A 144,179-nucleotide genomic window follows, 5' to 3' on the forward strand; every position below is an offset into this window, starting at 1 on the left:
TGGCTTACAAGAGTAAACAAATCCATCTGTAAATACAATAAAAACAGACTCATAAACATATCAAACACATTTCATATTACATCCACATTACAACCTAACAGAGACATTATATATAAAATTTCCTTAGATATCTGAAAACCCATCTCTTCATAAGTAACTGTTATCACAAAAATATCCACATTCAGCTAACAAACTATTTATGAACTATTCCAAATCACTACATCAGTAGGAAATTCACCAATAGCAAAATGTTATCGTTTAAACTGATTACATTCCAAGTCTATCAAAGCAGCAACATTTCAATAAAGCAAAGAGGGCAGCAGGACTCACAGCCGGATAGTCTCTAGGAGCAGCAGAAGTAGTGCTTGCAGCTGAGGTCAGCCAGGACCCCCACCATGCCAGGCAGAAATGAGCAAGACAAAGAGCAGGTTTTTGGTCTTGCGGGACACACAGCTAGATGGTCTTCTGACATGGCTCAATTCTTATCATCAAATTACCTAATGATACAGACCTTCAAGTAGCTGGGCTTGCCATCGGCTTTAAAAAGCATCTTGCAATGTCTTTGGATGCCGGACAGTTTCAGTCAAAAAATAAAATAAAAAGAAGTAAAGAAGCCCCCTCTGAGTAGACTCTAGCCAATAAACCCTATACTGGCGCCCAGTTGGACAGTGAGAGATTTGTGGGACTTCAGCTGTGTCAAGTGTTAGATTACAATAATTTAGATGCATGGAGCAACTATTTTTCATCACCTTGGGTGATTTTTTTTTTCATTTTAGACAAATCATCCAAATGCATTGCTAGGGAAATTCAGTTATATAATGCAACTATCAGCATTCTAGTAAAAAAGGAAAGAAAAAGAAAGAAAGCTTACATAATTACAATAATAAGCTTGCCCTATTTTTCTCTCGGTTGTGACAGGTTAATTGGGGGGGGGGAGGGGAACAGGCAATTTACCTGGAGACTGGTAAAGGTTTAAAAGACGGGGAAGTAGGGTTACCCATACAGCTCTCTGGTATTCTCCCTCAACCTGTTTTCCTGAAATGTTAAGAGGGCACTAATGGAGGTAAGGGAATATCACTGGACAATGTTCTGCTATAACAATACTTCTACCTGCAATTCACATATATTAAATTCCCAAGCATTTTCTCTTGGGAAAGCTGTATTTAGGGTATCAATCTGTAAACCAGTCCAAAGTAACATAATTTATGAGATGAAGATCTTTAAAATAGTTTACATTGAAAAAACACCACTGTGTGTTTTTACCGCCCAGGGAGCTTCAGCTATTGGGTGGTATAAAAATGCAATAAATAAATAAATAAATAAATAAATGTCATTTTATACAATATGCCATACATTGCATTGGAAGAACAAACATACTTGTAATGTAACCACTAGTAAATAGTTGATTAATATAATTCATACCTTTTAGTGTCCAGGGTATCACAACTCACACTTTTATGTCACTGTTGCAGTTTTTTTGACACCAGTTCTCATCAATGTTTCTGCAAGGCCTTGTACTCACTCAATGGGATTTGTGACCTTTTCCCCTCCTTAAGAAAACATACTGTTCTTTCAACATTTGAAATTACTAAAGACACAGGAACACAGGGAGCTGCCTTACACTGAGTCAGACCCTTGATCCATCTAATCCAATATTGTTGACACTGACTGGCAGCAGCTCTCCAAGGTTTTAGGCAGGAGTTTTCCCTGCCCTACCTGGAGATTTCAGGGAGATGTTGAGGATTGAACCTGGGACTTCCTGCATGCATGGCCCTTCCCTTCTCAAAACACTATTTGCTGCTGCAGCAGCAACAGCAACAACAACATCCAATGAGCTAATATAACACTAGTGTTGTGCCGAAAATGTCAACCATTCCATTTTTGGGATTTCATGGGGGGTGATGGGAAAACAAAAATTAGGGAAAAACAGTCTGGGAGAGCTGAGAATTTCAGAGAATTTTGGCAAAGGGGACAGAGTTTTCACATGCCTTTTTAAATGTAGCCAGTTGTGGGTGGGTGTGGGTGTCTTCTTTCTTTCTTTTTAAAACAACCTGAGCATTTTCAGGAGCCCAGGAGTTCTTCTTGGATGCTTATTGGAGAGGGGGAGGTCCCATGGTCTCTCCAATAGGCATTCACTAAGAACTGCTGTGCTCCTCCAAATGCTGAGAGAAGGGGTATTTTTTAAAAAACAACAACACTAAGAAATAGGATGAAGGCAACCAGCTACACTTTTAAAAGGTACGTGCCCAAGGAGAAAATTCTCTGAATTTCCACCCCCCCTAAACACACACAAAAGAGGCAGAAGAAAACAAAGCCTCTTTCACAGGGAGAAAGTTCCCGAAAATAGAGGACAGGATTCAGCCTAGCATTATGTAATAAATGTGACAAAGTTTGAAACTATCTTGGGCAGGGGGGACACCAAATGAAAAGTCATATACAATTTATTAATGGAATTAAAGGCCCTGAATAATCATGAACAGCATGGGAACAAGATCCTAGAAAATAAATTCAAGTTTACAAATGGGAGAAAATCTCAGCATGTAGTACAGCCAGCATTTATAAAGGGAATTGTTCAAAATCATTTTGAAGGCTATATAGTCACACTGTTTTGGATGGATGCTACATCAAGGGAAATATAGGCATGAACTTATACATAACCAGGAGTAAAAGCTGCAGAAGAAAAAGCATTCCTACTATACTCCCTTCATCATCCATCATGCATGAGGTCTCGCCCCATAATGCACTTCATAGTACACACATAGTACATAGTCATGAAAGGCAAGGGTCAAGCACGCAGCTGGTAGACTAGGACCTTAGCTAGGAGGGAAGATCTCACATTGTGTTTAATGCGAGATCCCTCCTTTGTTCACACGCGAGGCGCAACGACCTCAGGAGAGGCATCGCGACCGCCATTTTTTTATTTATTAAAGCGGCAGCAGCGCACGAACGCTCGTGTGCTACAGGTAAGTGTTTTTTTAAAAAATTAATTAGTTTCCCTGCTTCCCCCACCCTACCTCCAATGGGTGCAGCACAGCTCTCAGCTCCTCACGAGGAATTGGGTGGAGTTGGGTCAACCCATGGCATCTGGCCACACGTTCTGCAGTCTTGGGCTCAGCCAAGGACCACGGAAAAACTGGGTCCAAAGGGGATGGCGAGATCCCAGGGCAAGGAAGGGATCATCCCTCCCTGATCCCGGGATCCCCTGTGCGTCATGTGGATGCACAGGGACGATCCCGGGGATCACCCCAGGATTTCACCCGGTCTAGCTATGGTCTAGATCTGGCCAAACAACTTGTCGGAGTCCTTAGACATTAACAACTGGAAGTCGGTGCTTGGTACACCTCTACTAATGGAACTGCATTAACTGTGGAGTCCAAGTCATGACAGATGCAAATGATTTTATCTTCAACATGGCTTCTAAACTTGTAACAGCATACTGATGAGGGTTTCAGAATATCTTTCCTTGAAACTGTCTGTAAACCATTTGAAAGACTCAATCTACTGGGTAAAGTTGAAATGTTCTTTTCAACAACAGCAAGAAGATGAAATGATGATGGGAAAGAATTCTTAATGCCACTGCCATAGAAAAGGCTCAGTAATGTAGTCTAACCTGTGTTGAGTCAGAAGAGCTTTCCTCTACCTGAGTTCTAGCCATCTCCTCTCTTGCACCATTGCCATCAGCTCAGGTACATACCAAGGAGTTTTGCAGGCTGTGCTCAAACGGCCAAGGTGCTTGGGCACAGTTGTGTCAACTCCCCTTTATCTCTGCATTTTATCGAGTGCCCACCATCTCCCATTTTAATACCTCCCCACCTTTGCAGAGGGGGAAACTGTATTGGTTCCAGTCCTCCAAGTGCAGATTGCGGGGGCACGCAGAGTGGGATGAGGGATCAGCTTCCTTCCAGTTCTGCTGGTAGAACTACCTTCAACAAATGAACAACACCGCTGAGTACAACCCTATATGCTGCAAGTGACCCTTTCCCCCCAAGTAAAAGTTGCTGAACTTAACACCTTGTCATCTGAAGGTCGAAGATTAAGGAGAGAAGGAGAAAGAATTAGCACGTAAAAAAATTGGCAACTCAGTGAAACAATACTTATGATTAACTTGAATAAGTCAGCATTTTCAGCATTGGCTAATTATTTTGAGTGCTTTATGTTTTGATAAATATTTCTGGGTAGTATTTCAGCATTCAGCCTGAGACTTCTAAAGCTATTGGTTTCCTTTGAAATGTTGGCAGTCAGTTTCTCTTGCTCTCTCAGATATTCGAATGGAAGATGATGATAGTAATGCTTTCCTACATCCAGAGAGCTTTGAAAATCCATTAATGTTTACAAAGCATTATGATGCCATGGTGACCAGAACCATGGAAAATACACAATTAACCTCTTTTAAAAACAGGCAACAGAAGCTAGAAGAAACGCATTATTGGCCATCAAATGTAAATGCACAAACTGCATGCTCTGGTTGACATATGAACCAAAAATGTTCATTTCTTAGTTTTGGACTTGCACTTTTCACGTGCTTGTTCCATGATATAATTTAAACATTTCGGATCCTTTTTTCCTATGGCCATCAATTGTAATTAAGGACTTTGAATTCATTTACTTAAAAGTATGTTTGCCACTTCCACATGGTGTCTGACTTCATACATTGAAACAAACTCAAAAGGAATATTAACTAAGGCCCCAATCCTGTACACCCTTTCCTGGGAGTAAACCCCAAGGAACACAGTTTCAAAGAAACTTTTCAAGGAATACTTTTCCAGAAAAACAGGATTTTAAAAATACTTTTATTGTATTCAAGTACATATACTGTGACAAACACAACTAAAACCATTGTGGACGAAATAATACATAATAAATATGAATAAAGGCATACCCAAAAGACATATAAACCAGATTACAACACAACTACTATTATAAGTCTAATAAGCATATCTTTTGACAAGGATAAATGAGATGACGGAGGCTGAATCTGATACATCCCTTTGTTGATCTAAGAGATGAAGGGAAACCATATTTCAAATGAGGCGTCTTGTTTAGCTACAGTTCTTGCAAGTCTATTTTGATGTGCTAACTTTTCAGATAATGCTAAATTTTTAGATAATGCTAAAACCCAAATCTTTGTGAACCAATTCTGTAAAATGTGCATATGATTGTATTGTAAAACAAGCATCTGGGGTAATCCTTTTAATTGACTTTCTAATAACACTGTTTCTGATTAACTGCCATCATTGATCTTTGATCTTTTATTTTAATTTAACCAATTAATTAATTTTATGACTAGTAAACATGCCTGCCCTCCCAAAGCTTGCAATAGCCTTCAGTTTGATAGATTGATGCCTTCAAGCAAAATTGTCAGAATTGGAGGCATCAGGCCTGCCCCGTCTGTATGCCAAGTTCCAGTGGTCTGGGTTTCATGGCACTGATAGAAAAGCAGACACACATCTTCTATTAGTAGTAGTAGCAGCAGTAGAGTTTAATAAAAAATTCTCAGGGCAGCTCACAGGTTAAAACAACAACAATAAATAATATAATATGTCTTTAAAGGGCCTTGGGGGAAATGAAATCAAATTATTATTATTATTATTATTATTATTATTATTAATAATAATAATAATAATAATAATAATAATAATAATAATATAAAATGCTTCGGAGAGAAGAAACGTCTTTGACTGCTGCTGAAAACTTAAAAGTGTGGGAGTCAGTTGAGACTCCCTGCTGAGGCCATTCATAAATGGGGTGCCACAATTGAGAAGGCCCCTCTGTTGTAGCCACTCACCTAACTTCCTTTGGCAAGGCCACCCTGCCTAATGGTCTAAAGATGACCTAAGGGTTTGGGCAGGTACATCTGAGAGGAGGCACTCTTTTACATGCAATGCCCCCAAGCCTATAAAGGTCAACACCAACACATTGAACTGGGCTTGGAAATGGACTGGAAGCCAGTGCAGCTGGCGAAGCACTGGCATCACACAATCATATCGATCAATCCCAGTTAGTAGTCTGGAACATTTGTTTTGGACTAACGGAAGTTTCTGAACAGTTTTCAAAGGTAGTCTCATGTACAATTCATTGCAGCAGTTGAAATGGGAGGATCCAGATATGGCCAAGCTGATGAAAGGTAGTCCGAGACACTGAGATGGCACCTATGACTCAAGTGACAGTGATGGATTCAGAAACACCACCAAACTACACACCTGATCCTTCAGAGGGAGGGCAACCCTCTCCAGAAGAGGCTGAACACCACTCAACTGGCCAGACAAACCACTCGCCTCCAGGGCTTTCATCTTGTCTGAATTGTGTCTCAGTTCATTGGCTCTCATCTAGTCTATTACCCTGCTCAGGCAATGATTCAGGACATCAACTGTTCCACCTGGGTTAAAAGATAAGGACAGATAGAGGTGGGTGTTATCTACATACTGGTGACACCTCATTCCATTTTCCTGGATATTCTCAGCAGTTTCATGTAGAAGCTAAATAGCTTTAAAAAATAAAAATAAAAATAAGTCCTCCAGAACGTAATTGCCACTGAACAGAGCAGTAATTCTCCAACATCCCCTTCCGGAAGTGGCCATCCAAATAGGAACAGAATCACTGTAAAAAAGAAAAAAGAAAAAGTGCCCCTAACTCCCAACTCAGCCAGCTAAATTCAAGAGGATAGCATGAGACATCCACAGAGAACCGACAGGGTTGCACTCCTCCAATCTCTCTTAGCATCTCACAGGATGACCAAGGCACTTTCTGTTCCAAAACTAGGCCTAAAGCCAGCTTGAAATTGTTCTAGAAAAGTCAGCTTCATCCAAGAATGCCTAGAGTTGTTCAGGAAAGGGATTTCGCAACTGTCCTATAGTTATCCCCCACATCTGGGTCCAGGTTATGTTTACGCAGGTGCAATTTGATTAATGCTTCTTTCAAAGATGCTGGTACCGGTCCCTCTCTCAAGGAGGAATGTATAACCTCCCGGACCCAACTAGCCATCTTCTCCTTATTAGATGCAATAAATCAATATGGTCAAGGGATAAGCATGCAAGTGGCAGATCAAACTCATCCAAGCATCATGGCTGCACCTTTAGGCCTCAGCAACTGGAAGAGCTTTAAGCTATTATATTTGGTGCTGTATTTTGTGATTTTAATTTTTGTGAACCTCCCAAATAGCTTCAGCTGTTGGGAGGTATAGAAATGTAATAAATAAACTCATCCAATCCAGCGTGATTAGTTGGTGCTCCGGATTTGACACAGCTTCCAGGGTGCAAAGGTATTTAAATGCATATGTTGGTGATATTAACTACCCGTATTTCAGATCAGTAAAAAGCAATGTACCATATGTTTTCAGTGTCACATTGTGATTAATATGCTTGTTCTTAATGAAATATATTGTGCTTTCTTCCTAGATAATGGAAGTACAATCTTATAGTCTTCCTATACTGATGTCTGCTAATGCCAGTGCAATTGTGCAGAATATAGTTGGGATCCTATGCACTCCCAGCAGCAAAATAGAAAGAGAAACCATCCTGCAAATGTAGCAACAACAAGAGACACTCCACAGCATCTCTGCCAATTGACAACACTGCCTCCACCCATGAATCACAGTATTGTGCACCAGTAATGTTCCTACATCATAGCTATGATAACTATGGGTGTGCATGGACCCCCCGCTCCGCCCCACGGGCCAATCCGAAAATTTCGGATTGGCCCGCTCCGGCCATACTCCACTCCTCTTCGCCGTGGAGCTCCGGCTCCGAATCGGAGCTCTGCAGTGGAGGGGAGTGGTGCCAGGTAAGGCCGGGAGAGGAGGACGGGGGTGGGTGGGTTACCGGGCCCTGCCGTCGTCGCCACCCGTGCGGTGACGGCAGCAGAGCCTGGTAAGGGACCAAGGGGGAGGGGGGCCTTACCTGCCTCCGTCCGCGGCCCAGACTTCCTGGTTGAACCACGGGCTTAATTGAAGAAGCTGAGGGACCGCGGATGGAGGCAAGTAAGGGAGAGGAGGCGGGGTTACCGGGCGCATGGGCGACAGCGGCAGGGCCCGGTAAACCCCACTTACCTTTTCGGCAGAGCTCCAGATCGAGGTGAAGGATCCGCCTTCACCTCGATCCTCTTCGCCACGCTCCGCTGGCCCCCCAATCCTCTTCGCCTCCGCCTTAAGGGGAGGTGAAGCACCCCGCTCTGCTTCTAATTCGCCGGTCCGATTAGAAGCGGAGCACATCCCTAATGATAACTCCATGTCATCATCATCTTGAAGGCAAATGTTTCATTCCTGGACAAGGTCCTTGAGCAGGTGGTTGCCAACCTCTCCAGAAGCTATTGGATGAGTACTGCTTAATAACTGTATTGAAGTCCGCTGAAAACTGTTGGGGCCCATGACACATTCCATTTACTGTTTTCAAACCACTTTCATGGTGTTACATCCTGCTTGGTGTAGATCGGGCCCTATTTTCTCAATCCATTTCCATCGGGGTTCAAGATGGGTTTGGCATGGAAACAGCCTTGGTTGTCCTGTATGATGACCTATATCAGGAGAGAGACAGGGGAAGTGTGACCTAGTTGATTCTCTTTGGTCTTGTGGCAGCTTTCGATACCACTGAAATACATCTGGGATGATTTTCTGAGTTGCAAGTGGGAGTTATGACATTGCAGTGGTTTTGCGCCTACTTAATGGTAAGCTCCAGAAGGTGGTGCTTAGGTGGGCGACCTCACCTGCACTTGCCTTGGCAGGTGCTCACCCTGCTGCCACAACCAGCTGCACCTGCTCACCTGGCTGCACAAGCCTTTTCTGAGGCTCGGCTTGGCCTGGTGAGTGCATGGCAGCGACACGCCCTCAGACCAAAATTGTGCACGTCCCCTTCCTGCATCAATGGCGTCTGCCATTCATGTAACGGGGGTGTGTGTGTGCAATTTCCAGAGCTCCCGTAAATTGCGCATTACCCCCTGCCACGCCCACTGAATGTGCCACGTGGTCTTTGTTTACTTCCTCTTTCTTCAGCGTGTGAAGAAAGAGGAAGCTGCACGTCCCCATTGTGGGACAGTAGCACAAGGCAAAGTGATGGAAGGGAAACACAATCCGCCCCACCGTCTGAAGAAGCTCCATGACACATTCCATATATTGTTTTCAAACTGCTTTCATAAGTCAGATCTATGCCAAGCAGGATATAGCACTATGAAAGTGGTATATGGTATGTGTCATGGGCCCCAACAGTTGTCAGTGCACTTCAGTACCACTATAAAGCAGTACTGTAGATCCTGCAGTGCACTTCAATACCGCTATAAAGCAGTACTGTGGCTCCTGCCTCTTATATACTGCTTTCATACCACTTTCATAGTGTAATATCCTTCTGGGTATAGATCTGGCCTTGATCTCTGCTGCCTGTGGTCTTGCCGACTATCTCTTTATGCCTCTTTCCTACTGCATATTTGTCGGGGGGCGGGGGGGGGGCTTCCTAGTCCTTTGCAGCAAAGCAGGTTAGAAAAAGCAAAAGCAAGAAGCAATCAGGAACTTCTTTGCTGTTTGTTTGTTTGTTTGCTTGCAGGCTGCCCACTCTGCTCAGTACGCCTTTTACTCCCTCACCCCCACCCTGCAGCTGCCTTCTAATTAACAGTGGCATTTTTAAAAAAAACCACCCACCTTTCTATGTCACATACAGCAAAACCATGCAAGTCTACTCAGAAGTAAGCCCCATTAAGGTCAGTGGTACTTACTCCCTGGAAACTTTGCATAGGACTGCAGCCTTGGGGAAGTTCTGGGCAGGATCTACAGTACTGCTTTAAAGCGCTCTATAACAGTTTTGACAACTGATGGGCCCCAGGACACACTCTATATACAGTTGTCAAAACTATTAGTGTAGATCCGGCCCTGGTGTGTTGAGGAGGGCGATGGCGGTGATTTTTCTCAGTCTTTCTGACTGTGTTATAAGAGTTATAAAATTAGATGAGGGAAGTATTAGAATCTATAATTTTTTTAAAAAATAATAATCCTAAAGTCTGCCTGCATTTATCAGCTCAGTAAATATTCTAAAGTGCTACAGCAGTGCCTTTTTCTGTTGTTGCTGCCAGACAGACCAAGGCTACAATTCTATATCCACTTGGTAGGAAATAAGCCTCAATAGGTCTTGCTTCAAGTAAATATGTAAAAGATTGCCCTGTTAACATGACTAACTCTTTATGGTCAGAAGACCTTGCAGCTCTAGTTCCTAAGTGGTATTCCTGAGGATGCTGGGTATACTTCCATCTCATAGTGGCTGTGGGGTGGGTGGGGGAACGTACCCAGCAGTAGGCTGACTCACTGGCAGAGTTCAGATGTAATGCTAAGCCACCATGGGTCATGTTTGAGAGTGATGCACAGTGGGTTAGCATGTTTTGTGTTGGGTGAAATCCCTGCCCATGATCAGTAAAGTACCCATCTCAGATGCCCACTCTCTGCAGTTGGGGGTAAGGGTGGCTTACCATTTCATATGAAGGGGGTTCCATTGATATAGCTGGTTGCTCCATGGGAAAATACTGGTGATCATGGAGATGGCCACCTAGAGCATCTGTAACTTCCAACAACACTCTAGATAGCTTGGCTGGACTCTTTGGTTGCCATCACATAGTGATGGCTGGAGCAGGTGGTGCACACCCTCTTCCACTGGGGAGGCTGCTGAGATAAACAGCAGGGGTGGGGTGGAAGAACAACAAGGGAATTACAGAGTGGAGATGGGTAAGTCATCCATGGAGCACCATGTGGTTCCTGGTCGTGTGAGGTAATCCATGGTGCGCCTGTGCATCGCGATATTCCTACCCCTACCCACTCTGTTGCTTCCCTACCCACCCCATGATCGTCTGAATAGGGACACTCACTGCCTGTTGAATCTCTGGCTCTGCTTTCTGTTAGCTGTCTTGCCTTCTGTCAGGGAACAGAAAAACTCTCCCTGCTGCCCTAGTCCTGACTGTAGCTTGGCTTTTGGTTTTGAGGACTGTGATGAAAACTTTAAGGTGTGATATTGAAGGTTTGTATATACTGCACTTCAAATCCAACACCTTCAGGTACAAAGAGTATGAGCAGGTCCCCATTACAATAGTTGTATGGTCTCTGTCTTACACTTAGGTTCCTGTAGAATGAAATGTTCATCTTTTTCTTTTTTTAGGGTAACTTGTATAGAGCACGGAGCTGACAAATGGGTGCCTAGCAGTGCAATCATGTGTTTGCCAGTTTAGAAGTCCTTCCAAGTGAAGAATACTGGATGAATAGTGTGGGATGCCACACCTCTGTATCCTGTTTCATGCCTTTGGATATTCAGGTACCTATACCTAAGTAAAATATATGCCAGCTGAGAATAGAACACAAGCATTTAAATTGCTGCTTTTCTGCAAAGATACTGAAAGATGGGGACCTGTTACTTTATGGATCCATCCTTTGGTGTCTTTTACAGAGAAAAGCAGCAGCTTAAATACATCTGTGATATTCAGAATTGATGTGAGATAAGTATATTTTGTTCTGAGGTAAGAAAAGTACCACAAGTAGCACACTTAGGATGAGAGCCAGTTGCAATTCATAGTCCTTGTGCACATGTAGGCATTTGGTGCATACTTGGTTTCTATAGTAACCAGAAGGACATTATAAGAAAACATTAGGTCTCATTCATCTATTTGAAGCCAAAGCATGCCTAATTAAGATGCAACCTCCAAAAAAAGAAGGTAAGTAAAAATGACTTTGATTCTTGTCAGTAAATTGTTAGTCATGCAGTAGTGGTGGTGGTGGGTGGAATCAACATCATCTAACATTTAATGTCATGTTTTAGTATTAAGTTCTTTTAGTTGCCAAGAATATCAAGATGCCTAATCAATCAGGTCGCCAAACAGATGTAGTTTACATAAGGTTCTTGCTAACATTACACTGAAAGGGAGGAAGAATCTAGTTTCCTAGTCTCTTTGCATAGCAAGGTAACGATTGTTGCTAACAGCAAGGTGTCTTTTAATTATCTGCATCCGTCAGAAAAAGTCCTACTGCAAAGTCATACTGATCTTGGGAAATTTAGCACAAAGTTTAAGCCAAAGTCCCTCTTGTTAACAAGACTCGACCCCCATTTTTTGAGTTCTTGAGTCATAGAGTTGCGATGTCAGCAGGGAACAAACTGAACTTCCTTTGACTTTTCCTACTTCTTCTCAATAAATTAAAATATACTGACAGAAATGAAATGCATACGTGATCTGCAAGCAATTATGAATTAAACCTGTCAACTTTGGAAACCTTGTAAACTATTTTAACTATGGGAGTTATTGCACGACATTCTGAGTAGGACTCTGTAAATGTAGTTTGTTGTTACACTATAGAATCATAGAATCATAGAATAGTGGAGTTGGAAGGGACCTATAAGGCCATCGAGTCCAACCCCCCGCTCAATGCAGGAATCCACCCTAAAGCATACCTGACAGATGGTTGTCTAGCTGCCTCTTGAATGCCTGTAGTGTGGGAGAGCCCACAATATGTGGACAAGCCTGCACTTAATATCATGATGGAATTCCGCTGGAACAATTGTCTCCTGCTAGTTTATTTAAGTTGATTAATGCAACTTAACCTTCTTAGAGGTCTTCAAAAGCTAGACAGGGACTCATTTGGGATGCTTTGGGTGTATATCCTGGCTTGGGACCAGGCCTTTTGTTTATGTTCAGTGTTATGCATAGTGCAGGATATTTGATCTACATGTTTCAACAGTGCAGAATTGACTGTAGACTGAGAGGCTGCCTTCACAGCACCAAGTTGGTGCCACCCTGCACCCAAACCCCACGGCATACCTGCTGCGGGATGGCAGTGAATAATCCCCACTGAGGGAGGCAGCACAGGCCCACCCCTCCCCTTCCCTCTCTCCTTCCCCCTTCTACACTTCTGGTGACCAGTAGGAGGTTGCCTTCCACCCAGGAATGCCCCCCCCCCTGGCACAATGCCTTTCTGGCTAGGTGATGTTCACCCTGCCCTGGACGGGGTTACACTCCTCCTAAAGGATCGGGTCTGTACTTTGGGGGTGCTCTTGGATCCAGAGCTATCACTTGAGGCACAGGTGAACTCAGTGGCAAAGAGCACCTTTTATCAGCTTAGGCTGATATACCAACTGCACCCTTATCTGGACAGAGATAGCCTAGCTAGTAGTTATCCATGTTCTCATAACCTCTCATTTGGATTACTGCAATGTGTTATACATGGGGCTGCCTTTGAAAATGGTCTGGAAACTTCAACTGGTACAAAACAGGGCAGCATGTTTATTAACAGGGACTGGCCAGCGAGACCACATCATGCCAGTCCTCTTCCAACTTCATTGGCTGCCAGTCCAATCGGGTCCGGGCCCAATTCAAAGGGCTGGTATTAACAATTAAAGCCCTAAATGGCTTGGGGCCAGGCTATCTGAAGGAACGCCTCCTCCCATATTACCTGCCCGGACCCTAAGGTCATCTTTAGGGGTCCTTCTCTGTGATCCCCTGCCAAAGGAAGTAAGGCAGGTAGCTACTAGGAGGAGGGTCTTCTCTGCTGTGGCACCCTGGCTGTGGAATGAGCTCCCTAAGGAAGTTTGCCTGGCACTTACACTATATTCTTTTAGATGTCCGGTGAAGACCTTTTTATTCTCTCAGTATTTTAACAGTCTATAAATTAATTTTAACTTTGCTGTTTTAAATTTGTATTTTAAATTTGTATTTCTACACTGTTGCTGATTTTATCCTGGTTGTGCTTTTATATTGCATTTTATATCATGGTTTTATACTGCTGTTTTATACTTTGAATGGTTTTAATTTTTGTGAACCGCCCAGAGAGCTTCAGATATTGGGCGGTATAGAAATGCAATAAATAAATAAATGCCAGAGTGAGGGCAGATGGTGGAAGAGCTGCGCTGACCTCACTTAGGTAGGAAAAGTTGGGTAAGTCCCCAATTTTTCAGCTGTGGATCTTCAGCTCTTTGCCCCAGGGTGGCTCCAAATCAGCAGCTGCATCATATAATGAAGGCCTCATCTAGACCTAAGGATTACCAAAAGCAAATGGAAGGGTCATCCCAGCCTGCTCCCGGGATCCCCTGTGTGTCATTAGGATGCACAGGGATGATCCTGGGATGATCCCAGGATATAGGCCTGGTCTAGCCATGGCCTGAGGCAGCGTGGATTCCGAGCCACCTTGGGGCAAAGACAATGTATAGACAGCCCCTGAGGTGAGGGACAACATTTTGTTTTTGTAGCACCAAATGTGTGGCAGATGCTTATTAGTATTCAGTTAGTTTTCAAGTCATTGCAATTATGTAAATAATTATGAGAAGATATTGATGTGATGTTACCAGAACACTGAAGCCTGCATACACAGGGAGACTTGTTGTATTGCCACTCTTTCGTTTCTGTAGGGAATTGGTATTTGTAGGGGAATTTGTCACAGGTGAAAGCCAGTTAACTTGCAAGACCAAACTCAGACTGTTCATTGTTAACGGCAATACCATGTTTGAGCAGAGGTTGCTGGAGACACTTTGTATGGGCTCCCTGCGAATGATTGGAACTACACAGTGGGAAGTGACACTTGATTTCATTTATTTCCTTTACTATTTGAAACCTGTAAAGTCAGTGCCAATAACAACAACAACAACCGCTCTTGGCTCCAACCAGTTTTGCTCACAGGCCATTGAGGAAGACCTTGCGTCGAAACACGTCTGGCCAATGGAAACAACTTTACTGAGCATTCTTTGTTGAATTGTCTGATGGATTGATTGTATTTTTGCACATGTGATAGAATGCTTTGTATATATTATTTTTAAACATTGTTATTCAATCTATAAAAATCGTTATTTTTAATCTTCTTCCTTAACTTCTTTGTTGTCTATTGTATTCTGTTTAGGTTAAGGGTAACACTTTTTTGTTACAACCAAAGCACTGAAGCCTGCATACACAGGGAACTTTGTTGTATAGGGAATTGGTATTTGTAGGGGAATTTGTCGCAGGTGAAAGCCAGTTAACATGCAAGACCAAACTCAGACTGTTCATTGTTAACTTTCCATCCCTTGAGATTTTCAAGAGAGCCTCTCCTGCCCATGTCAGTGAAGTGATCCAAGAAGCGAAGGTAGGCAGAATGAAAATATGGAACATCTGAGGGGAAAAATATTTACTCAAGCGACCTCCCCACATAAGGTCCTTAGCAGTATTTACAAGTGGATCTGTTAGAAGAGAACCATAGAAGCTGTTGCCATATAACTCAGTTGGAAAAAGGCTACTTTTAGCTTTTCCAACTCCAGTGTTTTATCCTGAGGGCATTACCGGATTAACATGTCAAATGTATCATAATTTAACTCATTGTGAAATGTGACTGGATATCAACAAACAATACACTTGTGAGGTACATTTGCAGTGTTATTAAACTGCAGTGTTATTATTCAAGGTACTTTTATGGTTCCTGCATATCTACATGGATGAATAGGACATGGAAATGTTGTGCATGTATTTAAAAAAATATTCTCCAAAAGGGGGGGTATATATATATATATATATATATATATATATATATATATATATATATTAAAAAGTGCAATGTGGAGAGTGCATGCATAGCTTACGTGTGTGGAGGGAGTGCATGTAAAACCCATTGCAGCAGTTACCTGCATCTCCAGTCTTTGTGCGCTTGCCTGCTTGACCAGCCTCCCATAGCCATGCATGCATTAATGGCAGGTGCTTGAAAATAAATATGTGGGGACCCAATTCAGATCAGGGCCATCACACACAAGGAATGAAGGTTTAAACTTTCCCCTGACCTAGTCACTTCTTTTCCTGAAATTCTTTCTTCCTGCCGTGGGATTAAAGATGGGGGGAAAAAGAGTCTCCATTAGCATTGCAGAGATAGCTGATGGGTCCCTCCACCTTTCTGCATACCTTGGGATTCTTCATGCTGTGTAGGTCTATTAGAAAACCACTTAGTTCAATGAGACTTGCTCTGGATAAGTGTGCATAGGATAGTGACCTGAGATAGATTGTACAGAGGTATTTTGATGGATTTCTTCCCTGAAATCATTTGTACATTCACTTCCCTTTCACTGAACAATTTTACGGAGTGTTTTAAAGTTCATCACACAGGGCAATATCCCCCACTGGTACCCATGCTAGGAGATCTGCTGTAACATTTCCCTGCAGGTCCCTCTTGTCATTGATAGAAAAGGAGCATGCCATGGCTGAGAGCCAGCTGCTGAAATGCAGTCTGTCAGTAACTGTGGTAGAGCTGACACAGGCAACTAACTGACAGCAGAGACCTCCCCTTCACAGAAGAGCTAGGCGGGTGGTGGAGAGAGAGATGCAGAGAGAGAGAGAGATCTTTCTAAAGGAGGTCAGTTTATAAACACTTTATAAAGCAGCTAGATCCCCCCCCCGAGTTTATTCTCTCACACACTTGCTTACTTATGCATGCTCACACACACAGACACACACACACACACAGAGAGAGAGAGAGAGAGAGAGAGAGAGAGAGAGGGAGAGGGAGAGAGAAATTCTTTCTAACCTTAGAGTATCATCACATGGGGAAAATCACATTTGCTTACCATCGCTTTTCCGCCTGCACATTTATCCCTCATTACTGCCTCTTTTGAAAGAGGAAGTAAACAATGTGCATGTTGCCCATTCAGTGGTCCATTTTGATTGCACTGCTTCTCCTTTCAGATTTTGGGGGTTCTATTTTGTGATAGAAAAATGAGTGGGAGGATCGGGAGGCGGACATCGTCATCATCTAAAGGATTCACACACATCCATAAGTGGGCAGTAGTGAGCATGCAATAAAACATCTGATGAACCTCTTGATTAGTGGGAAAGGCAACCAACCCCACTGTTTTCCTTTCTCAAACTCAAATCAAGCCAACACAATGGGGTAGGGGTGGGCTGGCAAGACTTGTTGCTCATGATATTCATTTCCTCCTGCTTTCCTATCCTGCCCATGCTACAAAATGGGGGCCACTGTGCATTGTGATTTTAGACACAGTAGATATAAACTGGGGTGAATAGTAGAAGAAGAAAATCAGGAGCCTGAAGGCTTGAAGGAAACAGAGGATGAAGTGCATGAAGAAATCCAAGCCCAGATCTACACCAGGATAAAACACTTTGAAAACAGTTTGAAAACTGTATATGGAGTGTGTCCTGGGCCCCAACAGTTGTCAAAACTGTTATGAACCATTTTAAAGTAGTAGTGTAGATCCTCCCTAAATGTCCAGGCTAACAAGACTTTGATAGATTGATTTATGCTTTTCTGGCATAGTAGAATGACTACCCTTTATCACTGCACCTAACTTAAATTTATACTTCAGAAGAAGCATAACACAGAGATGCCAGATTAAACAAAATCTGAGTTGCAAACTACTAGACAGTGTATATTGACAGCATTTTTGTGCATTCTGCTTTTGTTTTCTGCTCGACCAACATCTGTGTTTTAGCCTCTGTTGGTTAGCGACTCATTTTCAGTCAGACACGGAGTATTCTGATAAATCACTCTGTTCCAGTGCAGTAGAGGTTTAAAGAATATCATCTGTGCAGCCTGGAACAGAGATCTGAATGGGCAAGAAGTAAAAACAGAGACCACTTAAAATGTTAAAGTTGGCTACCCAAGTATTACTAAGTGTCCAACCCAGCTAATGGGCAGGACATTGAATCAGAGATTTTAGAGGAGATAATGAGACAGAAAGGAAATGATGCTGAATTAATCCTTTCTTATGATAAGAGTTTTCATGGCAAAGGGAGAGACGTTTAATAATGATGATGAATAGAAGAGATCACAGTTGCTTTTTGTCCTAAATGCCAAACCCTTACAAGATAGGGGCAAAATTGAAAAGGGCATGACAACTTTTTATGATTATGCTGCTATCTTCTACATTGTAGCATTATAATAAATGTAACTATTAATTTTGCAATAGGTTTTGTCCAAAGCAATCACAGGGGGATTCCACTGAAGTAATTCAATGTATATCCCTTAATTCCACTATTCTAGATTAATTCCACAGAATTATTTTTATGCCCCAACCTCCTATTTTTGCATCCAGTTTTTATGTGTATTGGAATGAAAACACAAAGATATAATTTCCATATCATATCTGCATGATCTCAGTCCAATAATGGCCAGAAGGAAAATATTATGAGACAAAGAACATTAAAAACAAAACAAAAAACCAATTCTGTACAAGTGATCAATGGATGCAATAAGAACACAGGTGTTTGAAAATCCAATAGAAATAAAGGAACTATTGGAATCCAATCTAAAACTGACTCTGGTGTCTTCAAGGAGGAATTACAAAAGAGAAAGAAATAAGAACTTAAAATGGAGTCTTCAGCAAGGGAAAAGCAGGTATAAGAGAACAGGGGGGAAAAAACACTGAAAAATTAAAAGATGATTGTGAGAGATTAAGCATCAGCAGTGAAATGGAAGCAACACCATTCTTCCAGTCCAAGATAAATGTTTAATTAAAGTTTACTAGAATGTGATGAGAACTCCATGACTTTGTTTATGTCATTTGGAAAGCCAACCGCTTATTGGCTGCAAAGTAAAACTCTGAATCAAGGTCGAGCACGGGGGAATACTAATCCCACCCCCCAGTATTGATTCAGCAATACTAAATATGTATAACTACAACTATTGGACAGCAGTTCCATGGTCCTGGCAGTGGTATTACCACAAACGTTTGCATAAGAATGGTTAGAGCATGAAAGCTGGAACTCATTACCTATGGAAGTCAAAGCTGTAGCCATTTTGCGATTGATGAAGATGCTGGCCCCACGTGGTCTCTTGAGAACTTCCCAGCTATACAAATCTGAGGTTCGCTGATATTCCCCAAGCATTCCATAAGAGTGTCTCTTCAATTACTCTTCATGTGAGAGAAAGAATATGGCTTGCAAGACACCATAGCTACATAGTAACACAAGAAGTAGGTCCTTACTCTCATTTTAGTGATGCATTAACAATACTGTTTTCATTAAATGGCTATTTTTAGATCACTTATTTCTGCCAGGTTTTATTATGAACTACATTGTGCACCCCTCCCCCATTTTATGGAAATCACATAGAGTTGCTAATGAGTTTGATATTACCATGATAAATATATATATATACTGAAAAGAGGAGCTTATAGTAAAGCTTTGATCTTTTAAGATGAGGTATCTTTTTACATAATGCCATTTCCTCACAGACATATGAACAATTGTAGTGATCTGGAGAGAAAACAGGTGGGTGGGAGGATGAAGAAGAAATGGGGCCTCATAACCGAAATTAGCATTCTGCTTATATTCATGCAGTCTTGTTCATTTTCATCTTTGGGATATTAATAAAAGCTCTGTCATACACAATTTTCTGATCAAAGAAACGAATTAGCATACAGAAGTTAACATGAGAAGGGAACGTTTTTGGCAAAAGACAAATGACTATATCCATGTAGGCCATTCTTGTGCTTAAATGCATAGTTAATTGTGATATCGGAGGACTATGCAGGGATTGAACTGTTTCATATATATATTAAGGCATCCTTCCCCAATGTGGTGTTCTCCAGATGTTTTGGACTACATCTCCCATAAATGTATTTATTTAATAAATTTATATCCCACCTCTCTGCCAAAAAATGGTGCTCAAAGCAGCTGTCAATAATAAAATAAGATTAAAAATAAATTCTTAATTGAAATGTAATGTAAAAACAGATGCATTAAAATGTAACATAAAATCACCACAATAAAAGTAAAAGATAGCACCCAACCATTTAAAATAAAACCCTTCAGGAACAAACCAACTCACATGGCAAAGGCCTGCCTGAATATAAATATATTTGTCCGTGGTTGGAAAAGAGGGATGCATGAAAAAACGATGTTCACATTTCGCCCAAATTCTCTGAACTTCAGCTTGATCTGCTCATCCCGTTTACCGCTGTCCTTTGCAATCTCAGTTTGAACTCTGCAAATACAAAATTTGTGCAAATTCAATTTGATCCAACAGGGAAATTGCACAAAATATTTTCCTGAAGTTGTACAACTTCCCGCCATAGACTGAAGCATGAAATTGCACCATTTTAAAATAGGGCAATTGCAAACTGTTTGATAAGAAAAATTGTGCATATTTTTGAACTCAAACATGGACATTCTCCTGCTCATGTCCATGCTGAGGGTATAAACAGTGGTTGTTCTCCTCTTTTGTGAGCACAAACAAGATTCCCATATATCGCAGGAGGAAGGACAACAAAGAGGGAGCCAACCTTGGCAGGAGGTTTCAGAGCCTGGGAGTGGCCCCTGAGATGGCCCTCCCTCATGTTCCTACCAAATGTGGAGTAGTTCCTCACCATTGGCCATGCAGACGGGAGCTGAAGTTCAAAATATCTGGAGCACACAATGTTGTATTAAAGATTCACTTCTATAGTAGGGTGCATCATAGGAAGAACAAAAATAATGGATTAGAAGAGAATTGGTCTATGATATCCCTCCCCCAAAACATACTAAGCATCTGCAACTCATATGTCCAAACATGTTTAATTCATATCATTGACTTTATTGTCAAGCATTTTATGCCCATCTCAATGTAAGGATGGGGACTATGTTCCCTGAGATGATGTAAATAATACATGGCGACGATGTTTCTGTAGCTAAATTTTCCTGTATCTATACTTTCTTAAATCAAGAAATGATACCATTTAACTTGCTTATGACTATGTGCATCACAGTGTTGCCTGGTAATTATAGTTCGAATCATAGAATAGCAGAGTTGGAAGGGGCCTACAATGCCATCAAGTCCAACCCTCTGCTCAATGCAGGAATCCACCCTAAAGCATCCCTGACAGATGGCTGTCCAGCTGCCTCTTGAATGCCTCTATTCATTTATTTATTTATTTATTTATTTATTATACTTATATACCGCTCCCATAGCCAGGGCTCTCTGGGCGGTTTACAGAAATTCTAAAATTGAGATAAAAACAAGAATACAAAATTTAAAACTCTAAAACACAGTACATACACACAGTACATACACACTCTAGTGTGGGAGAGCCCACAACCTCCCTAGGTAACTGGTTCCAGTTAAGAACTAGGACCCTAATTAGAGCTGAAATGAATATTGAAAATTATTTGGTTGATAAAAATCTAAGTTAGGCTTATGGAGAATATACTACATTTGGGAGTTTGTGAGGAAGCCATTATTAAAAAGCTAGAGGCAGAGTTCAGAAGGTTTTATAGCAACTTCTTTCTTAAAGGGCCTTCGCTGGAGAGGAAATACCCTTTTGTATTGTGAATATTTGACAGACAATGAAAGGGTTGACTTCCATTTGGCAGAAAGGTTCTGTGCAATAAAGACATGGGGAAGATTTCAATGCATTTCAATGCAGCCTTTGAAAATGTGGCCCCTCTTGCAATAATTAACTCAATTCCAGGCCACATAATTTTGGGAACATCATAAAACATTTAAAGCACTAAACAGCTTGGGGCCAGGTTATCTGAAGGAATGCCTCCTCCCATATGTACCTGCCCGGACCCTAAGGTCATCCTCAGGGGTCCTTCTCTGCGAGCCCTTGCCAAAGGAAATGAGGCAGGTGGCTAACAGGAGGAGGGCCCTCTCTGCTGTGGCACCCCGGCTGTGGAATGAGCTCCCTAAGGAGGTTCGCTTGGCACCTACATTATATGCTCTTAGTTGCCAGGTGAAGACCTTTTTATTCTCCCAGCATTTTAACAGTCCATAAATAAATTTTAACTTGGTGTTTTAAATTTGTAATTTTGCATTGCTGCTGTTTTTATTAGGGATGTGCTCCGCTCCGATTAGGAGCGTAGAAGCAGTAGCGGATTGGCCTGCTCCGCCTTACCCAGAGGCGGAGTAGGAGCGGACCGCGGACCCCCTAGAAGCAAGGCGAAGAGAAGCGCCCATTTTTCGGAGCTCCGAGTTCAGGCGGAGCGCTCCGGTCGCCATCTTGAAAACATTTCGCCATAGGATTGCATTGCGGCAAATAATCGCGCATAACTACGTTGTTTTTGAAGCTATCATTCTGGAAATTCTTGTGCACAGAGAGTCGTGGATGGGGGTCATTTTGAGACCACTCTCAACTTTCTGCGTTGTCTGGGTCGCGGGCTATATTTTTGTGAAAATCGGGTCAACCGCGCGGCTCAAACTGCGTTTTCGGCTTTTCGCCCATAGGATTGCATTGAGGGAAAGAATCGGGGATAACTGGGGGGGGTTTAAGCTATCGTTCTGGAAATTCTTGTGCACAGAGAGTCGTGGATGGGGGTCATTTTGAGACCACTCTCAACTTTCTGCATCGTACGGGTCGCGGGCTATATTTTTGTGAAAATCGGGTCAACCGCGCGGCTCAAACGGCGTTTTCGGCTTTTCGCCCATAGGATTGCATTGAGGGAAAGAATCGGGGATAACTGGGGGGGGGTTTAAGCTATCGTTCTGAAAATTCTTGTGCACAGAGAGTCGTGGATGGGGGTCATTTTGAGACCACTCTCAACTTTCTGCATCGTACGGGTCGCGGGCTAGACGTTTTTAAAAAATCGGCGGGAAAAATACCTTTTTCAAAGGGCTGAGGGGCAGAGTCAGCTCCCGGTCATGATGATCCCAAAGTTGGAGGAGGGCATAGGCAAAACAGGTAACTTGGGATTCTGGGAAACTTCTCTTTCTTCATCTGAACGGGCTTTTCCCCGTGTTTTTTAACACAGTAGCCCCACCAAATGCACAAACACAACCTGAAATCATATACTAAGCCAAGAATAAGAGATAGAAACACAGCACTGCTCCCCACCCTAACCTTGGTGAACAACTGAATCGATGTGGTGCAAGGGGATGAGCTCCCCTAGGGCATCTCATCGTGGACGTGCCCCCACTCTCTCCTGCACTGGAAGGCCATTAGAGCCTTCCAAAGAGAGTAAAACGGTGGAGCAATGCCTATCATGAGTTGAAGTGAATGGTCACTTTTCAGTGGTGGAGCAATGCCTGTTCTGAGTCGAAGTGAGCGTTTTACTTCTTCTCAGAGCTGTGGCTGTCAGTGTCTTGAACTGGCAGCTACTTCCCCCTCCCCCGGGCACGTCCCCCTATTGCTGGTAAAAGACAGATATAGCCTTTTAAAAAAAGTTCTTCTTGTTGTTTATTGAGCAACACTGCTGCTTTTAATTCCACCCCTCCTTTGTTTATTGATTGATTTATTCCATTTTATATGCATTACTGGCTTATCCTTGGCTCACTTCCTTATGCCCCCAGAAATGCCAGCTGCATGCCTGCCTGCCTTCCCTCCCTCCTCCCCTGCCCACCTCGCAGGGATGTTGTGTGTGGGGTGCCCGATTTTCAAAAATTTGCCAAAAATCAGGGGATTATGGGATTGCTTTGAAACTTGGCATGCGTGTGTATATCCCCATGAGGTGTCATGGTGCCAAACATGAGGTTTCTAACTTGAACAGAAAAAAAGTTGTATAATTTTTTAGCTTTCAATGCAAGCCTATGGGGGGGGGGAAACGGAGCTCCGGATCCGGATCCGGAGCTCCGGGCGGAGCGGAGCGGGCGGAGCGGGGGCGGGGCGGAGCGGCCCGATCCGGAAAATGGCGGATCTGCAAGTGAAGCGGAGCGGGGGGTCTGTGCACACCCCTAGTTTTTATCTTGTTGAGCTTTTATATTGTATTTTATATTATGGTTTTATACTGTTGTTTTATACTTTGAATGTTTTTAATTTTTGTGAACCGCCCAGAGAGCTCCGGCTATTGGGCGGTATAGAAATGTAATAAATAAATAAATAAATAAAACTTTAGAAGATCAAACATAACTATTTTTACACACACACACACACACACACACGCACACACACACACACAAATTTAATGGTTCTCTGTGTATAGAAGTGACCATAAATGTTTGTAAAAGTCTGTCCAAATAGCCTGCAGTATATGGTTCTCCAGACGCATTATTAATTAATTAATTTCATTGCATTTCTATACTGCCCAGTAGCTGAAGCTCTCTGAATATACAGGGAGAGGCAACTTCACCAAGCAGAATAGAATTGTGCTCCTCTATTTGCATTGTCTAGGTGTGTGGGTGTGTTTGGGATGAAGAGATTTTGCCTCCATTCCTTAGAGAAAAACATTGGACTACAAAGTATGTTGGACTACAACCCCTATCACCCTAAAGCAATTGTCCATTTTGGCTATGGATGATGGGAATCCAAGTCCAACATCTAGAGGGCACCGGTTTGAGGAAGGCTGTCTTAGATGGATGGGGGACAGATGGACTGACCTGCTGCCTTGTTTGTGTCCCACCAGAAAGAAGCATCACTTCCCTCAGGCTGCAGTTCCCACCCATCCACGGGACCTTTGACAGTATGCAATCATCAACTCACTAGCTGGGTCAAGTAGGAATTCTTGGTTCCCATCCTAAACTGACTGCAGAAAAGGAGTTTCTCTCCCCACCCCCCCACCCCCCATCCCCGTATTTTGCACTCTTGTGTCCATTGATTCATGAATTGGATTTATTTGGCATAAGGCTTTCCTCATAGGTCACAATTGGCAAGGTCAGTGTGGGTTTGAAAGATGGGGAGATGTAATGAACATTGGTGAGCACTCTGAGGCATTGGAATGTTGAAGGGAGATGGCCCAAAACAACATCTCTTGGCTTACTGAACTGAGTAGGGAGCCCCTTTTGGACCTTCATGGTCTTATTGACCCCTATCAAGTTATAGTTTTGGGGGCTGTTGATGCTGAAAGGCCCTCTTTGCATACCTTTCAGTGCATGAGAAATGATGCGCAAAAAACAATGATAGTGCTGGTTTGATGTTTGGAATCAATGTGTTTGGTTGTCACACAGAGGAGGGCCAGGATCTCTTCTCAATCATCCCTGAGTGCAGGACATGGAATAATGGGCTCAAGTTACAGGAAGCCAGATTCCAGCTGAACATCAGGAAGAACTTCCTGACTGTTAGAGCAGTACGACAATGGAACCAGTTACCTAGGGAGGTTGTGGGCTCTCCCACACTTGAGGCATTCAAGAGGCAGAAGGACAACCATCTGTCAGGTATGCTTTAGGGTGGATTTCTGCATTGAGCAGGGGGTTGGACACGATGGCCTTATAGGCCCCTTCCAACTCTATTATTCTATGATTCTATGATTGCATCCATCCAAGGTGAATGGTGGGCCCTCAGTTTGGTAGCAACTATATGTCTGCACTGTGTTTGGGGAGGTTGGATTAAACTAATGAAGATGCTGCAGCAGATCAGACATGAAAATTAATGAAGTTGTGGCTCGTAGTTCAACACCTTTACTGTATCACGTCTTCATTCTGGATGTGTAGGTCAAATTGTGTTTAATTAAACCATTTAAACCCTATCCAGTCATTATTATTCCACATGATTAACACTGCATGGTTAGAGAACAGGCTTGTGTGTGCTGGCCTTGCCCCTACTGTGTCCAGACAATGTTGGCATGTCTCAGAGGAGAAGACTGCAGAACTCATGGAGACCATCCCTGTGAGCTGCAGGCCTGATTGTACAAGCTTCCAGTTCATGGGAGAGCCTACATGTGTCCGGCAGGCTTTCCCTCCATAGACATGCCCCCAATTTGTGGACAGTGGGGAGTAATGCCGGGGGGCATGGCCCCGTTTTCTCCCTCTCTCCATGTGACGCTGATTGTGTTGAGCAATAATGGCTGAACAGGGCTTGAAATGTGGTGTGTGTTTGTGTATGTGTGTGTTTTACGAATATTTATTGTATCTGCTCTTGGGAGGTACAAAGTACTTTGTCCATCCTCATAACAACCTGATGAAGTAAATAATTATTTACTGATTTCCATTTTATGGATAGGTGGCTGATACAGAAAGAAAGTGCTTTGCAACATGTAATTAACTTACAGAATTCAGAATCATAGGATGGGTTGATGACTACTAGCTTAAAAAAGGATTAGACAAATGGAGGATAGGATACATCAACAGCATTTAGCCAGGATATCTAGATGCACAAAGGCACTACTTACACACTGTTTGAGACTGTGTTATATGCATGATACCAATTAGCCTAAACTATTTCTGCTTGAGTACCCAGCAGTTTGCAATCACTGGGGAAATTTAAATGATACTTTTTCTTATTGTTATCATCAATAATAATAATAATAATAATAATAATAATAATAATAATAATTTAAAGCTACCTGATCAAAAGCATTCTATTTCTCAATACCAGATGCTAGGGACAAACCACAAGAAAGGGATGTTGCCTTTGTGCCCTGCTTGTGAGCTTGGGGAACAGATTGTTGGATGAGATGGAGCTTATTCTGATCTATGAAAGGGAGCTTTTAAGGCTTGTCTAAAAGTTTGCCCAGGGAATCATGTCTAAGGTGAAATTTGAACCCAGATCTCTTCCCAGACCAACACTTGGTTCATTGACATCTATAATGATTTCAACCTTGCCAGCAGTAGGAGCATCAATTCCATGCTGGAATCCTGAAGTGCTTGTAAGGTATTCATTTTTTACAATTAGGTGGCAGTGGAATTAAAATGGGCCTTTATTTTTATTCATTTATAAATTTATTTGTGGCATTTGTATACCACAGAATATAATAAAATCTCTCAGCAGTTCACAAAAATTAAAATACAATATTAAAACACAGCATTAAAATACACATAAGTACAGTGACAGGTTCTGCACATGCACTTAATATACAATATTTTTTAGCAATTCCTTTCCCCATGGCCATGATCTCTCTATAATGCGCACTCAAATAAACATCTTGTTTGCCAAAGTTTCTCAACAACCTAAATTGAAGTTTCCTCTTTGTAGCTTAATTACCCCTTGAAAAATCTTTCTTAATTACCCGAATGTCAGTATCTGTCCCCATGGTCATGGTGGTATTTTAATGATGGTTTTCTTTGCATTGCTGTTTTCTCTTCATTTTTAGAGAGAAAGATCTATTTTGCTATAAAAATTAGAAGAAGAAGAAGAAGAAGAAGAAGAAGAAGAAGAAGAAGAAGAAGAAGAAGAAGAAGAGGAGGAGAATAATGAGAATTAAAGCCCCTTCCCTTCTTTTGTGGGAAAAGAGGTTAATATTGGGGCAATTAAGAGATCCTGGAACCCCCCAGTTGGCACTCATCGAGAAGCAATAAAAATGGCTGAACTTGTAAATGGAATTAATTAAGTATTTTAATTAATTATTACACACACATACCCAATAAACAAGACCGTGACAAATCAGTTCTGAAAAATACATGGGAGGAGATAAATACACTAGAATGCAATGGTCTGACATCATTGTCTGGAAGGATGTTAATTGTTGTTATTGTAGCTGCATATGCAAAATATGTTTTTATTTGCCAAGAACCCTGGATCAATTAATGATGTGCCTGCTACCTGAAAATTAAAGCACAAGCATCATGTAATATTCTGGTGTAATATTTCACCAATAGTTTGCTTTCACAAGTTGATGAGCATGGCAACTGCTAGGCTAAGCTTAAATAATCACTTCAACTGATTGAACTAAGGCTAGATTGCCAATTTCATAGAATCATAGAACAGTTGAGTTGGGAAGGACCTATAAGGCCACCGAATCCAACCCCCTACTCTTTGTGTAACAGATTTTTAATGAGCATCTTGGAGTGGAAGGAAAATACATATATAAGACCAATCTACCTGAATTAGATTTAACAGCTAGAGTCAGATTAGAAGGCCTAAAAAGCATAGTAAATTGGCTAGAAAGGGAGATATGAAGAGAAATCCGATCTCTTATTCCTTCATCTCAACAGATTAATAGCAGCACTGGCGATAATCTGAAAAGAACATATGCTTCTTCATTCTTTTTAACTACATCCAGCATGGACAATGGTGGAATAGATTATTCTTGTATGTTCCACGGTAACAGGGAATGCTGGTTTCCAAAGCACTTGAATAACTATTGTGTGACTTGTTTACAAAATCCAAACAACACAGAGGCTGAATCTTGAAATAAGAATAACTCCACCATATAATTCCTATCTACATGAAGACGGAATGCAAGGGTTTGGTCTATATGTGTGATTTGGGGCTGACCACATGTCACCCTGAGCTACTATTTTGTGCAAAGGCATCCAGAACCTCATTATAAAACCACTGTCCTTTGAAAACTACCATGCCCTGATAACCTCTTGTTTGGATTACTGCAATGGGGCTTTGGATTACTACAGTGGGGCTGCCTTTGAAAATGGTCCAGAAACTTCAACTGGTACAAAACAGAGCAGCACATTTACTAACAGGGACTGGCTGATGAGACCACATTAAGCCAGTCCTTCTCCAGCTTCATTTGCTGCTTGTTTTATTATGGTTTTAATTTTTGTGAACCGCCCAGAGAACTTTGGCTATTGGGCAGTATAAAAATGTAATAAAATAAAATAAATAAATAAAATAAAATAGGTTGCAATCTCCAGCAAGGAAAGTGGCATAGGACTAGTCCTTTTTTGCCTGTTTTTTATTCTATATTGCAATTCTCTCTCCCCTCTCCCAGCTACTTTTAGACTCATGGGGAAGAAGATACAGATAAACTTGCTCTTTGCCCACAAAGCTAAAAGTGGCTTAGGAGGTAGGGGCAACTTGGAAGTGAAAAATCAGTGGAGGGAAGGGTTAAAATGCTACACACATGCACACCAGCCAGGGGCCACTACAGAGAAGGCTCTTTCCCTGGTAGCCAACTGTTGCACTATTGTGCGTGGTGGCACCCACAGAAGAGCCTTCAAAGATGATCCTAGCAATTGGGCAGAAGCATATGGGGAAAAACAGACCTTCAGGTAAATTGCTCCAAAGCCATGTAGGGGTATAAAGGTCAGCACAAACACTTTGAATCAGGTCCAGAACTGACTGGCAACCAGTGCAGTTGATACAGCACTGGAGTAAGGTATGAAAGGGCCAGTCCCAGTAAGCAGCCTCGCTGAGCTGTTCTGCACTAATTGAAATTTCCAGATGATTTTCAGAGGTAGCCCTATTTCTAATGTGTTGAAATAATCCATGTTGTAGTTTACCAGTGCACAGATAACTGTAGCCAGGCTAATACTGTCCAGGTAAGGCCATAGCTGGTATATCAGCTGAAGCTGATAAAAGGCACTTCATGCCACTGAAGCTACTGGAGTCTCAAGTGACAGTGCTGGATCTTTGAGTATTGTCCAACTATGGACTTATTCCTTCTAGAAAGGCCTTACAACCATGCCCGGCTTGCCTGGACATGGTGAGGCAATTGCGGGGGAGGGGAGACAGACGAGTGGAGGCTTGCCATAGGCATCCTCCGTTTGGTGCCACTGATGTGGGGAGGGGACTGGGAACCCTGTTTATAGAGCGCTTCCCCTCCCCAGCCTTCTCAGCATCTTTTGTGGCTCCCTCCCTCCCTCCCTGTAGACAGTATGGGTTCGCTGGTTGCCCCTAGAGGGCCAAGTAGGATTTTTTTGCTCTCAATCATTTCTTTTGGGAGTTTTTTTTCACCTACTTCACACTGTAAGACAGCAGGGGAGTATTAACTAGGCTAATTGTTTGAACTGGGGGCAGGCATGTGGGCATCGGGAGCAAGGATAAGGTTGGTGAACATTCATAGGCACTGTTGTGGTGATTGGTAAACACCTGAGGCCCTCAGCTGGGAGTCCTGTGGCACCAGATGATGGGATAAGGGTTACCTCTTAGGCCAACCTTACTCACTCAGTCAGAGTTTTGCAACCTGAGGGGGAGTGACATCGGAAAGCCTACCTACCCCAAAAGGGGAATCCTGATGGGTGGCGATAGACATGCATCACCGGTCAGGATATGAATGGATCGCCCGATCCCAATTATGCCAAGATGTTGGCCAAGATAGGATGCCTGCCTAGGCCTCCATCTTCCTTTGCAGGTATTCATAAATAAATGTGGCCCCATTTTAAATCCAACTTCTTGTCTCGTCTCGTTATTTCACCTTCCATCCACAATTGCAAACCCATCTACAGAAGGTTCGATGTCACTTAACCAGTCAGTTGAGCTAACAGAACCTCCATCTTGTCTGGATTGAGTTGCAATTTATGGCCCTCATCCAGCCCAATACCGATTCCAAGCACTAGTTCAGAATAGTCACTGCCTGACCTGCATTTGATTAAAAAGAAAAGTGAGGAAAAGGAGGAAGATATTATATATAATGAATGCCATCTGTAGTTTGAACCTGGGTAGTAATTTAGCTCTAGTTAACACTGAATTTAAACCCTACTTCCATGTTCTCTTCCTTTCTGTTCATACATTTCCAATATTGTACAGCTTTTGCTTCATTTTAATGTTTGGTATACCACACTTTGAGTGAAAAAAAAGTTGATAACTCTTAATATAAATAAATATAAATGTTATTGCCATCAGCAGCATCACTGCTAAGGCTGTGCTCCTTTAAAAACAGCAACAACAATATTTGCATTACAGGATTGCTTCTTTATCCCTGGCAGGAAGACTAAATGTCACCTTTCCAAAATTAGTCCTGCAATTAAAGGTAGACTTCAAATAGCAGTGGCATGTTCAGGTGTACTAACCACCCCACCCCCACCTTCCCATTTTTATAAATCTCTGACTGATATTTTTGATAGCTTGTCACCAAATCACCGAAGTGCCTTTGAAAGGAAAGCACAGGAGAGAAACGAAGTGAGAAAGATAACCCATAAATAACACCACAGAATCTGGCTGGAGGCTTCAACTATTGTACAGAAGTCTATATTGTGTTCCATTATGTTTGATTGGATTACACTCTAGGTCCTCGATGTCTTATATTTTAACAATCCATGAGAGGTGTTGAATAGGTAATGCTAGGTGTCAGTCCATGTTTGTGCAACATGAAGAGTTTGATCTTTGATCTTTGCAGAGAACACATTGCATTGTTTGTTTACTGTTCAAGAACAAGGGTTTGCTGCAAGACCCATAACGTGTTTGATTGCAAATGTATTCCATTAGCACACAGTTTAGCTAGCTAATTAAAACATCCAGTGCATAAACTCAAGACACTTCAGCAATCTTTCATGGAGATTTTTTTTTAACTTCAAAGCCTGTACAAATGTAAAGCAACAAGGAGGGCTTGTCTTCTGTTTCATTCCAATATGTAAGACTATTGGTGCTGATGTGCGACAATTAAAAGTTCATATCTTCAAACACCTGAAGGGCTGTCACACAGAAGAAGGCAAACATTTGCTTTCTGCTGCTTCAGATGGCAGGAGTGGATCGAATGGGCAATATCCAATGTGACACGAGTGCTAGCTTAAACTGTGTTTATGCTAGCATGAGTGCAATGCCAATAGCATTAGCTGGCATGATGGGATTCCCCAGAAAAGCCTTCCCACCAGCTAATGCAGTTGGCATTGCACTAGAAGTCACTTATGCTAGCGCAATGCAATTTATGTTTGCATTGTATGAGATGATATATGAGAATTTTGTTCTTACAAAACACGAGAGCATGCCCCATTTGAAACTCTGAACAGGAGTACAAGCAGGAGCACGTGTCCGCTGAATATATTCATAAATTTTTGAATATGGGCTCGCCTCCATCTCATTCCTGATTCGCAGATCGATTTGCGCAGATTTCCTAATTTGTGCAAACTTCCTACATAGACTGAATCAGCTCCACTTTACCCTATGGAGGAAAATTGCTCAAATTAGGAAATGCGAACAAATTTTGGGGGGACATGTGCAAATTTGGGGGGATGTGTCCCTTTTGATCACTGATGTATTTGTGCAAATTTCCTGTTCACATGGAGTGAGTGCTGATTGCAAACACAAACGGGTATCGGGGACGAGACAAGTGGTGAGATGATGTTCGGAAAATCCTGGTGATCTTGACCATTGCTTGTATGCCCATCCCTAGTTAGCACTGGTGTCACATTGGATATTGCTCAGTACGCTTAAGTTACCAAAGGGTAGAGTTTAGTTAAATACTAGGAGAAACATTTTAGCAGCAAGAACAGAATGATTATGGAACCAGTTACCTGGGGGTTTCATTCTCCCTTGCTGGAGTCCTTCAAGCAGAGACTGGAGAGCCATCTGCTGGGAATGCTTTTGCTCTGTTTTCCTCTAGTAAGCAAGGAGTTGGACTACAGAGACATCTGTACCTTTAAAGCAGTCATTACCAAATGCACTTCAGGGAAGGGCCATAGCTCAGTGGAAGAGCACAGGATCTGCATACAAAAGGTCTGAGGTCCAACCCTTGGCAACTCCAGTTAGGTGCAGTCTGGGAAATACTCTTGTCTGAAAATGTAGAGAGACACTGCTTGTCAGTGTAAAAAATAGTGATCTAGAAAGGTCAATACTCTGTATAACACAACTTTCTATATTCCTAAGATCAGATGAACTCCATAGCATTCATATGAAAAGAACATTGACAGGTGCATATGTGTATTCTGTTGAGGACAAGGTAAAAACCCTATTTTTAACTTCCACCCTTCCAATCCACAAAAGACTGGCTCATGGAATTCCTTTCTAGGCCATCATGACAAAATACTATAAATAAACGTGATATGATTCGCTATGTAGATTCCATATTGGGAAACCTGTGTTTCAGCCCAGATAAGGTTGCTATTCCAATTATTTAAGGTCAAAAGGAGTTTAAATAATCTCATATCTGAAGATTATTTAGTCGTATCTGAAGATACTCTGTTCTCTGTTCCTGGGCTCTAAATGTTTGAACATCTTAACTGAACCTCCAGCAAATTCAGAATGGCCTTATAAGTTTAAGTTAACTTAATTCTTTTCATTTCATGCCTACATAGGCAATGACCCTATTCCCAAACAATCCTGAGGTTAGCAGAACACAGAGCTTAGTTAGGAAGGTGTGTACATTGCTGAAAAAATAATTAAAAGTATCAGAGGTGATAATGCTGAACATACAGCACCATGTACATTGATGGTGCTATATAAATTAATAATAATAATAATAATAATAATAATAATAATAATAATAATATAGGCGCCAGAGCAACACACCATTTTCTTTGTACATAAGAAGCTGTCTTATACAGCTATACAGCTTATACAGCTATACAACCCCAAAGAGGAGTTTGCACTAATATAACCCCATGGATCATTACATCATGATCAGTGTTCTTCTTTAAGAAACGAAAAGAAAAGAGGAGAGAAGAAAAGAAAAGAAAAGAAAAGAAAAGAAAAGAGGAAAAAGGCTTATTTTGAATTAATGTCTGGTTCCCCCCCCACCCCCCCACCTGAATCCAAAAGGTACATCTAAAAAGGCTCTTGCTTGATTCCTATCAAGCATTTTGTGGCACTGTGTGTGAGATCTCTTTTGCTAATACTTTATTGTGCTAAAATTAATGCTATATGCAGGTGAGACAGTGGTTGTTTCATCAGGCAATTACTTGTTTTTATTAAATTATACACTAGAACCTAGGAGGTTGCTGACTCACTTTGTGGCAAGGAAGAAATAAGAGAAATCTCACTATATTTAGGGTATATACCTACCTATTATCTGAGAGTAAGTTTTCCGAGTAACACCCAGGCAACTTAAAGGAGGATCAGATAACTTCTGAAAACACCTACTACATTGATTTAATGCTAAGTGGGTAGAACCCTATTTTTATATTTTATATGTGGATGTCCCAGGATGCCTCTGTAACATTCACATGGCAGGCTATTTTCTTCAGCAAATCCTGCAAAGTGAAAACCTGAAATAAAAGAAATGCTTATATGATGGTATACTGCTGAGCTCATGTAACATCCCAAAATGAATTTAAACAAAGACCATCTGTGTGCGCAGGTACACCCACGCACAGACATACATCACTAAAAATGGTTCCAGAAATAGAAAGGATCAAGGAAGGTGATGCATTATGAGGCTATAAGGAAAAACAATATCCTTAGGAACAGCATTTCTGTTCCTATAGTCTTCTCAATAAAATTACATCGCAGCCTGGAGCCTGTCTCCTGAATCGAATTGAACCTGGCTCCCACATCATGCCAAGCAGTGATGAAGACTTTTGCAGCTTCTTATCTGTTCCAAGCATACTGCTCTGAAACAGCCCCTCCCTCTCTGCCTTCTGCCTGCTTCAATCAAAATGCTCTTCGTGCTCTCCTGACAACTGAAGGACAGCGTTGTCCAAGTTCCATAAGGGTCATTAAAATCTAATCAGGTTCTTAGAAAATCTATAATATGTCTATTTCTATTGCACGCAGGCAAGATGTCTGCTGCAGGCTTCTGAAATAGCTGTGACACTGATGGAGAATGATAAGTTGCAGGGAGGTAGCTGTTATTTCACCAAAGTCTTGGAGTACCTGATCTAATGCCAGGATGTCGTGTCACTCAGAGTCAGTTTCCTCACCATTCAGTAGCTAGATTTTAACACCTTTGTAACCCTTGGAGCATGCTTTGCGGCTGACTTTCTCTAGAGCAACAAAAGGTCTGTGCTTTTAAATTTCTAAAGCAATTCAGGTTACTGGTGTCAAAGCCTCTCTGAGCAGAAGTAAACAGGCACCACAGGGCTGAATATGGTCTCCCCATGATGGGGAATGAGACATACACCCGTGTCAGGACAAGGGCATCTTACTCCAAAGCAGGCTCACTTTCTTCCTAGCCAATCTGTCTGTGCATATTCACTATCTTGTAGTTTGTTCGAAGCCCAGCCCATGTATGTACAGACTCAACGTCATTCAATATTTTTAACTCATTTGTTTAACCTCAAAACCACAGCAAATGGGCTACTCCCATTGAAAATATTTTAAGTTCATTCATCATAGTTGGATTCAAGATGCACAGATAGCCACCACAGGGTGATATTTTACCATGGTGATTGTTAATGTGAATACTCAAGAGAAAGGCAGTATCTATTTGATTATCTGACTACCTATCTGGAATTCTGTGCCTTTATCAATTGCATAAGAGACATAGGGGCTGTGTTGACAATGACGCATTGGCACCGCGAGCCCCCCCCAAAACCCCACACTTGTGCTCCTGCGGGGTTGTCCCCACACCAAGGAGTGAACGTGGGGTTTACATTCTTCAATCAGAGGAAGAGCCCCCCCCCCGTACACTGCCATGGCACCGCACGAGCACCACTGTGAATCCACGTGTGCCTCCCCATTTCCCCCCTTACCTCATGGGGCTTTCTCTGCCAAGTGTTTCCTTCTCCCCACACCAAAAGAAGTGCAGAGGTGTTCCAGCAGCTATTCGGCTTGCTGGCCCACCCCTTACCCCCTGACTAGGCAGATGGTGACCAATCGGGGTCGCCATCTCCCTGTCCACGCAGATGCGCCATCATAGCCTCACCCTAGAGAAAAGCATCTTGGTAAGTCCCTGACTTTTTTATTTCAGACCTTCAGGGGAAAGCCCTCGGATGGCTCCACAGGGGCTTCTGCATCATATAAACAACACAGTACTACTGCAATGCCACCTCAGGACATTCCCCACATATAGGCAGCCCCATAGATTCAGTGGGTGAAGCTTTTTCCATCACTGTATGTTTGTACAAGGAAAAAGTTTCATTTGTTGCATTTGTATATGCCACACAACTGTTGATAGCCGAAGGGGTCCTGCCAGACTGAAAAAGGGGGCAACCCTACTTTGATGAGTGATTAAACAACAGCAACACATTTTATATTGGCATCTCCACTTTCTGAACATCTCTATAGAAAGTCTGTGGGCAAAGACAGACTTGGTAGATTCTTCCTGAACCCTTTCCTCATCTAGTGGTAAACTTTTCCATTACTTCCCAGTACCAAATTCTGTCAGAGAGACTAGGAATAGAGTGAAAACTTGCTTGATGGTGGTGGTTGAGAAGTGTGCACAAGTGTCCTGCCTTTCATTGTACAATCTTCTTTCTGTCTTCCTGAGGGGATTCTACACGTCGTACTGAGGGCGCTTCCATGCGCCCCCAGTGCGCCCCTAAAGCGATTGTGTAGCTTGCGTGGAAAGAGACGAGGAAGAGGCGTCCTTGCCGCCACCACCGCCGCCACCCACCTACCTCCTTGCCGTCCGGGTCGGAGAGCTCTCCGACCCGGCTGGCGAGGAGGTAGGTGGGTGGCGGCGGCGGTGGCGGCAAGGACGCCTCTTCCTCGTCTCTTCGAAAGGCAAGCTACACGATTGCTTTGGGGGCGCACTGGGGGTGCATGGACGCGCCCTCAGTACGACGTGTAGAATCCCCCCTGGATTCATATGCTTCAATTAAATCCCAGAGAAAGACATCACAAGGTAATTCCTCCCATAGGGATTTTTCAGAGCAGGAAGCACAGGCAGCCTGAGTATCATCAGCATACTGATGACACCCAAACCCCAAACCCATAATGACCTCACCCAGTGGCTTTAGATAACCTGGTCCCAAGCCTGCAGCCTGAAGAATGGGGTGGGGGTAGGGTTTAAATAGAGGCTTGCTGCTGTCTGCCAAACGGACAGTTTAAAAAACTGAAAAAATTCTGAAACAGCCCCCTAAATTTGCCACTTCCAAAATACACTCTGAATTTGGGGTGCAGTTTTGGTTCAGCATTAAGTACTCCTGTGAAGTCCACCTCTTCTTGTGGTTACAATTCTTTAATGCTGATTTATTATTATTGCAGGGGGTTGTGTGTGTGTTTTAATATGATAGAATGGAGTATAGGAAACAAAATTAACCAAATAAATAAATAAATGCAATGGTGGAATCTTTCTTGTGCATGTGTTGCTAATTTAAAAGCTAAATAATAATTGAAAACAAAAGTTCAACCCATATTTTCATTATTGCGTCCTCATCTAGAGTACTGCGTCCAGTTCTGGGCTCCACAATTCAAGAAGAATGCAGACAAGCTGGAGTGTGTTCAGAGGAGGGCAACCAGGATGATCACGGGTCTGGAAACAAAGCCCTATGAAGAGAGACTGAAAGAACTGGGCATGTTTAGCCTGGAGAAGAGAAGATTGAGGGGAGACATGATAGCACTCTTCAAATACTTCAAAGGTTGTCACACAGAGGAGGGCCAGGATCTCTTCTCGATCCTCCCAGAATGCAGGACACGGAATAACGGGCTCAAGTTAAAGGAAGTCAGATTCCAGCTGGACATCAGGAAAAACTTCCTGACTGTTAGAGCAGTACGGCAATGGAATCAGTTACCTAGGGAGGTTGTGGGCTCTCCCACACTACAGGCCTTCAAGAGGCAGCTGGACTACCATCTGTCAGGGATGCTTTAGGGTGGATTCCTGCATTGAGCAGGGGGTTGGACTCGATGGCCTTGTAGGACCCTTCCAACTCTGCTATTCTATGATTCTATGATTCCATACTTAACAAAAACAGAAGCATTGATGATAGAAATTCTGTGTGTGGATTTTGTGTCCCCACCCACCTCCATCAGAAGTGCTTTTGGGTGGCATGGAAACTGGAGACAATTGTCTATTTTCAATGACATTGCAAAGGGCAAAAACCAAATAGTTGTCTAAGTTATAGTTCATTCTGAATGCTTTTAATGTCATTCTGAAATCTGACACAGAGTAGGAGAGAAACAGGTGATCTGCAGTCTATCTATGAAAGTGCTAGAACTGAATACTTAAACCTGTTAATACAATGGAACAGTAGTTGTCTTTTTATATTCCCAGCACTTTGCAACATCCAGTGCAGTTGTTATTCACTTATATAAATGTGCTAAGACACATATCCAAAGAAATGGAAATGAACTATATTTATCCTATCTCACTGTGAATAGAGCAGGAAAGCTAATTTAAACAATGCAGCTTTTCAGTTTTTTTTTTTTTTAATAAAACACAGTTGCCTCAAATTATTTATTTATTTATTGCATTTTTATATCTCCCAATAGCTGAAGCTTTAGGCACATTTGTTCAGTCTGTAAGAAACATGGTATGGCTGTGCTCTTGCAAACATATAATTCTGTCAAAAAACGGTCACTTCAAGTTAATCTTGGCTAGGCAGTCACCTTATCTATCTAATAGGAAGCAGACTTTCAATATCAAATTACCTTTTGTTTTCCCTCCCGCCCCATATTTTGTTGGTGACATGTAGCACTCCATCAGATGAGCGTTTTATTGCGCACTTGTAACTGGGCCCTCACGGATTTTTGCGTGTCCCTCTCATGACGTTGCCTGTCTCCCACGCACCTCCCGCCCCTTCTAGCCTTCTTCACGCCACAAAAAAACACCCCAGTAAATCCAACTTATTTTAAAGATGGAAGTTGCCGCTATCTCCTGCTGTGTGCAGGAGAAGCAGCGGGATCAAAACAGCCCACTGAATGGGCCACGTGCACGTTGTTTACTTCCTCTTTTGAGGGACAAACGCATGGGCAAAGAAGTGACGCCAGGGAAACATGATTTCCCCTCTGTGATGATGCTCTTTGCATAACCAATATTCCCTCCCAAAATCACATCTAGCCTTGAACTACTGTAGTATCAGTGGGGACATATAGGAAACATATAGGAAACCTGAGCACAATCTTAGCTCTTGCTCTTTTGCTTTCATCTGCATATAAGTAGATATCATCAAAAAGATGAATTAATGTGGAAGATTCAGATCCAACAACTATGGACCTTTATGAATGTGCTATGCTTTGTGACATACAGAGCCAGGTTGTAATAAAATAAAGCTATTATTTAATTTACACTTAGATGGGCTTGACCAGCACATTTACAAATATTATTTGCATTATTGTGTAGAACATTGTCTTGGGCCAAACTCCCACAAAGCTACTCAAAAGCAGAGCCATCATCTACCAACTCTTTCATGTGCCACTGACATGGGACTCTTAACAGATGCTAAAAAGGATAAACCCATACCATTCTCTACTGCTTACATGGGGGCTGGATACAGATTTGTTCATGTTTAGAAGAGACCCATGAGTAACTTAAGTCCCATTGATTTCAGTGGGGCTTCTCTAAGTATGAATAAGTCTGGATCCAATTCTTAGTAATTAATATCCATGCAAGATCTGAACACTTGTACCAACTGATTTTTCAAACAGATAATTATTATTTTATTATTATTTATTTATTTATCACCAACAATGTACTTGGTGTTGTACAGAATATACAGATAAAACAGCAATACCCTGCCTAGAGGCTTACAGTCTAAAATCACATTAAAACATATGAAGGGGGGAGGGGTTACACAAAACAGAAATAAGGGAATAATCATAGCAATGAGAAAAGTAAATCAGGATAAAATACCAAAAGCTATGGAAAGCAGATGAGGTTTCAAATGTGTTGATGGTGAGGTTTGCATTATGGCACCGGCCTGCCCCCAGGCAGCCCAGATGGCTTGGGATGGGAGGGTGGAAAGTCCTGCATGGCAGACGGGCGAGGAGGCCCCTTCTGAATAGTGTAAAGCTACACTAATATTGATTACCTAAACGTATTCACTTCTTGGGCACTCCACCTTTAAGATCATTATGACTAATTATTACAGCTTTTCATACTTGAATGGGCATAATGAGGCAATCATGAGGACACATGGAACAAAATATCCCATATCTAAATTTGCAAACGTACATGAGTGTGGTCATGTTTTCAGTATCCCCTACACCAGGGAATGTGGCTGTTATTCTCCTGCCAAATGATATAGAAATGGCTGCCATGATTTCAGCTTTGGGAAATGCAAGAAAAGAAAAGAAAGGAGAAATAAAAAGGCTTGTTTAGAGAGTTGGATAGAAACAATTTCTACACAGAAGCATTTTTTCAGATAATTGGAACCTTAGTTTGGTTGGGCCCTAGTCTACCACACACAAAGCATAGTGGTTAATCTACCCCATGTGGTTTTAAAATTGGACTTTCTATAATGAAAATTTAAAAACGCTAAATGAATTGTCAGAAGCAAGTGTGCAAATGGGGCAGTATTCACCATAGCAACAAAAATGATTTGATTTAAAATTAGCTGGTATCTAAGAAAATGAAGAATTGCTACAATTTGACTAAATGATGACAATATAACAACTTATGCTTGAAGGATGTAGCCCAGAGATGGAGAACCTCTGATCCCCCAGATAATGTTAGATTACAACTTCCATAATCTCTGATCATTTGCCATGCAGGTTGGGGTTGATAACAGTTGCAGTCCAACAGTATCTATGCGGGGCTGTCTTTAAAACTGCTTTGGAAGCTGCAGTTAGTGCAGAACGCAGCAGCTCGGCTGTTGTCAGGAGCTGCCTCTTTTCAGCATGCATCTCCTTTGCTGAGGGAATTGCACTGGCTACCGGGCCAGGTTTAAGGTTTTGGTAGTAGTGTACAAAGCCCTGAACAACTTGGGACCAGGATACCTGTGAGAGTGCCTTCTTCCTTACCAACCTGCCTGATCACTGAGGTCATTAGAGGGCATGCTCCTGGTGGTTCCAAATGGACCTAAGGCCTGATTGGAATCCACCAGGAAAAGTGTCTTTAGTGTAGTGGCCCATTTTCTGTGGAACTACCTGCCCCTGGAGGTCAGGCAAGCACCAACATTAGGCTGCTTCTGTCGCCTCCTGAAAATATGCTTCCCGCCCAACCTAAGTTTGGGTGGGAAAGCAACGGTTGTGAGTTGGGAGGGGCTGGAAAGGAGAGGACTCACATAGCTCTGAGTCCGAGCCCCATGAGTCAAGGGCGGGGCCACGGCTATAAAAGTCGCACCGCCCGAGGCTCAGCCTCTTTCGGTTTTCGGTTGGCTATCGGACAGCACGGACGGGAGAAAAGCGCTGCGGCGTCTTCTGGGCTCGGAGGCCTGGTGGCTTGACTGTGGCAGCGAGGCTTTTCTGAAGAAATCGGCAGCGCGGCGGCTTTTGCGGGCGGCGACGGCAGCTTTCTTTTCTTTACAGCAGGGGTTTGGAGAGCAATGGGGGAAGTTTAAGGGGGCTCGCGGGTCTCGGGGCTGCTTTCAGGCGGGCATCTGGCCTGGCCCTTGCCACCCACTGTATCCCTAGTAGGGATGGTTAGTCACTTTGTGGGACAAACTTGCCCATTTCAGGCAATATTGGTTTCTTATATTCCCTTTTCTGTCCCAATCGTTCCCGGTTCCAGCCCTGATCTGCCGAGCACCCCCCCTTCACGGTTCTCCCCCCCCTTTTTTTAAGCATTATTTGATCATCTTTCACTGGACCCTACTTTCTGGCCTTCTGCCATGTGTGTGGCCCACGCGGCCCAGGCCTTTTCTGTACATTTAGGTGGTTGGCCTTGCAGTATTATTTTGCCCCCTGTTAACTAGTCCCCCTGAATGCATAGGAGCCAACCACTCTGCTGAAGCTAAGAAGGGCTGGGTCAAGTCGTAGCTGGATTGGAGACAAAAATTTAGAAGTTTTGGGGTTTGCTTGTCTCACTATTCCCTATTTGATTTCTTCTTTCATTTTATCTCACAGCTATTATTTACCGCTCTCATCTCTTCTTTCCAGGGGGGCTCCACACCCGGCTCAGGCCTTAGCGTTTCCATTTATGTAGTTGGCTTGAAAGCATTCTTATTTTTAGGTTCCAGGGAATAGCCTGAGTGCATATGAACCAGACACTTTGCTGAAGCTAAGCAGGGTTGGTCTGGTCAGGGTTTGGATGGGAGACCAAATTTAAGAGTTTCCTTAAACTGTTTGTTCGGTTGTTCTCATTTTACTTATCTTTATTCTGCTTAGATTACTTATTCTTTCAGTTGTTATATTAGCTATGCATCATTTTGCCTCGTCAACAGGCGGGGTTAGCTAGGCTTTATATTTTACTGGCCTAGAATTATTCAGTCACCTGATTTTGCAGGCTGTACGTTTTGTGCTATTTTGATTGTTTTAGTTCTACTGCGCTACCCGCTTCATTATATTTCTATACCTTGGTTGTTTCCAGCTTTCACCCTGCCTCCCAAAAAAGGTCTTGGGGGGAGTAAAGGAAAGGGTAGGGCACCCCGCCAGCTTTCTAAGCACCCTACGCAAACACCATTGGCCTCTTCATCTGATGAAGAGGATTCTTCAATGTCCTTGGTCTTACAACGCATTGCAGCCTTGGAGCGTGACAATGCAGCTCTTAAGCAACAATTGAAAGCCAAGGATTTAAATACTAGAAGTAAGAGGCATAAGAGTAAAAGAGCAAATAATTCACCTGTAGTTCCTTTTGCAGAACAATCTCCTGAAGGGCAAACAACAGACGCAGCGCAAGATGCTTCACCTCTTATGCAAACTGCTGAGGCTTCTCAAGCGGCATTGTCTACTTCATCTGTGTCTATGGCCACGCCAGTGGCATCGGGCAGTTCCACTCCCAGTGAGTATCATTGCACCACAGCAGGTCTTCCACCTTCACCATTCTCACACTGGGGCGTGCCTCCTTGGGCTATCAGCCCATTCTGGCCTTTTTCTAGACCCATTGAGCTTGAGGAAACACAGGAAATGGAAAGCCCTCTGCGGGCAACCCCAGAAGCCTGTGTGACCATTTGGCAACCCACAAATAGTGCCCCGGTGAGAGCTATAGCTGAGACGCAGACAACAACAGCCCCTATCACTGAACCTAGTCCCTCTACTCTGGTGGCTTCACGAACAACTCAAACCGAAGCTGAAACTAGTAAGGAGGAAGCAAAGGATGACCCCTATTCCTCAGCCAAAGGATCCAATATCCCTTACGGAGCAATTTCTACGCCAGTGGGGTATCATCTGTTACCTGCCACTAAAGAGAAGATCTGGAAGGGCGAATTTGTTGATCTGTTCTCTCTACTATTCAGAGAGGAGGAGCAGAAGGACAAGGATAATAGCAAAGAAAGGGACCAGGAACGTAGTAGAAAGAAGAAGGTGGAGAGAACTTGGGCCAACTGGTTGGCCGGATACATTATATTCTTTGGGGTAGCTTTACTGAAGCACCCCGAAAAGGCAACAGTGCTAGTTAAATATTTAGATATAATTTTCAGATGCTACACTGAATACCTAGGTCCTGCATGGTTAGGATATGATGAGGCTTTCAGATTAAAAGCCCAGTTCAACCCAGAGGTCAAATGGGACGTGAAGGAGCCAGAGCTATGGCTGCAATTCATGACCCCTGCTAAACCAGTTTCTGGTGAGAGGGCGGACAGTGGACATATCCTTTCTCGCCCATTAGGGCCCTCACAGATCCAGGGGCCAGACGAGCAATTGGTTCAACCCTGATTACTATGTTGGGAGTTCAGCTCCAAAGGCACGTGTATGCGCACACAATGCAAGTTTAAGCATGAGTGCTCCATATGTGTGTGGGGTGCGCACCCGTACTCAGGATGTCCTAAGATCAAAGGCTCTAGAGGTGGAAGGGATTTCTGCCCAGGTGATAAGCCTAATGTCTCGGGCCCTTCTACAAAAGGATCCCAGCCCAATTAGGATTCAGGAACTATCATTGTCATTGCATAATTATCCATACCATGACGAGGCTTTATCTCTTTAACATTTCAGGCATACAGCTTTATTCCCACAATCGGACTTGTAGCCTCCATAGATATAAACTTGAATCTCTTAGAGAGCTTATCGGAGCTATATCCAAGGCCCATAAGATCACTCCCAGGCAACTTCAGGAGCTGGTGGGCCACCTGAGTTTTGCCTGTAGAGTGATAGCTCACTGCAGAGCATTTTCCAGATGTCCATGTGATGCGATGAAGGGTGTCAAGTGACCCCTTCGCCACATACGAGTACCTGCCAAGATGACGGCGGACCTTGAGCTAGGGATTTCTTTCCTAAACCAGTACAACGGTGTTCCTTTTGAGGGCGGACTTACTATTTGAGGCACAGCTACAGGTGCATTCCGATGCATCTGGGTCATATGGACTTGAGTGATCCTTATGAAATGCTAGTGTGCCCAGCAGTGGCCAATGCATGGGAAAGTAGAGGGCATCCGCCATGATTTAACCTTTTGGAATTTTTCCAATTCTCGTAGCAGTTTTGTTCTGGGCAGATCTTCTTTCAATTCAGCCAGACACTTCTGGAGTAACAACCAGGCCACGGTACAGGTCGTCATTTCTTTATCCCCCAAGAATAAGCGAGTAATGAGACTGGTCAGAGCGCTGACGCTCTGTTGTCTCCAATTTAATATTTATTTATGCACAGCATGTTCCCAGACTGGATAATGGAATCGCTGACGCTTTGTCGCGCAACCAGATGTCCAGGTTCCGGGAGTTGGCCCCTGCAGCTCAGCAGCATCCAGATCCCATGCCCAAACAATTGTGGGATCTTGGAAGGACAAAGCGTTGTAAGCCATGAGGAGATCTGTGGCCCCAGGTACCAGAGCGCTATATGAGCGCGCAGGTAGGGAATTCCACGTCTTGGGGATGTCCTTAGGTTTAGTGGCCCAGTGGCCCATTCCCATAGAACACTTAATGCAGTTCTGTGTAGTTTCTCACAATAGAGGTATAGTTATTAAAACCTTAAAGGGGAAATTTGCAGGACTGTCTTTTTAGGCCAAGATAAAGGGGGTTTAAAGATACAACCTCTGATCCTAGAACCAGACGTATGCTGGAGGGTTGGGCTAGAATTGCCCCAGCCCCTCTGGTTAAACGCAAACCTATTACTCCAGGATACTTTTGGGACTGCGGAAGCAGTGTGCAGTAGGGATGTGCTCCGCTTCTAATCGGACTGGAGAAGCAGGAGCAGAGCGGGGGGCTTCGCCTGCCCTTAAGGCGGAGGCGAAGAGGATTGGGGGGCCGGCGGAGTGTGGCGGAGAGGATCGAGGTGAAGGCGGATCCTTCGCCTCGATCCGGAGCTCCGCCGGAAAGGTAAGTGGGGTTTATCGGGCCCTGCCGCTGTCGCTGTCGCCCATGCGGCGACAGCGGCAGGGCCCGGTAACCCCCCCGCCCTCCTCTCCCTTACCTGCCTCTGTCCGCAGTCCGTCAGCGTCTTCAATTGAGCCCGCGGTTCCACCAGGAAGTCTGGGCCGCTTGCAGGTAAGGTTCCCCCTCTCCCTTGGTCCCCCTCTCCCTGCATGGGCGGCGATGGCGGCAGGGCCCGGTAACACCCCCCGCCCTCCTTTACCTTACCTGCCTCTGTCCGCAGTCCGTCAGCGTCTTCAATTGAGCCCGTGGTTCCAGCAGGAAGTCTGGGCCGCTTGCAGCCCAGACTTCCTGGTGGAACCGCGGGCTCAATTGAAGACGGCGACGGACTGCGGACGGAGGCAGGTAAGGTCCCCCTCTCCCATGGTCCCTTACCGGGCTCTGCCGCCGTCGCCGCATGGGCGGCGACGGCTGCAGGGCCCAGTAACCCCCCCTATGGGGGGGAACGGAGCTCCGATCCGGATCCGGAGGTCCGAAAGGAGCAGAGTGGGCACAGGCGGAGTGGGGGCGGGGCGGAGCGGCCCGATCCGAAAATGGTGGATTTGAAAGTGAAGCGGAGTGGGGGGTCCATGCACACCCCTAGTGTGCAGCTCTTTGTTCACCACCATTTGAACAGGACTTGTTTCACGCTGGCGCTTCGATAATGTTTTTGGGGCATTTTTGCGTCAGCGAGGTGCTAGCATCCTCCGATGTTTTCAATAAAGCATTTCTAATTAGGGATATATCACGCAATGGAGATGAGATTAGGATTTCCCTCAGACAATCCAAGACAGATTAGAGGGCAAGAGGCACCAGCATAGTCTTAGCTTCTTCTGTATGTCCAGAGATTTGTTCGGTGGCTGCGTGGAGAGCCTTTTGGTCCACTAAAGGATTTGGGCAAGGCTACCTATTCCCTCATAATGACAAATCTCCGTTAACCAAATGCCAGTTTTGGTCAGTAGCCAAGAAAGCGTTACAGGCAATGGGTTTGGATAATTGCCAATTTGGAACACACTCTTTCCGTATTGGAGCTGCTTCAACTGCAGCAATGGCCGGGATGCCTGAAACAAGAATTAGTGCCATCGGAAGATGGCGTTCCAGAGCCTTTAAGACTTATGTTTGCTAAGCATTTGACTTTGCAGTTAATAGTTTCTTTCTTCACCAGATGTTTGGACAAGTTTGGACCTCCCCTTGATTCTCATATGCAGGCCCAGTATGGTTTTTGGGCCAGTCGCAGAGCGTCTTGGACAAGCATGGGCTCGCAGTTGAGGCTTGGATTTGAAGCTGCCGTACACTGGGTTGGACGGTGAGGTTTGAGACGGGGAGGTCTCTTTTACACTTTATCACAGTTTGAGTTTAAGTTTGGCCCTCCGCAGGTGTTCGTTATTCACCTGGGAGGCAACGATTTGGCCTTCTAAAAGGAAAGGCACTGATTCTGTAGGCTAGGCAGGATTTTGAGTATATTGGAGACGATGGCCACTGATGTGGATCATCTGGTCCTCTATGTTGCCTCGGCGCCACAGGCGCGAGGGACGCAATATTAAAGGTTTAAATAAGGCAGTTCACAAAGTGAACAGAGAAATTGGAGATTTTCTATGGTGAAAGCGGGGATGGGTCATCCCGCACCCTGATATTTCGCCAAACAGGCCAGAGTTATATAGGGCAGATGGGGTCCACCTTTCCGATGCAGGAAATGATATTTTCCTGCAGGATCTGAGTGTGGGACTGTGGGATTTCTTCCCGGGTCAGTGGGGGAAAGAAGACCTAAGCTGAGGCTTGGTCTCCTTTTGTGGCAGGAAGGTGCGGGAATGGAAACATAGGACAGGGACGGTGAGCACACTGGCACACTTGGCGGTGAGCTGCATATCCAGAGGACCTGCTCCTCGGGGTTGTGCGACTCACGAGTCAGGCTATGGTGTGCAGTTGGAAACCATGCTGGCTGCATCTACCCGCTGTCCCTTATGGCAGTGGGCGGGGGTGCAGTGGCAGGGTCTCCCCACACTCTCAGAGTGTTGCATAAGCCGGTGAAACGGCTTCTTGCTTTGAAGAGTGGCTCGCCCTTTGACAGGCAGTAGGCCTGATTCCCGCACTGTCACTCTCAGATCCAGGGAGGGTTGGACTAACATGGCTATTTAATAAAGAGGCCCTAGTTATACCCAAAGCTCTGGTGTCTGTGTCTTCTTTCATGCGTCCTCCCTCACTCACAAACAACTGTGTTTTGAGAAGGCTTCCTCAACTGACTAGTTTCCCTGGTTCCTTTTTTAAAAATTGAACAATTTTTGTGTTTTTAATCTTCTTTCTCTTACAGTATATACCTATGTTCACCGCTCCAGAATCTGTGTTAGATAATTGAGCAATATATAAATATTGTAAATAATAATAGTAATAATAATAATAATATCTGGAGCACCAAATGTTCTCTACTCCTGAAGTAGCCATTAAAGATTATTGTATCATTCAATGACCTAACATAGGATGAATTGTACATTTTGAAAGCTGACCAATGTCAAAGCATTTCCCACTTTCCCCAATCTTCTGTTCTGTTCCTTTGGTTCACTTATTTTAGAATACTGGGTATCCAGTTTAGAAAGCAACCTCTACGGATAATTGGGTCAATTATCTCTGTGGAAGCCTTTCTTTTCTTTTCTGTTTTTGCTATAGTGGCATAAAGTGAGCAGATCAGGAGATAAAGAAAGGCCTTTACTCAGATGTGAAATTTGAAAGCCGTGTCATTGAAATCTCAATTTCATATATTGGCTACAGAACCAATAGTCAGCTTGCATTAAAGAATTGGTTTATTTTCAGATTATTGCCTCAGGTCTAGCACCAGTAATCCTTTGAATAGGTACTGTAGACATCCTTCCCCAGCCAGCTGTTGGTCAAACTGCTGCAGATTTTGGGAATTGTACTTCTACACATCTGGAGAGAACCAGGTTGGAGAAGGCTGCTCTAAGGGGTATTTCACCAGTGGAGGGTGATGGTTCCAATGTCAGTGTAGCAGTGAATCCGCTCCGGGTTTCAGTCAGAACTCTGAAGAAGCTACCCAAGGTGTGTACCTTGGATAGCTCCTTTGCATTGTGATTGAAAGCTGGATCAGATTCACCACCCCAGCCTCCACTGTATTTCACAAATTACTTATAACTATTGTCTTTATTCACAGTAAACAATTATTTTCCTAAGCAGCAGAGCATTGCAGATTTCTGCTGTGGAAACAGTTACCTTTGAAGTTCAAAAAAATTTAATTCTCAATCTACAAAACTGTTGTGGTGTGTATTTCACCTCCTGGTTTACCCCTTATATTATTCACACAAGTAGTCTTCTCCACAATTGACAAATGAGACTGATACTAAATCTAAATGTTATATTCTAAAGCATTTCTAGATCCCTACTTTGATTTGAACTCTTTTGTTCTAAGTTGTCTAGAATAAAGCTATGAAAATAGTTCAGACAATTCATTAGCTCTCTAGAATTCCTGATGGTGTAAATAAATTCTGTTAACTATAGCAATAAGAGAAAGATTACAGTAATCAAACATTTCTTCCTTCCTTGGTACATTAAGTGATTTCATGTTTCTGATGGTAGTTGTCTTGTTAGTAGCAGTGGCATACAGCATATTAAAAATTCTGAACTCATTGTTTTAAATTTATGTTGAAATGAAGGTTATGCATTGCATTAAGACAAACCATTTGTTCAAGAGACACCTGTACCTAATGATGTGGAAGATTATTGCAATACATGATTTGTTAAATTACTTTGTCTTGTTTCTCCAGATCATTTTGCAACAATTAATTTCCCTGTTGGTGAAAGGTTCACCAAATGTAATCTATCATGCAAACGGCAATTAGAATGACTGCGCTGTTCTCAATGTGTTTTCCAGGAGAGGAGAGTAATGCTAAGCATTTCAATTCCCTCCCCCCCCCCCCAGATTTAGATTATTCTATATTAGCATCTGCTAGATATGAATTCTTGTCTTTCTTTCCAGCATTGCTTTAGCTATAGATTCCCTTTTTCTCTTTTCTTAATGCTGTCTACACTACACCTTTCTGTTCCTCAAGCTCAGCTACACTCTCTTCTCTATAACTTTATATATCAGGAAAGAACCTGATAGAATTTTGGATGGATAATGCATAATTTCGAAACCCCATGTTAATACAAATCCATACAAATCCTTTATAAGGCCAATCAAAAGATCACAGAAAATGTGCAAACTTTCAATATGCCCAGATCTCTTCATAAAGGAAAGGGAAAAAAGCTCAGCCTTGGGGAGGGGAAGGGGGGGGAAATCCCTTGACTTTTTAATTTTATTTATTTAAAACATTTCTATACCACTTTTCTAATCAAAGTGGTGTACAAGAACACTCAAAAAGCAAAAATCACAAACAAAAGACCAAGTAAAACCTTAAAAGCCATAGCAATTTACAAAGTATAACAGCCATTTAAAAAGCCAAGAGAGAAACATATGTCTTTAACCCTCTCCAGGAATGCAGAGAGAGTGGGGACCAGTCATAGATCCAGAAGGAGCACTTTCCGGAGATCGGAAGTGACACAGGAGAAAGAGTTGCTGATGGCAAAGTCACAGTGTCTGCATGTTTAAAGTCCCAAGGTAAAGCGGGGAGCAGGTCACTGCAGACATTCATAGAAAGCTCTGTAGCTCATTTGATGGTTACAGGTTAGACCTGGAGCTGCCCCTAGCGTAGCTGGGAGGGAAGAAGGGGGAAAACGTTGGAACCAAGTGTGTATATTATTGGAATCAATGTTCATAAGAATGTTTCCTTGAAAGTATTCTTCTTTTTACTGGGATCATTTAAGATGTAAAGCTGTCTTTGATATTGCATTGACAGAAAGAATTTGTGGGACCATTTCAGTGTTTAATTAATGACAGATTTAAGTATTCATGGTATATATTTATTATATACATAGTTAAACAGGATATTAACTGGTGGAAATATTATAATGTTTGTAATTGAATATGATTGTACAACAGATATATCACTGAAAAATAGATTTATTTTTTAAAAGTTTAAATATTAGTATAGAAAGCATGAAAGAAAGATTAAAAAGTTAAGACATTTTTCTATAAGCCCAAAATGTCCAGATATGTTGCATTTTATTTTGCAATAAAACTCACAATAAAACTTCCTTATTGAGCTAGAAATTTCTGAAAAAGTGTAGGAGTGAGAAATCTCTCAATCCTCTCAGTCGTATGTTCAAGCAGGGCTTATTATCCTTGTAAATTCCTTTCTGTTTTTAGCTAGTTGTCTCACAGAGATTCCTATTAACATTTTTATAAGGTCCAAAATACTACTTTTTGAACTAATATGGAAATTATATATCTAGGCCCTGATATAGGTGAAGTTAGTTATGACTCATTTAGCAGAATAGGACTTACTTCCAAGAAAACATGCATAGAGTTTTCTTGTAATCATGCCTAGGATAAGTGGAACAAGTTAATGGCAGCTAATTTAACAGCAGAATCCTATTTATATCTCCTCAGAAGTAAGTCTCTCTGAATTGAATGTGACTTACTTCTAACTAATTCTGTATAGGTTTACTTTTGGTGGGGTGATTACTTTCACTTGGGTTGCACATCTCATGTGTACCCAGAGTAATTCCTGACCAGGGAAGGAGGGAGGTACTTAGAGATACTCTGCGTCTTTTGAAATTGGTCGGACTTGCTTCTGAGTAAAGTATTGCATTATTAACCCAACACTAAAACTTTAGCATTGCATTCTAAACCAACAGAAGTGTCCCATTCTTAATGAGGAGGATCCTGCACCCAAGCATTGGATTACAGACTTTTACAAAAGAAAGAGTGCAGGTGGAAGCTTTATTTCTAGGGCATGGAAATGATGCAGGGGATACATTAGCTTTCCCTTTGCTTTCAGCAGAGGGGAGGGGAAATCTTATTTAACTACAACCAACCCCAGGCAGTCAAAAAACAAGTTACTCCATCCTATATCTTGCAAAACTACATGTCCTAGCCATGGCAAAACAGAAGAGCACTGTTTGGGGCTCAAGTGCTTTCCCAACTTTTAAAGTTTTTTTTTTTTTAATGGTAATGCTTTTCTTTCATAATAAGACTCCCCAGCCCCAAACCTCTCTCTGCACACAAATAAATGCATATTTTCCTCCCCAGTTATCAACATTAAAACGCATCACATCTAATAAAAGGCCAAGCAATATATAATCATACATAATGTGATTCCCAGTCAGAGTGGAGTGCCACAGTAGGGTGGGGAAAAGAGGTGAAAACTTTCCTTGAAATATTCCTCCTTCCCACCCACTTTCCCATTGAAATGGGGCTCTTCTCATGCACCCCTCCCTTCTGATCAGCTCTGAGGCTCCATAAGTGACTGTATCACAATATGAAGTCAGATAGGGACTCAAGGAATAAAAATTCTTTAAAAATCCAATACATGGAATTTTTAAAAAAAAGAAATTGCAGGTGGGCGAAGGAAGCTTGATCAAGCAGAAGAAATCAAATGCAGCTTGATCAAATGCAGAATAAAAGAACACACACACACATACACAATAAGAAAGTTGTTAATTGTAGGATTATTCTGCTGGAAAGGAGAGGAAATTCTCAGTAACATCTCTCACTCTCCCCCTTCCAAGGTTCCAGGCAGTTTTAAAAAGGCTAAAATCCCTTACACACTTACCTGGGAGTAAGACCATTACACTCAATGGAACTTACTTCTGAGAAGACACTGATGATTCCACTAAGGAAATGTCTGTGCTAGAGGAAGCAGGCAGCCATTTTATTTTCAACATTCTAATCTATCTGAGGCAGGAGGAAGGGGGAGAGCAACGCTACTGAGCATGTGTCACACTATCCCTGAAGAAGGCCTCTGTATTCATTCTAATAGGATGAATAAATTTTAATTGAAAATCAACCGAAGGGAATTTTTTAAAAAGAAAAGCCATTCCACCAACTACAATGAAGGAGGAAGAAGACACCACCACTGGATTAAAGGGTAAGGGGCTGAATACTCCAAATTTCACGGATAAAAAAATCCCCAGCCTAAATTAGCAGAATCATTTTGATTCAGAGAGGGTTTTATTTCTTTTGTACTTTAAACTGTCTTCCTTCCCTCAATCTTTCACCAATCTTCTTGAAATTCTGAGGGTATGTAAAACCAACAATTCTTTCTGGCACATTTAAATTAGGGCTGTGCACGGACCCCCTGCTCTGCTCTGCAAATTGTGGATCGGGCCCACTCCGCCCCACCTCGATCCTCCTAGGGTCCGCTCCGCTCTGCTGCGGAGCTCCGGCTCAGAATCGGAGCTCTGCAGCAGCAGGGGCGGCTCCAGGTAAGGCCCCCTCCCTCCTCCCTCCTTACCTGCATCCATCCCGGCCCATCGCCAGCTTCACTAGAGCCTGTGGCTCAACCAGGAACTGTAGGCCCCGCTTGCGGCCTACAGTTCCGAGTTGAGCTGTGGGCTCTAGTGAAGCCGGCGATGGGCCTCGATGGACCAGGTAAGTCCTTGTCTCCTTACCTGGCTCTGCTGCCGTTGCCACATGGATTGCGGTGGCACCGCCGGTGCCAGGTAAGGCCCCCTCCCTCCTCCTCCCTTACCTGCATCCGTCTGCATTCCGGTGGCTGCTTCACCTTGTGAGGGAACTGGCTGTCATTTCCGGTTATGACCTTAATGAAGGCCGTGTTCTTTGCGCATGCCTGAAGTCCGAGGCAGACATTCCTACCGAACAGGTTTGAACCGGTTGTGCTATGCTGCCAAGATGCGCACGCAATTCCTTTGTGTAAAAGTGTGGGCGTTTCCTCTGCATGAGGGGCGTGTATAAAAAGCCCCTCCTCCCAGTCCCCAGGGCAGCTGCCCGTGGACTCATCCCGGGCTGCTGTTTCGCTAGCGAATAAAGCTATCTGTTTGGACAAGAACTTTGGTGCGGACTCCGGTTTCTCCGTGTGGGCTCCAGTTTTTCCGTAACATTCCTGGCGCCCGAACGTGGGGCCGCTTCCTTCAACAAGGAAACCTCACGGAGTACTGGACAGCCTGCCAGGGAGATTTCCCCCACTCCAGCTTGCCTCCTCGCAGCTCCCCCCCAGGCATCCGCCGACACTCATCGGGAGCGCGCCATCAGCTTGCCTTCGGCTTCGCTGATGCCTGGTGATCTGGAGACGGACCGACCTGAGGGGGCGGCATGGACGCAGCTGAACCTCTGTGGAAGTTTTGCTACAGATACCTTTCTAACCGGCGCCGGAACTTCAAACAGGCAAGTAACAATGAGCTCTCTGTAATCTGTTTCTGTTCTGTTCAGCCAGCTCCCAGGAGCTGAAGGAGGGGCTGGATCAACCCCTCAGAAGCCGGAATGTTTCTCTCTGTAATCTGTTTCTGTTCTGTTCAGCCGGCTCCCAGGAGCTGAAGGAGGGGCTGGATCAACCCCTCAGAAGCCGGAAGGTTTCTCTGTTTTCTGTTTCTCTGCTGGGCTGGATTTGGGAAAGAGGGTGTTGTCTGTGTAATTGGTGTGTGAATGGCAGCCTGATTTCCATAGTTGGCCGTTGGATCCATCAGTCCTCTGGTGCCATTTGGTGCCTGGAAATTCCGGCAACGTGGGCTGGCAGCGTGTGATTGTGAACCTATTGTTTCACCAACTGACTCCCCCACTACCGATAGCCAGTTGGTTCCCCGTCTACCCACCTGATTTGTCTGTCTGTCTGGTGAATTTAGAAAGTTAGGATGGGGGGAGGTTCTTCCACTCCATTAGATCTCATGATAGAGCATTTTGCACAAGTTTTTGATACTTCGCAGTGTAATGTTCAAACCATGACTTATGAGTACCATTGGACTTGGCCGAGCCAAGGCCCCCTTGTGGCCTGGCCGCCACAAGGCACCTTTTCTGAATCCTATATTACCAGAATATATAATTTAGCTATAGTAGAAGGGGGGCCTCTGACTCCAGAAGATATCCCATACATTGAAGGGTGGCTGAAAGTGGCTAAGCTCCCCCCACCATAGGCGAAAAAGATGGTTGAAAAGGCAGCCCTAATAATGATGAACCAGGCGAAGAAAGATAAAAGAATCCAACTCCACCGCCTGAAGCAGCTCACTTACACTGCTTCAAAGGACAAACCAATCATACCTTGTCCTCAGGAAGAACTGCCGCCGCCTTATGTTTCGCCTACGGTGCCCCAGATGAGGCCCCCACCAACAATGCCCACTGTTCAGTTCCGCTACTACAGAAAAGTTGGTGTTGTGTTAAAGTGAAAAAAAAAAAATGTCAGTTTATGTTTTCCACCCGGCCCAAGTGAAAAGAGAACGTTTTTTTGTTTCCCTCCTACGGATCCCCCTTCGCCTCCTCCCTAGTGGTTTTTTTTTGCTTCTCTATGCTTAGCAGCTAGAGATAAGCAGTTTTGTTTCAGTAAAAGTTTTGTTCTCAGTGGAAGTAGTCCAAAGATTTTGAAGACTTTGTGTATTTTGTCTTTCACTAACCTCAGATAATTAGAAATGTAGAACCCCATTTCACGGAAGAAATGTCTTCCATAGCTTTGAAGATTCACTGCCTGAGTTAAAAAGCTCCTTGTAAGCACAAATAGTTTTGCCAACCATTGTGCCAAGATGGGAGAAAGAAAAAGTATGTTGCTAAATGCCAGAAGTATGTAAAAGTATGTGAATACAAGACGTAAAGAAAGAAAAGAAGGAAAAGGGGGGTGAAGAAGCCCTGCCTTGAAAAAGTTAGTGAATGGACAATCTTGCGTCCTCTGCTGACGAAGATTGGAAATACTGAATTGCTATATTTTTGTGTGTGTTTTGAACGTTGTGTTCTGAAAATTGCCCAGTGGCTTTTTTTTGGGGGGGGGGGCAGAGATATTCTAACTTTGGCCTAATAGAACTTTTGAAATGCTTTGAGCCCTGAGCCTGAGCCCTAAATGCAACTACAATCGAAATCTAAAAGCACCCCTGTGTTCTTGCATCAGTATCCTTTGAAATTAGAAGCCAGAAGAAGAATACAGCTATTGCTTTTTAAAAATGGACTTGTGAAATGATTAAAGCAATTAAAAACTCCAGCTTGCATTACTGTGTTTGCAATACCAGCCTCAAGTGTGCTGTGCCAAAAACGTGGCACAGACCAGTGGAGTACAGTAGAAGAAGCTTACACCTGAACCCTGCCTGCCAGTCCAGATATGAGATCAACCTCCTTGTGGACCCAAGGCTGCCTCATTGAATCCTGCCACGTTGATACCTGAACTACAAAGAAGTTCCAGAGCATGAATGCCTTGAAGTCTTGCAACTTGGCACCAAACCTCGCCCAGACCTATATGATGACCTCAAGTTGTTTACTGATGGATCCAGCTACAATTGTACAGCAAGCAGCTGAACTTGTAGCATGCACAGAAGCCCTGATGCTTGTTTCAGGCAAAAGACTGTATTTACTGATTCAAAATATCACATGGATAGATTTGGAAAGAAAGAAGATTTGTGACTGCCTATAGAGCAGTGACCCATGGAGAATTAACAGTTGATCTGTTAGAAGCCCTGATGTTGCCAAAAGAATTGGCTAATTTGTCTACAAACAGCTGCCATAATTGGAGCTAGCCCATTTCTCAGTATTTGAATCCACCTTATGCAAAAGAAGACTTGGAATTAGCACAATAACTCAAAGTTTTCAAGAACCCAGAAAGATGGGATTTGTTACCCCTGATGTGCCAAGAATCATCATGACCTCCCTGTTTAAAGACCAGGTGTTTAAAGACCTCACAAGATGGACATTGATCAGACTCTTCAATGACTGAAAGACTTTTTTGAGAACCATGATCAGCCAAGGAATATAAATGCTCAGTGAATTGTTTTTACTGGCTTCATTTGTAAATGCATCAAAAGAAAAGCCCCTGCAGACATGGACTTGTTACCTTTTTTTTTTTTAAGAATCCAGAACACCATCGCCCTGCTCAGACATCTGGAGACTGCAGGTTACCGTGCTAGTCAAGCCAAAGCCCAAATCTGCAAACAAGAAGTGACATATCTGGGCTTTATCATCAAGAAGAACACTCAACTTTTAGCTGCCAGCAGGACCCAGGCAATCAATTGTATACCCCAGCCCCGGAACAAAAAGAATTATGAGTTTTCCTGGGCATGGCAGGGTACTGCCAGATCTGGATCCTGAACTACGCCGCCCTGACACAGTCCCTCTATGAACTCTTGAAACAGAAAGTCCCTGAATCCGGGACCCTAGACTGGACATCTAAAGCAAAAGAGAGCCTCCGGAATCTTAAATCAGCCCTTACCAGTCCACCCGCTCTAGGACTACCTGATATCAGCAAGCCCTTCCACCTCTATGTAGACGAAAAGAAGGGCACAGCCGTGGGCGTTCTGACCCAGAGAGTGGGTTCGTGGAATCGGCCTGTAGCATACCTAAGCAAGAATACTGATCATGTGAGCAGAGGTTGGCCAGGATGTCTCCGATGTATCGCTGCCGCATGCCTGCCCTTAACTGAAGCCATTAAACTTACCTATGGACAGCACATAGAAATCACTGCCTTGCACTCCATGAAAGCCCTGCTGGAAACCCACGGACCAAAGTGGATGACCAACTACGCCTACTGCTTTAAAGGTCCAAGGGAATTCCAGTTGGATTCATTGGAGCCGAGCAAAATTAGCCGCACCCGAGAGATGGCAGGCCACAAAAGCCGCGGGCCTAAAGCTCACCCTGAGGAAACAGCCCTCACCGCTGGACGCGACGGGAGAAGACTCCTCGGGACCGGCAACCGAGGGAGCGAAATAACTGGGGGCGCTGCATCCCCTCTCAACCTGGAAAGAAGAGGTGGACACCGCCCGAAGCATGTTTTGCCTATTTTGCTCTTCCTGCTGACCCTGAGCATATCATCCCAGAAGTCAAAACTTGATCTCTGCTCCTCTTGTATACAAACAGTGAAACTGCATAACCAAATCAAACAGACTATTATATATCAGAGTAAATTGCAGTGTACTGAGACCAAAACGTCTTGCACTTTCCGTAATGTTTCTTTCTCAGCATGTTCTCTGAATGACAAAGTCACATGTTTTGATCCCAGAGAAAATCCTGTTAAATGGCACCTAGAGGTCAGAGATGCTAACCAGCAAGGTACACTATTGTAGAAAATACCCCTTAGAACCCCAAATTCTCCAGCTTCTGTGATCATAGACCCTTGTAAGATCTCCCACTGGCCAGATCAGTGTGGGGATCTCAGTTGGGAGAAAACATACATGCACAAAGACAAATATATATGCCCCTCCACAGACCCGATGCAGACTACCATCCCCAAACAAGCCAATTGCGATAACAGCTGTCCTTATTAGAACTGTGTATGGTGGGCCACTTATCCAACAACACCCCCCCTTAGTAAAATCCACGCCTCTTTAACCAAAGTGCCAGTCCTCAGTAACTGCAAAGCACAACAGTGCAACTTAGTGAATTTTACCGTTTTTAACCCACAACAGTTCGTGACCACTTTTGGGAACCAATTCGGGCTCCGCATTCATGGACGGGGAGCAGATCCCCTGGGGCGGATTTATCTGAAGCTCACCCAGTTTGTAGAAACAGGCCACACCATACAAGAGCACTTCTTCCAAGACTTTAGAAAGAAGTCGAACAGCCTTTTGAAGTGCCAGAGATAGCGCGCAACCTTTTTGTCACTTTTGCAGAAACTGTCGCTGCGACTCTGAATGTATCTAATTGTTATGTATGCGGAGGAACCAACCTAGGAGACCAATGGCCTTAGGAAGCCCAAGAATACAATGTCAGCCAGCCGTATAATGAGACCACTGACCCCAATCCCCATGGTCAGTAAATGCTGACAAACACCCTAATTGGAAGGTGGTGCATCCAAAGAATATCTTCCGGGGCTCCCAAGATCGGAGAAACCCCGTGTCAGACCATTACCACGCTGAACCAAACTATCTTGTCCTATTGACCAAATCAAACCGTCATACCTCCTAATCGCCCATGGCCAAGCTCACTTCAGGCCAGGGCTTAGGCTCATGGTTCAATTAGTTTGGTGGGCTAAAAGAGATTATCAGTATTGTTGTTATAAGAATTATGTTATGCTTGCTGTTACCCTGTCTTATGCCAATGATTATACAAAGTTTGAAGGACATGATAGAGCAAATTGCAGATAAACGTACTGCAGTGCATCTAATGGCCTTGCAGGATTACAGGCCAGTCCCTGTCAATGATGACAATCTAGGATAATGATAGCACTCTGTGCCTTCGCTAAGAGTGTATCAAAGGGGGGAATGTGAGGGAACTGGCTGTCATTTCCGGTTATGACCTTAATGAAGGCCGTGTTCTTTGCGCATGCCTGAAGTCCGAGGCAGACATTCCTACCGAACAGGTTTGAACCGGTTGTGCTATGCTGCCAAGATGCGCACGCAATTCCTTTGTGTAAAAGTGTGGGCGTTTCCTCTGCATGAGGGGCGTGTATAAAAAGCCCCTCCTCCCAGTCCCCAGGGCAGCTGCCCGTGGACTCATCCCGGGCTGCTGTTTCGCTAGCGAATAAAGCTATCTGTTTGGACAAGAACTTTGGTGTGGACTCCGGTTTCTCCGTGTGGGCTCCAGTTTTTCCGTAACAACCTGAAGCCAAGGACTCAAACAGGAAGACCAGGCCTCGGGCTCAGTTGAAGCAGCCACTGGACCGCAGACAGATGCAGGCAAGTCCCCCTCCCCCTTGCCCCCTTACCTGGCTCTGCCGCCATCACCGCACGGGCGGTGGCAGCAGGGCCAGGTAAACCCCCCTCCCTCCTCCCCTCTTACCTGCGTCCGTCCCGTCCCGTCACCAGCTTCACTAAAGCCCGCGGCTCAACCCGGAACTGTAGGCCCCACCACGGGCTCTAGTGAAGCCGGCGATGGGCCGCGATGGACCAGGTAAGACCCCCCCTCCCCCCTGACCTGGCTCTGCCACTGTCGCTGCATGGGCGGTGGTGGCAGCGCCAAGTAAAAAAACCCTTACCTTTTTTGCAGAGCTCCAGATGGAGGTGAAGGATCCACCTTCATCTTGATCCGCTCCGAGACGCTCTGCTGCTCCCCCGATCCTCTTCACCTCCGCCTTAAGGGGAGGTGAAACACTCTGATCCACTTCTGCTTCTCCGATCTGAGGAGAAGCAGAGCACAGCCCTAATTTAAATTGCAGGAAGGTTGGTGAAACATTTTCTATTTTATGAATGTTAAAATGACCCCCCCACACACACACAATTACCCATTTATAATGGTAGAATGCTTTATCTACTCTCCAACCTGAACTACCGTGTCCTAGAGAAAGATTGCAATTACTGCTGATAGGAATACTCAGGAGTATGATCAAGTACAGTAGCATGGGATAGGTCAAGAATCACATTGGTTCCCAAAAGCAAGTTTGAAATGTTGGCCAAAACTCAATTCGTTAACTACAAAGCCATCAATGGAAATCCCAGACATTAATTCTGAAGCATGGATTCTAAAAGATGGGAGATAAGACAATCACTTGAAGGCAATCAGGAAAGGAGGTAGAGGTAAATGAGTCCAGAAAGGATAGCTGGTATTTGCATATTCATCATGGCACTTCCAAAATACTTCTTTTCAGAAGAAGTGAAGAGTCAATTTCCCCAGAGCAGCAGGCAGGTTTTTTTTTAACCTTTCCAGTTATGATTGTCTGTTTTCTTTTGCCTTAAATTGGGTACATTCCCCCCTTTTTTTGCACAAACATATATAATGTTGTGTGTATATTATTTCCCCCCCCTTTTCGCACAAACATATACTTTTATGTCATTTGCATTTTTGCTTGTTTGTTTTTAAAAACAGAATAGGCCCGCCATGGGTGCTTTCTTTTGCAGACCTTTTCCAGAAGCAGCAGCTGCCTACTCCTACATTAACATCAGCAGAAAAATACTTCACTGGTGTGTAGTTTGCATTCCTAGTTCAATGGCAACTGAACTCTGACTTATTGAATTTGCCCACCTGATGAGTGTCTAATCCCATATTTTCTTGTCATGAACAAGGGAATTTGTGGAGGATGCTGTTGTTGAAAAGGACATTATAAAATGCTTTCTCTCATATGAAGGATAGAAGTAGGTTCTTTGTCATTCTCTCCAGGCCTCATATGGGTTCTGCCCTTCACCAATTAAGGAACATTTTAGAACAAATTTTGGTCATTGTGCTCATGTGCTTCCTCCTCAAGGGGAAAGATCTTCTTTTAGGTATGCCTTGAGCAGTGGAGAGTGCCTTAGCACATTTGTTCAGATTTTTTGACTGCCGTGACAGTTGCATTGCCATATGGAACTCTCTTTGAAGAGTTTTTCACCTCAGAGAACCTGATGAATCCTTTCAGCCTCCTTTCTTTTATATTTCTCATTTGTGGCGTCTTTGTTTTATCGAGTCATTTTATTCTTTTTCTCTCATGTGCCCATAATGAGAAGACTCAGAAGTGTCATGGCTGTGGCAGACCAACAGGTCTGTCAGATCCTTTATCTGTTTAGGAGAATAATATAGGTGGATTCTTCCTAAAGAATCTAATATACTTTATGTGATTAGACAGCTCCAATAATTTGGAGAAATGGAGCAAGAAAGTAAGGCCATAGCTAGACCTAAGGTTTATCCCAGGATTGTCCTGGGGTCAAACCTGTTCATCTAAGTGCCACACAGGGCATCCATCGCTCAGGCAGGGACGAACCCGGGATGATCCTGGGATAAACCGTAGGTCTAGCTATGGCCTAGGTTTTGGATTAAATCCAATTACCCATTCCCATTGCCTGTTTCCACTGTCAAGCGTTTACGTAACAGGCCCACAAGAATTACTGTTTCCATTGGTGGGATATCCTTTTGGAAATGTATTCCAGAAGCATAGTGTGGAGAGAATATTACCATGGCATCTGAGAGCAGAACAGGATAAGATGGGGAGAGCGAAACCTGACACATCCCCCCCCCCAATCTAGGGATGTTGAGAAATCCACAATGGATTCAAATTAGATTGGATTTGTCTGAATCTGATCTGTGGATTCTGCAGAAGCTCAGCCTTTTCCAAGTTGTGTGGACCAGTTTTTTACTTTTTGCGTGCATTTGCACTAATGCACACTTGCAAACAAATGAAATACTCCTACAAATGATCAAATTTCATCAATGAGTAGACAACTGAACAAAAGACAATCTGTGGAACACAGACAGAATGGATTTAACAAATCTTCACATTTCTACCCCCATTTTATCTGGCTTTGCTTTAAGGATTTCCAAGGCTGGCTCACTTCTGGTATAGAAACTGAGCTGCGAGAAAATTGATCAGATTATGTGGTAGACTACTTTACTCATCAAATGAGGGAATGCCCAATCCTTGCCCCATTTCAGATTGAGGTCTAAATGGTTATATACTTAGCAGCGGAAACATCTTTTTTGTTCCACAGATATACGAGTGATGATGAGTAACATTTCAGTTGGTTGGGACCTTGTGATAGATGTCAAAAATGGATTGCCCATACCTTCCTGACAGCTAAGCAATTGGTTCTGCAGTGTTGGAAAGAAAATATACCACCATCGTTCATCAGTGGACTGAAGAACTGGCTATCTCATCCCTGTACAAGCTAGCTGTCTTCTGTTGACAACCTTGAATGGGCCACATACAACATCTGGGCTGCCTTTACTGACCACCTATGTTAATTGTGGCCAATAGTTCACGTATTTGGATCCTCAACGTACAAGGGTCAGAAGACACTTGCCCCTCTTCTCCTCATTTCTCACCCACACCAGTCCTTAATTATTTTTTGTAATACTGAGAAGATGGAGAGTTTTCTAAAAGTAATTAAAAAAAATCCAATACATTAAAAATGTAATCAGATAACCTCTAGAACTTTGAGTAATTCAGAGGAAAAGCAGGCACTGGATTAAATCCAATCTACCCCTTTCAACTACCATCACATTACAGGTAATAAATACTGTGTCAGCTTGGGCATGGCTGATCACACTTTATGCGGAAAGGCAGGCTCTCTGAACACAGCAATGGGTTCCTAGCCTTCAGCTGCAGTATAGTGCAGGTTTTGTTTCAAAGTTCCAGCCTTTGAAATCTGGTAATAGCATTAGCAGAAAGAAGTAGACAATTGAAGAAGAAAGAAAACTCACACAATTTCAAGGGAACAATTTTCTAGCCAGCAGCAGCATTACAACAAATAATTACTTCTCTGTGAGTTCAAAACCACTGTTGAAATGGGCTTTGTGGCAAGAGGTCTATTCCAAAATGAAATATATTAACCATTCAATGCCATATGGTTTTGTCTGAATACTTCTAGAGTTGAGCCCAATGTAAATTAACTTCAGTAACAGAGATAACTAGTAGAATTTAAATTTGGAAATGAAGATTTCACTTTTGTTAAATAGCTTTTTATAATCAATCCTTAAAGCAAATTGGTAAAACTCATTGTGGTTCTACATTACTAATCCCAAAATTGCTCCTTTGAAACAACAAATCAGTAGCTTTCTTTGTGCCTTGATTTCATGTGGTTTAGTTGAAATTTCCAATTTCTGGGAAATTATAAACTGTAATCCTGGTGGTTTAGGAACAGAAGAGTCATGCTGAATTAGACCAAAATTCATTAGTCTAGTTCCCTGCTAGTTCAGCATTTTGTTCCCATAATGGACAACCAGCTGTCTCTGGAAAGACCACAAGAAGGACATGGTTCAATAGCAACTGCCCATTCATGTCCCCAGCAACTTGTATTTCAAAGCACACTGCCTTCAATACTGGGGGGTAATATGTGGCTACTGGTTTTGATGTTTAAAGCCCTTCTTGGCTGGGGATCAGGATACCCAAATGACTGACTTTGTCCACATGTCCCTACCCTAAGAACTTCATCAAAGGCCCTTTCTTGGGTTCCCTCACCAACTGAGGACTGGTGGGTGGCTTCTGGGTAAAGGGCTCAATGGTGGCTCACTGAGACCTACTGCAATGTCATTTCTCCACCAGGCAAAGGACCTTTTTTATTTTCCCAGGATTTTAAAATTCCAAACTGTTTTTATAGAATAGTAGAGTTGGAAGGGGCCTAAAAGGCCATCGGATCCAACCCCGTTTTATATCCCTGATCAATTTTAGACTGCTCTTTTAACTTGTGTTGATTTTAATTTGTTTTTGTTTCAAATTACTTTGGGTGAGATTTTTATTTTTTGGAGAAGCTGCCCTTAGAACTCATTGAAAGGTGGAGGTATATAAGTCCCTAAAACAAATAAAGAAATGAATAATATGATCTTCATATAGAATAATTACAAAGAAAATGTAGGATCTTGATTGCAGTTATTTGATATTGTAGGAATTTATTATGTTTAATATGGAGAAAATGAATGGAGGCGGAATTGGGTGACATGTTTAAAATATTTTAAAGGATCTCAGAATGAAGTAGGATAACAACTCTACACCCTGATAAGGAAAAAATCAATAGGTTGTCTCCTGGTGCAAAATAAGCATTAGCATTCATACTTGGTAATCATTTCCTTAGCTGCTGAAAAAGTGAACCTCAACATTTGACACTCTGTGGTTAATAAAGTGCTTTATTAACCTTCCTATGCCTGGAAGGAGATGAGAATTTTGCTCCCTTATAAGTGAAAGGGCCTCTATTTAGACAGTATTTTAATGATGCAACCTGATCCACAAGCTGTCAAGTCAGACCCAAACATGTCATTCCCTTCTCAGGGAGTATTTTTGGATTGCTATCCATACTGAACGTAGTCCAATAGAAACCTCTGCTGAAGGTGCAGACTCAAGAGGATCAACTCTGAAATATTGCTTCATGAAGCCCTAAGGTAGAAGTCTTAGGTGCTGGGTTTGGAACCAAGATGGCAGCTTCCAGTGTTTTTTAGTCATTGTAATGCTTAGCAAGAACACCAACATTAGAAGCAATGAAATGAAACACATGATCCTCAAAATTTGGATCGTATTAAAAATGCATTTGAAATTCTCCCAATCAGAATTTCACTCCAGCTATTGTAAAGCTGACTTACCTATTCATGTTTCTGATGCATTAGGACTATTGCTTCTTCTTCACTACATTGTCGGTGTGGGCTGGCTTTGTACATCCCCTTACTGGGGATGCTGCATGAGGCACAATGCGGAACAAAGAAATAGTCCAGCTATAGGGCCAATGGGGAGGTGCATGAATACTGGAGTGTTATGCAAACACACCTCCCCTGGGACTCAGGGCAAGGCAAATCAACAATCTACCTGTTGGTGGTGGCCTTGGATTAGCTAAACACTGAAATGGTTTGCTCCTTTCTGATATTGGTATGGTATAAAGGTTTTTTTTAGCAAACTATTAATTCATTCTAATTCCTGCAAATTAAGCTACTGTTAAAGATTTGTCACAGGTAGCCTCATTCTCTGGCATCTGTCCTGGGCTCTGGACACCTATCAGCATTACCTTGGCACCTTGGCTCAGGAATTCATTCTGTTCTATAAGGCTGAGAGCTGCAAGGAAAGATGTTTACTGCACAGGTAAAGGAGCCATGGACTGTACCTGCTTCCTCCTTGATTAAATTAAACAAGGTTGTTCCCTCCACCTGGACAAAATATGCAAATGCTAGGTTCCCCAAATCTTCAGCTTACTAACTCTTTTCATATTAGGTCCAATAGAATTACTATACTGGCCCAGGCTCGGGAATGGATATACTAATCAAGCCATATTTCTCTTCATAGTAGATAATTTCCATTTACTAAGAACATATTGCAAAAGTCCACTGTGTAAACACCACACCTCATTTTAGAGCCTCCCTTTAAGACCCACTTCATTACATGTGTCTATACATGTGAGTTTCATGTATACATGCAAATGAAAAGGTCTGGTAAACAGAAACAGGTGCTGTTTTAACAGTTGACAACCTTCAGCATCATGGCTATGGAAGGGATCATGAAAAGCATCCATTCTAACCTTCCAAAATAACATGTTTGCCTCATTTACTACATTTGCCTAGGGATCCAAAGAAATGGCAGTATATGCAGAAGTAGATCTGACCTTCATACCAGCAGTGAGCAGCAGGCAACAGATAGCAGATATGAGGATTTTTGGAGGTAGGGTTTTTGTCTCTGAATTAATTTTCCTTTGTTTTCTTTCCAGCATATTCTGGTTATCTCAAAAGAGCGTTATTGAAAATGTCAGGGAAATGATTTAAAATCAGAATGACAAGCCCACCATTTTCTTCTGCTTCTGAATTTCATTTACTAGGGAATGGGATGTGAACAGACTCTTTTTCACACACACACACACACACACACACACACTTGCAAAGGTTGACCACTAGTCTTTCTGCTTTTCTGTAAGAAACAGGTGATGTCTTTTTAAAGGCAGGTGGGTCCTAGGAAAACAATTTTACCTCCATAAGGAAGTGGATTATAAGTGAAAGTTCCTTGTCCTGAATAGATGCTTTAATTTTATTTGAATCAATGCATGTGCAGGATGAGGGTGAAAAAACATAAACCTATGACTAAGGCCATTACAGCCATGCCTGGGTGTGGTGATGTGGTTGCGGGTGGCGGGGAAGCGAGGCGTGGAGGCACCTGACTGGTTGCCTCACTATCAGGCCACGAGGAACGTGGTGGTGGGAGGGAACGATCATTTATAAGGCGGATCGCCCTCCCTTAGGCCTCTCCTTCGTTTCACGGCTCCCTCCCTCCCTGTAAACAGTGTGGGCTTGCTGGTTGCCCTTCGGGGGGCCAAGTAGGATTTTTTTGCTATCAAAATCTGTTTTATGAGTGGGAGTTTTTTCCGCCTACTTCATAATGTAAGACAGCAGGGGAGTATTAATTAAGTTAATTTCGCTTGATTGGTCGCATTTATCTTGGAGGCAGGTGTACGGGCATCGGGAACAAGGTTAGGTTTGGTGAGCCCCTTTTAGGCACCGTTGTGGTGATTGGTAACGTCTGAGACCCACATCTGGGAGTACTGCTACACCAGATGATGAGATAAGGGTTACCTCTGAGGCCAACCTTACTCACTTACTCAGATTTTTGCAATGTGAGTGGGAGTGACACTGGAAGGCCTCCCTACCCCAAAAGGGGAATCAGGATGGGGGGGTGACTTATAAGCTCCACCCATCTGGATACATGGGGCTCGCCCGATCCCAATACACCTATAAGTGGCCTAGTTAGGATGCTCGTTTAGGCCTCCATCACCAGTTGCTCAATTCAATAAATGTGGCCCTATTTTAAATCCAACACTGTTGTCTCGTCTCATTATTTCACCATCCACTTCCACAATGCTCTCCCCACTTCTCTGAGCAGTGATAGGTTCCAGGGGTGTAGAATTTACCCAGCTTCAATTTGCTTTAGGATGTGGCAGTGAGAGAAGCAGTGTAGCAGGGAAGGCAGCACATAGCACATTATAAACATATGTACACTGGGCAGTATCCAGCTGTGTCATTCCACTAGTGCCAATGCCATTGCACTTGCAGAATTAGGTTCTGAACAATGTATAGGAGGAAAATACAACTAAAGTCATATTTGCACATGTGTGGTTGTGCAAGCAAATGCTCAAACATAATGCTCAGTGGAGAAAGTTGGTGGAGCACTGCTAGGACTATTTGAGTTTCAGAGTAGAATGACAGGGTGGGATACTATTCATTGACACAATGGCAAAACAGACACTTGCATAACTTTTAAGGTGGAATGCCAAGTTATGATATATTTGAGTAATGGCAAAAATAGCAGCCTAGTGTCAAATTCTCTCCCTCCTTCCCCACTTTATTGCATGCAGTAAGTCATTCTCAAGTTCTGATGTTGTATTTTCCCACTCCTGTTCTAGATAATTGACTGCTACTGGTGAGGAGCCGATAAATGCACAACACTGTGATATCTGTGCCTGGGGGTAAATTCTACTACACATTACAAAAGGGGCAGAGGAAACTTGACATGGGCCATTCCTATGCCTGCCTTTTCCCTCCAGGATCATCCCTGTGCATCCAAGTGACACACAGGGGATCCCAGGAGCAGGCAGGGACGATCCCTCCATTAGCCTGGGATAATCCTTAGGTGTGGAAAGGGCCATGGACTCCCATCTTTATTGTAGCACATACTTTCACTCCCACAGATGATGGTATACACAGCATAGCGCACAGCATAGACTGGATATTTATATAATTTTGATCCTGCATTTGTGTATCTGAATGTAGGAAAAAAAATTGGGCATGAAATGATCTACAGGTAAGCAGCTTTCTTTGACCCACCGTGTTCTGATCTTAGAGAGCAGGAAAATAATGTACTTTCTCCCCATTAAATAGCATGAGGTAATTCACATCAGAGCTGATTGCTAAGCTGATCCATGAGCACTTGGCACTTGCTCCTTTTATTTTCCAGCAGACTAGCTGATGAAAATAATAGACCAAGACCTCTTATAAAAAGCACAGCTAAATAACCTACAGGATGTTCCATTAAAAAGCAGGGAGTATCCTGATGTATGGCGCCCATGTTTGTTTTGTTTCACACTGAGCAATTTCAGATCGAATGGCAGAGGTTTAACCTAAAAGAAACTCATAATAGAGAGGAGGGAATGGTAAGCAAACACAAAGACTTCACGGACTCCATTTCTCCCTTTTGTAGCAATGAAAGAAACCAAAGCAGCTAAACAATAACTCAGTTCTACACTATACATTGTTAAGCTAATTTCAGTGTTGCCTTAGAATCAATCCTGTGAACTACTGAGGTCTTTTTGTAACTTTCTGTATGGCACTGATTGAACCAAACCAATTTACCTTTCCAATTCACTGTTACAGCAAAGGAGCTACCTTTTACCTAGAACCAAGGACTCTTGGCATTATCTATTCTACCTTCAGTTTCTCTTCTCCTTAGCTACCTTTACACTAGGTTACACCTGATTATTTCTTTACCATCAGAACAGTCATTCTAGGGGTGGTCTGCTACAGTTGGAAATTTACTATGAATAACCATAACACTTCTGTGCAGTGAACATGCTTCTATGCTGTGTTGTCTATCAGACCCCACTTAAAATTGCTTTGTTTGCAGACTGTGAATTCATGCTTAAAAGCTTCATTGAAGGAGAGTTAAATCAGCAGGGGGGAAACTCTTTTGGTTAGATTCCATTTTGCATGGTAGGGCCAAAGGCAAAAGTGGGCAGAACTGGGGGAGGGAATCCACCCCGCCACCCAATTGTTAAAAATTTATAGTAGGAAGCTTGTCTACTCAGATGTACTATAAGTACATGAACATTTCTATCCCCAAATAATCAGGACAAGCCTCTATACATATACCCAGAAGTAAACAGTACTTACGTAACATCCCAAATAACAAAAGTAAGCATGACCAAAAAGGGCACACCCTTTAAGTGTGACTGAGGCCATAGCTAGACCTAAGGTTTATCACTGGATCGTCCAGAAGTCAAACCTGTTCATCTAGGTGACACACAGGGGATCCAGTGCTCAGGCAGGGGCAACCCCTGGATGATCCCAGGATAAACCTTAGGTCTAGCTGTGGCCACTCAGCAGCTTTCTGCCTGGCTCCACTTCCTTTGCCCCACAAAGGGAAATCTCTTTTCTTTCAACATCATATTTCCATTGATCAGAAATAAATGATTTCGCCTGCTAAGCATGGAGAAGGAAAGGGAAGCTTTTTCAATGCTGAGCTGGGGAAAGCACTTTCCTCTGGTCAGAAGTTGATTGGAGATGAGTGCTTTCCCTTGTAGCAGAAGGGGGTGTGGCTATAGGAAGAAGCTGCTGGGCTAGATGGGACCCTCCTGTAGCCAGATGTTCCCCATTTCTGAATTAGGTTGAGAACTCCTGAAAACCTCCCAATTCATGTTTTCCCCCCTCAAAAAGAGCAGCTTTTTAAAGTCCTCATTATTAAGGCAATAAACTTTCTAAAAGGTTAAAGCAGAGCCAGCATTCTTAACAGATTGGGAGAAACTTGCAGTAGCCGAGATATGGGATTTCATTAAAAAAACAAACACCACCTTCTCTTTGGACCAGGGGTAGGCAACTTCAGGAGATGCAGGGGCCATTTCCCCCTTCATAACATACATACCCCACTCACTCATGAGCTACAGTCTGCTTGTTGTTGTGGGGAGGGGGTGGAATTGCATCTGTAGCTGCTACAGAGTCGCAAAATGGACAGCTTTAGTTAATTGTAAGCTAGATTTGACTCTTTTGGAACTTTATAGACGCTATAAATGCATTTTGCCAATTATCTGGGGGCAGTGCAGGCTGGACATATCGCCCACCTATGCATTGAACCCATATCCAACTCCTGGACCTGGTATTCCTCAATATCCTATGTACCATATCCCCTTCTATCCTTCTTCTATTCCATGACTATACTATTTTGGAAATAGGGCTATGTAATAAGCTAGGGTGGCCATATGAAAGGGAGGACAGGGCTTCTTTATCTTTAACAGTTGTATAGAAACGGGAATTTCAGCAGATGTCATAATGCATCACATGGTGAAATTCCGCCTTCATCACAATGGTTAAAGCTGCAGGAGCCCTGCCCTCTCTTGTATCTGGTCACTCAAGCTGTACTCCTGCAGCTTTAACTGTTGTGATGAAGAGGGAATTTCACCACGTGCTGCATGCATACAAATGACACCTTCTGAAATTGCTTTTCTATACAATCGTTAAAGATAAAGGAGCCCCATCTTCCTTTCCATATGATCACCCTAACCATGCGTAAATTTCTGTGTGGGGTTTCTTCTTGCAATGGCAGCTGCCATTTTGAATATTTGGGCCACCCCTAAAACAACCCAATGATTCTATGTGGCTTGTCAACCACCCAAACAACCCACTCTCACTGAGTTCGCATGTAACAAGAAGCTATGGTGCCCCCACCACTATGCTCCAAATATTCAAAATGGCAGCTACTGCTGTGATGAAAAGCCCCACAGGGAAATTCACCAATGGTGGTTTCTTGTTATGTGTGAACTGGTCCAAGTCCTCTTTGACACAACAGTAGTGAGTGCTAATTGTTAACCAGTGTATAGAATTATTATGTACCATCCAATTCTACTACTTTACCAGCAAACTGCAGGGCTGACCTATAGGAAGCAAAAGTAATCTCTGATAAATTTCCATCTTGATTCTTGAACTGGAACTTATATTAGATATACCAAACACATCTTCCTCAAGGTTAGTCTTGCAGTTTATTGAGAAAGCAGTAGAGGTGACAGTTATGGTCATGTGAGCTGGCCCTCAATTAGCTTTATTTATATTGTAATGGGCATGGCTGTGTCTGTCAGACACAATGTGAAGAAACAACTCTTGGGGGTATAGTGGAACCAACGAATGTTAATATTGGACAAAACACCCTTTGAACGCCAGAAGGAATGGATATTGAGAGTGAGGCCCATTTAAGCCTTGAAAAAAATATTTAGCTGTGACTTCAGAGAGGTTCTAAAAATGGAATGTCTGAGAAGCAGTTTTATTTATTTATTTAGGATATTTATATACCGCTCCCCATTGAAAATTTTTGGAGCAGTATACAAGATAAAATGAAAATAAAGCAGTTTAGGAGTGCTATGTTCCAAGAACTTGTTAGATTTGGGGTTTTCAAGTAATGTTTGCTTCGAAAATAGTCTTGCTATTGCACTGCTCCAATAACTGTGCAACCTAGAAAAGTTTTTATAAGAAGATGCCTAAAACGGTTGCTCTACCAAAGAATATTGGCTCTGTAGAGGCTGCTCTAAACTTTGGATTATGGTCTGGCTTTAGCACAGTTACTATCTAAATGGAGTCTGTATTCCAGTACATCTATTTCAAACTTTCCCACTTTGTCTGATTCATTTAGCAATTCTTTTTGCTAACAGACCCCAGGAACTTCATTTGCAAGACTATTGACATCAGAAAGGATGTATGCTATCCAAAAGGGATACATCAGAGAAATATTAACTTCACTGGCAATATTTGGCTGAACTCTTAATGTTCCAGCCTTGCTAAATTTCAGAGACGGTAGCAAGTCATGATCAGTTGGAGGAGTCACAAAAGGAACATGCTACTTCTGGGAACAGGAATGCGAATTAAAAATCTTTAATCTTAAATCTTTAAACATTTGTTTAAAAAGCAGTAAAAAGTGAGAATAGAATACCAGTAATGCAGATTTTAGAGGAATTTTTAACGTTAAAATTTGGGCTTCCCTTATGACTGAGGGCAAAAATGTGACAAGTATTTAATAACACCAAATGTTTCCAATCTACATGGCAATGCAAGATCTATCCATTACAAGCATACCGTCAGTAAGCCATCCTGGAAAAGGAAGGAGCAGTATATGGAGAGATTTGATTAAAGATTAATAAAGTGCCCAAGTGTCTCTTGCATAGAGAAGAAAAATACTCTTTGTTTAGTGTTGCCATGCCCTTCCTTAATGTCATTGTCCCGGAGAAAAAGTCTGATTCAGAGACAGAAGAATCTGGTTTTGGATTATCAGGGTGCTTGGAGTTTGCCTCTGCTTGATTTCACAGTCGGTTGTGATGAGGGGAGGCAACCCCTTCTTCCCAACAACCACAACAAGCTCAGGAGTTGCCCCAGCCTGAGGAATATTCTTTGATAAGAGGGCAGGAGACAGACTTGGCCAAGGAAGGGACGTTTTCAGTCTCCCAGACAATGCTGACAGCTGAAAAGACAACGCAACTAGTCAAACGAAGTTCTCAACTCCAGGCTACGTTTTTCCATAGTGCTGGGTTGTTAAGTGAGGGACTCTAGTTGCTCCATCTCTGCATAAATGTGGGCACATAGACAAAAAGAACTTGTGAGTACAATATCACTGATCCCAGACACTGTTTTGCTTGAACCCTGAACTGTTCCATGCCTTAAAACCTATGCCTCAGGACCCTGTCTTGGATTAAACAACTGGACTTTAAAGCCCTGATTCTAGCTCCTGTTGAGATTATTTAAGTTTATTTGAATTTAGGCTGATGAAGAACTCTGCTCTGTGGCCTTCAGTGGGGTGCCTTTGTTTGTGTTCTGCTGTACTTACTGTTTCTTTAATATGTGTTTGGTTGCTAATGTTATGAGAGATCTGTGCCTGATAAGTACTGTATTTAAAGAAAGCCAGTGGGAAATGGATTCCATGCAGAAAGTAGATGCTAGTCTTCTTAGTTGTCTTTGCCCCCTTATACCTGAAACATATAGAAAACTATATTATTTTGTGAATGAAACTCCTGAATTAGAGATCAAGCACCTCTATCATTATGCAACAGAACATAGAAGATCACACACAGTAAATGTAGTGATTTAGAAAAGTTGCTGGTTACTTAAGGGGCTGTGTAGGTAAAATGAAGTAAATGCACTTAAGTATTCATCCATAATGTTACTTCTAAAGCCCCTGCTAGGTTTTCACACAGGGATAATGAGCACTCATTGCACACCTTAGCCATATTTTAACTGCATGAAGACTAAAACCAGAACACTTCTAGAGCAGTTATAGTGGAAGTATGAAATTTACTTTGATCAAATTGCCGGTAACTTATAAATAGTTGGAACTGGCAATATGTGTTCTATTTCTGTGACTATAAGTAGAGATTTTTTCTTTGTAATGAGCCTTTTTTCTTTACCTTTCCTTGTTCTCTAGCCTGTAGACAAAGCTGCCCATAGTGATGTTACCAAACTGCATAAAACTATTTTGTCTAGCCTGAATAGGTTACAAACCAAGTATTGTATTCCTGAGAAGTTCTCTTCTCTAGCTCAGAATGTAAAGCAAGATTTTGTGAGCTTTTCGTTGCCCTTTGTTCATCGATTTTTCATCTAAGCCCTATTCTAACCTCAGACAGATTTCTATTGCACTGTGGAAAAGACCACAAAACTTGATTTCTAAAGTTTTATTTTCCTATATAGTTCTTGAGCTATGAGCCTATTAGACACTCATAGTAGTGCAATCCAAAGTTTCTGGGTTGAATCAACTGGAGTATAGTCAGGCTCCCTTTATATATCCCCACCTCATGTGACTATAATTAGAACTGGGGGCAGGGCTAGTGTGGGGCAATTAACAATCACTTTAGCTAGGGGGGAGAGTTTACTGAGGTTTTATGAAGGAAGCCTGCCTTAGGTTCAACTCACTTAGGTCCAAAATCTTCCTGCAACTTACTTCATCGGCTTACAGCTTGCACAGTTTTTTAGTCTGAAGGCTTGGGTGCTTCCTCTGAACTATGCACTGATCCTGTTCAGATGACATGCTAAGCCATAGCGGTTAAACCTTTTTAGCTAAACATTATGGCTTAGAGTGTTGTGCGAACCATGACTTAGCATGTTGTGTGCACCATTCCTATCCATGGTGGCTATATGACCAACCACAGTTTAATCAGGCTCACTAATAGTTCAGTGCAAAAGGGTTAGCAGCCTAACTGTGGCTTAGTGTGTCATCTAAACAGGCCCACTATGTATATATACCACCCTAGATAACTACTAGCAAATTTCCAGACTTTTAAAATAAGATTTTAGAGTGAATGGTTGCTGTGCAACTCCAGGTTTTCTTGAATAAAGCTGATTATTTGGATCCATTCTAATCTGGATTCAAGTCTGGTTTTCAGATAGAAACAGCTTTGGTCCCTTGGTCAATGACCTATGCTGGGAATCGAACAAGGGGAGTGCATCCATGTTGGTTCTGCTGGACCTCTCAATTACATTCAGTACCATCGATCATGGTATCCTTCATGGCTGTTTGGCTAATATGGGATTTAGGGCTACTATTTTGCAGTGGTTCTGTTACTGTTTGGTTGAACTTGATCAGAAGGTGGTGCTGGGGGACAATAGTTCTGCTTTGTGGCTTTTAGCTTATGGAGTTCCTCAGGACTCAACATTGCCCCTACAGTTTTTAACATTTACATGAAACCATTACATCCCTCCCTCCCTCCTGAACTCCTTTTCCTTGTCTGTCATGTCTTTATTAGACTGTAAGCCTGAGGGCAGGGACTGTCTTTTTTGCTAAGTGTAAGCCGCTCCGAGAGCCTTTTTTGGCTGAGGAGCAGGGTATAAATATGATAAATAAATAAATAAATAAAAATTAGGGAAAGTCAACTAGAATTTTGGGGTTGGGTCTCATCACTATATTGATATCCTATTTTATCTTTGTTTTCTCCAACTGATGCCAAGGAGGTGTGAAATTCCTGAACCATAGTCTGAATGCAGTGAAAGATTGGACAAAATTAAAGGTCAATCCAGGCGATCTGTTGGTCAGCAAGTTAGCCAGCCAGAGATTGAAGTATAACCTAAAGACTGTAGAAGAGTTTGGGGAGGCTCATTTGCTGGGTAACAAGGGTGGGGATTAAATAGTTGAGGTTTCTTTTCCTCCATCACTGTTCACTGGGTTAAGGAGGATTAGAGAAGGAGGAGAAATTGATTGGATTTTCCAAAGAGCAGTGTTGGTTCTAGTCACAATGCAAGATGTAGAGAGTTTCTAGGCCTTGATGAAGGGAAAGGGATAACTTACTCATGAAGGAAAAGCTAGAAATATGATTTAATTCATTTCAAGGAAGGAAGACTAAGGTGGGATTCTAAACACACTTATTTGGGAGTATGCCCCATCAACCACTGTAAACTTAGTTCTGAATAAACATGCATAGGATTGTGCTGTATAGGTGATATGGGTGTAGGCAGATGCCAATAATGCTGCCTTCTTAAGCATAGCTACTTCGGAGTAATAATCTTTGACTACAAAAGAGTTAACAGTTATTTCAATGAAACTAGCATATCATTATTCTTCAAAGATAGTTATATACTTTCCTCAAGTTCTCAACAACTTTGCATCATTTCGATCCTTCATTCTTCATTGGTATGGTATAATGACATTTCTATAAAATTTGGAAGACAAATGTTCTCCCAACAAACCCATAAGAAAGGAAAACAACATTTTTACGTTTGTATTTGACATCTTTATTGCCAGGAGAATAAAACAGAGAACTCTGAATATTTTCCACTTCAGAGTTTTAATAAGGTTCAAAGAACTATATGATTTACAAGCCTGAATACTTGTTAAAAGCCAGAAGTATTGTTTTTAAATAACATGTAAAAGAGCACAATATAGTACTACCTGGATTTTAATTCTGAGGCAGAGCCTTTAAAAAATAAATAAATGCACTTGCTACAGTGTTTCCTATTTATTAGTTCTGATCTCTCCTTTTGTGTTTGTGTGTATGTGTGTGTGTGTAGCAGATGCTGCAAAATATAAATTAAAACAGTGAGAAACAGATATTGTAAATACTGTACATAACAGTGAGGCTTGCAGTGCATGAAATCTACCCAATGTGGGGCAAGTGGGGGTTAGGATTGTGCTCAGAAAAAAATATTGTGTTTGGAATACACTTCATTAATTCAGATGGCTTTGATTCAGAGACTCAAATTGACATTGTACACTGCCTCAAAGGATACATCTCAATGGAGGCTAGGCCACTCCATCTTTGGGGACATGAAGCGAGTTTATCTTCATCCTATAGTACCTGCACGTGCACCCCTATCTTTCCTTCTTCCCAAGGGGCCATGTAATATGCCAACCCCTCATTTGTACATACTAGGGTGACCATATGAAAAGGAGGACAGGGCTCCTGTATCTTTAACAGTAATGTAGGAAAGGGAATTTCAGCAGGTGTCAATTGAAGTGAGTGAAATTCCCTCTTCATCACAACAGTTAAAGCTACACTAGCTATAGTAGAGTGGCCAGATACAAAAGAGGGCAGGGCTTCTGCAGCTTTAACTCTTGTGATGGAGAGGGAATTTCACCCTCTTCAATTGACACCTGCTGAAATTCCCTTTCCTACATTACAGTTAAAGGTACAGGAGCCCTGTCGTCCTTTTCATATGGTCACCCTAGTACATACATACCTCCAGTTACAATACTACTATCTCCCAGGTTTACTCCAGTCAGCCACAACTAGGCTGGCAACTGTTACCCAGAGGACCTTTTCTTCTGCTGCCTCCAGACTGTGGAATGGTTTGCCGAAGGAGGTGCGTCAGCTTAAAGCTCTCTCTGAGTTTAAGACAGCCGTGAAGACTATTCTCTTCTGGCAGGCCTACCCAGATAAATTTTAAACCTAAGAATTTTAAGATGCTATGATTTTTATTTTACTATTGTATTGGTTTTATATGCTCTTTTAACAAATTGTATGTATTATATTGTGTTTGGTGTTGTTTCCTGCCTCGATCCAGTGGGAGAGGCAGGTAATAAATAATAATAATAATAATAATAATAATAATAATAATAATTGATCATGAGCATAATATAGGGTTGGATCCAGTTTTAAAAGGACCAATATGATGATGGATAGTCTTCCTACAGTAGGCTCTCCATCCCCCTGAAAATGCTACACAGGAAGTCTGAAGTCCCTGAATGGGGTGAGCTGTGATGTGTCTGTGGGGGCGGGGAGGGGGAACCCCCCCACACAAAATCCACCCATAACATTATATAGCACCATCTATATACATGATGCTTTCCAAAGAAATGACTATTATTTTGGTACAGGAGTAAAAGGGAACTAGGCATTTCGATCTCTTGGTCACGCTATACTTTGACTATGCACATGTAATCAGCAATGGACATGTTAGACTCCTTATCTGTGCACATTTTACCTCTATAGCAAAATACTTGTTGTTCATATTGTTGTTTTGACTTTTGTTTATTTTGGAACCAGTTTGTTTCAGATAACCCACCACCATCACCACTGCTACTTTGGAATGTGTCTTATTTTTTTTCCTATTTTAAAATCAATTTCATAGAATCATAGAAAAGCAGAGTTGGAAGGGTCCTACAAGGCCATCAAGTCCAACCCCCTGCTCAATGCAGGAATTTGCTCAAGGCAGGAATTTGTCACAAACCTAAGGGGACACTGTGCAGCCAACTAGTGGTGAGGGTTTTTGAACTCTGACGTATGACTGAGATAAAGATTGTAAACTTTAAAAGCCAGCAACAATGATATACCATTTTATTCACATGACTTTTTCAATTAATTCTGAAAATAAGCAACTATTTCAAGCATGCTCAGTCTTTCCATTTGAGCTCATCTCTATACTCAAGTACAGATGGCATCATGCGCAACAGTGAGATTAAAGCATCTGCTACCTGTATGATGATTATCACAATTGCAGCTAACATCAGATGAATTTGTGGAGTCGGTGGAGATTGAAATTCGAACAGGTGTAAGAGCGAGCAAGAGACGATGTGTTATGCTCATTGTAATCCTGATTGTTGGTTTCTAGGCACAACACACAACATATGTAGAGCCAGAAGAATATGTAGGGATGTCTCAGCAGAGATTTATAAGATAAACTGAGCAAAATCCTGTTTCACACACTATTAAGCACATCCAGACTTATGGATGCTGTCTATTTCTTTCTCCAGAATCATCGCTGAACTACACTTATTATAGCTGTTTCACACACCACAGAAGGCTGTTTACACAGGTATAAACCACTCTCCATTTCAATTTTCATAAAACATCCTAACAACCTGAACATACAATGACTTGCTATGTACAGATCAAGAAAAATTAGTCTGTGTATTTATGAAAGGGTTGTAAAAACAACAACAAAGGTTGTTCTACAGTAACTAGTTATTGCAGATGAAAACCTCCAACCTCCCCATCCCCAGATGTCAATCAGGAATCTGTAATGGGCAGTCATTATACTCAGGACAAATAGATAGAAAGGATTAGTATAGTCTCAGCCAGAAAACCTTTCTCTCCTGGTTGCTCTCTCTCTCCCCCCCCCCCCCCCCCGCCTCTATTCCTGTGCTTTGTTGTATTGTCACTTCCCCTGATGCTGCAGTATCACAAATGATCCTTGGCAGGGTCTTTCTCTTCACAATCACTGACAGAATTGTAGGCTAGTCATGTTCAAGCTTAGTATCTTCTGTCACTGCATTAAGTCAAGCCAAAGGAGTTTGGTAAATTTGACTGAATCTCTTGTTATGGGTTAGATCCAACCTTTACATGAGTGGAAGTCCATTTGTGCAATAGGGCTGCCACTTGTGAAGTTCAAGCAATGAGACTTCCAACACCCCAGAACAGATTTGGGGGTACATGGGGGGGGTCTGCAGAGGGCAAGGGGACATCTGTCCCAACAGTGGAACAATACCATTGGATGCAACCCTGTGCCTTTAACTGTAGCCAAATGTAATAATAATTAATATAATATGTAGAAATTCAGCAGGTGAAACTTTCCACATCATTACTTTTACCAGACAAAGTTCACTGGTTATTATTATTATTATTATTATTATTATTATTATTATTATTATTATTATTTTGCATACCAAGTTGCCCAGGCATTGAAGTAAACCCATTAAATACTTGACAAGCCCTAAATGTATCATGCATTACTCACTGGACTGGCTATTTAATGTATCCTGCATTATTCTGGACTGGTTATTTAAATTCACCTTTTGTTTCATAACAAGTGTGCTCTGAACTGGCACAACTTAGATTATGGACGCATGTTGAAACAATGAGCTATCCTTCTTTATCTCAGCATGGGCTTTCATTGTGTTTGTTTTATGTATTCATCCTAGGGCTACGGTCTACCTTGTGGATAAGTGCTTAAGGTCTGCATTTAATTACAAAAGCTGACCCTTAATATGTAATTTGTACTAGTGCATACCTTTGAGAACTATATTTTAAAACAATCAATTTAAACAATGGCCAAGCCAATCTGAACCTTGATGCTGGAGAGGCTTCAATCAATTTACTTAATCTTGTTCAGTATGCAAATGTTAAAAGGGCAGTTTTGAAAGAACTGGATCATAAAGAATGTTTCTGAACCAAAGGAATAGTTGATGTGATTGAATGTTAATATTGCCTATGTCAAAATATCTGAGTGTCACCTGCTTTTAATTCTTATTTTTTGTGCACAGAGTAACATAGCTGCTAGTCCCTAGCATTTCTGCATCAGCATTGTCAATAGTTTGGCAAAACTGTCTGTCTGGAATTCACTCCACATTAGTTCGCAAAATTTGACTGTGAAATTTTGAAAGGTCAGCAAGATTTGAAATTCGGTTTCTGATTATTTCCAGTGCATTGCTAGACACAGGCAAACATTGTATAAAAACCATTTATCTCTTACTTATTCAGTTTGCGTTTACAGTATTAGCATAACATACAGAGTTTCACATTTGACAAATATCTACAGCAAACTAATCTTGACTGGCTTTGAAGGCAACAACATTACCATCATTGCAAAAATGGAACAAAACCCTTTAAAAACATTATATACTGCTCAAATCTGAGGGTAGCATGCATAAACAACAGAACAATTCACCATCCTTTGGCATGATATTATTACTTACTTTTCCTCAGGAGGCAATAAATATTTGTTTTATTGCCCTTTGGATTCTTTATGAGCAAAATCCTTAACATTTGCTCATACTATACGAATACAAAAGATTAGCCCAGAGCAAAATGTAAGACAGTGAAACCAGCAACATGACCAAAAACAAAAGCAAGTGCTATTTTAGGTTGCTGTAACACAGAGGTGGCAACTTCTGGCTGTCCAGATATTTTGCCCTACAACTCCCATTGTCCATCACCACTGGCTATGGTAGCAAGGACTGGTTGGAAATGTAGGGCCAAAACATCTGGAGGGCCACAAGTTACTCACCCCATTGTAACAGAGCGACACAATAGGCACAATCCAGTGAAAGTTAATTAAAAACAATGGAACTAACTGCACAATCTTATGCATGTCTCCTCAGAAGTAAATTTTACTGCGCTCAAGGGGACTTACTTTTAGGGATGTGTATAGTGTAGGATTGCATCTTAAGGATATAGTCCTTAAGGATATAGTAAACCCCATTGAATTCAATGTGGGTTATTTCTGAGAAGACATGTATGGGATTGTAGGCCCTATTCAGATGCAATCTGGGGGTGGGTGCTTAGGCTAATCATGGTGCATTGTGGTTACCATTAACCATGGAGAGTGCTCCTATCCTTACCACTCTATGCATGCAGCATAGCTATACTAGAGTGACCAGATACAAAAGAGAGCAGGGCTCCTACGGCTTTAACTGTTGTGATGAAGAGGGAATTTCACCAGGTGCTGTATGCATACAAATGACACCTACTGAAATTCTCTTTTCTATACAACTGTTAAAGCTACAGGAGCCCTGTCCTCCTTTCCATACGGTCACCCTATGAGTCTCTAGCATTGAAACTTTATGCTCTTTGGCAGGGTTATTTTTTTCCCAAGCCCCTCCCCCTCAGTAGAAAAATTGGACATTTGGGGGTAAATAGAAAGAAAACAAAACTTATGAGCAATTTTCTTATACCATAATGAGTGAAATGCTTTTTAAGTCAGGGTTTTGAAATATTGCTTTAGCTGTGCTTTACTCCCTCAAAATGGTTTATAATAACTAAGAAAGACATTCTATGGTATTGAGAGATTGCAATCCCTTTATACTGGAGACATGTACAACTCAAATCCAATTCTGTTAGGCTAGAGAGAGACATTACTTCTTTTGAGTGAGATGAAAACAGTTTGAAAGAGCAAGTGTTGCTTACAGATTGTGCAAGCATCCCACGGCTGCTTCATGGTGTTCCAGAATGTGGTTTTTTTGATACATAGTTTCTTCTGTTTCTCCATAATTGTGACTGTGGAAACTGTTTCTAAGCCCGACTCATAAAAGCTTCCTTTTGTTTACTAAAATGTTGGTGGTTTCTTTTTAAATTCTATATTCCCCTTAATTTCCAAAATAACAAAAACAAATACATATATTTGGATCTTTTCTTGCTGCTCCATTTCTAACACTGAGTATAATTACTGTTTCAATGAAAGTTACAGTGCAAGTCCAGGAAAAGAGATGGCAACACTAACTCATGGGCAGATGATTTCCTACTTTTTACTCTTGGTCAGTTTTCTCTACAGGGACCACCACAGATGAGGGCTTGATCTTCTGGAGCTCTTGGAGCCTTTCACATCTTCCCCCTCTCCTGCTGCTTGTGTTGGCTGAATATAAAGCTCTTGGACCAGTTCAGCAAAGTTGGCCATTTCCTTGAAAAACTCTTGGCTGAACAGTCTCTCTGCACTAAGGGCAGATGGTGTTTTCAGGTTTCATCTCCTGCCACTTGGCAATGCAAGTCTTGCAGTAAGTGTGCCCACAGGTGGGACAAACTGGCTCAGTAAAATATTTCAAGCAAGTAGAATGGGTGACTTCCACCTGAAACTTCTTCATTGGTGTCTGAGACACCATTACTTAAATTGTTCATTCCTGAGAAACGGTAAGAAACCACCACAGATTATATTTTTTTTTTCAAGGGCAGTTCCCAGATCTAATTCAGAGATAGGCAACTTGTGTCCTAGAAATTTTGGCCTACAGCTCCCATCTTCCTTCACTATTGGCTATACTGGCTAGGGCTGATAGTTGTAGACTTAAAACAACTGGCTCATCCCTGGCATTATTTATCAGAGAAATTGTGACCCTGTGGAATCTGTTTAAGTCCCTGACTCCAGTGCAAGCACAGCTCACTTCCTTTGGATTGCATTCACACTATTTGACCATGCAATACTGTATATGCTTATGCAGAAGTAAACCCTACTGAATTCAATAGAAGTTACTCTTAGGTAAGGGCATGTTGGGTGCTTATCTAAGGCTACTTGGGAGTGGGGCCAAGTCTCATTGAAGTCAGTGGGAGTTATTTCTGAGTACACATGCACAGGGCTGCACAGTACCTGAAGCTTCACAAGAATACGGAGGCTATAATCTTATGGGCAATTACTCCATTGACTCTAGTGAGAGCTGCTTTTGAATTAACATGAATAATATTTGGCTGAAGAACCTCATGGAATCCAAATGCTTACCCCCCTAAAAAAAAAACTTGGCTGGGATCCACTTGCAACCTCACCATGCACTCATAGCCTCCCTCGTAAGAGATACTCTTGCATTAATCAACAGTTTTCCTGTGCAGAAAATGTGATCCTGGGAAGTGGAAAGGTTTTTGTGAAGGTTTTCAGTATGCCAGCATGACAATGAGGGGAAAAAAGTGAAAAAGCAGGAAATTACAGTACTGAAGAAAACAAAATTGGATATTAGTAAAATCCTCTGTTAGTCAGTTGCATAAATCCCTGAATATGATAAAAATTGACTTTTCCAGATATTGGCATTAGAACAGTCTTGATTATAGTGCAGTCCTATATGTATCTAATCAGAAGTAAGTCCTATTGAGTTAAATGGGACTTGCTCCCTGGTAAATGGATACAAGTTTATGGCCCTTTCTGCAGGGGTGTTGAACATCTTCCACCCCAAGGGCCAAATGTTGTTTCAGAAAACTTCTGAGGGGGCAGGGCCAAAGGCCAAGGGCACAGGCCCCAAAGTTTAAAGCTCTTACTGCTGGTAACCAAGCCTCAGGAGAGGCATTTCAACTTCTTAGAATAGGAAAAACTGTGTAATGATGATGACCGTAGTGTAAGGGTAGATTCACAGTGGGAGAGTTTTGGGAGGGCGTTGAAACCTTTCAATAGGGGAGAGGTCCGTTGCTGCCTCTCAGAATAGCAAGAGCCAGGGGCTTAGCTCTGTATGTACAATTGTAGTCACCCCATCTCAGAAAGGATATCATGGATCTTTTCCAGTTCTGTGACAGCCTTTCTGCAACTAAAACTTGTCCATCCTGAGTGGTAACTTGGCTGATTCTCTGATATCAATAGCTCTTTCCTGTTTGCCTATAGTACATCTATCTACAATAGGTGTCCTCAAGATGTTTTGGGCTACAACTCCCATAATCCCTGACCATTGGTCCTGAATTGGCCAGCCCATTAGAGGGATCCGTATGTGCTGAGAGAAGTCCAGAGAGGCGGCTGGTTGGCTTTCAGAGCTCTGCCTGACTCTTGTCTCCATCAATTCTCTTTTTATACTCTAGCTTCTTGTTTACTTTTCATAGGTATTAAGTGCATAATGCACTAGGGAATGGTAGAACTACCAATTTATAGGGGGATTTAGTCCCAGGGTAAAACTGGAGTAAAGCTGGACTCTAAAACATCATACTGAATTATCCCTGGGGATAAGAAGAGTCAAAAGGCACAGGTTTTTTTTATCACAGAAACATTATGTGCTTCTCATCAATTATGAGATTATCACTTTTACAAAAGGCCTTTGAACTTTATATGTTTTTAAGTTGAACAAGGTCATTTTCTTTTCTTGTTTGGAGAAAAGGAACTGATAATGAAATTAATTAGAGAGCTCCTTTATTGTGAGAATAATTTAAGAAAAAATATGAGCGATAATGCTTTTGTTGTAGTATTTATGGAATATGAATGCCTTCTTTCTCATTATTATTTAGGCCACTTTATTACAAGGATAGATTTAATTAAAAATGGCAGATAGAGCAGATGAAACTTTGCAAGACTAGATAGAAGACTTAGTTGTATCTCTATAGAAATTCTCTTATGGTTTAAAGTTTTCATTAATCAGATGCAATCCAATTAGAAAATTGGACAAGAAAAAATAGATATGAAAGAAGTATGCTACGGTAGATTCCTTGCTGCCAGGAAAGAACCTCCTAGTTATGTGCTTGGCACTAGGATATTACCCTATATATATTTTAGAAAATGTTTGTATCATTTCTAGTGGTTTGGTATTGTTCCAATAATAACAGAAGCATTGTGTTCTATAGTATGATTGCAATCTATTGGAGACAGCTGCATGGAAATCACTGACCCTCCAAAACAACAACAACAAATCAGATAGGGAACAGCACTGAACCCAGGAACATTCCTTCTGAGATTCCACTCGATAACTTTTTTCCAGTTTGGTTCTGCTCATAAAATCTGAACATCTCAACTAAGCTAATGTTTTCCATGGAGCCAGTTACCTAGGGAGGTTGTGGGCTCTCCCATACTAGAGGCAGCTGGACAGCCATCTATCAGGGATGCTTTAAGGTGGATTCCTGCATTGAGCAGGGGGTTGGACTCGATGGTCTTATAGGCTCCTTCCAACTCTACTATTCTATGATTCTATAAGCCAAAATTGAAAAAGAGATGACAATTATCAACAAATTCATCTTAATATTTTATCTAGTAAGGAATCTTACATATTTGTGATCAATTGTTGCTTAAAATTCTGTTTGCTAGAAGGATCCATATATTTTATCTGCCTTGGAGCTGAAAATGCAATATCATATTAACTTGCTCTTCCAAACCTTAGGCTAGATTGCAAGCAAAATATATATCATACAAGCATGTGGCATCTGGACAGTAGTGATATAACATGACTGCATGTGTATTTGTGCTATTTTGCTATACCACAATGTGAGCTAGAGGTTGTGTAGTAGAAAAGCAGGAAAGGAAATGCTCCTCATGTAGTGTTCGGATCTCAATTAAGTACTTTATTTGTTCTGATTATTTATTAGCTGCTTTTCAGTGCCAGGCCCTCACAAAGTGACATACACAAAATTTAGAAGCAATAGAACATCAGGCAGAATATGTAAGATAAATTGGACACAACTAAAGAGATACACGAGTACAACTGCTTTACTCACAAGTAAACAATGGTGTGATTACACAGTTCAAAAAGAAATGCAGTAGTAAAAAGATAATTTATAAAGGCATTTCAATACTAAAACTGAACCGGCCAAGCCAATATTAAACTAAAAAAGCTCCACAACAACAGAGCCACTCACCAAAGGCCAGCACTGAATTAGGACAGTGTGAGCTGGGCCAGTGCATTTGTCCCTCATTACTTCCTCATTCTCAAGGGAGAGGAAAGAGGAAGTAAAAAATGTGCATGTGACCCATTCAGTGGGCTGTTTTGATCACGCTGCTTCTCCTGCACACAGCAAGAGATAGCAAGTTCCATCTCAACAAATAAGTTGGACTTACAGGGGTGGTTTTTTGTTGCGCAAAGAAGGCTAGAAGGGGCGGGAGGCAGACATCATTATGAGTGGGACCCGCAAAAATCCGTGAGGACCAGTAACGAGCAAGCAATAAAACGTTTGTCTGATGGAGCTCTCTGTTTGGAAACAGTTCTTTCTGAAAATTTATTTTAGAGCAATGAAAAAGGGATTTTATTTTTGATGGTGAAAGAATTTCACCATCACAAATACACAAATGTGTATTTGTGCTATTTTGCTATACCACAATGTGAGCTAGAGGTTGTGTAGTAGAAAAGCAGGAAAGGAAATGCTCCTCATGTAGTGTTCGGATCTCAATTATGTGATTAAACTAAAGTAGATACAGTGGATTAACAGCTTTGTGTAGAAAGGCCCAAAGGAAATGGTTACTCATGTACAAATGTTCTTAGGGGCTCATTTTCATCCATAAAAAGGGAAACCCAGAAGTACTCTGTGGGCTCTCCCACACTAGAGGCCTTCAAGAGGCAGCTGGACAACCATCTGTCAGGGATGCTTTAGGGTGGATTCCTGCATTGAGCAGGGGGTTGGACTTGATGGCCTTGTAGGCCCCGTCCAACTCTGTTATTCTATTATTCTATGATTCTACTATTTTGACTGTGGGATTTCAGGCATGAATACTGCAGAATTAAATTAATTGGTTCAGCTCACAAAGGCACATGTTTCAGGAATCTGAACAGTATCAGACAAATAATTGTTTCTTCATATGGGGAAACAAAATATAAAACAACCAGACCTGACAATTCAAATGATTAAATGCCTTTTGTTGGATGCACAGTGAGGAAAGATTTATCTGGAGGCTTTCATACACAGATCACTGTTAACATCAATCATCACTATGAAAGCGGGAAAATGAAATAATCTCTATGTTCAGATCTAAAGAAATAAAATACCAATGCTTTCAAGTAGACATAAAACCTATCATCCAAAAGTGTTTATGCATTTATCCACTTAACAGTGTCTTATAATTCTCAAGATAACTCTATTTTTGCACTGAATCTGAATGAAGTTGCTTTATTTGCAGCCCTAGTCTGCACATGTCTCATCAGAGGTAGGAATGTTGAAGGAATCCAGTCGGTGCGCTTTCATTCACTTGGGCCCCTGGACTTTGGATCATGTTCTGTCAGCTGGCCTGACTCAGTCTGTATAAAGTCAGGCCAGCTAGTGGAAAAATTGCGCTAACTTCAGCCACAATTTGTGCAAATGTCTATTTAAAAATCTCAGGAAATGTTCCCAGATTTTGGGGGAAGACTTGCAGTTCAACTCACAAATGCAAGCTGAATTGTGCACAGCCCAACTCCAGCAAGCCAGAAAAGGGCCACATTTCATGGTGACAGAAATCCGTAATCAGAAGTGAATTCTGTGGCATTTATTTATTTTATTTATTAAATTTATTTATTTATTTATTTAAATTTATATACTGCCCCATAGGCACAGCTCTCTGGGCAGTATATAAATATATAAAGCTCTCTGAGCGGTTTACAAATTTACTCTCATGTAAGTGTGCACAGGATTTCAGCCTTGTTTCTTTTGGATTATTTATTAATATTACATGTATTTAGTAACTGTCACTCTCTCTATATCATTGAATAATCCAGAACTATAAACTTTATATCCATAATGTCTACAATAAAAATATATATTATATCTGTCTTTCTGCGCTATAGGTCCAGGACTGTGAAACCCAGACAACTGAAACTTGGCTTGAATCCAAAGGAGACACTTATTGGAGTTACTTAGTTTTTAAAATGCATTAATTAATTTTAGAGTGCAGGCTGACTGGGAAATACTGGGAGTGGTAGGACTTTCTTTTCTGCCTAAACATCCATAGGATTGGGCCCTTAATGAATTTAAATTTATTACCTTCGTGTTTGAAGTTTGCAGCACTATCTTCAGTCACTAGGTGGCAGACTTCCCTAACTACTGCATGGCTTTGGGATTGAGTGATACAGTTTGAAGTAGTCCAAAGGACAAAGTTATACAACTGGCTCGTCCCACTGCTCTAGGAATGCTCTTCGCAAAAGAATGAAATGGACAGCTCCCTCCCTGAGGGGGCTGTAAGGGTTTACCATGACAGGGGGCAGTGTCTCATCTCTTATAGCTGCATACATTTGCTTGAAGGTTTTGCTGTCAAACAAAGGACTGGTCAAGCCAGGCTCATTCACTAGTTTAGAAATAAAACAACTTTAGATCATGAAGCATGCAAGTAATAGATTGGAAATAAGCTTCTACATAATGTGAAATGCATATATTTGCAAATCATGCTGAGCATAGTAAGGAATAATCCATGTATCCTCAAATAGATTTTGACATCAAGCGTTGTAACCTGGTGACTCCAAATTGGGGCTGTGATGGAGCTCACGTGCTCAGGTTGTAAAAATCTTATCTTGGATTCCTGGAGACTATACCATCTGACCCTACCTTCCTGTTAGTTTTTTTTCTTCAAAAGATGCCATGTACCACAGTTTCATCTTTTCTGACCTGCTTCTATTATCTTAGCTAAAACCAGTGAAAATGGATTCACTTCCAAATGTGAGCGGTCCATGAAACAGACTACCACAGTAGTTTTAAATGTATTTACATGTGGAATAGGTTGCACAACAATAGCTCAGTTCAGATATTATTTCAAATCCTGTTTAACTAACCATACATTAGAACAAAAACCATGCCTTGCATTTCCAAATGCACGAGTAAACCATGGCTTAGAGCTGTTGGCTTGCTTTCATTTTCACCTGTTCAGCACTCCGGTTACAGGTGAACAATTTCAGGACCCAGGGTCAGATCTGGCCCTCCTGGATGGCAGTGTGGTTCTCTTTGTTTCCCATTTGGTTGGGGAAAGAAACAGAAGAGTGGATGGGCACAAGATGCCTAACCTTCCATCTCCTCAGCTGGCCTGGTAAGGCCACACGCCATATGTCCTACCAGTAACCATACCTATGGGGGAAGACCCATCCCTCCCAGGCTATCTAGTAAATTTCCAAGACGTGTGTTAAAATTTCAGTTTAAAATAAAGAGCCCCAAGCCTAGCAGACACCCAACCACCCCAAATGTTAGCAATGGGGATGTGGGATGAACTCTCTGTCAGCTATGGTCCTCTCTCAGTGGAGCAGCTACCAAGGAGATTGTACTGAACCACTAAATAGTTTTGTATGTCCCCACTGCTCCTCTACTGTCTTGACTGGGGTGAATTGGGCTGGGTGGATACAGAGTTTCATCACACTGGGGGAAATCACGGTTACCTGCCGTCGCTTCTCTGGCCTTGCTTCTGTCGCACAATACGTCCCCTTTCTCAATGGAGAAGAGGAATCAAGTAACAACCACATGGCCCATTTAGTGGGCATTTTTATTGCACCGCTTCTCCTGCACACAGCAGAAGATCGCAGCAAGTTCTGTTTTTAAAAATAAAATGGACTTACCAGGGTTTTTTTTGTCATGGGAAGAAGTCCAGAAAGAGCAGGAGTTGCATGGGAGGCAGATAACACATGAATATGACCTGCGAAAATCCGTGAGTGCCCAGTAAGGCTATAAAACGCTCAACTGATGATCCCCACAATGCTTCTGGTGTCATCTCCAATAATGTCACAGCCTAAAAGCCATAGGATAAAAGCCACTGGCCAAGAAACTCTGCCAAGGCACAGTCCTAAATAACTAGAGGACAGAGACAAACAGCTTCAGCCGGTTGGCCCAGATGGAAAAACGGGCCCTCCTCCCACCCCAAACAGAATTTGCCAAGTTGCTGCCCTAAATTCTTTGAGGGAAAGGGAGGGAGGGAAACAGCTTTTATCCTTTGATGGTTTCCTAGCTTTTGTGTAGGTTTTCTCCATTTTAAAAGGTTGAAATGCCCCTCCTAAGCAATTTGAGCTTTAAGCTGAAATGTGGTGGTATTTTTTTTTAAAAAAAGTTTTTTGTATTACTGGAATGTGCCCCCAAGAGCTTTCTCAAAATTGAATCTGGTGTTCAGACTGAAAGTAGTTTCATAACCCTGCTCTAGGCGCAGTGACCTCTAGAAGTGAAGCAACAGTCACAAATATAGTTTGTCAATTTAGACATCATTCCAAACCATGGTGGCACAATGCATTGCTTGCCAATCCATAGTAAACCATGATTTCTGATCTTAAGTTATCAGCCAATAGACAGTTTGTCAATTTCGACATTGCATTTAACTATATAGTTAAGCCTCATATAGTGAATGGAGCCACTGCATAGAAAAGCATGTGCAAATGTAGCTAAAAGAGCAAAATGGAGTAAGCAAGTCTATAGTGCATAGTAGCAGCAGTCAGGGATGTAGCTGGCTTTATGGCAACCAAAGGACTTGGTAATAATGCAGACATGAGACATTCTTAGTTCTGGTATTACACATCTTCTTTGGTGTTAGGCTGTCATCAATAAAGATTAATGCAATGGCTATTGCCTTACAACCTTGAATTGTGCATCTTTGAAGACACAACCAATCTTTTCATCAGGCTTTATGTGTTTCATGAGTAACTGTTCATCTTAAGACAGTGGGTTTCATAAGCTGCAGCAAATTAAAGACAAACATTACTGTACCTTTTACATGAACTGCAGAAAAAGTAATATTATATTATCTAATTAAGACTGTAAGTATATGCTGAATTCAGTGGGATTTCTGAGAAAAATTAGTACAGGAATGTAAAAATATGTTCTACATATTAGTAGCGCAGATGGAAAACATTTTTGCAGAATTTTTCTTTTGGTGGACACATTTTTAGGGCAGCATGGTGAAAAAGAAATACATTCCAAATAAGAAAGCAAAAGATTCTTTTGTGAGTGCTGTGAGACTTCGTCACATTTATAATCATGTTCCCTGAACAGCTATTTATTTTATACATAAGAGCACCTGGTGTTCTCAATTATGCAAAGGATCAGTATATTCTGTCACCAAATGAGGGAGAAATAAGCAGCTGAAAATACAGGTAGAAAATATGCAGCTTTGAGTTATAGTATTTTCAGTACCTATAGACCCACATGAAATCTTAAAAGCTATATGCCCATTTTTGGCCTCCCAGATTGTCTCTGGATTACTGAAAAAATGTATATGAAGTGATCTGAATACTTGAAATGCATGATATACATGCTGAATACCAGGGGAAGCTTGCAATCACCTTTCCTCCCCACTGCCTCCTGTGTCTTCCATCATGAGCCAGAAGTTGTAAAAAAAACCTCCCTTCAGAGTGGCTAAGGACTCAGTGGGCACCAAGAGAACAATATTGACAGTGAACTCAATTTGCTGGGAGTGGCTCTGTATATGGACAAAATGGCTTCCAGGAGAGAAGGTATCACCAGGCCCAAGGAAATCCCCAGTTTGCAGAACAACAACAACAACAACAACAATAATAACTACTCTCTAGAAAAAACGTAACCGCCTTGCTGGTGAGCTCCTCAGAGGCATTTGGGCTTAGCTAGTGAGGAACTAAGATAATTTTCCTTTAGTTGTTAAGTAACCACAAAGTGCTTTCTTAGCGCTGTCAAAATGGCTGGCTAGCAGGATAGCTGAGGGGCAGCCACTGGGGCACCACAAGGCATCCCGGCCAAAGATTCCTTCTGTTCAAAGGGTCAAGTATCCCTTCCCTTGGACAGTAGCGTCACGTCCTCACACATGGAAGGCAAAGACCATTTCTTCCATACTCAACCGTTCGACTCATCACGTGTTATATTTGAACCAAGAACTAAGAAGCATGAAGAGCCCTTTCTGCCGTCTTTAAAATAAAATGTTAAAAACACAGTAAGAAGAATCCTAAATCTAGAAATCCTAGCATCAGGTCTTGGGTTTGGGGGGAGGAAGGGGAAAAAACATGATGTGCTGCAAGAACAAAGCCTGAGGCATGCAAATATGCCTCCTTTTCAGCATCTTAGTGGCTGCAAGCTGCCAGAGTGAGAACTCTCCTCACAGGGGTAATTAATATCTTGCCGCCTCACACAGGCAGGAAGGCATCATCTGCCAGCAGTTTTTGTGTGCACTTAAGTAAGCTTTTGGGGGTGGGGGGGCACCGCTGCTGTTTAATTCCCTTTCAGCTGCACTGTCAGTCCTTGAATGGCGTATTATCAGTATCTCAAGGCATAGCCATTACTGACTGAATACAAACATTCTTGCCGGAGTAGCGGCTCCTTATTAGCCAAAAGAAGCGCAAGCAGGAGAGAGGCTCAAGGAGTCAAGGTGGGCCAGCAGGTGCAATCCCTGCTTCTCGACTTCCTGTCTGCTGCTTGCTTGTGGAGATGGGGGCCTGGGTAAAACAAGGATCCATGAAATCAAAAAGGGATCCTCATGATTTCATATGATTTTTAAAGAGGACATCCAAAAAACCACTATCCGATCACAGAGCACATCTGCCTCCACGGAGGCACGCAGAAAAATCACAGATCCACCACTTGTGGGTGTCACCACAGCACAAAAACGTGGATCCAAGTAAGGGATCATCATGATTTTTCATGGGAAATACCCCAAACTGCAATCCAATCACAGAGCATATCTGCCTTCATCGACTGCACCTAAAAAAGCTGGGATCCACCGCTGGTGGGCTCAGCCATGGCGCAAACACATAGACCTGAAGCAGGGCTTCTCATGGTCGTTACACGACAAAGACCCCCCCCCCCCCCAAACACCGTGAAATCAAAGAGCGCATCTGCCTCTACAGACTGAACCAGAAAAATGACAGATCCACCACTTGGTGCCACCACAGCGAGAAAATATGGATCATCTTGATACCATATGATTTTTACTAAGCAATATATATGGAAAATACCCCAAATTACAATCCAATCACAGGGTTTTTCTGCCTGTGTGGATTGAACTGTGATTGGATTGTGATTTGGGGTATTTTCCATGTAAATACCATGAGGATCCGTGCCTGAGATCCACATTTTTGAACAGTGGAGGTGCCCACGAGTGGCAGATTCCAAGATTTTTCTGGTTCAGTCCGTGCACTTTGATTACATGGTAGTTTGGGGGCAGTATTTTACATGTAAAAATCCAGAGGATCCCTGCCTTGAATTCATTTTTTTTTAATATATATGTGTGTGTGTGTATATATATATATATATATATATATATATATATATATATATATATTCTCATTTATTTATAAAGTGCCATAAATGTACATGGCATTGTACAAAGGAGAAAACTATAGAACAACTCCCTGCCCGATGACTTACAATCTAGAAATGTAAACATAAAATTTAATGAAAGTTCCTGTTTCAGATCTATGTTTTTGCACCATGCCCATGCCCATGTGTGTAGTATCCTGGATTTTTCTGGTGCGGTCCATGGAAGCAGATGTGCTTCGTCATTTGATTGTAGTTTGAGGGTATTTTCCATGTAAAAATCATGAAGATCCCTGTGGATCCCTACTTCAGATCCATGTTTTTGCACTGCAGCTGCACCCATGAGTGGCAGATCCTGGCACAGTCCATGGAGGCAGATAAGCTCTGTGATTGGATTGTAGTTTGGGGGTATTTCCATGTAAAAGACATGAGAATCCCTGCTTCAGGTCCATGTTTTTGTGCCATGGAGGCGCCCACGAATGGTGGATCCCTGATTTTTTTGGGGGGGTCTATGGCTCTTTGATTTCATGGTGTTGGGGTGGGAGGGAGGTATTTTTGTTTGTTTTGTTTTTGTAAAAATCATGAGGAGCCCTGCCTCGGATCCATGTTTTTGCACCGTTGCTGCACCCCCGAGTGGCGGATCCTGGATTTTTCTGATACAGTCCACAGAGGCAAATATGCCCTGTGATTTGATTGTGCAACATTTAAACCGTGCAACATTTTGTGGGTGTCCTCTTTAAAAATCACATGAAATCATGAGGATCCCTTTTTGATTTCAAGGCTCCTCGTTTTACTTTCTTCCTGGAGGTGGTTCCTAATCAGCCGCCTTTTAATTAGAAACCACCAAACGCTGGGAAGGCGGGAGGCCTCCCCTCGCTCTACGCCCCCACCCCTCCACCCCCGCCTCACTTTCCGCTGGGGAAAAAGAGGGATATGCGGTTAGAACGAGCAAAGAGGGAGGTCTGCCGGTGTGACGTTGATCAGCCACAGCCAATCGGGGAGATGGAAGTAGCCCTTCCGCCCCTGAACCGAGCCTATATATCTCTATCCATATCGTTTTCGACGGTGCAAGTGGGAGCTTCTTGTAGCGAGATCTGATGCAGGTATTATTGCGGAAACGCACACAAACCAACCCAACCCCGTTTATAAACACTTTGCGTAATACAAATACAAAACTAAACGAAACCACCACCCGCCCAACCGCGAAACAAGCCCCGTCGGATTTGCGTCCTTCGGCTGCTCTTGCTCCCCCGCAATCCCACCCACAGCAACGAAGCATGAATCAAAGGCAACGCAATGGGGAGGCGAGGCGGGGCGGGGCGCCTCAGTCCCTCACGCCGGGCTCTTCGGGCTGGGTATCCCGGCTCAGAGCGTCGCCTCTGCTCTCCGGCTGGCGCAAGTAGGCGGGGAGGGACCAGGATGGTTAAACTCACACGAATTAGGAAGTTGCTCGCGGAAGGCGGCTGTGCAAAGCAAGCACCTTTCTGATGACAGCATGGCTCGGATAGTCTCTCCCGCCCCCCTCCACCACCGGTAATGCAGCTTTTCCTGTCTTTAGACATGCTCAGCAATCTGGGGATTTTTTAAAAATCGCCCTGGTGTTTGCAACATTTAAACCGTGCTGAGCTTGACGGGGGTCCCGCTTGCTTCTGTTCGCTGAGCATTCAAACAAAGATTGGTTTCTGCCTATTTTTTTTTTTTTAAGTGCGGGTTTTGTTTTTTTCGATTTTGGTGTAGCATCAAAAACTAATCCCAGATTGCCGGAGGCTGGCTGGCTAGTTTGTCACTAAGTGATGAAGGTAAGGTACTCTGCACGTGCTCAGAGATCTTTTAAATTTTCCCCAACTGAGCTCTGGAACGGAACCGATGCGCGATTTCTAGGGGTTGATCCCTGTCTTTTATCTTCTCTCCGTAGTTCGCTTTGGCAGTAAGTTCCATGCAATGAGCGGGACTGACTTCCGAGTACGCAAAGATTGCGCTGCGCGGGGACCGCTTGTCGCACTGGGCTGTGAGGAGGAGGGGCTGGCGGGGCTGGTCAGTAATCCAGGCCCAGTTATTCATCTGTGCTGCAAGGTCAGCCTCGCACTTCTGGCTATCCGAAGTTCCCCACCTCTCCACCCCATTGGAAACAAGGAAATAGACAGTGACCCTGGCCGCCTCTTCTCCCCTTCCCGCAGGTCACACAAGCCAGAGGCCCACGCGGGAGCAAGGGAGAGAATCTAACTGTGCAACACGTGTTCGTGGGAACCACAGAAGTTCAGGACGCGCGTTGCTCTTGCTGCCTATTTCTGTTAGTTAAGACCAGCTCCGATCCATAATGGTCACTTTCTTTCTCTTGCTTCGTTCTAGGTTCGTGATTCTGCGATTCGGGGATCGCTTCGCAGCCCGACGGACTCGGTCTCTACGCACGGCGATCTGGTTGAGAAGCAGCAATTAGGTCGGGAAGGAGCGAGGAAAAAGACACGGCGCTGGGATCGAGTAGATCCGGAAGCTAGGAGGCTCATTTAAAAGAGCGTGAAGGAGGCCGAAGCGCGGCTGCTTGCAGATCGTAATTGCTCTCTCCCGCAGAAGATCCGCTGTTCTCCGGGGAAGTTATCCCGTCCCGATGAATGGCGCCCAGTTTCCTAATTGACAGCTCCGCTGGAAACTTCCGCCCGCCCGTCCCATCCCCACTGCTCCCTCCGCCCGGCTCCCTCGGGGTCGATTGGGAAAGGACCCTGCGCCTCCCGGCCCGTCTTTCGGAGCGCCTGCTCGTCCACCTGCAGAGACGCAGGCGTTTCAAAGCGACGCGCGGGGGAGCGCGGCGATCGAGGGGGAGGCGCTGAAAGAAAGAAGCCAGAGCGCCAGAACGGACCGGGGAAGGCGGCGAGGCGGGAGAGACCGAGCCGCTCGGCGCTTTGGTTACAGGTCCCCGCCCGCTGGCATGGACTACGCCTCTAGGCTGGGCAGCCAGTGGGATGAAGCGCCGCCGCCGCTGCTCTTGGCCGCCCTAGATCGCCTGGGACCTTTCTTTCGCTGCTGCTGCTGCTGCTGCTGCTGAACGGGTGATCCCCGCGGCTGCCTATCGCGCCCCTCCCGGCTCCCGTTCCTGCGTTTGGATGGGCGCCGCAAAGTAACCTCTCCCCTCCCCTCCCCACCCACAATCCTCCGCCCCGTGCAGCTACAAACGGCGGCGGCAGCAGCCCTGCCTCCCCCAGTTTGGCGATCTCCGCGGCGACTTCCAGGCGATCCCCGTGGAACCGCGCGCGTGTCACTGGCGCCTCCGAGCGATGGGCGCTGCTCTCGGAGGCGACGGGCCGGCTCCTTTTCGCGGAGTTTCACCGAACTGACGAGCAGATTGGGAAATATTTGGGAAATAAGTTTCCTCACCTGCTTCGGGGAGTGAAAGTCCGGCGTTTCAGCGAGCGAGCGAGCGAGCGACACCACCCCAGCCAGTGAGTGCTTTTGGTTATTCGGCTTCTGGAGAAGGGCTGCTTCTGGGGTGGCGCATTGCTATTCTTCCTAAGCTCTTGCTGTGCTGCTCTCTTGGGAACTGGAAGCGGGAGGAGGCCGCGATCACACTAATAAATGTAGTTCTACATTTGGGGTTGGTGATCTCGATGTTATTTCATGCGCAAGGGGCTCCCTTGCAGTACTAAATTTGTCCAGCTCTGAAGCGCATTAGAGATCACCCTAAACACTTCTCTTTCAGTGTTTAGGGACGTTAGCATTGACTTGAGAAGAAGCGTGAGGTCCCTGTAACTGAGCCAACGGGCTGAAATATGCCTGTTTTGTGGCTTTGCCACTAGTTCTACAGATTTTTGTTATTGTGAAACATCCCCCCCCCCACACACACACATTCAGAAAACCTTAAAAATTTGCTGTGGTTCTGTTGCCTTGACTCTGATATGGTGTGTGTGTTACTGAAGCTCAAGGAGTTGCGATTTCCATAATTTTTGTTTTTTGTTTTCCTTCTGATGCTGTTCTAGAATATATTCCATATGTTCTCTCTCTCTCTCTCTCTCTCTGTATGTATATGCATGTATGCTGCCTTTTGAACTACTTATCCTTGGCAGGATCGCAGTGGAGGTTGAAACTTATCACAGAACAATAACTACATTCTATATTATTTCAGCGTTGTGTATTGAAAACACAGGGAAGGTGTCTGATCCCAATAATTCTAAGTTGTGTTGCTTTTTTTAAACATCACATTGTCTCCTCTGGGGGGCAGGCCTAAGGAGTTGTCATTTTTATCTTGAAACTCATCAGTGTGACAGCGTGACACCGAAAACATTAAGATTTTCACTTTCCCCTCTCAGTGAATGATGGCTAACTTGTTAGCCTGCCTATCTCTCTTTCCTATCATATCCAAAAGGAAGGGATAAATAATGGGGGTGCTGTGTGAATTTTGGCAACATGAAAATGTCAGATGGTGTTCAAGTTTTTTTCCTATATTGAAATTTCCCCCTGACAAATTTATCTCTGAGACTGAAACCTGCCATCTTTTAACATTGCCTTTCTTTCGCCTTCTGCTTTAACCTGAAATGTTTGCAGAGTAAGAGCAGTTGTGCAAATGTATAGACAATCATGGGCGTTTGTCTACTAGCTTGCACTGTTCTAGTGAGCACATTAAAATTAGTAGCTTGTGTGGCAGTGGTGGTCTGCAACTGTATTGACTTGCAAAAATGCACTTCATCACATCCAATGTTATATTTGTAAGGATTGGGTCTGAATTAAAGGATATATTGGTATATCATGTGAAGAGCTAGATGAAGATAGAGTTGTCAAGTTTGTATCCTTTTCTGGCAGGTTATTCAGTAGGCTGAATCTAAAAAAAAAAAAAAAAGTCATAAAACTTCTCACAATAATGTACTTTCTCTGCCCAGCAGATGAACTTTGGATATGTAGGTGACTAACATTTTTAGTAGATGGTATTAAATGTAGTTTTAATAAATTGTAGCATGATCTTTTAGCAGATGTACAAAAAGTTTTAGGGAATTTGGGTCATTGTAAACTCTTGTGAAAGGGATTTATGTGTGTTTTCTTATGTAACTCTATAAAGTGTCATATACACTGATGTTGATATGTGAATAATAGTTCTAATAAATTAAAGCATTGATCATTTAAATCACTTTATAGTAAAAGCTAGAAAATCCACCTGTCAGACAGGTAATGTGGTGCAGAGAAAGTTGCCTAGGGGAAAAAAGTTCCTTTTTTTATTAGCTGTGTGAATGCATTTCCAGAAGCCCATCAATGAGCTTTGAGGTCCAAATTTCTGACATTCTGAAGAAGCTGAAGTAATTTAAGACTTGTGGGACAATAATTTTCCATGCTGTCACTGCCTGCCTGGCTAGCCTTCCTATTAATTAAAGGTGGCAGATTTTTCTGCAGTGACTCAGTTTGCACTACAGTTTGCCTCTGAACTGTACGTATGGAGTTATTGCCGTAGTTCCCCATATAGTGGCAGAGGAGCAGCCTTTCACTAAAGTGTGTGCAAAGGACTCCTTAGAGCACTGAAACATGCCTGGAGCTTGGGATTTGTTTAGAGTGCATTAGAGCGTTCTCTTTCTATAACCATCAGGACTTGAAATAGCTGATTAAATCAACATGAGATGCTTGAGAAATGGAGTGCCCTTCACCAACCGTAGAAACAAGCTCCCTGCTTTGCTTTCTGTCCTCATCTACTTTTGCAATCTAATCTACTACTTTCCTGAGAAATAATTGGCTTAATATCTCATTGAACTATGGGATATTAGGATGGGGGGGGGAAATATAAAATCTAGTGATGGATCATTTTTCTTAGCATGTAGTTTGCTGCTAGACACGCTGATGAGATGTTCCCTTCACTGAGTTACACTGAGTGTTTTTCATAGCACTTGAGCTACATCAAATGCTATGAAAAGCAAAGGAAGCTGTATTGGTCCATAAGGGGAAAAAAAATCCAAAATCCACAGTTGGGGAATACCTTAATTTGGACTAACCAAAATGTTACAAAATGAGAAGCAAGCCTCGAAGTTCTCTAAAACTTTTTGCCCCACTATATTGCAAAGCAGTAGGATAGGCCAAGTTGTGAGTAGTGGGAAAACAAATCAAGAATATGTAGCAGTCACTCAGAAATTGATGCTAAAAAGTATATTCCCCCTCCCCCACAGTCTCTGTAGCCTCTCATTATTATAGGCAATAATTTAAAATATTTTCTTTTGGTCATTAGAGAATTGTGTGTCACTCAGACACACAGTAATTTCAAAGTCACTTGATTACACCATGTCCAGTTTACAGCTATTCAGTCTTATCATTGTGAACACAGAAAGATTTTATTATATTCAGTGGTATATAAATGCCAAAAATAAATAAATAATTTCAAGCTGTAAGAAAGTAACTTGGGTGTGTTTTTCAGTATTTAATTTTAGCACAAATGCTTTCAACACAGGATTAAAGGAAGAAGAAGAAAAATTTATAATGACTTCTGTTATGATTACTCAGGACCATTCTTTATTAGACTTGACTTATACCCAATAAACAGGCAACAAACACGTGGCAGACCTCTTATGGAACAAAATTGAGTGAAATTGACGTATCATGCCCATGAATTGTATTCATCCCGCTTTATCAGTTTTATAATACTTGAAAGAACGATTTGAAAGAAGTTGCTGAATAAATGCTGAACTGGGCAAATAAGTCAAGCATGTGATTTTTTTTAAAAAAATATTATAATTAAAGAAAGCCAGCCTGAATCAGCACTAGATTTGTAGCCATGCATGTACATTATTAGAAACGTGAAGGTGTGAGAAAAGGTCTCTCATTCATCAGCAGCGATAGAGCAGTGGCTTCTCTAGAGAGAGAAGGAACCCTTTCAAAACCTTCCTTTTAAAAGCACAATTGACTAGTATAATTTGTATGGATTGTTATTTTTTTCCATAGGTTGCCTGAAAACTGCTTTCTTCCATTAATTAGGGGTATTTCTCACTCTTCCTGTGACTACAACTATATCTAATAAATATTCAGAGATTTTTTTTAAACCTTCTGTTTAAACCAGGGGTGTTGAAATTCTATGTTGGAGAAGGTTTCAGAGGGAGGGGGTGCATTCCAGTGACTGGTGAGACCAAAGCTTGGGATCAAGGGCCAAAGGAGCAGGGCCCAAATTCCAAAAATACCGGCATATTTTAGCTTAAAGTTCTTACTGCCAGTAAGAGCCTTAGAGTTAAGATGCATGGAGATTTACCTGTGCACCCAAAGTCATGGAAATGGTAAATTAAGGTTCTTGGGTTGAACTTGCATGATGTGTAAGCAATAAATAGATTGTGCTCACTTTCAGCTTGGCTCCATGCAGCCACACTTTACAATGATCTTCTTCCTCTGCAAACTGTGGTCAATGAGTTGCGCACCAGACTGGAACTGCTTTAACAATCCAGGGGTCAATTCAATAGAGAGTCTCAAACCACCTGAAAGGATGCCTAGCTGAAGACAAAATGGAGGCCGCAAAATAAGCTTACATGCCCACACAGTAGGCAAAATTTTGTGTTTTAATGTGTGTTCTGTTGTCTTCACTTTGAGTTTTATGGCGTTTGTGCTCTACAACATCCAGCCTGTACTATTGCCTGTAACTGCCCAATATACCAAGGAGCAGAGTGGACTCTTCCATGCCAGAGAGATGTGATTGAGTTAATGGCCTGCCACATCTCATTATTCTACAGCAAGGCTTGGGCCTTGGCTGGATTGCCAGCTCTCTCCACTGCACAATCCTCAAGATCAATCAGAAATCAGTTGGTTCCCTCAATCTCTTGGGGTGGACCATCCAAATGTGTCAGCTCTCCCTGCAGGAGGGAAGTAATGACATGGATTCATATCTCACCAGGGAATGGTGTCCATGAAAGCAAAGTTACTTCCTCTTTGCCTCATAGCTTAGAGCAAAGACCAAGTCAAAGGTATTTCTCGTTCATGTGTTGGACCAATGACAAACTGAGACAAGACAGCCACATGGTTATTGTGGATGCCATGAAATCCCAAGCTGCAACTCCAGAGGTGGCCTCTGCATGGACATTGAAGTCACCCAGAACCATCATCCTGGTAGTAGTTACTTAGTATTATCAGAATGCTTGTAAAAAATTAAAGACAATTGTTTTAATTAAAGAAAAAAACCAAGGTACTGAAAACTCAATAATAAATTTTGGCAACCCAAGGAACTATGCATGGTATGCAGACAACCACTCATATTTAACTTTGAAACTGCCAAGCTTGCCTAATATTCTATTTGCAATTGGCATCCATTCATTGTTACTAATGAACTTATGAAATGGAAACATTTCTGCAGAAAAAAGCACTGGAAAATTTCCTATCCTACCTAACTTCTAACACAAGAATATGACTTCTCCAAAGGGTAATGCTGCACTGAAAATCTGAAGGAGGTATTAAGATGTAGAAGGGTGGGCAGAGGCCCTGCTATTGTTGGCACAGGAAGGAGGCATTAGAAAAATGAAACTGCTATAGGTATCTTTAGTTGGCTCATAGGTTGGAGAGAGTGCATGAAATTAGCAGGGTGCCTGCCTTCTCATGGGAAAACAGGGAGCTGTCCAGTGGGACCTTAAATCCAATAGTGCTGAAGCAGGAGGAAATATTGTAGTTGCAAGGAAACGGAGGGAGTTTGGAGTGAAAGTCAGACATCCTATGTTTGGTGGAAGTGGTTGGAATCCACTTTTGCTGCACTCTGAGGCACATGTATTCAAACCACTTCAACTATATGTTGAATGTCTGTCTTCAATCTTGCATTCTAGCCAAGACACCTACGATACTGGTATAAGTTCAAGGAAGTTGGGATGGGCATATCACTACCTCACTGAAAGAAGATGAAAATCTGTTAGGGGTTGGAGGAAGTGCAGATGCCTTGCCATATTGTTCACATGCTGCAGCCATGACTTGAAAGCAGGAGTTTCAGGCGATGCCCGGGGATATCTCATTCTGCTTTGAAGTTACAAATAAAGATATTGTTTAGATCCACATTTTATTAGGTTTTGTGAGAACTTTGTCCTCATTTGCTGATTTTTTAAATTCCTCTTTGGCCTGTTGTCATTTATCCTGTTTGCTAGGTATTGGCTTTATTACACTTGCTAGCCATTAGGGATGAAAAGGCAAGATACAAGTATTTTAATGAATGCGTACCTCCTGTACATATGGCATATGGCTTTAATGGCTCAATATCATTAACTTTCCTCACCCACTTTCTGAGCTCAATTACATGGAGTTAGTTGGAATCCTGGGGAGAGTTTTAGCTTTAATGACATTAAATGTGAAATCAACTTTGTTGCATATCAAATTGTCATTGTTTTGTTTTAATAGAAATTTTGTTTTATTATGTATTACTATGAAACTATTGAATTGTTTTTATATTATGGATAGGAATATATTGTGTTTATATTTTTATTTCTAAGTTATCATGCTTTTATTGCAGAACACTTTGAACATAATGTATACTTTTGTATACATTAAAATGATTAGTTTTAAACAAATGCAACCCCAAGCAACCTTACTAGGAAGTAAATCCTATTGAACTCCTTGGGAATTAGGTCTGAGTAAACATGCTTAGGATTGCTCTGCTTGTCTTTTAAGACACTGCATTATTTCAGAATGACATATTAGTCTGCAAATCATTTTTTGAAATATAGTATACATTGCATTATCAGTACTACAAATTTTGACTTTTAGCAGCCTATGAAAAATAAAAGCAATATTTGACTTCAGCATTTTTGACTTCACAAACAAATGTGATATAGTGAAGATCCTAAGTTGGAATGGTAGCTTCTGTGAAAAGTATCTAGTTTAAGAGTTCATGTTTGCTTTGGGGGGGAAGATCTTCATTCTACAAAAAAAAGTATCTTGTAGAATCATGATACCACATGGTTCTGTGATGGTCACCTCTAAGTTGTGCTTAGTTCCATGTTGTGACATGAACTGCATTGAAAATAATGGTTTGCAGTTGAGATCTAACCACCTGCCATTCACATTGATCTATGTCAGCCATCTAACTTTTAACAGTATCTGCCATTCATCCTCAGATATGAACTGGGATGGTTTCTCTTTAAAAATGCATCCAATCCTCTGCACTTTACACTTCCATCTGTAACATTTTGTAAGCTCCTCCCTCCCCTCCCCCAATCATAGGGTGCAGTTTAGTACCAGTTTGGATATGCAATTAGTGGGATTAGAGGCAAACACTTTCTCCTCTTTCTCTGTTTTCTATTCACACTCCATCTTTCCATTGACCCCTTTACCTATAAAACCTAAATGCATCACACCCTTGCATGGTGATCATATTTCCACTTGGAACATGACAGGATTCCCAACTCAGGTATTTTCAGTGCAGTTTTCCACATTAATGAATTGCAAGCACATGCAAAGTGTATTATGCAAGTATAAATACAATCCTGGCTGCCACTCCACACCCAAACATTCCAGTCTTAGGCTAGTTTAAATCAGCCTTGTATTTAAGCATTCCTCAGGTAGCCAGAGGTGGCAGATAACTGCTTGCAGATGAGTACAGATGAGTGAGCAGGCTGCAATGGAGGTATGGAACATTCCTTGCCTCTTCTGTGCTCAGCATAGAAACTACCAGAGAATGGACGTCCCCTCTGCTAAAGCCAGCCTAGATATGCAGCAGCCTATTGGAAGAAGAACGGAACTCTGTCCTTCCTCTGTGAACCCCAACAAACTAGCATTTTATTTTTTGCAGGCTAGTAGCTTTTCTGGGCTTACTTAGAAGACTGGTTTAAATATGCCTTTGCGCTGGCATGCTGGCTTCTCCTCTGAGGCAGGGGTTTCTCAAGATGTTCTGTTTTCACATTTTTGTTGTTCCTGGGATGTGTTGAAATATGTGTTGACTGAATATTAGGCTTTCATATGCTCTGGCAGGACCTTAATTTTGATATGCCGGTCTGTGAGTGCATGGGTCAGTCCCAAGGCTGTTTTTCCATAGACATTCTTCGTGTAAGCTGGAAAATAACATATGGAGTGTTTCAATTGTAACAGATTTATCAGGAAACTTGACAAAAATACACTGTGGATTGGAAAGTGATGTGCCAGTTGCTGTAACAAGCAAGTTCAGAAGTAGAAGAATTTGGGAATTTTTGTGAATCCATTACTTGCCTTTTAAAGTTACAGCAGGCTTTAATTCTATCCCCTCCAGCAAAAAATAAATAAAAGAATTTAAGCTCTAAAAGCCTTGAGACATCAAATTAGGAAGCACAATCTTATTTTTTCCTTGACTGCTCTTCAAAAATGTTCACAGTCTCCTAGTTCAACAAATATGGAGTGTTAGTTTTGAAGTTTCCAAGACTTGTGCTTACATAAAAAAACAAGGGGGCAGGTAATGGTAATATATAGTTGAGAAACATCATTTGTTAAATTCGTGGGTGTTCTCTAGGAGGGATTGTGCCTGCTTTTGCAGTCGATACTATTCTGAAATAGCAATAACTTGCAGGATCTAAGAATTAAATCAGCTGGCTTCTCCCAGTTCTTGTTCATCATATTCACCACACTATTTGGGTTTCTTCATTCTTCTTTATCTCCTACAGCCCTTAATCTCCATGTAGTCTGATGTTTCTTCCAATGTATGAGTCCATAGGATCAAAGTAAGTTAATAAGGTGGTTTAACAAACTAGAAAATCAATTTAAAATTCTGCCCCAAATGCTTTATTGAGCCCAATCCTTACCATTCCAGTCAGTGAAATAATGAATCTTGACACTCATTCTTTGCTAAATCAGTGAGTCAGACTGGAAGACGGGCTAGACACCCCTCTTATACATTCTGATAGCCCATCCTTGTTGGCATGGAGAGTCAAACTAAGCCAAAGGAGAGCAAAATAACTATTCGTTGTCTACATACTGAGTGTATATGCGTTTTTAGACTCTTAGCAACTCAACCGTGTGCCATTGAAAGTAAGTCCAGCTGAATTCATTGGGGCTTACTCCCAAGTACATGTTCAGAGGTTTACAGATATTGTGTACTTGCATGTTTGCTGAGACAGCATATTCAGCCCAGGGAACTGAATGGCACTATAGCAATAATGGTGTTACTATACCAGCTTTGGTATTAAATACCCCATGAATTAAGGAGAGCCAGTGTGGTGTAGCAGTCAAAGTGTTGGATAGGGAGTTGGGAGATCCAGGTTCTAGTCCCCACTCAACCATGGAAGCTGACTGTGGGACTTTGAGCCAGTCACAGACACTCAGCCCAACCTACCTCACAGGGTTGTTGTTGTGAAACTAAAATGGAAAGGATGAGGGGAAAAGATGGGATATAAATGTAATAAATAGATAAATAGAAATAATGTCATTGGGGGGATGTGAGTGTGCACTGTAATGACAAACTGTGCTGTTTAAACTAACCTACACAACGAAGACAGAGATTTGCTTTTGGGAATTGGCTTTAAAAAATCCCTTTGAGTAGCCTGAAGCAAGTAACACATGGAAATGCATAAATATCGACTTGGATGCTCTGGTTAAAATGTTTCCCCAAAACTTTATGTGCTCTGACATAAGGAAGCCTGGGTATTCACAGCATTGAGATCCAGTTCTAAAGTTTAGCTTCAGTTCATCTATTATATATATTGCCTATATGCTTTCATTTTGTCTTTAAGACTTTAGATTAATGGGCCAAAAGGAGTAGGGATGAGTATCATTATCTATTTTATTTCCACTGAATAATGTTAACAAATTTGCATGTAATGGAAACCTATGTGCATTGTGCACTCAACACAACTGCTGTGTCTTCTGGTAGAATGTATTCTTATTAAGAGTATGTATGTAGAGTCATTATACATAGCCTTTTGGAAATGCACATCCTCAATGTGGTGTGAGATGCATGCACCCCAAAGTAGTTTTTTTTTTTTTTTTGCTGACAATAGATTGAAAGATTTATTATGTGGCAGAGGAAGAGGTGTCACTGGGGTAAACAAAGAGCACAATCCTATGTATGAGTAGACATTTTAAAAAAGTCCTACATGCTATCTGGGGCATACTGGGAAATGTAAGAGTCTTTTCTGTCTAAACATGCAAAGGATTTTGCCCTAAATTTCTAATGTGCCATGTACATTGATGGTGCTGTATTAATAGCAAACTAATCTAGTGTGTTCATGGCTCAGAAGGTGAAGTTGTTACTCTTTGAGGAAGACTGTACTTTTGATTTCAGTTGGCTACACACTATTGGCCAAGTTGTTCAAGTTACCTCCAGAAGAGGCTTTTCTTGTGCAATCGTCCTGCTTCAAACCTGGAATTCTTTAAGGGGGTGGGGCGTGTTTTCCATTTTTAACCCTCTCATTTTCTTTTCTACCACTTGTGCTGCCTCTTTAGTATAAAAAACCATTGTTAAGGAGGGAAAGACAGTACGGTCGTACGATGCTTTTTGATGGGTAGCACCAGGAGCATCCTGAAACTTCTGTGATTCATTCAGTTCTGATGGTCAAAGTGCTACTCACATGCTACATATGTATGTGGAGGTTCCTCCACGTCGTAGTCATGCATCAATAATTTATTGTTATCCTGGGGTGGCAGGGGAGGAGGGAGAATCCTCCTTTGCATTTGCTTTGCCCTTCCAATGCCCTTCTAAACATTTCTCGTAGCTAAAATTGTCTCAAGAGACAGGATTTGTAGCAATTCATGTTGTATCTTTTGCGGTCCTGGTCCATGAACTATACAGACTTTTCCGCCATTCTCCTTCTACTGTAACCTTGTAGCTGCTGTCAAATTGTCATTTTTGGGAGGGCTGACAGTGGCTAGATGTGCTTCTGCAGTGCTGTCCTTGTTGCAGTTTGATAGCAAGCTTCAGATTCAGAGAGAGAGAGAGAGAGTTGAATTTGGCATTGAAGGTCAGAAACCAGAACTTTATTTGATCAGAAGCTCATTACTAAAAGAGGGGGAGAGGTGGTAGTTGGGTTTATTTATTTAGGGTCTGTGATTTGAATGGGTGTATGTGCAAAGGGGGCTCTATATTGAAGGGTCCCTAAGGGTGGTGCAATCTCTCTGCCCAGATCATCTAGAATTAATTTAGCCCCTAGGTTTGGACTCTGTTCTTAGGCCTCAGCTAGACCTACGAGTCTAGCGCAACAGAGGGGTGAGGATCTTGCGATATTGTTATCGTGAGATCTTTCCCTCTGTTTACATGCAGCGCATGACAACCTCAGAGGAACAGGATGTCGCGCCTGCCATTTTGTTTGTTTTTTCTTAAAGGAGAAAATTTTGCTCGTACGCAAATTGTAAGTTTTTTTAAAAAAATTAAAACTATTTTTCCCACTCCCCCCACCCCACTCCAATGGGCGCAGAGCTCCTGAGGAGCTCTGCACCCCATGTGCAGTTCCTAGGTCCTCATGAGTAACCGCAAGGAGCTGGGGCAAACCACGATGCCTGCCCACATGTTCCATGGTCTCGGAATCATCCTGAGACCATGGAAAAAGCAGGCTACAACTGTAGGGCCATATCCTGGGGAAAGGGAGGGATCATCCCTCTCTGCTCTCGGGATATCGCCCGGTCTAGCTATGGCCTTAATCTCTCCAACTGAGTTCTATTCTATTTTTAAAATTACATATAACCCATTTTTCTTCCAAGATGCAATTTCAAGCAGTATACAGTTGGTTCTCGGGTGAGCCTTCCATCCAGGCACTGATCAGACTTGCCTATGTTCAGCAAGGTTACTTTATCATGTATGTTTAGACCATGCCCTGGATTCTGTATGTGCACATATCTAGGATAGGATAGTATAGTTTCCAGGGTAAAGAGTATAGATTGCAAGAAAGTTTGAGTGCTGCTACTTCCTCCATAAATTACCCTTTTAGAGTGTTGATACTCTAAACAAAGATTTGCTCTCATTATTATTATTTTTAAAAAATGTGGAATATTTTGTTATCCCAGGCCTTAGCTAGACCGACCTGGTATCCCACGATGGAGGAGGGAAGATCTCGCATTGTGTTTAATGCAAGATCTCTCCTCTGTCTACATGTGACATGCAAAGACCTCAGCAGGAGAGGCGTCGTGTCTGCCATTTTAAATTTTTTTAAAGGACCATGCGCTCACGAAAGCTCGTGCTCTAAAGGTAAGTTTTTTTTAAAAAAAAAATTAGTCATTTTCCCCGCTCCCCCCACCCTACCCCCGATGGGCGCAGTGCTCCTCCTGGCTCTGCGGCACCTGGCCACACGTTCCATGGTCTTGGGCTCAGCCCTGGACCGTGGAAAAACCGGGGCCAAAGGGGAGGGCTATATCCCGGGGCAAGGGAGGGATGATCTCTCCCTAATCCCAGGATCCCCTGTGCGTCATGTGGATGCACAGGGATGATCCCGGAGTTCGCCCTAGGATAAAACCCCATCTAACTAAGGCCCCAGTGTTAACTTCAGTCATGAAAAGCAAGAATTAACCACCCAAAGTTGAGCAAATGTTCCTGCTTGCATCGTTCCCTGTAACCATTCTGCTGTAAACAAAACTAGAACATAACTTTACTGAGTGAGGGTGTACAGTGATCTGCGACTCCTTCATTGCTAGAAGTCTAATGTGGGAAGAACGACTTAAAGGGATTGTTTGGCATGTCTTGTTGTCTGCCTGTCATCTGTGATTTGTGTTTATCTGCTGCCCAGCTCTGTGTTCTTTCATTCCCAATGTCAAAAGAATTGCAACAGCTTCTTCTTTCCTCAGTGAATAAACGGCCCTAACAAAACAAAAAAAGCATAAGCTTTTCATTCTATAAGCATAAACCAATTTCACTGTAATGTGATCATATTTTCTCACTATAAATCTTCTCAAGAGAATTGGGAATGTCAACAACATAATTGTTCATAGATTCAACTCCTCTTTCCTTTTTAAAAAACATAATTAAAATTTCAGGTAAAATGTTCAACTTTACAGCATTAAGGCTTAACTCTTTGATTCCCCCTTTTCAGCATATCCTACTCATTTCATTAATAGTTTTTTCCTTGTAATTTTTTACTTTTTCCTTTGTTGAATTTCTCTTTCTCATTTTCCTGTATCATTCTCCTATGCCTCAGTCAGCAGCTTTTTCCCCTCCTCCCCTGTCTCTTCCACTTAGCTGCTTGTCATAAGATGTGGAAGTTATATGAAATATTATGAGGAGAAGTGAAGACTTTGGTATTTCATGGAGCCATAATATTTAAAAGATTGCTTTCAGAAAACCATTTTATACTACTGATCACTGTATACTACTACAGGCCAGAAGTGTTAAACAACAGCCACTGTTCCAGAGACCTAATATAAGTGGCAGGAAATCAGAAAGGGAGAAATTGTTTGTGAGTGCATGCAGACATAGGTTATTTGAGTGGTGAGACCTCTGTGGAAGTGCTTGTCCAACCTATGAACACACTCATCTAGAGCTATATGAAAATTTCATTTTTGTTTGCAGAGCATGCCCTGTTTACAACCCTGAATGTAAGTGTGAGCAGGAGAATGCATCCACTGAAAATGTTTGCAAATTCTTGAGTATATGCTCATGTTTGTTTTGCATGAATTTCTCTGTTTGGTCTTGTGCAAATTTCAAAAATTCACTATTTTTTAAAAGCTACACTTAAGTCTTGGAGAATTTTGTGCAAGTTTGGAAATGTGCATAAATATGGGAATTTTTTGATGCAACTTTCACATTCAATAGCACTTTGTTTTGTGCAGTTTCCACATCTGTGCAAAACAAGCAGTGAAATCAAATTTGAGTGCAAATTGGGGAGAGACCAGGAATGAGCTGAAGTTTACAGAATCTTGGTGAGCTTGAACATCACTTGTCTGTCCCTACTCTCATCCCCTAGATTGAGCAAAACGAGTAACTTGGTTTTCATTTGGAGTTGGATTTGCACTGCCTTGATCAAATTGTTGAAGTAGAATAAACCCATAAAAATTAAGTGCTGAAAAAAAGGCCTGTGCAGATAAATATGCAAGGAGCAATGAAAACAAAACCTAAGTGGGCCAGCCTGCCTGAAACATGAGGGTGGTGAGGCAGGGAGAAAGAGGACAATGTTCAATTTGGAGGATTTGCATGTGTCCATTGAAGTGCAAACTTCAGGAGAAGCAGCAGAAAAGCTGCTAGCCTCTCCTGCTTCCCGATATATCTGTATGTAACCTTAAGGATCAGGAAGCCTTTACACAGCTCGGAATGGTGGAGCTAAAGGAGCAAAGATCATGAACAACGAGTTGAGTACGTCAAAGGGGAAAGTTGCTATGTAAACTGCTTGCTCTTGAATACGGCAGCCACAATTTGAGGTAGGACCACCCCCTTTTGCACATGGCCTGTGTTGAGTCTTCCATGCCCTCTGTGGCCCTATCCCTTGTTCAAGGGAAAAGTACCTTCCTTTGGGAAAGGAATTTGCTATCCTAGAATAGGGACAGTGACCAGTCTGGCATTTTTTAGGTGATTGGCATAGCCAGAGCTCCTGCTTCTTGCAAGTTTCACGGTTCACGTGTCTGGATATGGTATGCCTTTGGAGATCCTCCTGCCTCATCTATTCAGGGTTTTACGTCTCTGCATGGGGATGACATGGGGTGCTCTCCCCACACTAGAAGTGTCATATAAGAAAGGGGCTGGGTTACATGACTCCTGGCTTCAGAGAGTGGCTCACCTTTAAGCCAGGCAAGTAGCCTGAGATTAGGACATATTGATTCCCACACTTTTCACATGCAGGCCCAGGTGGGGTTGAATCTCCCTTGTTGTTAAATAAAGAGGCCCTAGTTTATCCCAAGCTCTGGTGTCTGTATCTTTATTCCATGCTTCCTTATCCACTCACAATATTACACTTCTAACTTAAAACTGGAAATTCATGCATTTCTGGTAGTTTTTTTTAAAAAAATAATGATATGGCTGGGTAATTTTATAATTAATTACAGGAATGTATTTGAGTTTGCAGTTTTGTAGGGACATGTGCACAGAAGAGAATTTAATGTGCATTGATGCACATCTGATGGCTTAAAAAAATATCAGTCTTCCCCCCGCCCCTTCTAGTTTACATTCATCTAAAGACATTGATGTCAGAAACCAGCACATAATGTTCGACCTCTGGCAGAACTCATCAAATGGCTAAAGCTCATTGGTATAGAAGAGATTTCTGCATCTGCTTTTTTAATCATAATTAGGCTTAGTATTACATAAGCACATTGATTTGGTATCAAGGGAGGTCAATTTCTCTTTTACAAATGGATCAGGAATGGGTGAAAAATAGTAATTATGGCTAGTTTTTCTTTTGATTTACTCTCAGTAGCTGTATTAAGAGGCAACTGCTGGTTATCTCTAAATAGATGCAAGCCTACCTCTAAGAGCGGTTAGAAGTAATTCACCAGAGATATATTACTAACTACCAAGAAGGCATCTCGCTCTAACTCTGTAAGGTGGAAATGGAAATTCCCTCTCACAGTAAAGGTTGCATAGAATTTCTCCTCAAGTTCCAGGGTTAGATCCAGCCCATTGTCAAAGCACCATCAGTATTTTTATTTGTTTCTATTTTTAAAATCTTTTTTTTTAACCCCGTGTCATGTAAAATGTGTAGATTAAAACCATAATATAAAAATACGAATATACAATATATGTAACTGAAACATAACTGTGGCCATCAGAAAACAAATAGAAAATCAAAATGAGAGACATTACATATCATCAAAAGCCAAGGCGAGTAAAAAAAAAAGAGAGAGGCTTTAACATGCACCTGAATGACATCAGAGTTGGTGCATGCTTTATTTCTGGGGAGAGGGCATTCTAGAGAGTGGGTGCACTACAGAAACGTTCATTTTCCTGGTTGTTGCTAGATGAACATTGGCAGGATGTAGCACAACCAGGAGAGCCTCTTGATGATAGTTGCAGTGGCTGGGCAGGTCTATATGGCAGAAAGCATTGTCTCAGGTCTCCCATTTCCAAGTTGTTAAGGCCTTATACATAAATAAGCCTTGAAATTGACCTGGTAGCAAATTGGCAGCCAGTGAAGTTCTTTCAACAGTGGTGTTATATGGCAGCAGCTAGACTCATTGCACAATAATGCAGCATTCTGCATTAGGTGCAGCTTCTGGTCCATGCGTAAGGGCAGCCCCAACATAGAGTGCGTTATATTAATTGGATGTAAGGTAACCAATGCAGCTAAGCTAATACTATCTAGAAACAGACATAGTAATCACACCAATGAAATCTGACAAAATAGGCTCCTTCTCTCTGCAGCCAGTTGTGCCTCCAGAGACAATGGTCATATCTACAACAGCCATTTATTATAGAATAATATCAGTGTCGTTCCTATTGGGCTACATGATGCACAGCTGATCCCGCTGTGATCTCCAGTCCACCACTCAATTATTCAGGAATATCACTGACTGATTTTGTCACAGTTTTTTTGGATCTCTCGCTACAATCCTGAAGTCCACTGTCCTGGATAATTTCAAACAGTTGTCCAATATTCCATTCTTGGGCAAACTGCTGGAGCGTGTGGTGACTTTTCTACTCCAGGGATTTCTGGATGAGACAGATTAACTAGACCCATTTCAGTCTGGCTTCAGGGTTATGGGACAGAGATGGCTTTGGTCACCTTGGTGAATGATCTAACCTGGAAACTGGACAGGGGTAGTGTGTCCCTGTTAGTTCTGCTGGACCTTTTGGTTTTCTTTTGAGATGACTGTCAGAAGTGGGACTGGGAGGCACTGTTTTGGAGGGGTGATCTCAGAAGGTGGTCCTGGGGATTCCTGTTAGATGCTTGTGGTGTTGCTCATGGTTCCATCTTATCCCCCATGCTATTTAACATGCACAAGAAATGCCTGGGAGAGATTGTCCAGAGTTTGGGGGTTTGTTGCCACCACTATGTTGAGGATATCTGACTCTATCTTTTTGGTGGCTGCTCCCAGGCTGTGGAATTTCTTTCCAGTGGAGTGTAAGTTCTCTCCCTCACTGTTATCCTTCTGACAGGCAAAGACCACTTTACTCAAGAAGTGGGTCTGTTGTTTTGGGTCATGTTTTTAATTTTTCATGTTTGGTTATTCCTAATATCATCATCATCAAAGTATGTTACTTACGTCCCCCCTACCCATTTTTCTAGTTGCTTGAAAATAAGCTATTCTGAAATGAATGGTTGGAATATCACCAGGTAAATAACAGACATACGTATTTTCCTCTTTTGTATCCCCAGCAACCATCATCTGTGAGTAAAGTGAAGTGATGGAAGATACCCTGAGTTTGGAAATAGTCTGCTCTTGATTGTGAATTTTACATATCCAAAGCAATCCTGAGAGAGTCGTTTCTATAGGTCACCAAGTTCAGTCTCTGGAATCATTACAGTTCCTGCATTCTGTCCCTAATGTACACCATTACAAACTTGACATAACCACAAGGGCTGAGTGACCAACAGAATAATTTGTCACCTTCAGGGGAAAAATGGATACATTTCAACTAATCTTTAAGCAATTAATTTTTTGAAATCACAGTAGGCAGAGCACTTGAAAGAAAAATGTTCTTAAATAGAATTTCTAATATAGGAATTGGTCTGCTTTTTAAGAACAGTTTGAACAAAGTATCTATTATTCTATGCCCATATACCGAGCTTTCGTTATTGCTGTAATTAATCTGCGAAAGTCATGGTTGTTCAGTTTGTGCTATTAAGGACCATAAAAGTGCCACTATGTACACCTGCATTATTAAACCCAAGATTAACTTTGGTTCAAATACAGTTGAAAGTGAATGTTGTGGGGATAAAAAATATTTAAAACAGATATTTCACTGAAGTTGCGAGATTGTAGCTCATTTAGAATGGTACTCCCTTGAACCATTATACCATAGAGATGTGCAAGACATTAACCGTGGTAGTCCATTAAAGCAGAGTACTTTTTCCCAGCAGGCAGTGGGGGAAACAAGCTCTCTGGCCAGAGAAAGAGAAGCTGCAGTGATTGGAGGAAGGCTGTTTTCCCCCTTGCTTTGGTGTTCTTTTGGGAGGCAGGAAGGGGATGTTCACTGGCCAATGGATGAATGCAGAGTGTGCTTACTTTCAAGTTTGGCAACCTAGGACAAGTGGCATTTGGAGCAGAGTGTTCTTTCTGCCAGGAGGCAAGAACCTAGCTCCCTAGTGAATGTGATTTTCCTGACACATGTGCAAATTTGCACGTTCCCAAGTCACACATTTGTTAAAGGATCTTTTAACTATGGCAATAGTATGTCTTTGGCAAAGAGGGGGAAGCCAAATAATAAACACACACACACAAGCTTCTTCAAATAGTGGGGAATTAATTAAACACAAGTAAGAATTTAAACTGTACACTCATTACTTTGAGAGAAATAACTTGGTAGAGCAATTGTAATTCAAACACAAGCGCAACCGTCAGAAGACCACAGAGAGAACTGTACTGTGCTGAAAATTGTTCAGCTTACTGTAGGAAGGGTCTGTCAGTGTGAGAGGTCAAAGAAGTGAGGATTAGGGAAATCCAGATCCCTAACACTCTCGGGAGTGGAAAAGAAAAGTTGGGTGTTCATGTTAGAGTACAAAGAGAAAAGAGGTGGAGTGGTTTGTTATAAGAAGAAAACTTGTGCTCAGCCCAATCTTTAGTAACAAGTTAAAGTAAAAAGAAGAGAGGGCAGATTCTCACCAGTTTATAACATTTTGTGTGCTGTGCACATGCTCCTTGTTTCTCTCCTTGATTGTTTCCCTATATTCTTTACCAAAAGGAAGAAACCTGGCATTAGTCTACATTCTTCAAAGACCCTAGGGGAAACAAACAAAATACAAGTCCTGGCTGCAATTCTTGCCACTGGAAGATGCAATACGGCAGGGGTTCCATCCCAATTCAGTTCAAAATTGCATTCAGTTATACACATATAATTCAATTATATGTACATAATTGAATGTAATATATGGAGGCTAAAATTTGAAGAAAGATCTCTGAAAACAAACTGGGGGCCTTGCTAGACCCTGCCGGATAAGCCGGCAGGGAGGCGGGGCAATGGTGCGCTAACTTTAGCGCACGCCGCCCTGCCTCCTAGACGGCTGATGCGCAGGGACTGCGGAAGCCCTGTAGCATCGGCCATTTTTTTTCTCCCGTGTCACCCTCCGCCATCCCCCTCTCCTGCCGGTCCGGCCTTCCCCCTCATGTCCCCCCCCGGGATCCCCCTGGCTCAATGGGCACAGCGCTCGTATGAGTGCTGTGCCCAGTCCGTGGCTTTTTGCGGCTACTCACGAGTAAGCGAGTAGCCGCAAAAAGCCATGGACCATGCTAGATGGCCGGGGCTGCGGAAAAGGCGCGCCATAAGCGACTTCGCTTATGGCGTGTTAAGGGAGGCTTCAGTGAGCCTTGACCCCAGATTCCCCTGTGCGTCGTCTGGATGCACAGCAGGGAAACCGGGCCTCACAGAGCGCTAAGGCCTCATCTAGCAAGGCCCTGGGTTTCCAAGATTATTATTATTATTATTATTATTTATTTATATAGCACCATCAATGTACATGGTGCTGTACAGAGTAAAACAGTAAATAGCAAGACTCTGCCGCATAGGCTTACAATCTAATAAAATCATAGTAAAACAATAAGGAGGGGAAGAGAATGCCAACAGGTACAGGGAAGGGTAAGCAGGCACAGGGTAGGGAAAAACTAACAGTAGAAAGTAACAGTAGAAGTCTGCACAACATCAATACCTTTCTCCAGGTCTATTGAACTGTTCCTGTAGCTGAAGACTGGGATGTGATGAAATTCCTGGGTCTCAGCGGCAACAGGAAAAATGTGTCCCTTTGAAATTGAGGTCTAGCAAAGGACTGTGTCTCTTAACGTTGCTGTTTTAAATCTGTATAAATCTCTGCATTGCTGCTTGGTTTTATCCTGGTTGTGCGTTAATATTGTACTTTCATATTGTGTTTTTTATGTTGTGGTTTGTTTCATATTTTGGATTATATTTGATGATTTTAATTTTTGTGAACCTCCCAGAGAGCTTTGGCTATTGGGCAGTATAGAAATACAATAAATAAATAAATAAATCTGCTAACATTACAATTGCTCCTTTCATCATGGGTTTTACACCACTGAGCACATGTGTAAGGTTAGTTATTACTTTTTGTATGTTCATTAATTTTTGAAAGTAACCTTCATTGCTTATTTAGTGCAGTACGTAAGGCTGAGGAGTTGTATTTTACATGATAAGGACATAAGGACATATTGAAGCAGAGCTATAATCCACCCTCCCTCTGCAAGTTCAGTTTCATGTGTTGAACAAGTGGTTCCAGAACTCTGTACTATAACAATGCAGTACTGGCTGTAAACATTTTTGCATCTGAAATCAGAAGTCAAAACAATACTCCTCTGCTCTGGTCTGATACTTCTATATTTCAATTGACACAAGATGAAATTTAGGATGGCATCCACAATTGAATCTGTGGCCCGAAGTGATTGCTTCATGTTGCTCTTTGATAAGACAACCTCTATTATAGAAATGTAAACCCGCACCACTTAATTCTGACACTTCCCAAATTTCAAAGACTTCAGAACTTTGGATTTATAACTTTAATCTTCCGAAATGTGCTGCCACTTTATATCCATGTCTTTTCTTTTCTGTCACTGTCTAGAGTGGGGACAAGATTTTCAGTAATCCCTTACTGTCATTATTTGCAAAATGTATCAGTCCATTTCTATAGGATGGTATATAACATTTTAATGATTCTCCAAGTCCAGAGCCAGGGTTCAACGGAAATCTTAAACAAGCAACGAACTTAACAAAAGGCCACAGTGCAGACATAGCTAGTGGAAAAGTCAGTTTATAAACAAAATATAGTCTTAGCTTTCAATACAAACTCAATTTTAGGGTTTTAAGTGTGTCTCATAAGCTATAGTTCAGGTGAAGACCTCAATTCAATTTTAAGAATTCAGTGTTTAAAAACTCAAGTGTAAGTCTAGAAAAGAGCACTTTGAGCCAGGCTCATAGTGAGTCAGATCCTTGCATTGTCAGAAGGGCTCTAACTAGATCCTCTACTTAATCTTCACCTTTGATAAAAAAAAAATCTTATTAGCCTCAGCAGTAGTTGGGGAAGCTAAACAGAGCTATAAAAGCAAGACAGGCTTGTGAGGGAGCCCCAGCTGATGCAGCATCTTAGCCCAGGTAACAAAGCATCAAGGGAACAGGTAAGTAGACCAGTTACTCAGCAGGGTGAATTTAACTGTAGGGTAGGGAGTCCAGGGCAGTTAACCCTCTCCCCTTTTTGATCATATAAATCTCAGCTTTCTAAGTAAATAAGCCCAATAAAGGTAGATAGCCAGCGGTGTATTTCAGGGGCCATCTGGTGTATTGCAGAGAGTGTCACAGGTACAACTGTCTGCAGGCTGGACAGTCGTGTCTATCCAGCAGGTAATGAGCTCCAGGCAATTGAGGAAAATGTTTGTTTCATTAAGGCAAAAGTAGCTGACCTAGAGAAGGTGAGAGAGGCAGAGGGAGTTGTGGATGAGAAAACATCTAAAAATGATGGGATTGGTAAAAAGGAAGCGGAATGAATTGAATTTCTCCAGAATGCTCAATACCAAAACTATAAAAGCTCAGCTATAACGTATACTCTTGATCAGCAAAGGTACCTCTAAATCCAAGGGGATGCCAGCTTGGCTAACGGGGACTTGATAGTGGTGTATGCAGTTATGGATGGTATGGAGAAAAGAGAAGAACTTCTCCTTCTCTTACAATGCTAGAACCTGGGGACATCCCATGAAACTGAATGGTGGGAGATTCAGGACAGACAAAAGGAAGTACTTTGTCACATTGCATATCAGTATGGAGCTCACTTCCATAAGATGTAGTGATCTCTGCCAACTGGAACAGCTTTACAAAAGGGATTAGACCAATTCATGGAAGATAAGGCTGTCAATGACTAGTAGTTATGATGGGCATATCCTATCTCCAGTATTGGAAGCAACATGACTTTGAATACCAGTTGCTGGGAAACAGTAGCAGAAGAGAGCTGTTGCACTCATGTCCTGCTTGTGGACATCACATGAGTATCTGGTTGACCATTTTGGGAAATAGGATCTGGACTGGATAGGCCTTTGGTGTACTCCAGTTGGGCTCTGCTCATTTTCTTACCTTTATGTTAGGTTTCCTGCAACTCTGAGATTCCTATGAACAATTAAACTGATTAGTTTTGTTTTAGAACTCTCACTTTTTATGACACGTAGTCATAGCAGTCATAGAAATAACTGTCACAAATAAATTCATATTACAAAAAGTGGAATATCAGCACAATTCTAGGCATGTTTACTCAGAAGTAAGTTTCACTTTCTTCAGTGAGGCTTACTCCTAAGTAAGCTTGCATAGGATAAATCTCCCATAGTTGTTTTTGATAGATTTAATACATCAGCAATAAAGAATATCACTAGCTGGGGTGTCCTGTTTTAATTCTTTGTTCAACAGATGGACAGTTCTACTAATCTGTCCTTAATTTGGCTGGAATTGAAACATTTTTCAGTGAAGGAGAATGCAAATGTTGCAGCCTTTTAAATATATTTAGTAATTATCTGATAACTGACATTGAAACCTTAGGCTAAAATTGTAATGTAGAGAGTGTATCCATGGAAACTAAAATGTGAAGCTGCATACCCTCAAATATTAAATATATAGGTGGAGTCCTGTCTATGTATAATAATAATAATAATAATAATAATAATAATGAGTAATAAAATACCCAAGGCACGATACACATTTCTACATTGATCATATCAATTGGACAACTTGTTTTAAATCAAGAGACACTTTTCCTGATGGTAAACAACCATAACAATAAACAAAAACATCTTTACTCCAATAATCGTTTATTGTTACATTGATTTTCAAATCAGCTGCAATATTCTGGGATGAGAGCCATTCTTGTTACAACTTTACTTGATCGTAGGTTCTGTGATTTGTTTTTCATTCTGGAATTTGTGCTCAAGGTTCTTTTTCATCAATTGTCCAGCGAGTTTTAAAGTATATCTTGCCTTTGCTACAATCAAAAAGCATTTTCATCTTTTGGACCAGATTAAAATTTGATTGAGAGTATACGTCTGTGGGAGAATATACAGAGATAGTCTCTGTTCTTAGGAGCTGGGGACAGGTTACTATATTTGAAGATTGTGATTAGTGATTGAAATTTCTCCAGTATCTTTGTTGAATTGTTGCTTTTGGCCATTATAGTTAGTTGAAGCATCCACATAAACTATGGTGTACACTCCTTTAAAGAAGGGGATGTCAAATAAAATGTGAGCCAAGTTTGGGTACAACTGTCTTGTGCCCCTGATTTTAGCCTTTGAGTTGATTGATAGTATTTAAGCTAATCTTATTAAACTGAGATATGCATGAGCCTTTGGCCTGTGGGTGGAGCCCATTTTCACCTTCCTTCATTGAAGTTTCTAATTTACCATTGTTTTTCATTTTGTCTAAACTGGGAAGCGGTGGTTACCAACTTTGGAACAAGCAAGGCTATTAAAACATGGTTTGAAATGGGAAACTAATGGGATACTGGAGTTTTCCACCTTTCATCCAGGCACATTGTGAAGGGAAGAGAGTAGGGGGTGCATGTGTGGACCAAAAACTTGTGCATATCTTGGCTTATGAAGCTGAGATATGATGGAATAAATAATCTTCCTGCTTGGCAGCTACAAATTGTCCAGCAGGACCTTTTCAGAATGTGGGAAGATGTTGGTGGCTCATGGATGGTGCCTCAAACAGTTGTTGCCAGATTGATTTTGTGGTACTGTTAGGCTTCTAGAGTCTGAGCCATAGCTAAATGGGGCGATATCCCAGGGCGATCCCTGGGATCATCCCTGTGCATTCAATCCTGGGATCTGGAAGGGATGATCCATCCCTTGCTCTGGGATCTCGCCCTCGCCTTTGAGCCTGCTTTTTCCATGGTCTTGGGCTGATCCTGAGACCGTGGAACATGTGTGTGGGGATTGCGGTTTGTCCTGGTTCCTCGCGGTTACTCACGAGGAGCTGGAAGCTGCACATGGGGCTCAGAGCTGCTCAGGAGCTCTGCGCCCATCGGGGGTGGGGTGAGCGGGGATTTTTTTTTTAAAAAAAGACTTACCTTCTGTGCACGAGCAATCGTCTGCTCCTTCTTCTTTAAAACAACAACAAAAATAGCAGCCACTATGTCGCACGCTGCGTGTAGACCAGTGTGATGACCTCGTGATCATAAAATCATAAGATCGTTGTGAAACAACCCCCTGGTCTAGCTGATGCCTGAGTGAGATTTTGAATACTAGGAGTCAACCCTTTTACCGAATAAATTTGGGTAATTTCAAATTATCAGTTTCCTTACTCTACTCGAAAGACCAAAATGCAACATGCCAAGGGTTGTGCAGATAGATAAGGGAGAAAATTTAGGCAGAGACTTGTTTTGACATTGTCTGGAAATAACTCGTTGCCCATGTTTGTTTTATTTACCAACATTGTGAAATGGAAAATAAAAGAAAAGCTTTAGTTAGTTGTTCGTTTATTTGAACTGCTGATGTACCACTTGATATCATAAGATCTTTAAGTAGTTTACATAAAATATATAAAATAAAATATAAAACTAATGTAAGAACAATAATAAATAAATTAAAAATGTTACAAAAACAATAATTGACTAGTAAGTCAGGGGAAGCCTGAGTAAATAGGAGCATTTTCAAGCTCACCACAGCCCACACCTCTGAAGGACTCAAGAGTCAATTTTGTGTATATAGGGGAAGACAGTTGGATAGTTATCCTGGTCCAGAATTGTTTAGGGCTAGGGCTTTGAATGGGTGGCTTCTTTTAGAAAGTCTGCTGACTGTAAGGCTTTGCAGTTATTATATTTTGTTTTCTAGTGAAATGACTTGATTTTAGAGGATGATCTTGATTTTGCCAATTGCTACTTTTGTCCTTGACCTAGGGATGGACAAAGTCAGCAATGTTTGAGATTGCCAAGATTCTACAAACTCCACCTTGAAGCCTGGATCCCACTGATCCCGTATTCAACTGCAATCTGTGTTTAGTTCAAGAGTGCATTTTGATGGGGAAAATACTTTTTTTTTTAAGAAAACGCACATCCAAATGTGCATATTCACTTCATAGACTAAAGCATGAAAGTGTGTATCTTTTTAAGTATTCATTTTTTGAACACAAACACAAATTCAGGAACATTTGAGTTTCCCCCTCAATTTACTCATGTTCACATTCAGAGGTGTGTCGGGACAAATTTGAGTCAAAAATTAAATTCTCTTATGGCCATGACTTGTCTCAATAGACAAAAGTATCCATTACATATTGAAGTATTAACTTACAGAGTTGTAGAATTCTTGGATATGAGCGTTGTACTTCCTAGGCAACAAAGTGCTTGTTTAAATAATTGTAGGAACAGGCATGGCTGTAATAAAATAGAGATTCCAAAGGCATTGATTTTTGTCCAGCAACCCTTTGTTGTAACTCAAGCGTCCTGGCGAGTCTAGAGTGATATGTTTGGTCTACAACAGAATGCAAACAGCATCCATCAGAGAACCAGATTATACGTGGGTGTTTGCATTATCAGCATGTAGCTGCAATACCACAACATTTAGATGTGGAAATGATAACATGTTCAGGAGGCTTTTGAAATGATGGTGCTGGCAGAAAAGGATTCTGTAAAACCATCAATTTATAGCCAGATTATCTGAGATGTGAATCAGGGCCTCTTGTAAGAGTTGTAAAGTTCTTATCTTTGGGAGGCATGTGCTGATAAGCTATTGTTGGAGGACAGGGAAACTTGATCCCATTCATTTTGAGTAGTTAATGCCTTTTAATAACCCTCTTAATACTGATTGTAAAAGCTGATGCGTCGGAATTGAAAGACTTCCTTCTGTAAAGTTTCAAAAAATGCTACCCTGTATATGAGGTTCCTAATGTTATGGCTTTAAATAGCATAATTTATCATTCTCTCTATTATTGATAAGATATTTGGGGATGGGTTAAAAACCACAGAGTTATTATTCATCTACAGTAGGTGATCCAGTCTAACCAGTGTATATTTTACTGACCAGCTTGTTACTGCACATGGCACTACTGCTAATTATGGTTTCTCACTCGGTTGTTGACTGGCTTGCTATTGTACAATGGTACCTGCCATCTCATGCTGTACAATTGACTTAATTGCATAACATCACCTTAGAAAGAAGCTTCTTAGTTTTTGTTTCTTTTTGTTTCAAATCCACAATAACTATTCAGAACCTTGTTACACTTGGTTCCTGGCAATGAAAACTGTGGATTCCCCGCCCCCTTGGATCATTAGTTACAGGCAATATATAGTACATTTTAAAAGCATTTCATTTCTCTTCTGAGTGCTCAACAGCTTACTAAACTGCTTCCATCTACCTCTCTGTGAAGGTAGGGGGAAGCAAAACTGGAAAAGCTCAAATCTGATGTCAAGGTTCGAGGATAAATAAATAAATGTTAGAGCCCTTATAAATTCACTCATGCTTCCAAAAACTGAGAAACTGTATGTTAAGCTATCAGGCTTAACTTGCACACAACATAACCAGTAATGACATTATATTATATATTGAACTGGGCCTGTTCAGACAACATGCTAAGACATGCTTAGGCCACTAATGCTTTTACAACAAATTGTTGGTGATTGTGTTTAAACTATGGTTATATAGAAACTGTGGTTAGAATTGATTTACACTCAAAATGGTTAACCACCATAGCTTAGTGTGTCATCTGAACAGGATCATTATATATTATATACTATAGTCTCGAATCTGGATGCCTGCATTCACACTTTTCCCTTGGTTATTCAGCCTCAAATCTTTTCCTCTACAACAGGGATGCAAAACCTGTGGCCCTACAATTTTTGTTGGACTACAACTCACATTATCCCCCATCATGTTTGTTGGCTCTCATGAGAAGTGGAGAACCAACAACATCTCTAGGTCCACAGGCTCCCTCCCCACCTCTGAGGTGACACAGAAGCTGGAATCAGTGCACTGTCCATCAAAAGTCACATGGTTATATAGTTTAAACTTTTAATTGTCATAGTTATCTTACGTTTTGTTTAGCTAATACTGACCGTTCTTTTGTAGGGATGTAAATTGCAATAGGATTTCTTTCTTACTTCAAATAGGTGTTCCATGTCATTGAGTTAAATTTGTAACCAATTTCTTAGTAAATGTTATATGCACTACAGATTGGGATCAGCAATGAAACTGAGGACCACATGGGACGATGGGTATGTAGCTGTGTACTGAGCCCCCGGCTTTCCCTATATACTTTCATTTAAGTTGCAGGGAATAGCACATATTTCTTGTGACTTGATGGACTATAAGTCTGATGTAAATTGAAAATTATACAATAGATTTCCACCAAAAATAAAAAAATCATCTTTCAAAGGTTGCATTATTTATTGACAGAAATGGCAAGAAACTGAAAAAACGCTCCAAAGTTAAAAATGGCTGTTAACAGCCATTTTTCATCAAATTTCTCTAGAATTTGGGCTGCTTGTATATTTCACCAAGGACATTTCTTATGCCAAATTCCATATTGCGAGGACAAATTATGTAAGTATAATTCATTCAAGTTTACTTTTAAAAATAAGTGTGGAATGCTAAAGGAAGTGTTCATATCTTTACATAGCTGATGTTATAGCTATTTAATAAAGAACTATTTATTTATTGTTTTAATGAAATTAACGAATGTACAAGATTTAATAATGGTTCAGATGCAGGGAAGAAAAAAGCAAGAAAATTCGCTGCATGAATGGAATAAAAGGAAAAGTGGATTTAATTTGAAAGGATTGCATTGGAAATACTTTGTTATGCTTAATCAAAGTGCCAGTCCACAGAGCTGATAGGAAGAGCAAACAGGAGAATAGAGGGTATTTGCATTGGGCACTTTACCACTGCTTTAATAATGAAACTACCACTAGACATCACTGTTTTTCTCTTCTGGTTGTATGTGAACCCTAGAGGAAACGGAAGTTGATGGGATCAAGAATGAAGACAGTGCACATGTCCTGTTGCCACTGAGCAATGTTCTGAAAACCCACCAGGTGACCAAGGAGGAGATGGTAGTTAGGTGGTCTGACCTCTTTCTCCTTTCCCAATGCTAATTTGAGAACTTCAGCAGTATCCAGCTGTAGTTTGATGTTGTTTGCCTTAAAGTGCTTGAGCAGAGATAGTTGTATAGAATGTCTTTGTCAAAAGCAGTGCCTCCTACTCCCATGCTCAGGTCAAAATATTTATTATTCTTTTGTTCAGCCTTGGCACAATTTAAAGATGATACACAATAATTTTAGTAGTGCAACAGTTCAATACTGAAGTTTATTTTGGGATGTACTACTTGGTTGGTTTTAAAAACAAACAATTATAGTTAGATTAACTGTGAACATTTTTTTTTATAAGTTCTGAGAATTGTACTATCCTAGTGTTTCCACTACCAGGAGAAAAAAAGGTGGGATTATATTTTTTAAACTGCTTTTAACCCCATAATGCTGTATATTGTCATACATTAGGTACAAAAATGTTACTAGCTGGGTCTTGTTCACTGACCCAGTGAACAAGATAAATCTCTTTACTTTCATATGCAGATGCAGACTATATTCACATTGTATGATGAATTAAAAACACTCCCCTTCAATTAAAAAAACCCAAGGTACTCTGATTTCCATTGGTATTGTACTAGCACCTTTTGGAAAGTACACCCCAAAATATTCAATAATATGAAACAAAGTATGAAAGCATCACCCTGGTTTTTCATAGTTTAGATATATTCCACGAGTGTATTGAAATACGTATTTCTCAAATGTGACCGTTAATCACATTTGGGCCATAGCTAGACCTAAGGTTTATCCCTGGATCATCCAGGGGTCAAACCTGTTCATCTAGGTGACACACAGGGGATCCAGTGCTCAGGCAGGGGCGAACCCTGGATGATCCCAGCATAAACCTTAGGTCTAGCTTTGGCCTTGGTCTCATGCCCTAGACTGATGAAAAGATTTCTGTAATGAACATGTTTGCTGTTGACTCCCATTTCTAAACTAATGTGAGGTGTGCAGATTGCTTTTGAATTAACACAGAGCCTGCCATAACGTCATGTGGCCCTCAGCCTAATTTCAAGAAACCCGTACATACGATCTGGCAAGAGCCATCTGTCCTTCCCCTGGCAGCCTATTGCATGGGAAGGAAGAGGTAGGGAGAGAACGAAAGAGAAAAAAGATGTGATGCACCCACTTTTAGCTCTGTCCCTTTCCAAAGCTGACTTCAGCCTCACTCACAGATGACAATAACGTGCAGCTGGTTCATTATTAATATAGGGAGGAGTAGAGGCTTTGCAAGGCACACTACTTTGATCTACCTCCTTGGCTTTTGTAATGTTGGCCTTAATTGCTACTAAGCGCTCCAACATGGAAGTAAGTTTGCTGCCAAGGGTAGCACAAAAAATGCCAGGCTCCATTATTATTATTTTTTTGGGGGGGGGGGAACTCTCTCTTTCTGTGTGTGCGTGCATGTGCGCACGCGTATACTCTCTAGGCAGAGAGTTCCAGTGGGAATATAGGTGTGTGAAAGCAGCAGCATTATTTACTCATTTAAAGCATTTTTACTTAGCTCTTCAACTGAAAAGGCTCCCAGATGTGCATTTAATTCCTGCCCTGGATTTACAAGCTTGTGATCTAAAAGGCACAACACAAAAGGAAAAAGGGATGGAGAAGAAGAGGAGGAGAAGCAAACTTAGGCACCGGTCATTAAATTTAAATAGTTCTTAGAATGGGCAGCTGGAATGAAAATAGTTCAGGGGAGGGGAGGAAGAGCCACATGGAAATGGTCTATCAGCAGAGCTGATGGAGTGGCCTTGCTTCCCTACTCTTCCTCTGCTTCAGCCTGATGGAATGGCTGTTGCTTGGTTGAGGGAGGAAGCTGACGGAGCTGGTCTTCCACCAGAACTGATGGAATAGCCTGCTTTCATTCCATATGGGATTTAGATTGAGGAAAAGATGGGGAGGACTTAGTGAGCAGCCCTGGCTATCAATATAGGAAATCCAGTGTGGTAGGTTGGATGGCCCAGCTGATGCAATGAAGTGGGGTGACATGGTGGGCTCTGGAGGGAGATATAGAAGCTCCAACCTAGCTCTGGCAACTGCAAAGTCATTTGTGATGGGCAAATATAATCTGCCAGATTGGGAGCTTCGGAGTGAGAGAATTTTAAATGGCCTTGTTTGCTAAGAAGAAATACACTTTGGATTATTTGACCATTGTGGTTACAGATAAGATCCAAAGGGATCAGCAAAAAAGATTAGCACAGGCCGCTGCTGACTGTTCCCATAGAGGTGTAGTCTTGGCAAGTCTGTGGGAAAGGTTAATCAGGAGAACACCAGACTTCCATTTACAGAGCTTGCTGTCATCCTATATCTTGTGGTCTCTGTATGACTTTTAGAACTAGACAGGTTTAGTTCTAGTCTAGTTGGTTCTCCACCATTGTAGGAGGAGAGGTAAGCAACTGGGAAATCTGCCTTCCTATTGTACAGTAGGACAAGACCACTGAACTCTGGGACCTGATGAGCAGTGCCCTGCTTACTTAGCTCTGGACCTCACTATTGTGCAATTCCCCTTTAGTGCTGATTGATAATGGTTATGGTTGGTTCAGCAAGAAGATGCTCATTTAGCCTTAAACCTGAGAGGTACATCATTCCCACTTAACTATGGCCAGAATTACAGCAAGCAGGATATAGCACTATGGAAGTGGTATGAAAGTGGTATACAGAGGTAGGATCTACATTACTGCTTTATAGTAGTATTGAAGTGCACTGACAACTGTTGGGGCCCATGACACATGCCATATACTACTTTCATAGTGCTATATCCTGCTTGGTGTAGATGTGTCATGGGCCCCAACAGTTGTCAGTGCACTTCAATACCGCTATAAAGCAGTAGTGTAGATCCGGTCTATGTTGTATAGCAGAGTTTTGGTGGGAGAATTGGAGTTGAGGCTTAAAGTGCACAACCCCAGATTTTTTTTCCATATCCCCCGTTCCAGGATACTTTACACAGTTAAGGGCTTTGTGCTCTTTGCAGGATCCATGGAATCTTTTTTCAGAAGACAGTGTTTTTTTCTATGACCCCAATAAATCTGATGTATTACTGCCTTGCAGCAGTAATACATAATTTACCTCCATTAATGTTCTACTTGTATACTGGTAGGCAAAGCAAAGCAAAACTAAACAACCCTATAAGCTTCCAGGGCTCTAATCGAAATGAAATAAAATGCATTTACATCATCATCATCATCTGGGGTCTACATAACAGGCCCTACTGCAGTGCTTACCATGAGCTGTCTTTGCCACTGTGAAGTCTAGGGAAAAGGTTTCTGGAAGGTGGGGGTTGTCTGTAATGGTCCCAGTTTGCATTGACCGAACGTGATCTGCCCCTGCCCCATCAGCACTTTGCAGCAATTGATGTTCAACATCTGTCACACTGGAAATCTTGCTCTTCAGCACATAATGCTTGTTTTTTATGAAGAAGTTTTTTTTTAAAAAAAGACTCACTTAATCCTTTCTGTTCCAGCTGAAGACAGACATGGCAGATTAACTGGCAATTTGTAAATAGCACAGGTTCCTGAATTCAAATGCTTTTCAAGGCACTGAGAAAATATATTAACGTACTTCCACAGAGATGAGAGGCAATCTCCTTACTAAGTATAACCTTGGGTTATAATGTAAAAAAAAAAGTTTGTTCCTTCAAAATGACATGGTTTAGACCACAGAACTTTTAAACTGACCAAAGCTGATGAATATATTAGGGAAATATGACTCTTGAAACATAATCCTTCATTTTTACAATTATTCTGCATGGTTGGGGGTACTGGCCAAGTTTCTGAATAATTATGTTAGTCACAGTAAAATACAAGTGAAATCAAAATCCTGGAGAGCTGGAAGAACATAAAAACAAAGCTTCCATGTATCATAGTGGCTATAAATAATTATTGTTGTACTGTATACAACTCAGCATGGGCTGAGCTCTGCAGGAGAAATAGTCTAAAACAGAGGGATTTGAAATGCTGTTTACAGTTGTATATGTGGGTGTAAGTGATTATTAGGAACACTGCATAAACAGAGACAGGGAATATCGTATTACAGGTGGAGATTCAGCCTTTGATATATTACCTGGATTTGCTATGCTGATTTTTTTTTATTTTTACTGTTGAGAAAATATTGAAGCTAGTGTGATTTTTTTAAATTGAAAAGAATAGCCAACATTTCCTACAGTTTTCAGGGATATGTTATTGCTTTATCTGAGCATGGGAGCTAAAATGACTTCAGGTTGGTTCCTGAGAGTGGAACCCCACTCATGTCTGTTGCTACTGGAAGAAGTGGGGGGGGGGAGAGGAAAGGAGGGGTTTTGCTCCTGAAACCCTGCAGGGAGATTTGGGGGATGCTCTGAAACAATATACGAGGTGGCGCTGGGGGCGTCAGGGAGAATTCAAATGCCTCCCCCTACTTCCTCCATTGAGGGCCTCTTCTGGAACTCATTCCTGTCTGCAAAGGGAAGGAGCCCTTCTGTTCCTGGAAGAACAAGTCTGGATCCAACTCTTCAATGGCAGAACCCTCATACACTTACACTTATGCAAGGACGAGCATCAAGCATGCCCCAATAAAAGCACAGAATGACTTGGTGGGCCACACTAATGTGAATAAAGAGGCTGCACATTATCAGCATATTTTTCATGAGCATGGCCCAATCCAGTTCATTTATTTATTACATTTATCCCACCTGTTTTCCTCCAAGGAACTCCAGGTGGCATTCTTAATCCTCCACCTCCCCACACAACTCTGTGAGGTAGGCTGGGCTGAGTCAGTGACTGAGTCAGTGACTGGCCCAAAGTCTCTCAGTCAGCTTCCATGGCTGAGTGGGGACTAGAATCTGGATCTCCCGACTCCCAGTCCAACGCTCTAACCACTACATCATACTGGCTCTCAATATGTTGAGGAGCATGTACTTCTATAATTTTCTACTCCAGGTATGTTTGTATACTTCCCTTTTTCTACCAAAGGGTCACCATCCATCCATCCATCCAAAACCATTCTGGTTTTTATGTTAAAATATGAGACTGGTGGGAGAGACTTTCTAGGGAGAAACAGAAGGCAGCAGACATGATATAGATATATATGGGTCTTGGCTCCTGCTGACTTTGTCTGATGGTTCCAGATATAGGAAATAACTGAACACGGAGACCAATCTTTTGCATGTTTACTCGGAAGCAAGACATTCTGTGTTCACTGGTGGTTACTGTCAGGTGTAAGACTGTACAATTAGATTAATAGACCGAACCTTGCCATTCAGGCATCATTTAATTCATGTTAACAGATAGCCACTTTTAGCTCTCAAACTGTTATTCTGAGCTGACGTGAAAGATGTTCGTGAGAGAAACAATAGAGCATTAAAAATGTTAAAGCTGTAGGAGTACAAATAAAGTTATTATTATTAATAATAAATGGTGATAATTGATAATAACAAAATACACTGGCTAAAGACATATGAGTACTGTTCAGAGTAGATGAAGTTATGAATGAACCAAGATGAAAGGAGATGCAGGAGGATATTGTAAGCTGCCTACTTAACAGATGCCTCTTACTGCTTAGAATTAGTGGCAGCCAGTTTAAGAATAACTGTGGGCAAATCCTACATTTTGAGTTATTGAAGAAGAACAAACAGGATTAAAACAGGGAGATAACTGTGGTAACGTATTTTGTATAGAGTGTTTGTTAAATGTACTGTTGGTATTGGTCAATGACCGTAATAAAATATATTCGTTTATACATTTTGAGATATCCTGCTGTTGAAAGGTGAAGCAGGCTTGAGTGTTTTGCCTCTTAGTTCTTAATTACTTGCCTTATTATATGTAAGTAACTGTGTGTGTAATGTTTTCTGTATTTATATTCTTCGAAATCAATGCATTAAACACATATTTGGGAGTTTTTGGTAACCCATTTTTTCTGTCTTGTACATATGTCATCCTTTACTAATTTCCCTGTTACTATAACTGTGTACGTTGCATAAACATAGAGTATAAATTAATACAAAAAGCTGGTGAAAATTTGAGGCAGATTTTATAAGGCCATGCATATTTTCTTTTTAAATATTTGGCAGGCACTATTGGGAGACACAAAAGAAAACATGTGCAGGGCAGTAATTCCCGCTGGGTTCAATGGGAATGTAGATCCGATGGATTCTGCATGCACCGCTGCCTGGGAATAAGCTCCACCAAACCCAGTGGCATTTACTTCTGAGGAGGCATGGCTAAGATCATTCTGTGAAAAGATCAATTTCATTTGTATTGAAGTGTGTTTGGAGCCCTTATTGTTCACAAGGAAAACATTTTAGTGTGATGTCTGCTTTCATCCTGGCACCCAATAGAAGGCAAAGGAAAAACCATCAATTGCCCACCTTATTCTGCTAGCCAGGATTTTACTCCATATGCTTCAAATGTTATAGGGTTTTTTTCCCCCACACCAAAGTGACTTGCAGGTGTGAAAATGGTGAGCTCAAAAGTAGCCTTAGGGGAAAAACCGTTCTGCCAGTTCCAGACATAATTTGCATCAGGACTCAAAACATCAATTTGAAGGTTGTCATGCTCTTACCACTTGGCATTCATTGAGAGAAAGCACACTTCTGACCTTGACAAGGGTGACAGAGCGTAGTAGGGAATACTTGAACATGGGTGAAATCCAAGCTGTTGAAGTAACTGCATGTTAAAAAATAAAGGTTATAGTCAGACTCTCTTGAGGAGTCCTAATCTGACAGCAAGGAAAAGTAGCTGCAATGCCATGTTGAAGTATGTAGGCTAAAAAGTCGGGTCAGCCACTCACACACTGTGTTCACACCTTGTAAGTCAACCATGATGGGTTAAAAAATGTTTCATTTCCATTCAGTAAATGGAAGAGAAGCAACAGCTCAAGACCAGTCAATCATAATTTTACTATTGTGTGTTAATTTTAGGAAGGAATCTGTGCACGAGTGAGAAAATATGGATCCATCATATTCCTAAGAAATATAAATCCTTGGGGATACTTTACACAATGAAAAAAGAAGCAAATGAATAGAGGAAGGTCGATCATTACCCTCAGGTCTTTATGTGTGAATAGTGAATGGGAGGAAATAACAAAGGGTCAGTTCTCAGCTAGTGTATATGTTCAGATCAAAGGTGGTGGGAAAACCACCATGAATCTCCTTTCATTCACCTGGATTACTTGCAAGAATCTGAGGGGTGTTTTTGCTGTATGAAAGCAGATTCAAACAATCAAGGGGTTACTTGATAAAATACTCCATGCGCTCTGAATTGATTATGAGAGGTTACTGGTTTGGGGAAATTGCCATGTCAATCTCCATGCGTGTGGCAGTTTTTTACATCAGTCTGAATGCTTGTAGGTTTCAAGATCTTGGAATTGTTGTAGATCACAAGCTGAATATGAGCCAACAGTGCGATATGGCTGCAAGAAAGGCAAATGCTATTTTGGGCTGCATTAATAGAAGTATAGCTTCCAAATCACGTGAGGTACTGGTTCCTCTCTATTCGGCCCTGGTTAGGCCTCATCTAGAGTATTGCGTCCAGTTCTGGGCTCCACAATTCAAGAAGGACGCAGACAAGCTGGAGCGTGTTCAGAAGAGGGCAACCAGGATGATCAGAGGTCTAGAAACAAAGCCCTATGAAGAGAGACTGAAAGAACTGGGCATGTTTAGCCTGGAGAAGAGAAGATTGAGGGGAGACATGACAGCAGTCTTCAAATACTTAAAAGGTTGTCACACAGAGGAGGGCCAGGATCTCTTCTCGATCCTCCCAGAGTGCAGGACACGGAATAACGGGCTCAAGTTAAAGGAAGCCAGATTCCGGCTGGACATCAGGAAAAACTTCCTGACTGTTAGAGCAGTGCGACAATGGAATCAGCTACCTAGGGAGGTTGTGGGCTCTCCCACACTAGAGGCATTCAAGAGGCAGCTGGACTACCATCTGTCAGGGATGCTTTAGGGTGGATTCCTGCATTGAGCAGGGGGTTGGACTCGATGGCCTTGTAGGCCCCTTCCAACTCTGCTATTCTATGATTCTATGATTCTATGATTCAAACAAGAGATCTCTCAGGTGCATTCTAAAATGGCATGGGATTCCCCTCTGCTGCAAACATTAGAGCTCTCATTCTGGCCCAGATGTCATTGGTGGTGAAAAGGAGAAGCAGTAGATGCCAGTGCCTACTTCTTCACTGCCCTGTCAATCAAGCAAATGGTAGCAATGGCGAGAAAGAGGAGAAGGAGAAATCGCAGCTTGTAACAATGGTGATGAGAAAATGCTCATTGAGGGTAGTTTGGCCAAGGACCTTCAAAAAGCTGTAGCCAGCATTGAGGTCTAGCAAGATAGAGACTATGAGATGAAAGCTTTTGCTCCCAAGAAATCCAGCTCAATCTTTCGTACTTGGTTTTCTCAACTATGTCTATATCTGCTTTCATCTCTATGACCCTGTTCAGACACTCAGAATGTTTAGCATTTTTGACCTAAACATTATGGCTTAATGTGTCATGTAAATCATGACTTGGGCCTTTGCTAGACCAGGCTATATCGTGGGCTGATATCTGGGATCGCCCCTGTGCATCCAGATGTCGCACAGGGGATCCCAGGCTCAGGGAGGGATCAACCCTCCCTGGCCCCGGGATGTAGCCTACCCCTTTAAGCCCGATTTTCCACGAGTATGTAGCCCGTTCTGCGGCTTTTCCCAGCTCCGTGCAATTACTCGCATGTAGCGGGAGAAGCCGTGCATGGGGCACAGGTAGGGGTAAGCGGGGAAAATGATTTTTTTTGAAAAAAAGCTTACCTGGGCGCACGAGTATTCGTGCGCATCGTCCCTTTTGACAATAAAAAATGGCAGGCTCGATGGCTCTCTTCGTGAGCTTGTTATGCCTGACATATAGACTAGCAAACAGCCCGCGATAGTTGCATCGTGGGCTCTCCCCTCCTCCATCGCGCTTTTTAAGGTAGGCCTAGCAAAGGCCTTAGTGTGTTGTGTGAACCATCCCGAACTGTGGTGACTACATAACAATGGTTTAAACATGCTCACTAACCATTTGCTGCAAAAGGGTTAGTGACCTAACCATGGTTTAGCATGTCGTCTGAACAGATCCACTATGCCCTGACATTTTGTTAAACCAGGGACTATATAATTCTACAAGTTAACTAAAATGCTACTTGAAGGTAGGAACTGTATGGAACAAGTTGTTCTATCTGAGACAATGAGAGAAATGATCAAGGCAGGATGGAGATTCCTAGGGAATATCTGCAGATTCTTCCCCCCCCCTTTTTCTTTGTGAAGGGTGTCACATAAAGTTTAGGCATGGTAGCTAGACAAGAGGACTTTGTAGAGCCTCTTCCCTAAAGAATAATCTAATTTGCTTAATTTATAATACGGAGCAGCTCTGCGTGCGGCGGCATGCACACCAACTGTGCAGAGCTGTTGAGTAGCCTTGTACAGTGCTCTGACATAATTGGTGACCAATATGGATTTAGCAGTTTGCTGGATTGCAGCCAAAGTAGTGTGCATGTCTGTAATGGTTTCTGAAGATTTTCGTAAGAAAAAAAAACATTTTCTCACTCTTGCATTCTTGCAGATCAGGGCTGTTGAACCTCTGTCAGCCTGAGGGCTGGGTTTAATTTTGGAGAAGAACTTTGGGGGCTGCATTCCAGTGGTGGGTGAGTAAAACACCCCAAATATTGGCATATTTTAACCTGAAGCTATTACTGCCAGTAACTAAGCCTTAGGAGAGGCATTTCAATATTTTAGGATGGGGAAGAAATCGTGCAAAAGCTGGCAAGGCACCAAACAATAGGCGAGTGTGGGCAGGGGGCAGAACCTGATGATGTGTGGAAGGGGGTATGGCCAATTGGGAACTCCAGAGGGCTGGATATGGACCCCAGGTGGGCCAGATATGAGGTTCAACATCCCTGCTATAAATATACTATTAGTGGCTTTTTAATGTTCTCATGTTCCTTTCAAATGGCAGCAGCAATGATATGGCACAGGGGGTGCTGGTCAGGATTTCTCTGCAATAAGTCAAGGGTGTAACCAAAGTCAAGCACAGAGGATAGTAAGCAAGCACAATCAGAATCCATAGGCAGCGTCAGGTAGAAGTCCAAGGTCAATAATATGGTGATTTGGCATGATTTAAGGTCAGTAAACAAGAAGCTACAGCTGAGAACCAGTGCTGTTTTCAACAAAGTCCATACAGAAAATGCAGTGTGTTATTCCCAGGGCCATTTCAGCCCCACCCACAACTCAGCTTTCCCAGTACTGCAGTCCTTACTCCTGAGGCATTCTCTCTTGGAGTCCGGGACTGGGTGGATGCTCAGCCACTGCCTCTGAAGCAGAGCTCCCCTCTTCTGGCAGGGGCAGAATTGCTCTGGAATTGTATTTGTAGATTAATTAACTAATCATAGAATCATAGAATAGCAGAGTTGGAAGGGGCCTACAAGGCCATCGAGTCCAACCCTCTGCTCAATGCAGGAACCCACCCTAAAGCATCCTTGACAGATGCTTGTCCAGCTGCCTCCTGAATGCCTCTAGTGTGGGAGAGCCCACAACCTCCCTAGGTAACTGATTCCATTGTCGTACTGCTCTAACAGTCAGGAAGTTTTTCCTGATGTCCAACTAGAATCTGGCTTCCTTTAACTTGAGCCCGTTATTCCGTGTCCTGCACTCTGGGAGGATCGAGAAGAGATCCTGGCCCTCCTCTGTGTGACAACCTTTTAAGTATTTGAAGAGTGCTATCATGTCTCCCCTCAATCTTCTCTTCTCCAGGCTAAACATGCCCAGTTCTTTCAGTCTCTCTTCATAGGGCTTTGTTTCCAGACCCCTGATCATGCTGGTCGCCCTCCTCTGAACATGCTCCAGCTTGTCTGCGTCCTTCTTGAATTGTGGAGCCCAAAACTGGACGCAATACTCTAGATGAGGCCTAACCAGGGCCGAATAGAGAGGAACCAGTACCTCATGTGATTTGGAAGCTATACTTCTGTTAATGCAGCCCAAAATAGCATTTGCCTTTCTTGCAGCCATATCACACTGTGGGCTCATATTCAGCTTGCAATCTACAACAATTCCAAGATTCTTCTCGTTTGTAGTATTGCTGAGCCAAGTATCCCCCATCTTGTAAGTGTGCCTTTGGTTTCTATTTCCTAAATGTAGAACTTGGCATTTATCCCTATTAAATTTCATTCTGTTGTTTTCAGCCCAGCACTCCAGCCTATCAAGATCACTTTGAAGTTTGTTTCTGTCTTCCAGGGTATTAGCTATCCCACCCAATTTTGTGTCATCTGAAAATTTGATCAGCGTTCCCTGCACCTCCTCGTCCAAATCATTAATAAAAATGTTGAAGAGCACTGGGCCCAGGACTGAGTCCTGCGGTACCCCACTCGTTGCCTCTCCCCAGTTTGAGAAGGTTCCATTGATAAGGACTCTTTGGGTCCGATTCTGTAGCCAACTGTGAATCCACCTAATAGTTGTTCCATCTAGCCCACTTTTAGCTAGTTTGTTAATCAGAATGTCATGGGGCACTTTGTCAAAAGCTTTGCTGAAGTCAAGATATATGACGTCCACAGCGTTCCCACAGTCCACAAGGGAGGTTACCTTATCAAATTAGTCTGACCGGACTTGTTCCTGACAAATCCATGTTGGCTTCTAGTGATCACCGCATTGATTTCAAGGTGTTTACGGATTGACGTCTTTATAATCTGCTCCAGAATTTTCCCAGGGATGGATGTCAGACTGACTGGTCTGTAGTTCCCAGGTTCCTCCTTTTTGCCCTTTTTGAAGATAGGGACAATGTTAGCCCTCCTCCAGTCGTCCAGCACCTCACCCGTCTTCCATGATTTTGCAAAGATAACAGACAAAGGTTCTGAGTTTTGATTGTTTTGATTGATTGGGGGGGGGTGCAATTTGAATTCACATTGCCAAATGTTAACTGACGGGGCTGTAAGTAAATGGTTCTCCTGAGGACATTCTGCTTCTGATTCTCCCCTCCCCCTTTATTAGGGAAAGACAGAGAAAATATTGTACTTTCCTATCAACCCTTAATGTAAACTTTACAGTTCAAGAGATAAATAGTGGTGTACCTCAATATCTCAAAACACATACAGATTTTTGTAATGTGCACTTTAGATAAAAGAGATTTTTCAGTCAAAAGTTAGAAGATCAATTAAAAATATTTAAATGGACGACCATTTATGCTGTGGCATTTGAACTGGCACTAGATCCTATTTTCTGCATCTGGGCTCAGAACATATGAACAAAGAAGCTTGCCTTTGTGACCATGAGAGTGCCTTTCCCTCATCACATAGTAAACACAGCCAAACACAAATAACTGGGATTAGGAATAAAAGGTTCCTGGATGTAGGTGTCATTTCCAGAGAAGCGTGAGCCTCAGAACCTCTTGTGAGAGAAATGTAAATCCTATAATTGTTCCTCTTATGCTTTACAGTGGGATTAAGTAGATGTTTTCCTTATGATGTAGGGAAGTGTACATTATCTCCTCCGATGGCTTCTGACAATTCACTTGTGTTGGACTTCATTTTTCATTTCAGTAGTATCTGACAATTGCCAAGTTTAAATATGCATGAATCATCACCTGTAGATTAATGTAAGCTGCTATTAGCTATTCATGCATCATGTCTCCGGAGAACTAATTTTAAAATGTTAATGGGGTTTGAACATCTTAGGGAAGAGAAAGATGATTCAGTCTCACTAGAGCAAAGTATGGACTTCTGGCATAGTATTTAGAGCATAATTTTTCAAATGCTTTTCAAGTGTCTGAATGCTGGACATTTGAAGTGGTTGCTTTTGAGTTTCTAGTTGTATTCTTCCTCTGTGTTGAACTCTTGTTGAAATGTTTCTAGCCTTGTCAACTCAAATGTTGTTCTATGTCAATGCTATCAGCCCTGTTGCTGTTGTTATTGTTATTTTCAAAGCTGCATCTGCTGGAGTAATGTTGACTTGATATCAGTCCTGCCACCAAAAACATGGTCGCTTGGCATAGATTGTTTTGGTAGAATTGGAAGCTCTGGCAATATTGTTACTAATTGTTAGATTTGTATCTTACCCATCCTATGAGCTGCTCAGAGCGGCACTTTCGTCTCCTAATAATCCTGTGTGGTAGGTTAGACTATTGCTAGACCACTCGGTGAGTGGGGATTTGAACCTGTTTATCCCCAAAACATTCACCACTATGCCATACTGGCTCTCTGTTACATTGTTACATACAATTGTCACTCCTCACCTATCAGTAAGTACACCTAAAGGCCAGAACGAAGAAAGGGTATCTTGTGATCCAACTACGTGCATTTCATTCGAAAATGTTTATTTCATTCATATCCCTGTCTCCCTCCATGGAGCTCAGAGAACTTTCTAGGCAGCCTTACCCAGTTTCTCAACAGTTCCAAAGCTGCTAACTTTCAGAAATGGAACTATCACTCCACTTTCAAATGATTTTAAATGTATTAGCTCGGTTTTCTGTTGTTAAAAGATTTCCTGTTCTTTTTGCTGTTTGTGATATTCTAAAGTTTCTAAATTGTTTTAAATAATTGTATAAATAAATAAATAAAATAACAAAGTACATACAGAGCATTATCTGAGCCAATCTTCCACAACTTGGGGCCTTGCTAGACCTGCCGGATAAGCCGGCAGGGAGGAGGGGCGACAGCGCGCTAGAGTTAGCGCACGCCATCGCCGGCTTCTACATGCACAACACGACGGGGCAACGGGAAGCCCCGTAGCGTCGGCCATCTTTTTTTTTTTTTTAGAACGACCATGTGCGCCGGAGAAGGTAAGTGCTTCTTCTTTAAACAATAAAGCCCCCCCACTCCCCCTGATTCCCCCCCAATGCCCGATGACCCCCTCCCCCCTCGCTCGGCCGTCCTCCCCCCATCCCCGATGCCCGGCTTTCCCCCCCCCGCGCCATCCTCAATGCCCGGCTTTCCCCCGCACCATCTTCGATGCCCAGCTTTCCCCCCCCGCGCCATCTTCGATGCCCGGCTTTCCCCCCCCGCGCCATCCTCGATGCCCGGCTTTCCCCCCCGCGCCATCCTCGATGCCCGGCTTTCCCCCCGCGCCATCCTCGATGCCCGGCTTTCTACCCCCCGCGCCATCCTCGATGCCCGGCTTTCCACTCCCCGCGCCATCCCCGATGCCTTGTCCCCGGCTCTCCTTCCCTTGCCCACGTCCCCGATGTCTGGCCTTCCCCCCTTCTCTCCTGCCGGGTCCGGCCTTCTCCCCGCCCCTCTCTCCCCTCCCCAGGATCCCCCCCCCGGCCCGATGGGTACAGTGCTCATATGAGCACTGTGCCCAGTCCGTGGCTTTCCCGGCTACTCGCGAGTAAGCAAGCAGCCGCAAAAAGCCACGGACCCTGCTAGACGTTCCGCAGCCCCGTCCTCAGGCCGGAGCTGCGGAAAAGCCAGGCCATAAGCTAATTCGCTTATGCCAGGTTAAGGCAGTTTTCAGCGCGGCCTGACCCCAGATTCCCCTGTGCGTCATCTGGATGCACAGGAGGGAAACCGGGCCTCACACCGCGCTAACGCCTGGTCTAGCAAGGCCCTTTGTGTCTTCCAGATGTATTGGACATCACCTTCCATTGGCTGTGCAGGCTGGGGATGATAGGAATTGTAGTCCAACAGATCTTGAGGGCACCATTTGGTGAAGGCTGATCTAAGCTGTCTCTTTCCCCACCTAATATTCTCATTTCATTTGTTGCGATAGTTCTTTAAGATGGAGTTGACATCAAACCCAAACAATAATGACCAGCTACATTGAAATGCCATAATGTACATAAAAGGCTTCACCAGTTTAATGTTCTTTGTCTTATTCCTTTTCAATACTATGGTGTTAGCCAGTTTTCTGCTCTATAAAATTGTTGTAGGTATATCGGGGATTGCCAGAATGTTGGGTGTTGTGGATTTATGCCTGAACAAGCATTTATTTTGGAGTGACTTGGTTGATGGGTTTTACTAGAATTATTAAATTTCAGACACCCCTTAATTTGGGAAGCGTTGTCTTACTTTAACTGCATTTATGTGTGAATGGAGTGCTTCCCCTACCCCACTATGCTTCTTCGGTGATGCTTCTCCAGTTTTTAATAATGTATGTATATTATATTTCCTATTGCTTTTAGGCACATAACATACATATAATACTTGGAATCCTTTGCTTTTGAACAGTGTGGTAAACATTATTATGATTCAGGCACACTGGTATCTGAATAGTCAGGGTTATATTAGGCACATAATGAGAATTTGTTTTTGTGCTCCCATTAGAAAGTTAATGTAGAACACTGAATGTGAAACCATAGACACCTGCTGAGTATTTCATAATGACCACCAGACATTTCTAGCATTCCTCCAGCTCCTGAAGAATTAAAATCATTAGGTTTAGTTGGTTCTGACTATGGTGAGCAGCAACTATTAAGTAAGCAGCACAATGCCCACCAGAATGTTGAGGATGACGGTGTGAAGGGCACCTTGGTGTCCATTAGATGAGTAGGGCAAGGGCCAGGAGAACTGAAGCTGCTCCTGATTCACAGGGTAGTTGAGGTTCATATTTCTTAATGCTTTACAGGACAGGTAACCAAGGGCAAGTCAATGTCCCCCATCACTTGCACTTCAGACCTATAAGCAGCCTATAGTTCTGTGGAGGAGTGAATATACTCTTACCTTTTGCACACCCCTCTCAACAATTTTTTGGGGACATCTGAGCACTCCTTGTTCCTTGTGTTCCTTCGTGTAGCTTTTAGAAAGGGTATGTAAAGTCAGCTTCTTCTGCTGGGGAGCTAAAATATGTATGGGCTCTTATCAGCTTGTATGAAGTAAATTGAATTGGTATATGTGCATGGTTGATGCACAAGGGTAGGGAATCAATTTTTGTGTCTCTATTTTGACCTGCAGGCTACAATTTATAAATTTCCCTGTTGTTTGGGATTAAGGTTATCTGCAGAGGTGTAAATGAAGTGTCCAGCACCTTGCTGAATCTGAAGAACATTGGGACTGGATAACAACAAAGTTGCAAGCAAAAATTGTGTCTTTCTCTTTGGACTAAGAAAGCCATTATTTGTTGTATTGATCTTGTATTAAATAAGCTGCTTGTACATTTATCTGTAGATAGCCATTTTCTGTATTGCTTTGTATAACTATGGGTCTTACTAAAGAATATTTTGTTCAAAAGGTGATATGAAATGGATACTTTGGTATGTGCAGCCAGAGGACATCTGTTTACACCACAATGGCTTGGTTTACACATAACGCTAATCCATAGTATGGGTTATTGTATTCTGGGTTGTCATCAGGGCCAGATCTACACCAAGCAGGATATTACACATTGAAAATGGTTTGAAAGCTGTATATGGCTTGTGTCCTGGGCTCCAACAGTAGTCACTACTGTTATAAACCATTTTAAAGCAGTAGTGTAGATCCTGCCGATGTGTGGCCGCACTAACAAACCATGATTTGTTAACCACAAACAATCCAGCAAAAGAACCCATGCTGTTGTGTTGTGAACTTTGAATTGTTTAAATCTTGGGTTGTCATTATGTGCAAACCCAGAATCATAGGTTGTTCATGGGTTGTTTCACCAGGCTACAAAGGTGGCAGGCAAGAGCAGTAAAAGAACCCCAGTTGCTCTATGTGCTGCTGTGCTCTCAATTGCTCTTTTCCCCAAACTAGCAGTAATGGCAAAGGTTGCCTGCCAACATCAGCCAGGCAGATCGGATACCCTTCCTCTTACTGCAGCTCAGAGCTGCTCCTGCCAGTGCTGGGGGAGTTTTAAGGGCTAGTCCCACTGGCCAACTATTCTCCCTGCTCTTATTAGTTAGCTAATTAGCTTCATCCACAATTCTACAGGAAAGCAGAAATTTCTTTCATCACATTAATGTGTGGAGCGTTCTTTGTTTGAACTGAATGAGTGATCGGCATGTATCAATTGACAGCTGGCTGGCTGAAACACAATTAATAGTTGGGCACAGGGAAGCCAGATGCTAACTTTGTAAGTGCATACTATCAATAGTGTCTGGCAAGCCCTGAGAGAGTGGAGATGGAGATGGAATTTGGGAAGGTAAAATGGGTATGTGGTTTTCCCCCTACAACACTGCCACAGAAGCCTGCACTGAAAGGAATAGGGGCCACTTTGAGTTCGGAATGATTTGTGTGTGTGTGTGTGTAGAAATGGGACTCATTGAAATACTGGGAAGAGAAAGAGATTGCATTACTGTAAGACGAGCTTTTTATTTAAATTGGAAAGCAAGACTTCAGAAAGGAATTTCCTTTTTTTGGTAAAAAGAACTTTTCCTTCACACCGCTGCGGTAGCAGAGAGAACGAATTAATTTTTTTTTGACTGCAGGGCTTCTAGCACTTTGCCTAGGGATGGAGAAAGGGAGCCTTTATTCAACAAGCTATGAATAGTCCTGGGAGAAGCTAAGGAGTATTCTACACCTTATATGTGGAATACACCAATTGTAAGAAGGCAGCAAACGTGGTGAAGCCATGCCAGTACTACAGCACCACAAAGGTATTTGGGATAGTGGGAGGACAACAAACAACCCAGGAATTGACAGAATGAACTCTGGTGTATTTTTATCATCTATCAGGCAAACCCTGGGTAGGACAACTAAGCAAGGGTTAGCATTATGTGTGATCCAGGCTACTTTGACTGCCCTTTACCCAAAAAGATAAGAAGGGGATGTGACTGATGGCTAAAGCAAAAGCATCCTTCCCCGCCCCCTGTTCCTCAGCAATTGGTATACAGAGACATGCTGCCTTTAAATTTGGAGGTAATATATTGCCATCATGACTACTAGGCATTGATATTTTTTATCCTCCATGAATTTGTCTAACCCCCTTTTATAGCCATCCAAATTAGGGGCCATCACTACATCTTTTGGTACCAGATTCCATAGTTTTATGTGCTGTATGAAGTGCTTCCTTTTGTCTATCCCACTCAGCTTCATTAGATGACCAAGCCTTATGAGTCAGGGATGTTTTTCTCCCTGTTTATTTTCTCCATGCTATGCATCATTGTTTGTTCGTCTCTAACATGTCTCAGTCTGTACTCACCATTTTTCTAAGCAAAACAGTCCCAGATATTGTAAACTTTCCTTATAGGAGAGTTGTTCCCTTGATCATTTTGGGTGTCCTTTTCTGCACCCTTTCCAATGCTACAATATCCTTTTTGAGGTACAGCAACCAGAATAGTGCACAGTATTCCAAGTGTGGGTGAACTATAGATTTAAATAAGGGCTATATAATATTGGCAATTTTATTTTTGATTACTTTCCAATTTGTGCCCAACATGGAATTTGGCTTTTTCACAGCAACTGCAGACTTGGTTGGCATTTTCATCCAACTGTCTACCACAAACCTAAGATCACTTTCTTGATCAGTCAGCTGCTAGCTCAGATCCCATCAGCATATTTTTGCCCAAATATCCATCATTTACATTTGCTTAAACTGAATTGCATTTGCTGTTTTGATGCTCATTGTCCAAGTTTGAAGAGATCCTTTTGGAGCTCTTCAGAATCCCTTTTGGTTTTAATCACCTGAAATAATTTCAGATCATTTATAAATAAGATAAAAAGCATCATTCCCAGGACAGATGGGGTGGTCCCTTGTGGAACTCTATTGTTTACATCCCTCCTTTGCGAGAATTGACTATTTATTCAACTTTGCATTCATATGACCCATTTACACACCTGCCTGATCCAGCGTCCTTACCATACCCGGATTGATTGTACCAGACACTCGGCTTGGTAGTGGTCTCCTTCGAATTAAGGATTAGTATAGACTCAATGCTCTAGGTACAGAAAGAGGCAAAATTACTTGCACATGCTTGGGATAAAGAGATAATAGAGACTGTTGTGTAGTTCTAGGTGCATGGAATGTTATCATTAACCACTTTTTTCTGTATATTACTCTGAAGAGGATACATGGGGTTAGCATTATTTTGTGTTTGCCTGTGTGTATTAATGTTGTGGCTATGATAAATCAAATAGAAGTTGACAGATTAGAACCACATTTAGTACTTAGGGAATGTTGTAGCAAAAAGAAGAACACATTAGTTTTGGGCTGGAAAGCTGCAAAGGTAATTAGGGAAATAGGGGATTAATGAGGGAATTTTGAGGGTTTTCATGCATGCCATTGCAACAAATACTCTGACACAAAATTTCATACATGAAATAGTTATTAGATTCCCAAATGCTGGTGCAAATTTCACTGGAAACACTCTACTGTGATGTCTTAGAAAGCCCACATTCAGAGCACTCCATAAAGAGAACAAGAATCATATTATTTTATCCAATATACACACATTTATGCATAAGAAAGTGAACTGGGGCCTACTTTCTGGTTTAAAATATTTTTTTAAAAAATAGAAATACAATATGATACCTCAAACTTATAAAAGTCATGTGAAGTTATTAAAAGAATAAACTTGTTTTGCTAAGACTATTCATTTCTAAATGCAAAGTACTTTACCTTCATAGTTAAATGCACACATACCAAAGCTTGTGAAATGTTATATGAAGGTTGGCCAGCTCAAAGCCAAGGTTTTAACAGTGAATATAATGAACCTCTAGAACAATGATAAAGAGTGGCTGAAGACTTTCAATCAAGATTAAGAGCGAATTCACCCATCTTTCCTATGTGATTGGTTGTGTGGAACTGATGTTGCTGACACCTGTTAGTGGGGAAGCAAGCTGCATGTGAATTATTAGAGTAACTCAGGATTGGACAATTTAGACAATAGCATACCTTCCTTACGAAGATTTTTTTAATAGGATGAAACATGAAAATTAAACAACTAGGGCCTATATATGCCATCCAGTAAATAACTTCAGGCTATCTTATTGCAGTTACTGATAAAGCAATATCTGAAGCATGGGGCTTTATTGATTAAGGAAAGAGAAGAGTGAGTAATCAAATTTGGTGTTTTGTAATAATGTTCTACATGCATAGATAAAATTTACCCATAATACAATGCCAAGTTCAGTAATTTCTGATTCACAATGACATGTGAAACTTACTTCTGTTGTTATCATGAGCAGGCAAACTAATTATGTTTTAATTAAAGTTTGTAATTAAAAACAAAAGAATGTGCATTTAATTTAGTAGTTGGAGTTTTTTTTTATTGTTTTGGTGGCCCCATAATAATTATGGAAGCTAGATACTAATACATCTAACTAACCCTTGAACAAATGGGGAGGCGGGGTGGTTTTTTTTTAGCATCATTAGGTAAGTCTATTGACATTGCAATTGGATTAGATCTCTTTAATGTGTTTTGTAAATAAATCACTTGTGAAACAAAAGGTCTGTTCAACTGGACCTACATTTGAAAGGAAATGCTTAGCTTAACTCTATGGCGTCCTTAAGCATAGGTTTAATGATTTTCAGACATTTTCTCTCCTCCTTGCAAGGAAATTCAACTCATTTTTAGTGGGAGGGATTTATATAAACTCTCCCTGTCCATTTACATTTTAAGTACAGACATAACAATTTTCTTGAAGACCTTTGTATATTTTAAAAGTGGATGTCATAGTTGTACGAAACGTGTATAAAAAGTGTGTGTGTGTGTGTGTGTTTGTGCACTGAAAGTGTGCATTGTAATTGTGTATGTATGAAACCCCACCCTGGTTCAACCAACCTGATTGGTCATATTTTAATGTCTTTGCAGTTCTCACAATCTTCATTTATTATTTGAAATGTATAGATATATACATATATCGGGCTGATTTACATAAACCATATTGTTGACCATCGCACCTTAATCCCATGGAGGAAGGGTGGGATCATCTCATTGGATTGTATTCCCACTCCCTTTCAGCCCCCCAAACATCTGTTCCAGAGGGTTGGAGGAATGTCCAAAGCAGATTTGGGGTGTTGGGGGCTGAGGGGAAAAAAGAGGAAGCAGAAGATCTGTTTGGTAAGTAGAAATCCAATTGCATGATATTGTCACCTGCCCAATATGCTAGTTTAGGTTGAGATAATGACTTTCCCTAAGGCCACTGAGTTAGCTTCCAGACTGAGCAAGGATTCCATTCCAGATCTTCTTAGTCTGAATCTGTTACACCTCACTGGCTCTCAAGTCTCATGAACATATGGTCATATGCCAGCCTTCTCTAAAGTATAGTCTAACATACCCCCCAGATATTTTGGACTACAATTCCCATCACTTCCAGCCAGCATGGTCAATGGTCATACTCCCTAAGAATTATGGGCACTGTAGTCCAATATATGTTGTAGTCCAAATACTTGTTGGCACCGTGTTCGAGAAGGCTGGCATATGTAATGTAATTGACAGCAAAACTTCCGGTGATGGTAGTAGGTGTGTGGCAGGCCACCTTTTGGCAAGGTTGCCTTTGGAAGGCATGACGAGCTACTGAATGAGCTTTGGAAAACTGTGAATAGCCTTAGAAAATCTGCATCCCGTAATAGAAACACCCAGACCAATTGAGCTTTCAGCCTACAATGTCTGTGATTCAAGATATTTGTACTATAGGACAAATGATGCCGCCATTTCCCATTAAGAGATGCCACTACCAAACAGCTGTGTTCAGACAGGCAGATGTCAGGTAAATGGTTGGAAGTATGAGGGGGATGAACTGGTGCCCATCATCGTGTTTCTCCCAACTGTGCCTGAAGCAAAGCTTAGTCACAGCTTCAGGTTCTTGCACTACTGGATGCAAATCCATTATTGTGCAGTGGTACAATGTTTGAAGGGTGCACTTTGTCATCCAAGTGCAAGGATGTTGACAGTACATGTTTCATAGAATCATAGAATCATAGAGTTGGAAGGGGCCTATAAGGCCATCGAGTCCAACCTTCTATTCAGTGCAGGAATGTTTTAGTATTTTATATTATTAAAATGA

The sequence above is a fragment of the Elgaria multicarinata genome, chromosome 7 (genome assembly GCF_023053635.1).
Source record: "Elgaria multicarinata webbii isolate HBS135686 ecotype San Diego chromosome 7, rElgMul1.1.pri, whole genome shotgun sequence".
Taxonomy (NCBI): domain Eukaryota; kingdom Metazoa; phylum Chordata; class Lepidosauria; order Squamata; family Anguidae; genus Elgaria; species Elgaria multicarinata.